Source organism: Xyrauchen texanus, chromosome 34 (genome assembly GCF_025860055.1).
Source record: "Xyrauchen texanus isolate HMW12.3.18 chromosome 34, RBS_HiC_50CHRs, whole genome shotgun sequence".
In the NCBI taxonomy this organism is placed as follows: domain Eukaryota; kingdom Metazoa; phylum Chordata; class Actinopteri; order Cypriniformes; family Catostomidae; genus Xyrauchen; species Xyrauchen texanus.
Window position 1 is genome coordinate 29865502 of NC_068309.1, and position 116858 is coordinate 29982359.

At 37.7% G+C, this 116858-nt stretch overlaps 2 protein-coding genes across 2 annotated transcripts; both read right to left on the minus strand.

Moving 5' to 3' along the window:
* Positions 1-4648: 4648 nt before the first annotated feature.
* Positions 4649-15711, minus strand: wdr55 (WD repeat domain 55). The gene is made up of 8 exons (XM_052104672.1): positions 15673-15711; positions 15093-15235; positions 14862-14962; positions 14606-14693; positions 14322-14501; positions 12766-12865; positions 10577-10746; positions 4649-5488 (listed from the first exon to the last, which is right to left on the minus strand). The coding sequence occupies exons 1-8, from the start codon at positions 15709-15711 to the stop codon at positions 5164-5166; spliced, it is 1146 nt and encodes a 381-aa protein (XP_051960632.1). The 3' UTR covers positions 4649-5163.
* Positions 15712-21128: 5417 nt separating this feature from the next.
* LOC127627456 (rab proteins geranylgeranyltransferase component A 2-like) lies at positions 21129-100162 on the minus strand. Its single transcript, XM_052103839.1, has 15 exons — positions 100085-100162; positions 84138-84204; positions 83892-83964; positions 83617-83747; positions 77813-78158; positions 77456-77572; positions 76397-76517; positions 74925-75147; positions 57190-57267; positions 49481-49585; positions 48897-48960; positions 44129-44225; positions 35628-35738; positions 25186-25343; positions 21129-22100 (listed from the first exon to the last, which is right to left on the minus strand). The coding sequence occupies exons 1-15, from the start codon at positions 100134-100136 to the stop codon at positions 21819-21821; spliced, it is 2025 nt and encodes a 674-aa protein (XP_051959799.1). The 5' UTR covers positions 100137-100162; the 3' UTR covers positions 21129-21818.
* Positions 100163-116858: the final 16696 nt, after the last annotated feature.

Sequence of the window (116858 nt, forward strand, 5' to 3'; positions counted from 1 at the left end):
TCCTTTTCTAAAAAAATAAAAGCAAATATCTGAGTTCCAGTGAGGCACTTACAATGGAAGTGAATGGGAGCCCAGTTTTTAATTTTAAAATACTCACTGGATCAAAATTATAGCCTCATGACAAAGGATATGCGAGTAAACATTATTTTAGTGTGATGCAATGACAAAAATATTCTGTTTAAAGTCATAGCCAATTTTACAACTTCATTACCATGACGATGTAATATAATGTAATGTAAAAAAAATTAATTAAATGACAACAAAATGATGATTTTGTTGACACCTTGAGTTTGTAGCAAGTTTTAACAAAATAATTCATACAGTGCTTTTATAAAATTATAAGCTTCACATTTCAAGATGAACGAGTTGAAATACATTTCTGTGGTAATCAACATTATGCCACAAATGCTAAAGATTGATCTTAAATTGTACAGAACATTCCTTTAATGGCCCAAAATCTCTGACCCCTGGGAATATTTATATATTATTTAGTTTTCTAGTACATTTTACATTTACATATAGGAATTTGGCAGCTGCTTTTATCAATCCCCTGAAGCAACCTGGAGTTAGAGTCTTGCTTAACCCCTCTGGGGTCTGAGGGTATTTTGGGCCCTGGAGAAGTTTTGAAATGCCTTGATATTTGTGCTTTTTTCAGTTGCTTAAATGGCACATTAATGGCTAAAGTCTGATTACACTGTATTCAGCACAAACTGGGCTACAATAATATGTGAGCAACATGTATGTACAGGTTTGTATTTTTGAGAAAATAAAGTTTAAGCATGGTTTTTGAAAAATATAAAATTTTATGTCACTGAAATAAGGTCATAGAACAGATACTAAACATTTGTCCACAAGACTTTTGAGAACTGGATCTTGTAGCCTAGAGTTTTTTGCTGCAAAATAATGTGAAAACCATCCTGATCACGCATTCATACAAACCAATATACTAATTTAACTTTTGCAAGACACTTTTAGTGTTAGAAAGGTCATATGTGATGAGGCGTGAACTATCATGAATATTGAGGTGCTTCATACCTGAGGAGACAAAAGACCCCTCCCCTGGGCCTATCAATGAGGAATGTGACATAAAGAGAATGAATGTGAGGAGACTTAATGATCCAAATCAAGTTTTAAGTTAAAAGAAGTAATCTGACTAAATATTTTCTTTACATAAAGACTTAATTTTAGACCCACACTATTAAAAGAAGTCTCTTCTGCTCACCAAGAATGCATTTATTTGATCCAAAATACAGAAAAAACATTGATATTCTGATCTCTTTTTACAATTTAAAAGAACAGTTTTCTTTTTGAATATATTGTAAAATGCAATTTGTGATCAAAGCTGAATTTTCAGCATCATTACTGCAGTCTTCAGTGTCACATGATCCTTCAGAAATCATTATAATATGCTCATTTTCTAAGATGGGCATATTTAAAATGCATTGTACTCATTTAACCTGAACACATATTTGCAAGCACAAACTTCGTTGATGATGAGGCAGCATAAACACTAGTTAAAATATAATTTAAACATTCATATTATTTTATATCATATTACAGATCATATTTGTATTATACAGCATACATACCTGCTTTAGCTGAAACAGCATTTAAATGTAACTAAAACTTGCTTATTAGGACAAATTTCAAATGTCAATACTCTGAATCCTGGCTGGCAAGTCTGGAAACAGTCACACTAGTAAAATATGTACATGTTTATATAAAATAGCATGTCAACTAATGAAAACTAATTAACTTACTCGTCCGAAATTGTATCCTCGGCTGGATCAAATCTCTCTTCAAAATACAAATGTTCATTGGATTCCCGCTCTTCTTCTGAGGAAAATGTTAACTCTTCCTACCTATCCTGGAGCTTTCTTGTCTGTGTATCGTTGCAAACACGCAGAAAATGAATGAAATGTGTTTAAATCAAACCTCACAGTCGCCTGTGTGTTGTTACAAGCACGCAGAAAAGTTGAGTTGTGTTATGTTTACATTAAACCTCACAGTCGGGGGTGTCCGTCGACCCCAGAGGGTTAAGGACACAAAATGGTGGCTGTGGGGGTTGAACCAGCAACCTTCTGTTTAACAGTTCTGTGCTTTAGCCCATTATGCCTCCACCACCACTTCAAATATTACTATTGTCCTATTGTATAGTACTGTTTAATAGATATTTTTTCAGGTGACAATTGTAAGTCTGTTTGCTTAAAATCCAATAGCCCATGATGGTTAAATGGTGCAGGACGAGTGTAAAGTTGAACTATTTTAAGAAACTAATATATGTTTGCTTAGCAAGCACCACTAATGATTTAACTAACAAATGCCCAACAAAATACAACATTTATTTTCAAATATTGCCAATTTCATGAGTACATTTTTCTTTCTTGTCTTCCTCTCTCCAGTTTTAATATAGGCTATCAAGATCACATGTGGATCACTACACTTTTCCAATCCAATAGCGTTTTCATAAAAGTGGTAATTTTGCAGATCGGTGCAATGATCTGCCACATCAAGACACAGTAAACACATAGGATAATTGCACTTCGGGAGCATACTTCTTTCACAAGTGTGTGGCTGATGATGGATTTAAAAGTTCAAGTGGCTTTCGTGACTGGAGGAGCTCAGCATGTGAGTAGAAGCTGTGTCGAAATACCGTCGGAAAAATGGTCAAAGGTGCATTTAGGTCAAAACGGTTGTTTGTTTGCATGGGTTCAAATGTTAAGTTTCCAAAGTCTATATTAGCATTACAAAACAGTAGTGTGGCTAAAGCTGCGTACACACTGCCAGCGACTTTGTCCATTCCATTGCTGTTGACAGCGAATCTCTTTTATTGCCACTAAAAACTGAAATTTTTCAGTGCTCTATGATATGTCTCTTCCCACGTACAAGGACATTTTAAAGAAAAATACTGCGTGGAAAGGTGTATCTGAGATCGCGGGGATTTTATGGACCCAGACAGACCGACATTTGCATTTTCGCCGCAGATAAACAGCCGCTCTGGCAAACAGCACGCCTTGTTTCTCATTCATCTTTGATATAAAGCATTTTATGTACTGATTCCATTTATATTTAGTCCAAAATGTTTGTTTTTAGTGGCTAGAAAAGAGATTCGCTGTCAACAGCAATGGAATGACATCCGTGAATGTCATTTATAAACGTTACTAGGCAACCAGTAGTGGGAACACCCACTAGCGACTTCACCGCCAGCCACTGGCGACCTGCAGCGATAAAGTCGCTGGCAGTGTGTACGCAGCTTAAACCTTTTTGCTTTATTATACTATATTGTACTATTATAGAGTATGTAATAATGGCTACTATGCTATATTGTATTGTAAAAGACCCTATCCTGATTCATTTTGATTACAGGTGGCCATCACTGACATGAATAAATTGCTGGGAAAAGAATTGAAGGTGGCACTTGATATAGAATATGGACCAAGCTGAATTTTATGCTGCCAATGTCACATCAGAGTAGAAATTTTAAGGTGAAGTATGTAATTTCTGCGCTACTAGTGTCACCAAATGGAATTACCAAAAAATACTGTTTTCAAACAACCTTCGACTCACTCTCTCTGATTCCCTATAAACAATAGGGAATATTAAATAAAAGGTGATAAATGTTTAAAATTGTAATAAACAAGTCCACTTTAACATATAGACACTGGACAGAAAGCGTGGTAGAGGAATCAGGTCGTCCGATAACATAGCCGAAATGAACAGCAGCTAGGTGTGCGGGAGATCCATTACATGAGGTAGGATGGATCTTCTGGTAAATATTAACAATATAAATTCTGATAATCTTACAAATTGTTCTGGAGCTTGACAGTAACTTCAAAAACCTGTTACAACACTGCTTACATGGTCACATAAGCAGCTTTCAAACTAATTTCAGAACAAAAACCCTGGAATAACCAATTTTCGTAAGTGCATGTAAACGTGATCACTGACAAGCACTATGGCCCAGACTTTTTGGGTCAATTCAGATGGTTTTACTTTTCCTAGCTGCTACTGATGGCGCTTTATGCTAGCAACTTGCAAAATACAGTTTCTAGTCCCATGGAAACATTTCTAATAAAATGTTTACTCCACTGATGGTTAGGTTTAGGGTTGGGGATTGGGTTAGTCTGTAATAAAATATGCATTCCTGTTGACTGTATTACATCATTAATATCTTAAAAAGCATGGGCACTCCGACCGGTCTGCATTTACGCAGCAAGCTGCGATGCACTGAGTGTTTCCGACACCTTTCTATAATGCCCAGCATTACGTTTTTCTGCAAGTTGTGCTACAGAAGCTCTTCGCTGCCCACACGCATCAATGAGGCTTGGGCGCCCATTACCCTGTCGTTGGTTCACTGGCTGTCCTTCCTTGGACCTCTTTTGGTTGGTACTAACCACTTCTGGGAGTACCCCACAAGACCTGCCGTTTTGGAGATTCTCTGACCCAGTCGTCTTAGCCATCACAATTTGGCCCTTGTCAAAGTCACTCAGATCCTTATGCTTGCCTATTTTTCCTGCTTCCAACACATTAAATTCAAGAACTGACAGTTCACTTGCTTCCTAATATATCCCACCTCTTGACAGGTGCCATTGTAACAAGATAATAAATGTTATTTACTTCACCTGTCAGTGGTTTTAATGTTGTAGCTGATCAGTGAATATGATGATGGGGACATGACAATGCACTGCATAGTAGGAATGAAGCTTTGTGATGAGTCTTGCATACTCATGTCATTGCATTTTTATTTACCGGGCAGATTATGTTGCCAAGGCCTTCCTTGTTCTTTTGACAGAAGAGATCAAGAATAGACAAACTCTAATGATTGACAATGATGGTGTGGCTTTCTTTTCCTTGCCTCAACATGACAGGGCATTTCAGTCTAGTAAAGTCAGCCTACTTAGCCAATCAGCTTCTATCCTGTGCCACTGCCACACCTTTCTAAAGCTACTGCACGAAAAGGTGGACTGTAATTTGTGAATAAAAGTTTCACCAGATCTTGTATGCTTTTATAAAACTTGTCAATCCTGGTTCTTAAAGGTTTATGAGAAACTGATCTGAACTTTGACATTAAATATACATGACAAATGGCAACATTGCAAAACAATATCGCAATAAAAGTACACAGTCATCAACAATTGTTTTCAGTCACTTCCACTGTCGCTGTCACCGCAGTCGTCGTCGTCGCTCCTCCTCCTCCTCTCCTTTCCCTTTTTGTTCATTTGTGTCCAAAAGACCAGCAAAGAAATTTTGTCCTGTATCAAATGCCTTATTACTTAGAGCTTTGAGGAATCCATCTTTTTTCTTTCTCCGTCGATAATCATTCACTTTCATATCAGGAATGCTGGAGATGTCCCAGAACTTGATCAGCTGGTCATGAGCACAGCTAGCCAGAAAACGTGTGTCTCTAGAGCGGGCAATCTCCTCAATGGGCTCTCCGACGTGTTGTCCGATACTGCCAACTACACGGTTTGGTAAGATACTTATCGCCCTGCAGAATGAAGAAAACCCTTTAAAATTCATTTCTGATTTCATCTTAAAGCTGAAGTACAGAGGCAAGAAAAAGTATGTGAATCCTTTGGAATTTACTGCATGTATAAATTTGTCTTGAAATCTGGTTTGATCTTCATCTAAGTTACAATATTGAACAAATACAATCTGTTATAACTTATACACCTACACATTTTGTTCATATATATATTATTTTTAACAAATATTGTTCTTTGTCATATTGACCCATTAGTCATTCACAGTGTAGGTTGGAAAAATTATGTGAACGACTAGGCTATTGACGTCAACAAAAGCAAATTAGAGTCAGGAAGTGGCAAGCCTGGCATCCAATTAGTCAAATGAGATTGGAGGTGTGGGTTAGAGCTACTTTGACTATTTTTGCTATTCACAAGAAGCATCTGCTGATGTGGACCATGCCTTGCAAAAAAAAATACAAAATCTCTTAAAGGCCTACAATCAAGTATGTTTGCTTTGCATAAAGCTAGAAAAGGGTTACAAAGTTATAATGAAGAGCAAAGATATTCATCTGTCCACAGTTAGACAAACTGTCTATAAATGGAGAGGATTTATTACTGTGGCTACTCTCCCTAGAAGTGGCCGTCCAGCCAAGATGATTCAAACGGCAATCCGCAGAATGCTCAGTGAGGTAAAAATTAACCCTAAAGTGACAGCTAAAGACTTGAAGGAATACGGTGGTAGAAGGGGAAGTACGGTGGAGGGAGCTTCATGATTTGGTGCTGCTTCGGGGCCTGGACCGCTTGGCAACATCGATGGGAAAAATAATTCCCAAATTTATCAAGATATCCTTCAGGATAATGTCAGGGTGTCTGTGTACCAGCTGAAGCTCAGTAGGAGTTGGGTGATGCAGCAGAACAATGACCCTAAATGGGTAATTCTCACAAACAACTGATTTCAACAAGGCCACATAAGATTTTTAAGTTAATTATTTAGTTTCTTTTCTTTTGTAACATGGAGAAGTCTGAAATTATTGTAAACAGTAAAATTAAGACAGTATTTTTACAAAATTGTGGCCAAAGATCTTGCCAACATTTATTAGATGCTCATATATGCAACAAATAATTATCACTCATCTCATTACCGAAACACACCTACCAATTTCACAATTTTCAGATGAACCAAAACCGTTTTAAAAAAAGTTGTATATGTAATGACTGGTATAAGGATAAATTATCATAATTGCCATATTTCTTAATTGTTAAAATTTCTTGGCTGTGTAAATATATTTTTTATGTGTTTCAGCAATGATTAAAAAGTTGCAGTAATGACAATACATTAACACTTCAGTAAAATTGTATTTAAAAAATTGACAAGATACTTGCGTCCGCCCATAAGCAATTCAATCATTATTTACACACATTAGTGGCTGTTAATATAAATATGAGAGCATTTTGTCTCATTTTGTTCCCCCATCAGATTTACCCTGTTGAACATGTTACAGTATAATCACTTAGATTGCCTTTAAAATTGTGATACACTCAAGTCAAGGCTATTAGGACACCAGCTTTAACTGTATAAAAAAGTACTGAAGAACAACTGAAGGTACAAGCAGACTTAAATCAATGTTTAAGAACATTTAATTATAATAAAACTTTGTATATTTTACTAACAGTATAGAAGCTAATGAAAAGCAACATTTTATTAAAAGGTTAAAATTATAGCAAAATCGGATTTTAAAAAAAAAATATATAGACCACAGATTACATTTTCACAGAAACCGGTCTCTTCCACAGGGGCTAGTGATGAGTATGAGACCTCAGAATATTTTGCTAACAGTAGAGAAGCTAATGACTCAGAAAAATTATATTCTTGCATGCAATATTTAAATGGTCAATAAAATGGTTAAAAAAAAAAAACATATGTTCTGACTGACAAGAGAACATTTAACTTATTTTGTAAAGTGCCAAATTCTATCAACAATTCAAAGTCAACACACACACACACACACACACACACACACTGCATCTGGAAAGTATTCACAGGGCTTCACTTTTTCCACATAGCCTTATTCCAAAATTGATTAAATTCATTATTTTCCTCAAAATTCTAGAAACAATACCACATGACGACATTGTGAATGTTTGTTTGAAATCTTTGCAAATTAAAAAAAAAAAAAAAAAAATCACATGTACACAAGTATTCACAGCCTTTGATCAATACTTTGTTGAAACATTGAAACATCTTTGGCACCAATTACAGCCTCAAGGCTGCCCCTGCACTGTCCCTTACAGTGTCTATTGTCCTGTTCATTGGTAGTAATTTATTGTACTGTCCCGTACTTTTTGCACACGTTTGCACGTGCCTTTATATAGGTATGTTATTTAGCCTGTATAGTCTCATGTGGTTCTGGGTTTATCCTATATTGTTTTATGTAGCACCATGGTCCTGGCAAAGGCTGTGAATACTTATGTAAATAAAAAAAATTGTATTGTTCTTTTTCTCAGTTTTAATAGCCTGTTTTATTTATTCAAACAATTATGGACATTTTGTTTGTATATAGATACACAGAAAAAAAAAAAAAACTTTAACAATCTAGATCTCCATGTCCCCCAATTGTTCCTGCTCATCTCCAAATGGGATTTCCTGCATTTTCCCTAATTGCAGATTAAATTATTAGACCTATTAGTATTAATATTGTTATTGTTCTTAAGAATATAACAGCATTGTAATAATTCATCATATTTTTTTCTGTACCATGTTATTCTTAATGTGCAATATTCCATGGCTATTTGTATCACAAAACCTTGTGTCATATTATCCAGGCATTAATCCAGACATTATATAAAGGGTAGTTGGTTTCGGGAGTCTGTTTGGAATATACTTGTTCCAAAATACATGTGCAATTATAAATAGGATGTATATTTATGCAACAGCGTCCTTTACTCATCTCACTTGCATAAAAACAGATTATATCCTCCTCAGAATCTATTAACACCATGGAAAGAACAGAATAAAACAGTTATGCCAAATTAGGTAAATTAATGCTTTAACAGCATTCAATATATTAATCTCTAACAGCTGAATGCATGACAATGGTATACATTTTTAATAAGTTTGTAGAGCAGCAACAGCGCCACCTAGAGTGAAATTATTTTTCATTTTAATTTTTTTTACGCACTCTGTGTGCATGTGTAAATTTCGTCTGAAGTTTGAGTCACAGATTTGGTGTGTACAGGCCTTTAGTGCGGGCCGCATATTGAGGACCCCTGGCACATGTGTTAAGAGCTATAAGAGTCTCTTTACATTTATTTTTTGACATTACAGATTTTAGCCAGCAGTGGGTGGTAAAAGACCATTTTTGTGTGTAATGTGAGCCAGGTGTGGTGAAGTGAGTCAGTGTCAGTCAGTGTTTTCATTCATCAGCATTATGTGATCACTCCGATTACTACTAAAGCTAGGAAACAGCTTTAAACTAACAACTTCAGCATTAAGGCTCATTGCAGCTGAGAGACACAACATTGATTAATTACACAAACTAATTAAAAAAGAAAATTACTCTTGCACACTGGCTACTGCAAAATAGGGAAGATTACCCCAGCTTGGATGGCTATTTTTCCACAGAGGATATAGGATGCATTTGGCCAAAATGACATTATCTTCAGAAAGCTGACAAATACACTACAGGATCTCTGCTTGGGAGTGGCAACAGGTAATATATATATTTTATCCAGTAACTTGTTAGAAACAGCCCAAGTGATACTAGTTAAATAGTGACATTTTTGAATTACTAATGAAGGCTTGGGCACATTTCAGTAGCTCGGCTGACACTGTGGTTTCGTGAGAATTATAGAATCATAGTTTCGTGAGAATTACCCAAACATCAAAGTAAATTCAATACAGATGGACTTAAAAAAAAAAGAAAATACACCTTTTGGAGTGTCAGAGTCCAGACCATAACCCAATAGAGATACTGTGGAATGACCTCAAGAGAGCCGTTCACACCAGACATACTAAGACTATGTCTGAACTGAAGCAGTTCTGTAAGGAATAATGGTTCAGAATTCCTTCTGAATGTTGTGCAGATCTAATCCGCAGCAACAGGAAATACTTGGTTGAGGTTGTTGCTGCCAAAGCAGAATCGACCAGTTATTAATTCCAAAGGTTCACTTACTTTTTCCACAGTACTGTGAATGTTTAATGGCATGTGTTCAATAAAGACATGAAAGATTACAACTGTTTGTGTGTTGTTAGCTTAAGGACATTGTGTGTCTATACTTGTGATGAAGATGAGATTTCATTGTGTCACAAATTAATGCAGAAAAACAAATTCCAAAGGGTTCACATACTATTCTTGCCACCTTAATATGCAGAGACAACTATAAACCATTACTGTAAGCAAAGTATAAAAATTGTGGCTCTGTGGACCCTGTAATCAGAGGTTAACTGGTGTTTTTGAGGAGGGGGATCCTTAACTGCCTGACATTGCTCAATCAAAGACAATTGTTTATAACAATTGACTCTATTAGCAAAATACACCAATCAGCCATAACATTAAAACCACCTGCCTAATAATGTGTAAATCACCCTCATTTCGTTGGTCGAGCTTTGTCAGTTCGAACCAGTCAGGCAATTCTCTGTTGACCCCTCTCATCAATTGCCAGACTGTTTCAAACTGACAAAGTCTACAGAAACTCAGATAACTGCTCTGTACAATTGTGGTGAGAAGAATAACATTTCAGAATGCTATTCTGAGATGCGAGTTGGCACTGTTTTGGTGCCACGAGGGGGACCTGCACAATATTAGGCAGGTGCTTTTAATGTTGTGGCTGTTCGGTATATGTAGAAAAGTGATTTGGACTCACATCTCACATTTTTGAAAATGGTAAGGGCCTAAAACCCTCCTGAACACTGAAAATTTTCATTTAAATGGCTCAGAAGTGAAACTTGAATTCTCTTTAAATGAACCGATGACTATGATAATGTTCAGTCTTTTATTATGGTCATATTTGCTATTTAGGAAAAATACCCAAAGAAAGACAATTAATAGAAACAAGGATGGTAACACTGTAACATTATAAAAGGAACAATTCATATTCTACATGTGCCTCACCTGATTACTCCATCCATAGAGGCAGCACACAGTATACTGTCTGTAATGGGGACGATACAATCCACAGATTCCGCCTGAAGTGCAAAACGATCACTGGTGGCACCAAATCCATTCCAGTTGAAAATGTATATTGTGCCCTCACTGGAACCACAGACAACTTTACGGCCTCGCTGTGTGGCAAAGAAAAAAGATTGTAAATAATCTGTTCCACAATATCTCTATTCAAGTAATCAAATTGGCCAAGAGGTGTGTCAAGACTGCTCATATTTAGTATAAAAGCACTGGGATGCTTCAATGTATCACTTCGCTTGTCATATTGTGTATGAACTATGGTTGCTACGATTATAACATATATAAATAATAGTTAATTTCCCTTGATATTGTAAATGTGATTAATCATTTCAATTAAAAGAGTGCTGCGACATCCTGAAAACCCAAAATACTTAAGCTTTGTGTTCTAAAGCCTTTTTTATCCAGGTGAGGTTTCTTATTTTCGAGTGCCACTTTGCATTTATGCACACAACTAGCATGTCTGTGACTGGTTATAATCATTAAAGGGATAGTTCACCAAAAATGAAAATTGTCTCATAACTTCCTCACCCTCATGCCATCCAAGATAATAAATTCTCCTCCCCATCCAATAGGGGGTGATATGCAAAAGTGAGTACACCCCTCATATTTTTGTAAATATTTGATTATACCTTTTCATGTGACAACACTGAAGAAATGACACTTTGCTACAATGTAAAGTAGTGAGTGTACAGCTTGTATAACTGTGTACATTTGCTGTCCACTCAAAATAACTCAACACACAGCCATTAATGTCTAAACCACTGGCAACAAAAGTGAGTACACCCTTAAGTGAAAATGTCCAAATTGGGCCCAATTAGCCATTTTCCCTCCACGGTGTCATGTGACTCGTTAGTGTTACAAGGTCTCAGGTGTGAATGGGGAGCAGGTGTGTTAAATTTGGTGTCATCGCTCTCACACTCACTCATACTGGTCACTGGAAGTTCAACATGGCACCTCATGGCAAAGAACTCTCTGAGGTTCTGAACAAAAATTATTGTTGCTCTACATAAAGATGGCCTAGGCTATAAGAAGATTGCCAAGACCCTGACACTGAGCTGCAGCATGGTGGCCAAGACCATACAGCGGTTTAACAGGACAGGTTCCACTCAGAACAGGCCTCGCCATGGTCAACCAAAGAAGTTGAGTGCACATGCTCAGCATCATATCCAGAGGTTGTCTTTGGGAAATAGACGTATGAGTGCTGCCAGCATTGCTGCAGAGGTTGAAGGGGTGGGGGTCAGCCTGTCAGTGCTCAGACCATACGCCGCACATTGCATCAAATTGGTCTGCATGGCTGTCATCCCAGAAGGAAGCTGCTTCTAAAGATGATGCACAAGAAAGCCTGCAAACAGTTTGCTGAAATAAGCAGACTAAGGACATGGATTACTGGAACCATGTCCTGTGGTCTGATGAGACCAAGATAAACTTATTTGGTTCAGATGGTGTCAAGCGTGTGTGGCGGCAACCAGGTGAGGAGTACAAAGACAAGTGTGTCTTGCCTACAGTCAAGCATGGTGGTGGGAGTGTCATGGTCTGGGGCTGCATGAGTGCTGCCGGTACTGGGGAGCTACAGTTCATTGAGGGAACCATGAATGCCAACATGTACTGTGACATACTGAAGCAGAGCATGATCCCTCCCTTCGGAGACTGGGCCGCAGGGCAGTATTCCACCATGATAACAACCCCAAACACAACTCCAAGACGACCACTGCCTTGCTAAAGAAGCTGAGGTTGAAGGTGATGGACTGGCCAAGCATGTCTCCAGACCTAAACCCTACTGAGCATCTGTGGGGCATCCTCAAATGGAAGGTGGAGGAGCACAAGGTCTCTAACATCCACCAGCTCAGTGATGTCGTCATGAAGGAGTGGAAGGGGACTCCAGTGGCAACCTGTGAAACTCTGGTGAACTCCATGCCCAAGAGGGTTAAAGCAGTGCTGGAAAATAATGGTGGCCACACAAAATATTGACACTTTAGGCCCAATTTGGACACTTTCACTTAGGGAAAAATGTACTCACTTTTGTTGCCAGCGGTTTAGACATATATATAAAATCTAAGACATTTATAAAATAATAATAATTTATTATAAACACCTTAAACGTGCATGTATACACTCACCTTCATTATGGAAACAGAGGTGAGATCTCCACTTTGGAATTCAGAAAGAAATTCAAATCTTCGTCTCTTTATATTGAATACACCCATAGTTCCATCACCACTAAAATTAAAAACCAAAAGCAACATAAATACACCTACATATAAAAATATTATATGTACCTGGATCAGTATTGGCTACGAAACTGATGTTTTTAGCCAGATCGGGTATTGGTCCGACGAGTCTGATCCCAATACAATATTGTGTGTGTTAGTCATGGTAGTTACTGTCAAGCTCCAAAAATAACATAAAAGGACAATAAAAGCACCATTCAAGTAGTTCATATGACTTGTGCATTTTTTCCCCCCCAAAGTCTTTTAACTCTTTCCCCGCCAGCGTTTTTAAAAAAAAGTTGCCAGCCACCGCCAGGGTTTTTGACGATTTTCGCTAAATTTTAATGGCCCGCAGAATATTTTCTTCCATGAATATATGAAGATGCTATATATCAAAATAAAGATCTGGGCCTCTGCTTTTAGGCAAAAAAAACGATTTTATTTTATCTTCATTTGTTCTTTTTTTATTGCGACTTGAACAGAGGTCGGTTTTGTCAAAAAACAACATTTCAGACAAAAAGCTGATAAAAAGGCATGTTTATGTCTGATATTTTGAGCTTCTCAATACTCCACTTCTTCATGTTTGAGACGATCGCAGTCTGTTTCTTTGATCAAAGAGTTGCGTACTCTTTCAAAACATGCGGAGGGGTCTTCCTCACCGTATAACACCTAAAACACGGAAACCCGGAAAATTCCGTGTTTGGTAGGGAAGCGTTTTTTCATAAAACACGGAAAATTCCGTGTTTGGCGGGGAAAGGGTTAAAGGCAAACAATAGCCTTGTAAATCGCAAAAGACTGCATTTAATAAGTAAATACAGTATATAGTCTGCATGCGCAGCACATTTCAGTGAACCCTGTTCAGCTCTCAAAGCGGCAAACAATATGAACATCTCAGATGTACATGCTCAATAGATCAGTTAGCTTATAACATGTGACCCCCAAAAAATAATTAGAGCCAAACTTAAATGTCTTAATTTTATTCCTTTAGATAACAAAATATCAAACCAAGTGGAATTTATTTTAAATTAAGATAACAAGCAAACTTTGAGCAAAACTTAAAAACTAAAAGTTTGTTAGGCTTTAAATGATAAAAAAGCAATAGATCAAAATGAAGACAAACACCCTTTAGACACTTGTCCATAAGCCTGTGGTTCGTTACTCGAGAACTTGAGGGCAACTGGCTTAATACATCCACTAAAAATCACCTCGAGACCAGTTGGTTAATAGTCATTCCAAAAATGGCTCAGAAAAGTGAAGTTAGCTTAGAAAATGTCTAGCATCATTTGTTTGCAGATATCAAAGGGTTTGATCTTTTATTTTTAAATGTAACAGCATTTGTAAATTTTTAAGTGTCCAGAAATTTGAGGCCACTGTATATTTGTAAAAAAATTAATAATAATAAAAGTTGGAGTTACACTACATCGAGTCATCCGAAACAATGTCATTACTAACCACTTTAACTGTACCTGGAAGTAAGTAATGTTCTCTTGGCCTGGTCAACAGTAATCTCACTGATATAATCCTCATGATGCTTCAGATCCATGAACGATGTTCCTTTCCTCATGTCCCAAACCTTTAACATGCCCTCATCATCTCCTGTCGCAAACACATTCTCATCGACCACCAGCAGAGCATTGATGGGCACCCTGAAAAAGAGACAAGGAAAATATTAGTCTACCTTGCTAATAATAACTTACTAACTGTAAGACTGCAAAAATTGGCTTCATTTAATAGGAGGAAAATCAGGTACTTGTGAGCTTTCGGGATGCGTGTCACCAGTTTTCCAGCCTCCACATCCATGATGTGAATAGCCTTGTCTTTAGACACACTGAACAATTCTGTAAAAACATAGAGAACATCAATCACTTGTAATTCCTTGCCATTCATTGTCTATAAACTTTCCACAATAAGTCAATGCAAAGACATGCTTCATTTATCAGTTGACCAGTTATTCAAATAGCATAAATCTGAACATTTGAATGAATTGAAGTGTTGCAGATACTGACTCTGTCCATCACTGGAGAAGACCACTTTCCTGCAGGACTTGAGATGATGTCCTGATGACCAGAGCTCCTTGTTTTCTCCTTCGGTGCATGAGTATGAATATCTGCAAACATGTAAAACCATGAATCAGATTTTCTGCTTCTAGGCAACTGGGCCCAGCAATACAAAAAAATACTCATACTAGTTGTGCTTGTTTTTTTCAAGATATCTGTGACTGCTAAATAAACACTTACAGATATATATCTCCATCTATATCTCCAGCTGCAAGGATGTCTTGGTTGGGATGAAATGCAAGTGTGTTGACAATCGCCTCTTGTTTGATGTCCTCTGGTGTCTCTCGTATCTTTGGTGCTTTGGGTTCTTCTGCAATCTCCTCCTGTAAAACGCCAAAACACATCTGATAAAAAACATCTAAGATACACATCAGACAGCAGCACTGCAGTCAGTTCATACAGAAAAGCGCTGTGAATAAATACATTTCTACAATAGCATCTGAAACGGACAAATATTGATTTTAAATGATGAATAAAATGATGAAAGAGTCCAGCTTTAACGTTAATGCTTTACGATAGAACAAAAACTTGCAATAAACAATTGTATCTTTATAAATAAACATTAGCCGAGAGTAAAAGGCTGTATTGTTAACAAATGGAACCTAAATGTAAATTGTTACCCTAGTTTGTTGATAACAGTTTAAAGGCAATTTACTTATTTTACAATCAAGCATTAGGTGTAATTTGAAAGATCTTAAAATATATTTGCACATAAAACTGTTTATTAACGCCTGATATGTTATAATACAAAAAGTCTCACTTGTTCAGGCGAATCCTCGTGTTCGTTGGAAGTCGCCATCTTTCTTACGGCAGCTACGGCGACTCGGAGGTCTTGATTTGTCGCGAAAAATAAAATGATTCAGAGAAATGTTGTCACAAAGCTTTGCATTGTCAATTCATTTACATATTAAATGTATGGAATTAATATCTGGAATTATAAACAAATACAACTGCAGACAAAGAGATATATTAGCTACACGACCATTTAAACTATACAATTGTATTTAAATTATACAATTGACTTTACTGTGTACTTTCAAATATGAAACGGACTCATTTGTCCGTTTGTTCCATTCCCCCTTATAACATCTATGTCGCAAAAGCCACCTTATAAAGCATGTATACTTCAGAGATTTGCACATTTCTTTTGTCCTTTTACGGACTCTTACGCCCATTTAAATGCACGTGTAATTACACAAACGAGCCTGCAGATGTCAGCAAACGCACACATTGCAACTTCGGCTCTTAGAAGCCACCCGCCATGTCATGATGTAGTAATAACATGGAAAGGTGTATCCTTGTATTCGAATACAAGCAGGCCACAATACAATACGGTTCAATTCGCTTATACCAACTGCAGGGATAGTTCTTTAAAGGAACTTGATGTTACACCTACAAAAAGCACCATGATATTGTCAGGTTGTTTTGGACATGCTGTTGTGTGTACTATGGCATTCCTCTTTTTTTTTTGTTATTGGAATATTTGTTGCCTGACTGCTCTAATGAAACACATTCTGATGTCTTTAATTACCAAGATGCTTTCACCAACAGAACTGACACTCACTGGATGGGTTTTGTTTATCTCTGTAAACTCCAGAGACTGTAGAGCATGAAAATCTCCTGAGATCAGCTGTTTTCGAGACGCACCTGGCATCAACAATCATACCATCTATGCACACTAAGTCTTCTCCATTCTAAAGTTTTATTGCAAAAACTAAACTTTTTGACCATGCATGTGTAACGGATGCCAGCTGAAAGATAGCATTTAGCATCCTTGATAGTGCACCCGCCTCGGTTCCACGCAGGAGACGCTGGTTCGAGTCCTGTACTGAGCATGTAGAACAGGAGCGTTACAGTGGTGCTGTGACCCGGATGGGAGTGAGGTTTAGGGGCGTGAGTGTAATGGTGGCCAGCTGAAAGATAGCTGTGCAATGTGTATAAACCTCACTCTCCTGACCTCAAGAGGTGCACTAGCAACTGACGTTAGAGGCAGTAGCCTTTAGCCTCCTTGTTAGCGCACCCGCCTCCCATGCCGGTTCGAGTACCATACGGAGCGGGTAAAACAGGAGCATTACATATGCATGATTTACTCTTTGTAGGCCTATTAAATGTATAGTTTGTAAGCATTTACTAGCCCTTATGTCTTTCAAAACCTGTATGACTTTTTTTCTTCTATGGAACACAAACAGATTGATTTATAACAGAATGTACAAGTTGCTTATTTCCATGCAGTGAACGTTTATTGTTACCAAAGCTATCAAGCAAGATTTTCTGTGAATAAGGACTTGAATTTTTTTTTAAATTGACTGTTCCTCACACAAAGCTATCATATGTCTTTAAAATACTTTAAATATAGTGTATGAGTCATATGGACTACTTTATTATGCTTTACTGGTTTTGTTTTCACGTATTGGAGCTTCACAGCCTCGGGTCACCATCCACTTACATTGTATGTAAGAGAGCAACGTGAACATTCTTCAAAACTTGTCCTGTGATGTTTTATGGAAGAAAGGAAGTTTGAGGGTGAGTAAATTATGACAGAATTTTCATTTTTGGGCAAACTATATATTATTTTAATGACAAATGTATTTGAAAAAGAAAAGGCATGATGAAAGATGAAATTTTGTGTGAAATGTTTTCAATTGAAATATTCATAACTTAAATATACATCCATATGAAATTGCATCCCCCAAAAATGCAAGCACTGTGAATGCAATGCTTTTATTTTTCAATTAGTTCAGCATGATTTTTGTTTCAAAGACATTTGTCATTAATATACTTCCATAAAACTATCCCTTTATTGTCCGTTTTGGTTTCCCAGATGTTTGCATTCCTTCAGTACACTTACCTTTCAAACACCATGTTAATTTGTTTCCGTTAGAAAGATAAAATCCAGATGTAGTCAGATGCATCTCTGGAGACTAAATATGCTGGTGTCTAAATCCTTAAACTGTTAATAAACATTTTAGAACAAGTCCCTGAAGACTCGTCTCATTGAATACTCCCCATAGTGCTGAAGAATTGTAGCCCCCGCTAGGTGTCTTGCCTTTGGCACATTCTACCCTTTTGCATTTGAATGTCAAGATTCTCCATGCAGAAAATTGATTCCAAATGATGCTATTGAGCAGGCAGGTCACTCAAGAGAGAAGAAAATAATCTCATGCCCCCAAAACAATGAGATAAAACCAAAATGCTGGAGATAAAGGATTGTCATGAAATTAAGAAAATTGCAGAAATCGATCAGAGCATGAAGCACATACAGTATAAGGACACTTTATAGGTTTAAACATGAATGACACATTTGACTGACTTCCCTTCTGTGTTTGAGACCTCAGGTTCACGTGTCTCATGGCACTGCTGAGGGAAATGCTCAGTGCAGCATTTGTGCAAGATGGCAAAATATTAAGATACGACTTGACTTGTTCAAAAAGGTTGTTCCGAACCCAGGTGTTTCTCTTTCATCCGTTGCACACTACATTGCCTTGGACTGACTTCTTGGTCCAGGACATCAGCATGATGCAGTAGATGCTCAATCAGTTTGAGATATGGGGAATTTGGAGGCCAGGGCAACACCTTGAACTCTTCATCATGTTCCTCAAACCAGTGCCAAACAATGTGTGCAGTGTGACAGAGCGCATTATCCTGCTGAAAGAGGCCACTTCCATCAGGGAATACCATTGCCATGAAGGGGTGTACCTGGTCTGCAATGATGTTTAGGTAGTTGGCACATGTCAAATTGACATACACATGAATGGCTGGACCAAGGGTTTCAATGCAGAACATTGCCCAGAGTATCACACTGCCTCCAGTGGCTTGTCGTCTTCCCGCAGTGCATCCTAATGCCATCACTTCCCCAGGTAAACATGGCCGTCCATGTGATGTAAAAGAAAACGTGTCTCATTGGACCGATCGACCTTCTACAGATCCAAGGTCCAGTTGTGATGCTCATGTGCCCATTGTAGGTGCTTTCGATGGTGGACAGGGGTCAATGTTTGATTAATTATAAGAACATTTATTTTATAAACCTTAATAAATTGAGTATGATGAACATTATAAAGTTGAGTTAAAACTGCTATAGTACATTCATTCGACCTAATAATACAAAATAATGTTGTCTCAATGAAACTGATTTAATCTGAATGAAAGACATTACATTTCTTGTAAAAACCTTGTACAGTTCAATTAAGTAAGGGTAATGACTTCAGCTTTTGAGTGTTAAAATGGGGTGGTAGCACCCCCCTATGGTGCTCCCTAATTGTCTATGTTTGTTATGGCTTTTGTACTTTGGGCCTGATGTGGGAAATATGATTTCTTGGCATTTCAGCAGTAAACTTTTCAAATGAAATTATCAAATAAAAATCGTCCTGAATTTTCTAGCACACATGGCACAGTTTCCTGTCTAAGAATGACCAGAGGAGACACAGAAGACCCATATGCAGCTTCAAAGGTGATCAAATTGTGCTGGCGCAGGTTCAAACTACACAGCATTCTGCATTCTAATACAAACACAAAATGCACAACCATGCATCCTACAACACATAAGTGTAAATTAAACTCTAGACTGGGAAATATATGACACGCATAACTCTTGACTCGACACTAAACACTCCTCAGTGCTGTCAGGGGTGTGCTTACTCCCAGCAGTCTAGGAGGATCAGCACACTTCCTCCGGTCTGGGACTAACCTGGGCCATGTGTTCAGCAGTAATTCTTCCCCAGCAGAACGAGTAAATACCCTCGTCAGAGCCCATTTCAAATTCCACGGAAACAAAGACAGCAAGCGCTGTGAGGGACGAAGGTGCACTCGCAGCCATAATGAGCCATCTGTTCAGCCATGGCAGTGCAAACTAAATGTCATCAAACTGCACTTCTCTCCTGCCTGCAGATCTCCTCACCTCACCTTCATGGCAGGTGAACCGCATGTTTTAAAGGGATAGTTCACACAAAAATGAAAATTCTCTCATCGTTTACTCGCCCTCATACCATCCCAGATATGGAAGACTTTCCATCTTCTGCTGAACACAAAGATTTTTAGAAGAATATTTAAGATCTGTAGGTCCATATAATGCATTATTAGACACTATAAATACAGATATAAAACAAACTGAATGCTTAAGTTTAAAATTTCAAAGCTATTATTTTCTTGGGCTATGTTCAGTCTCATTGCACATATGCTGGGTAGGCCCTATCTCTTGTGCTGTTTCTCTTTAGACACTGATTCAGATGACAGTGCGAGCGGGTTTTTGGGTGATGTGAAGAGATACTGCAGCTTGCCCGTATCTCTCCCACACCTGGCTCACCACTTGCGAGTGAAGTCTCCATTCTCTGTACAGTAAATCCGCTCCCATGTTTATTATGCCTGTAATGAAGAAGTGTGCACTAATCCACACCATCAATTTCTGTGCTAGGATGTGCAGTGGAGTCGAGCATGTACCTCCTGGAAATATATACAGGCCAATTTTAACTACAGGAAGTGGGGAAAAACATATGTTTCATGAAGTAAAAAAACAGATGCTGCATTAATAATAATAAAAAACATTTCCCATCCTTAGTCTCAATATTAATAATAATGTTAACCATTAATAATAATTATTCCCAATTTGTTAACAACATAGTTATCATCTCACAGTCCCTCAGAATTGGGTGATCTACCGACAATTTGCGAATCAGTACATTTGAGTCATTAAAAGGTATCGGTTCAAAAGAAAAGTCTACTTTTCCATCCGTCATGATTCTGAAGTGTGCAACCAGCAGATACTTTACTATTATATTATCCCACGGAAGCTGGTAAAACTGCATATTCAAAATGCTAATTAAAAAAACAAAACAAAAAAAACATGAAAGTTGCTCCTAGTAGTTTAATTGTACTTGTTTAACAAAACCGGACTACATTATTTTCGATGTTGTTGTTATTGCATCATGTATTAGGGTCAATGCCCACATTTTTAGATTAAGTTTGTATGGAGAATGTATTCATATTTCTCACCTGCATACCAAAAGAATGTACTGTATTTAGACAGTACACACAATATCGATCATAACAACATTTTGTCAAAATGTGTAGTTACTGCGTTTTGCATTTGCAATGCAGTACCCAGTTGTTCGGAACTGTAAATGCATGGAAAGCTGGATCAGGTGATACATGCAGCACAGGTGAAAACACACACAAATAAACGACTTAATGCCAAAATACTTCAATTAAATATTTAATGTCTACAACCATTTATATTTGATACAATTAAAGCAACATATTTCAGAAATACATATGATGTGACACGAGAACGAACTGATTTGTTGGGACCTGAAATTACTGACAATTATTGAAATACCAAAATTTCAACTTTAACGATGGGATAGTTCCCCCAAAAACACAAATTCTGTCATCATTTACTCACACATGTTGTTCTAGATGCAAAAGGAGACCTGAGGCAGACTGTTAGGGACTGACAGCCTTAGTCACCATTCACTTTCATTATTTGGAAAATGTTTTATTTTTGGGTAAACTATTCCTTTTAAGTCTGTTAATTGTAGAATATGCTATGGTGGTCATCTTTCCTCTACCATACAAGGACAAAATTGTGAATACTTGATGGAAAGAACATCTTGTTTTAAAAAAGTAAACAATGCATTAACTTTTACAGTAACCAAAACCAAAACAAGCCAAAATAAAGGCACATCCATTATCAAATCTTTTCAGTGTTGATGGACATAAGAACAAGTTTAAATGGAAAGAGATTCTGGCATTAAAGCACATTGGCCCTCTCCAAAAAGACACAGATCTTAAGCAGAAAATAATGACAGTGTATGAGGAAAACCATATGTTCTCCCCCTTAGGCATTCAGACAAACAGATAAGAGAGAAAAGCAGTAACAGTGATTATCAAGAAGTGAAGAACAGTCCCTAGGGTCTATTCATCTGTGGGTGTGGTCTGAGCTGTTGTCTCCAGTGGTGTTTCCTGGGTAGTACTCTCTGTATTCTCTGAAGCCTCTGAGCTTTCAGCTGATGGACTCTTCTCCTGGGCGACACCTCCTTCTTCGGCCTGGATATTATCTCCTTCTGTGTTATTAGTGTCATCAAACCCCGCCCCCTCGGCCTGTGAACCATCACCGTCGTAGACGATGTCTTCAGGATTGGGTGCAGGTGGGCAGAACTCCTCATCGGGCAGGAGATGGTGAAACACTGATTCAGCCTGGCAATAAACGCCATAGTTTAGTATTAGAGAAGTTTGTGAATGTGTATCTTGTTGATTTTCTAAATTCTGCACACTGAACAGTTTTTTTGAGATACAGCATAATCACAAATAATTCCAAAGTTGCAGTGCCTTTTGTGTCCCACTGACTTTACATTTGCCAATATGCTTTTAAAATAATATTTTTAGTTCAATACAGGTTGAGCTACATTTGGTGGCATAATGTTGATTAACACAAAAATGTATTTAGACTTGTCCCTCCTTTTCTTTAAAAAAAGCAAAATCTGGGTTCCTGTGAGGCACTTACAATGGAAGTGCCAATCTGTAAACATTAAAATACTCACCGTTTCAAAAGTATAGCCACATGATGTAAATAATATGCCTGTTAAAATGATTTTAGTGTGACAATATCTCTTACTAACCTTTTCTGAGTAAATTTATAGCCAATTTTATAACTTAATATATAAAATTAATTAATGCTATAAACCCTAAAATTATTGTAAAAACGACAATTTGAACCACAGTACTGTTCAAATAATACATGTGTTTTAACAGAAGAATTATTTAAGTGCTCTTATAAAATTATAAGCTTCACATTTCTGCCTTTAAACCCTCCAAAAATTGGCCCCATTCACTTCCATTGTAAGTGCCTCACTGTCACCTAGAATTTATATTTTCTTGAGGAACTACATAATACAAATAATTTTTTGAGGTGATCAACATTATGCCACAAATGCTGTTGAATAAAGAAAATAATGAATTTTGATCACATTTTAGAATTAATATAACAATAACAACAACAACAACAACAACAACACTATTTTCACATGTTCCTCCACTCTGAGAACTCTGTAATTTATTTAATCTTCAAAAACGTTTGGTCATGAGTAATACATTATTAGTTAGAAAAAATAAAATGTTATCACGGTAATATTAACTCAACTCTGATATCTGTTAAACACATTTACCCCTATTAAGTGTTTGGAATATTTCACAAGTCATATTTTCAACAAGAAGTGATTTTTTCTTATTTCGTCTGAAGTAAATTTTTTCTTTCTTCTTTAATAAATGAGGAAAAAAATTGGGCCTGCTAAAGGAAAAAATGGCATTGCTATATTTGAGTAAAAAACACTTCATAACATGAAAAGACATTCAATATTATTAATATATTTAAAAATGAAATATTATTGCATGATATAGGCAAAATCTTTTTTTGAAGGGTTAAATGCATGTTCTCTTAGACTAAATGTTGACAAATGCCTAAATTAATGTTAAAGGTGCTATATGTAATATTTTTACTGTACAAAATCATAAAATGGCCATAATATGTCTTTAGAGATTTAGGAAACATGCTAAGTTAAAATACTGGCTTCTCTGGTAACAATGCTACAGCCAGTATATTCTACTTTGAAGTTTCAATTGCGGGCCAGAATTTCTGTTTATGTTTTGGCCTGTGTGATCTCGCACACTCACCAATAGTATTTTGACACCGTCGGATTGCCAGATTTGAACATGTTTGCAGGCAAACAACACTGCATGCTGCAGTCATGTACGCCAGCAAACAAAGTGGATCAGAGATAACAGATCCAAACCAACCTAAAAAGCACTGCCATCCATCTAAAAACCACCATGACCAGAGGCGTAGTAAAACAAGGATACATATTGGAGATGCCTTTGGAAGATGGAGACAGCTTAAAGTCCAGAAATCCTTTAAAACGGATGCTGAGTTGGCTAATTTGCATTTCAACATTCTGGAAACCCGCAACCCGAGTTAGAGTCTGGGGCGGGGCAGACAACTCTCCAATATTTAGAATTTGGACTGCAGTACCCATTTCAATCACTTGTTGTCAATCTTACATATAGCAACTTTAAAAGGTGCTGCAAGCGATTTTAGCCGTTCTAGAATTTCCACAAGCTGTCATGAATTAGCCATGCCCCTCTTTCAAAATGATCATCTTAGCTTTAATGAGACACAGAGCAGACGCAGTTGTCAAAAACAACAAAAAGCTAAATTGTGCCCTCAACTGACAACATTGCATAAAAATGGCATTAAATAAATTTGGTTGACCGTGTTGCTGTTTGCTCTGGCACAGTACGCGTGAAGCACATTTCGTCATCAGCACAGTCCTTGCGCCCGATGTTTTCTCTATATCCGCACAGTCCTCGTCTGTTCGCATCTTCGGCGCATGCACCACACATTGACTGTGCTAAAAGAGTACCACTAAGCAGTCGTAGTGTTCTTGTGTCCAACGCGTTCGTATTTGCAGTCAGAAGAGCATACTTTGAAAGGCAAATCTGATTTTTGGGCACAATCCAATCTGGAACAGAAAAACTAAGTATACCCGGACCTTAAGCCTCAATAATTCAGTGTAACTACAATACTATGAGAATGTGCAAAATGATAGACAGGCAGAAACGTCAGAGACCGCGGCAAACAGTCTAGTGCTGTCACAGAGACCAGTGAGATATCTCACGACTCTTATTACATTAATATATTTCAGGGAGTAGAATTTTTTTTTGCATGCTTTTCCATGAAAAAAAAAAAAATTGTTACGGCACCTTCCATTTTTGAAAGTGCTAAATAGCATCGCAATCGTGGAATCATCCATTTTCACTCAACAAATTAACTTTTTATTCTTATAATAATACAAATAAAATAAGCAAAAAACAGAAAGCAAAATTTGTTTATAAGAATAGATAATGTGATATTACTTTTATACAACAGTAGCTTTCAAAAAGAAATCATTCTCGTTCACTTCCATTGATTTTGGTTGTGAACGATCAGTTGAATCCATGATTTAATGACTCACTCATAACAAAAAATAGCTTTACTTGTCACCACCTATGAAGCATGAAGATGTAATTTGCAGAAATGGTCACTGAATTTATATCTTTTGGTGAATGGATCCTCAAGGCTTGAGTCTACTACTAAATATCAGCACTGAAGGAATGCTGCTTGGCAAATCAAATTCGAGGACTGGAACTAACTGTTGTATAAACCACAATGTAGAGTAAATCACAACAATATACTGTATATCTGGTTCAAAAGACATTGGTAGTATCTGCCACCCTCTGCTGGACTCACCAGTTTGATAGAGTAGTCACTGCCCAACCTGGCATCAGGACCAGTGCACAGGTGAACGTTATTCGGCAGACTGTAGCTGCTGCTGTCCAGAGCTGATGTGTCCCTCATGTTGAAGTACATCACCCAGAGCACTGCTGGCTTGCTTCTCTCTTCCGCACCTAAATACAATGTTTAAACAATCATTACATTTCATTTCCAATTCTGTCTTTCAAATCTTGGCACAAGGACAGTTTACATTTCAGATGTCTTACCCTTGACACTCAAATCAGTGTTTCAAATCTGACCTAGGTCATAATATAAGGTAATTACTAGGCCCACTTTTTTTTACATTTTCTTCACAGATTGTGTTGCAAAAGTCTACAAACCTTTCAGCACCAAGGACAGCGAAAAACATAACAGCAGTCTCACATCTGTTAGTTTACATCCAGTTCAGGCCAAGAATTGCCCTGATTATGCGAAGCGAATCGTCGACAAATGTCCCTTTCACATAGAAAGCGACACAAATGTTTGCAGTTAGCACATTAAAGGGGTCATGAAATGCTATTTTTTGTTTTACTAATTTTATTATCTTCCCTGTGGTGCACTGATAATGTTAGTAAATTTTATTGCACCAAAACATCAACAACAGTCATAATTTAGTAATATATGATCATTTTCCATACTGTCTCTGGCCCTCTGACTAAAATACCCGGTTTTGGCCTCAGCGTCTCCTTTAAACTTCAGCGTAAACGTCCACCATTATGATTAGCTAACATCGTGCATCCCCTCAAATACAGCCACATTTGAGACTCAACTGGAAGCTCCACAATTTTGTAAAACCAATTTCCAGGGTTTACACATAACACACATCCAACACATTGCATCCGAATATATTACACGGTTCATCTCAAGCACAACTGTTATTGCTTAAACTGTCAAACAGTCATGACATCTGAAATATTACTCACAGTTTTGCGATTGTTTCCAAGTGTTTTTAACAGTCCCATACTTAAATAACAGTTCCTTTGCAAAGCTTAAATTGTATAATGACTGGCTGATATGAGCCAAAAAACCGCACCTACATAGTCCAAACCACGTTGAACAAGAAGCTCACACACATCGTCAGAAACGCATAAAAACTGTCAAAACTGCATGTTATCATACACAAACAATTAAAAATAGCACAGATTAGCGAAGGAACACATCCAATGCATGTTTGTGCTCAAAACAACAAGAGGCAGAGTAGCTCAATGAATCTCCTTTTCAGAGTTGTAACTTGACACCGCGTCTTGTAAGAGCGGTGCAAAATAAATGACAACCGTCAAAGGCGTCTGTCTAGTGCATGTTTATATACAAAAATGATAAAAAACAGTCCAGATGGGTCCCCTTTGGTGTTCAGGAATAGTTAGTCACACTAGGCCTGTCTGTCCTGCGCTCTCTCTCTCTCTGAGCCTCAAACTGAGTGCCAGTGGGCAGGGCCAAGGGTGCAATGACACATGTTGTGGGATGTGTAAATACAAATTAGCATCGTTGTGACATCACAAACTAAAGTTTGCAAAACAACCATGGAATCACAGTACGAGAGTCTAGCAAGCGAGTCCTCTTGCAAGCTGAAAAAAGAAGAAGGATTTTTCTTAAAGCAGCAGCGATGATAAGTTATTTTGATGAGTTATTTTACTCGCTGAGCTACTCAGGCCCCCAGATTCATCCCGTTCTTGAGAGAAGAGAGGAACACGGGATTTCCACAGACTGACACAGCTGTATTATGATGTATATGTATTATTTATATATAAATACTTCCAAATGTCTGTTGACGAATTTGTGACTTTGCTTCAGCTGGTGGAACCCTTATTAATCCATTTTCATTCGAACTACTGCAAACCCATCAATACCGAACAGCGTTTGGCATTGTGTTCTCAGTGAGTTTACATCTTTCATAGGCTTGTATGTGGGTAATACCTAAAATACGGTGACATTTAAGTCCTCAGTGCAAGTTGCATATTTTTTCATATAATAAAAGCAAACATTCTGCCTAAAATCTCCATTTGTTTTTCAAAGAACAACATCATTTGGAAAAACATGAGGGTGAGTAAATGATGAGAGAATTTTCATTCTTGTTTAAACTACCACTTTTAAAGTCTCTACACAGAGACAGAAGACAAGCTTGGTGCTCAGGACAAGCTTTCTCCCTTCAATACCTCCAGAGAACTGCATTTAAAACCCAGACACACTCATCTCAGTAACACTCTCACTACAGATCACACCGAATGCTCTTCAAAAAGACAAAACTTCAGAAAGGCTTCTCCTGAGCTCTCTTCCAAAGGAAGAGCTGTGTTTGTCGTCATTTACCTCTACTGAAATCCACAGATAAGCCAAAATTTTGCATTATCATATATCATGTAGTCTGTAAGCCATCTCTATTTTACGGCTGTAAAACTGTTCTGAGGGGTCACCAGCTGGCCTGACCTGGGAGAGACACCAGCCACAGGTGCTTCAGACAAACACTGCTCTATCGGGTGTTTAAAATAGACCTTCTTTGTTCAGTTATTATTATGTTCATAAAGAAAATACAAGAAGCTACTCTTGTTCCTCAAAACAAAATTAATGAAATATTCTTGGTTAAATATAACAGTAACATTTGCTCTACCAATGGTAACTATGTTTGTTTGAACAATGGCAGAGGGTTGGATGTTCAGGAAACCTGTATGAAGGTTTCACTACTAGAAGAACATTAATGATTAATGTTACGATTATACTTTAGATCTAGAATTCGCCAGTGGCAGTCTTGACTCACATGGTGCACTAAGCAAGATCAGAGATGAAAAACATTTTGTAAAAAAAAGTAGCTACCTCAACATTTTGCTTTATAAATACAAATGCTCAGTTTGTTTTAGCTGGTTTACTTTCATAAACAATACAAACAAAGCGATTCATTAAATTGAATTGAACTTCCCAAAGCATCATATCAATGGGTTGGTGAATCTTTTTTTTTTTTCTTAGCTGGTTTACTTTCGTGCATCATCCGAACAAAGCGATTCAATACAATTTATTGAACTTCCCAAAGCTTCATATGAATAGATTAGTGAATCGTTTGTTTAAGCCAATTCACTTTCCTGAACTATCCAAACAAAGCGATTCACTAAAATTAATGGAACTTCCCAAAGCTTAATATAAATGGATTGTTGAATTGTTTGTTATAGCCGATTCACTTTCTTTAACTATGTGAACAAAGCAATTCACTAAAATTAATTGAACTTTCCAAAGCTACATATAAGTGGATTGGTAATTAATTTGTTTTAGCTGGTTTACTTTCATAGACCATTTGAACAAAGCGATTCACTAAAATTAATTGAACTTCCCATAACTGGATTGGTGAATCGTTTGTTTTAGCCGATTCACTTTCTTGAACAATCTGAACAAAGTGGTTAACTAAAAGGAATTGGACTTCCCAAAGCTACATACAAGTGAATCGTTGAATCATTTGTTTTAACCAGCTTACTTAAATGAACCGTCCAAACTTATAGATTCACATAAATATTTTTGTCTTACACAAGCTGAAATAATTTTCTGTGTTTATTGTCAGTGTCAAAGATGGTGCCTGAATTTAAACAGTACAGAACCTGGAATATTCCTTTAAAGTTACGGAAAAGGAAACCAATTCCCATTTCAAAGATCTACACTGATTTATCATGAGATCAGTCATTGTTAATATTTTGTTAGTAGCTTCGCTGCATGACATGGATCATCTTATCTATTTTTCTTCCTTTGCGTTGACATCTCAGGCTAAATGGGCTCTATGGTCCTACAGAATAGAAAGAATCTTGAGTGTGTGTGTGTGTGTGTGTGGCACTGGTTCATTTAAAGCGTTAAGCTGTCAGTCTGTATCATTACCCTTTAAATACACGAGCCTCTGCCGCAAAAAGGTGGGAAAAGAAAGGCTAGAAAAGTGAGAGGGAGAAGGTGTCAGTCTGAAATGTCAGTACAGTCATTACCCAAATGTCAAACAATTATGACGCGTGTTCCTTTTTCTGCCCGGAGTGGCACAGTGATTTGCTTAATTTGGAGAGGGGGAGAGGTGTGGCGGCATCGATGTTTAACGCTGCTTCAAAAACACCCTTCCCTGTGAATGCTGCCGGATCACAGATGCACTCAATGCTGAAGCCTTTAACGGAACATACACAACAACACATCGTCTATTCTATTACAGACTGTAGGGCCTGAATAAGAGCCATGCACACAAGACTTGACAACATGTGGACACTGAGGGATAAATTTGGGTGGACAAAGGAATAACATCACATGATAAACAGGTCAGTTTATTTATAGTGAATTTTATTATTATTATTATTAGTAGTAGTAGTAGTAGTAATAGAAGAACATAGGTGTAATACATTTAGGCAATAGAGCACAACAGTGTTCTAGATAGATTCTGCAAAGGAGACGCAAACTCATGCACTAAACTGTAAGTAGTCTCAGAATGTAGGGAGGCCGATACTATTGTGTCATGGGAGTGGGCGGTTACTGTTGGACAGTGTTTGGTGCTCTTTGCTCATTGTGATTCTCTGATTGGTGGATCTTTCGCTACTTGATTATGGGTAACGCAGTTCTTCACAGGGAATTCCTCAATTAAACAAGATTTCTAAAACAATAAAGTTAAATAACGTGGGCTGATAACTTTAACAGGAGCATATACCATTGATGAACAACCTTAGAGTTCAAAGTAGGCCTTAAGTTATCATTAAAAATAAATTTGTCTATGGAGAAAATTAAAGGTACTTTAACTTCCGCAACCAGACTGTTGCGCTCCACATTGCTTTAAACAGTTCTATTGACAAGACGTTAATAATGGCTGATTAACTTTTCAGACAAAAACTGGACAGTTAGTCCGTATATGTCTTCTCTGCTAAAGAAAATGGTTACAACAGAAACCGAGCGATCTTGGAGTGAGAGAAAACACAGATAATCGGACTAAACCAATAAATACACATTTTTCTGCTCCGCATCGACTCCGCACCACTCACATACTCTGGACTGGAATGCCACACCTCAGAGAGGTGATACAAACAGTAAAACATCCCAGTGCTGTTATACAAAATATCAGCACTCTTGGATGCTGATTGGTTAATACACCAGAGCCCTTCTACCAAGGACAGCCTACAAGCTTAGCATATGTGGCAGTTCCATAGACATTCTATGGGCGAAACTGTCTTAACACGCTAAAGTTAAACCATTACGCCCTCTCCTATGTTAGTGCTGCAAATTTTATCTCATTAAATAAAATAATCTCTGACAACACTTCACTGTCAGAGATTAAATGACGGAGAAAGAAGTTCTTAAAGGTATTTGACATATAAAACAAGCCCAGACTTGCCTTGTGACAGAAATAAAGTATATTTCAGCCTATCTAAGGCGCATGGGGAGGTCAAAGGAGTGCTTGAAGCTGGTGTTGCCGCCCTGATGTGAATCATGAACGCAGCTTCATGATTGCAGAAGCAAAGCAGATAGACACAGTCTACCAGCAGATTAATATTGTGGAGGATGAGTTTAAGATGATTTAATGCCCATTGCAATGAATATGCTACCTATGTGGGGACTAGTTCTTTTAATTAGTCAAACTCCCACTTAAACTTTGGGGAATGTTTAATGGTACTTGAATTGGTGATATTTTACTTGCAGTTTATATTGTGGAAGGCTTTGTTTGGAAAATGTTAATAAGGCATTATATTGCTACACATTGGTTTGTTTTCTTCCTAAAATGGAATAAATTTATATAAGTATACATAGTGTCACATTTTCAGCACTTTCAAACTCTGCGATTAATCACGATTAACTTCAAAACAATTATGTGATTAATCACGATAAAAAACTTTAATCGAATGACAGCACTAAAAAATACACAATATAGCAACAGCTACTGACATGAAACACATGCTCATCAAGTTACGGTGTATATCACTGCACAGCACCCATAGAACAGCTGTTATTATTTGTGTGTTAGGGACTATATATATCATCTAACGGAAGGATGACACTTAATTAATCTGTTTACTAAAATGTTTTACTGAAAATTTGTGTCCTTAATATTGTTCTTACAAATAGCTGTTTATAAAAGCTATAAGGTACTCATAATATCCTTATACATTTATGTATTAACTTGTAAGTGTAATGTGTAAGTAATACAAATATGTATCTGTTAAATTATGCAAGTGTTTGGGCCAACAGCCAGGGAAAACAGTGGCTTTCTTTTGGTCAAACACATGCACACATGCTCCCAGATGTGACAAATGTCAGATTAGCATACAGCAGCACTCCTGATGGGGACTAACACATGCCTACAGCTACACACTTCCCAAAATCACAGCCACCGCCTAACACACACTGGCACAGTGCCTCAACACACGTACATGCACTAAAGGAAAAATACAATTTATGCCAACAAATATCTTGTTTAGAGTAAGGCACTTACAATGGATGTGAATGGGGCCAGTCCATAAACACCAAGGGCGTTTTCACACAGCGTGGTTCGCAAAATTTTTGTCCACTACTGTTTGTGAATAATCTAAACGATCTCAGACCCTTTTAAAGTGAACCAAACCAAGACTTCTCGGGAGATGTATGGTTTGCTTGCAACCTGCGGTTTGGTTTACTAATAAGGTGCACTGTGAACACCAAGCGCTCCAAGCTCACGTGATTTTCCCTTTAGTGTAATGCCAAACATGTTTGACCCTTACAGGTTACCGCACACCAGTAATGATGACACGAAAGGAAGAGACGAGACGCTTATTCTGTTTTTATGGAGATGTCAGAGTAAATTGTTGATGAAAACTATTTAAACTCCTCAGAAATCAAACTCACAAATCTTTCATCAGTGTTCAGTGTTAAAGACTCGAGGGTTTAACTGGACCACATTGGAAGGGTGTGTTACAGTTCAGAGATTACGAAATGAATATGTCACTATTGTTTTTAATAAATGGATGTTGCCCGAGGCTGTCAGTAGATAAAAACATCAATCGTATTTTTTGTTGGTAATATGACTATTGAATTTCGCCTCTAAATACAGAATTATTACTATAAAATTACAATGCATTCAGTTTAATGCATTGCTTTTCCCTCTTAATATATAAAAGAACAAGATGTTATACATTTAGACAATGTTATACAGTTCTTTATTGATGCATAAGATCAATCAAATATGCTTTATTGAACAAAGACATGTGTACTCACATTCATTTTAAGGGTATTAAACAGGTTTAATAAAATCATGAATCAATAAGTAGAGCTAATTGTAATCTTAAAGTTCATATGTACTCTTAACAATCAAATAGTGTGATTGCTGAGTCCTTTATCACTTTGTTCACTTTTGATCCACTTAAAGGTGTCTGCGTTTGGTTCTTTTAAAGAAGACCTAAGTGAGAAAACACCCTGAAATACACACTATTTCAAAAGTACAGCTGCAAGCGGTAAACATTACACATGTAAACATGATTATAGTGCGATAAAATCTCCTAACAACCCTTATCTGTGTAAATTTATATCCAACGGTGTTCCCAATATATGCAAGTACCACTGCTGAAATTTCAGAAGCTTCATTAATATACTTAACACAACGTAACACTTACTAGCCCCAGCCAGCAGCTCTCTTTCTACATGGTGGCAGTAACCAGGAGTTCAGGAATTGGCTGTTTATCAGGTCCCTGTTAGCCCCTGCTGGTAGATGCTGTAACTATGCCACCAAATGGCAAAAAGCATGTTTCTCCATAGACTGCCTTTCAAAAGTAGCTTTTATGACAAATCTTTTTTTTTTTTTCCAAGGATTATTTCAATCTAAATGACTTAAATACATTACAGTACATCTTCATCCGGTGACGGATTGTTTTTCAAGGGCTCTTAAAAATGTGAAATAGATTTTTATCCCCTTTCTATTCCCATTGACGAGTGATCATTCACATGACAACCGATCCTGGAACAGAACACCCATGAGCAAAGATGGCAACCTCCATATTGCAAGCTTCCTCTGAACCCTGCACTAGCTGAGCACAGCCATATACATGAATGTGAATGCTAAAGGATAGCGCTCTCCAAGCATTTTAGAGCTCCATGGCGGTAACACATTTCAGTACTCAAGGGGGCGATAGAGATACCATCAAATGTGTGTGCCATTAAACTGGATCTGTTATTATTCTGGTAAATTGCTATACATTTATTGACTTAAATGTGCATGTTCAGCAATATTCTCTTCATATAGTTGACTTGAAAGAGTATGTTTCGGCCATAAGTATGAGCAATAGTAATAGTGTTGCATAACTTTGCAAACACCGCTAATTCCACTGCATGTGGTCATATATGCGCTTCACTCTTTCTAAAGGGATAAAGGGATAATTCACCCAAAAATGATTAGTAAACATTTATTTTCATTGCATCTATTTCCAAAGAATTAAAGTAAATGGTGACAGAGGCTACTATTCTTCCTACCATTTACTTTTGTATTCCACCCAAGAAATTACGTCATATGGGGTTTGGAACAACATGAGTAAATTACAGAATTCACTTTTTATTTCAATTTCCCATTAATATTTCTAGAACCTGATAACAAAATCCCAAGGAAACATCTGCACTAGTTGCAGCTGATTTGTCCAGTTTAGCTCCATCCACATCTAAAAAGACCCGTGGAACATTCTAACCACACATGCATGCGCACACACAAACACCACGGGGATGAATGAAGAACTTCCCAGGTGACTTTGTCTCTCTGACCTGTTCTGGCCCACTGCTCTCCTTATCTAGCGATTCATCCTCAAGACCTCTGCCAGTATTTGTTCTGACATTTTAATTAAAATAGTACTAGCTCATTCCTGTGATAAAAAGGCTGTGTGTCGCCCAGCGGGGCCTCGCATCCCACACCCTCTGTGGTGCCGGCCATGCACCTGAGCACACACACACACACACACACACACACACACACACACACCTAAAACCTTATAGAAGACTTGCCTAGGGTCCAATTTGGTGTCCCATTACACTTTTAAATGTAGATGCACAAATCCCATGTTTTTTGTTGTTTATGTAATAAATAAACCTAGAATGAAGAGTATCTACTTTTAAACACATACAACATCTAAACACCTTAAAATTGTGATTTTGGCCTGTCCCACCTCAAGGGGTCTTGACCTTCTTCAACTGTATGACACAGTTAAAAATAAAACTAGAGTTAAAATAAAACAATGTCTTCATTTTGACATAAACTGGTCTCAATTCACTGTAGTAAATAATATTTGTAATTACTAATTTTAATGACCAAAAACAATATTTTGCTGTAAAATGTAATATTTTGTTTGACATTCTGAAACTGACAAATAAAATGTTCTGAAGGTTAATCCCCTCTTTTCACAGACTATTTGTTGAAAACAGAAAAAAAAAAACTTCTTTCAGAAGTAAAAAAAGGAAAACCAGGATAGAGTATGTGTGAGATAGGAGAGTGGTGGAGATGTTAAAGATGAAAGAGTGATTTCAAGTGTGGAGAGATGGCTGATAAAGACAGATTGAGTTTGTTAGATGGAGTGAGGAGGGCTGGGGATGGCGTGGCCCTGATGACCTTGATCTTCCTGCCATGAAACAACACATATCACCTTAACATCACACTTATCTGGAGTTAAGACACTATTATTACACAAACCCTGATAAATTGGCACTAATAAAGACATTTTAGGAACTGTCAACTATGACATAAGGTAAAAGCCAGTAACGAGGAAGCTACTTCAAAACTGTCTTGCCAAGCTGTAATCTACTCATAATTTAAAGTTTAAACTACATTTAAGCTTCAAGCTGCACCTCTGGATGTGGTGTAATGATATTTGCTAGCTGAAGCAGTTATTAGCAAATTCTGCGCAGATCTTCAACCACAAAACCCTTAAACAGTTTAAATGCAACAGGGTTGGTACAAAACATTTTGTACCAAAACATATTAAACAACATAATGTTTATAAAAAGGCACATGTTGGGTGATATCTAAGTGACACCAACAGAATTTATTCCAAACTTACAATAGGCTTCTGTTCTTATGATCTAAAGGTAACGTAGGGTCATATGTGACAGGTTGTGCTCAAATTCACTCTGAAGAAGGCAAGCAGACCCTGACAGAGCATAATGGGGATCAATGAGAGGAGTGCCTGGCCCCAGCCTGCCACGCAACCATCAATATCAATCACTGTTATCACCAATAACGTCCCCATGCAAGCCCTTCGGTGAATGTCACAGCAATACCAGATCTTTCTTCTTTAAAGAGACGAAGAGATGATCTCTCTCTGCCACAGGCGGCAAGGTTAGTTAAGTACTGTTAGCAGGACGTATAGCAGATCTGTGTGTGTGATCGAAGGTCAATGCACATAGGGACTAAAGAATGGTGTTAATGAGTTTAGATTATGGGAATTTTTATTTGAAAGTGAAGGAGGTGGGTCAGGTCTTACCTTCTTCGGGTTCTTCTCCAGGACTGCTGGGAACATGGAATAATCGAGATATAACTGGAGCAAGATCTTCCTGGGCTGAACCAGAGGATGAACAAGTCAAGTGGACCAAATCTGTGAAGAGACCATGACAGACTCTTTAGGATATGCAAAGGCCATATTCTCTGAATTCCATTTATATTGTTATTCAAGGTTAATTGCACAAAAATATACATTAAGGTGTTCATGATTTTCCATCCTCACTCTGACCTTCAGAGTTAAACAAGCTGTTTTTCTACAATATTTTTAAGACACCGCTCTTTGGAAGGATCGATTCCAATTGGTCAGTTGCACTTTCCAGCGATCTAATATGTCTGAGACTGCACACCCGGCAACAAAGTGATATTTCACTGGTCATATGGGTACTGCAATTTCTCTTTCCTACTAAACGCATCACTCTGCGATCTCTAAAAGCGAATACAATTAAACTTAAATATTTTATGTTAATTTGTTAATTTATTTGGCAAGTAGTCAAGTAGGAAGTAATAAAGCAGAATAATGAGCATTTAAACACACATTTTTGTAATACAAACAGCAACAGAAATCCTGAGCAAACTGGAAGATGATTTCAGCTGTTTCTCGAGACTCTGCGTTTATCTGAGTTACTGTAGACTTTGTCAGTTTGAAACAGTCTGGCCATTCTCTGTTGACCTCTCTCATCAACAAGGCATTTCCATCTGCAGAACTGCCACTTACTGGATGTTTTTTTGTTTTTGCCACCATTTGGAGTAAATTCTAGAGACTGTTGTGTGTGAAAATCCCAGGAGATCAGCAGTTACAGAAATACTCAAACCAGCCCATCTGGCACCAACAATCACCCATGTGATTATATAAACAGCCAATTGTGTGGCAGCAGTGCAGTGCATAAAATCATGCAGATACAGGTCAGGAGCTTCAGTTAATGTTCACATCAACCACCAGAATGTGGAAAAAATGTGATCTCAGTGATTTGGAGTGTGGCATGATTGTTGGTGACATCCACACAAATGGCTAGACCCAGGGTTTCCCAGCAGAACATTGCCCAGAGCATCACACCTCCTCCACCGGCTTGTCGTCTTGCCACAGTGCATCCTGGTGCCATCACTTGCCCAGGTAAATGGGGCACATGGCCATCTACGTGATGTAAAAGAAAATATGACTCATCGGACCAGATGACCTTCTTCCACTGCTCCATTTCAGAGATGCTCTGACCCAGTCATCATGTCAAAATGCTCAGGTCTTTACTCCTGCCCATTTCTCCTGCATTCAACATGTTGACTATGAGAACTGATTGTTCGCTTACCATCTAATATACCCAGACCTTGACATGTGGCCTTGTTAGGAAATGATCAACGGTTTTCGCTTCACCTATGTGTGGTCATAATGTTTTGGATCATCATTGTATACAACTTTTGATTTTTAAAATGTATTACTATACATTTAAATGAACATTAACAAAGATTAATAAATGCTGTAAAAGTATTTTTCAGTGTTAGGTCATGCTAACTAAAGTTGTTAACAAATGGAACCTTATTGTTAAGTGTTACCCCAATTTTAATATAGAGCGAAAAAGGAAGGCAATAAATTGAGAAGCAGAAGCCAAAAAATTCTTAGAAAATAAAAATAACACAAAGAGGCTCAAATTCTATTTCACAATATTTTTCCTTTCACGGTTCCACTGTGGTGGAATGCGCTTCCAACATCCAAACGATCTGCTGATACCTTCTCAAGAACCAGCTGAAAACACATCTGTTCTGCGAGCAATTAACCAATTCACTAATTGTGTGGATTACGAATTACTATTGAACTTACTGTACACACACACACACACTCAGTAGTGTTTCCATGTTTTATGGGGACTTTCCATAGACATAATGGTTTTTATACTGTACAAACTTTATATTCTATCCCCTAAACCTAACCCTACCCCTAAACCTAAACCTCACAGAAAACTTTCTGCATTTTTACATTTTCAAAAAACATAATTTAGTATGATTTATAAGCTGTTTTCATCATGGGGACCGACAAAATGTCCCCATAAGGTCAAAAATTTCGGGTTTTACTATCCTTATAGGGACATTTGGTCCCCACAAAGTGATAAATACACGCTCTCACACACACACACACACACAAACATACACACACACACACACACACCTGTCTCTTTCTAGCACCTATACTACTCCAGCCACTGTAGATGTTATTGAAATTTGTATGACAAATTGCTTGCTATTTTGCTAAGTCACTTTGGATAAAAGCGTCTGCTAAATGACTAAATGAAAATGTAATGACTTTCCATGAAAGTAGCAATGAGTGCCATCCAGAAGGGAAAATAAGTAACAGGCACAAAAACAACAAATCTCAATTCTCCTATGTTCTTAAAAGTCCTACTGATGGCTTCAGTGGGATATATGGAAATGTCCTGGCTAATCCCAGGAGTTCACACAGTACTTCCAGGCTTATCATTACTTCTCAATTCCTTTCTTAGGTCCATGTACAATAAAGTGCATGAAAGTCTGTATACGTGAGGATCAAAGTGAACAACTGGAGTGCAGGCAGCTCCAAGCAGCATGCCAGAACTCTGTGTCACGATTTGGAGAGGCTGGTGGAAGGAGAGGAGCACAGATGTAGGCATCTCCAGTGGGACGAGAGGTGCGGCTTCGCTAAAGGCTCTGAAGACTCATGGGACATTGAAGAGTTTTGCAAAAATATTCTCTCCACAGCAAGAGACACTCCAGAGGCCGATTTCAAAAAGCTCAAAACCAAAGTAATAAACTCCTGGATAGTTAAAAGCAAAAACTCTGCAGTACAGTTGGATTCATAAAATGGCCAGCGATGTGCATATAATATCCTTTATAAAATGGATAGTTCCGGTTCTGGATGCTGACTGGTAAATAATACAGCATTCAATCCATTCTGAAATATGCAATATTGTAAAAGCTATAAGCCTTTTCACCAAGCTACTGTCTATATCACTGCTCAACACTCATACAGTCCAATTATTAAAGGGATATTTAACCAAAAATCTATTACTCTACCTAATGTAGTTCCAAACTCAAATGTTATATGCTATATGCCTTTTTATAATGCATTCATCCAAGCAGTGTGAGATATTTATGTCTGTGTGTGTTCTGTGTGCCTTGTTTATAAAAGGAAGTCCATGCCTAGGTTATAATGTTCAGTGAATAGATTAGTTTCAGAGAAAAAAAACCCTAATACATTATTGTTAACATGTTAACATGCTCTTTCTAGCATCCTTAATTCCTTGAATTCACTCATTATTATGTAATATTTTAATAGATAGAAATATTCTATGATTTTTGCTCTGATACTATTTTTTCTTTTCTTTACTTAAGCATTTTATTTCCCCTTAAGACAACCACTGATATATTCAGAACAGAGTTCAGAGTTGAAATATTCCTTAAAATCATTTTTGTATTGGTCTTTTGTTCTCCCTATGTTTTGCAAATGGTGAGACCTGCATTCCAACCAAGGTCACGGAAAGTAATACACAAGCTACCTTGTCTGAATTATCTGGATGTAGACATGTTTATAGTAGATTTTTAACATGTGTCTCTAGCGTAGCTAAATATTTGGGACTTCGGAAAGCGAAGTATTCACAACTAAAACCTGCATACAAGTCTACTAGACCCATGACGAGAACTCGAATAATGTTATCACTACCTAATTATCGATTTTCTTTTTCATATTGTAACCTATTAGAATCTTAGAAAATCTTGTAACAATTATATTTTGCATATGCTTATAAATCCTTTTTTTCTGTGATTTAAGTTAGTCCGCTCCCTGAACTCCTCTGTAACCTGTCTTTCTGATCGTTGCCATTGGAAATGTGGAGAATGGAAAACACTTTATCGTCAGTAAACTCTGTCATTTTATTGAAATCCTGACTAGTTATTATACATTACACATATTGGGGACCAAGCTGTCACCCCCTACAGAATATTCTGGGTTCAATACAAGTTAAGCTCAGTCGACAGCATTTGTGCTGAGTGACTCCAGCCAGGTCTCCTATGCAACCATATGGGCCCAGTTGCTAGGGAGGGTAGAGTCATATGGGGTAACCTCCTCGTGGTCACGAATAGATGTTCTCGCTCTCAATGGGGCGTGTGGTAAGTTGTGCATGGATCGCAGAGGGTAACATAAGCCTCCACATGCTGGTAGTCTCCGCGGTGTCATACAAAATGAGCCACGTGATAAGATACGCGGATTGACAGTTTCAAAGGCGGAGGCAAACTGAGACTTGTCCTTCACCACCCGGATTGAGGTGAGTAACCGCGTCACCACAAGGACCTACTAAGTAGTGGGAACTGAGCATTCCAAATTGGAAGAAAAGGGGATAAAAATTTTTTTTTAAATAAAAAATAAAACGATAAAGATCATCTTCTCCTGTAAACGCATACGCTTAAAGAGGAACTACTCCAATCCATCTCTCTGTGGGATGAAGGGATAGAGGCGCAAATTATATCTCTGTTCCAGCGCCCCATCATTTCCTCAGAACTCAATTCTCAGAGAGAAGAAGTGGAGTTCTGCTGATTTAGCTTTTCATTCCCCATGAGGACGGAGTCAGTCACAGAGGCCTAAGCCAGGCTCCCCCATTTCCACCTGATCTACCCCTACATGATGATTGATAGCAAAATAAGACTAGTGTAACAAACAAAATGACTTATATAAATAACAATGATTTGTTATGAACAGAGTTAATGATGGAGTCATAGCTGTGGTGGGTGGTGTACGGAGTGTTTTGAACAACATTTTTTGACATTGGCTGTGTTCAAAGACTATCGATATGGAGGCAATTTAAAGCAGGATCATTAACAAAAGATTTGTGTACACTCCTCTTGCATAATTTTCAAGATATAGTATACTAAAATAACTATAATGAGTTTCTTCAGGACAATACTAAATAAAAATGCTCTCTTTTATGGTTTTAAAATGCTAAAGGTCTTAAAGATTCTGCAAGAGGTATATTTACATAAATACATAAAATAATTATACATTTGGCAACAATGCGCCATACAAGATCATTTTACATGGTTGTTAAGAAGCGAAAAGTTTGTGCTGTAAACAGTGATAATAGCCCAAGGAAAAGAAAGAGGTGATAGTGATGTCATAAAATATTATTTTTCACCACAGATTATTGATCAGCATGTTATTTTATCAATGCATTTGAGGCATTAATTTATTAACATCAGCCAACATTTCAATTAGAAGCCTAATTTGTGTGCTTTCAATTTTCTGCCAGTTCATTTCATTCAATGTAGTCTGACATAATAGCTTTGGGAGACCACAAGGGGGCGATATAACATTTACTGAAGCCAGTCTTGGCATATCACACACACATTACGAGCTGATGGCAGTTCAAAGTTATGAAGGTTTTTGAATTTTGCTGTTACTTTATATTGTATTTTACTGTTACTGTAGACTGTGTAATCTGCGTATAGAGAGCGGAGGAACTGCAACTCTGTACATATCGTAAATGGGTCCTACAATTCAATGGCATTCTGGCTTTGAAACTTTTGAAAAATAAAACACTTTTACAAGTCTCTTCATATTTCATCATTACAGGGACATTTTAAAGAGTGTATTAGTCATTCTGGTCAAGCTATATTACTAAATAATCAGATATCCATCCAGTTAAATGGGCAGCATTAGGGTGGACAAAAACATGGTGGACATTCAGTGGATAAATTAGCCACTATATCTAAGAAACATATTTGTAAACTAATATTTATGATTTTATTTCTGTTAACATAAATACTGTATATTGAAATTTTAAATTACATGAATTTCCCATATATCTTCCCATATAAGGGTGGACATGCTATGCTTGAGCAAATATGAATAACACCACAAAATAAAGAAAAACATACAAGAAAATAGAGTAATAAACTTTAAATAACTCAAAGTAATTTTGCAGAATGGGTGATGTACACCCATGTACACCAGGTGTGTGATGTAATATCCTAACATGCAGTATATCTTCAATGAAAGGTCATAGTATCATGACATAACAGGGTGCACAATAAATCAAGGGACACACAAAAACCCTCCACTATCAGTGTTAAAATTACACATTTACCACAAATGAATACATGTTAGTGAGAGAATGCAACACAAAACTCTTAACTCTATGTGGGGGAAAAATAGAAATCCAATGATTTAGCATTTATTTTGTCAAAGATGTTTGACATACAGATTTTGGTACATGAGGAAGAGTGCAATAGAAAAGGATTTCAATTATTTAAAATGTAACTTTTATAAGCCCACAGAAGTGTGTAACATTATAAAAACGTATTATTCTTTTTAATAAGCCTATCAACATTGTAATCAGGTGAAATTAAACAATATAAATACCACGCACACTTGTAATGGAGACTTAAATGACACAGAATTGTAGGATCGACCCATATTTACAGCCGTTCATGTGCGAGACATCAAAACGCATTCAGTGCCAATGTCCGCTACTAAACTTAAAATGAAAAACGCTTTAATAAAACGACCAGTAAGAAGAGAGAGATAGTGAGAGAAAAGGCTTAACATGAAAATAGTGTATTTCTCATTGGATTAGTGTCATTGTTTTGGCAGTAAATAGTGTTTGTCAAAAGGGAAATGCAAGAAAATCACGTTTAGTGTTTTAACTACCCCTGTCCTACTGTACTTTTATTTGGAATTAATGCAGTAATCCAGATTTTTTTGCCTCTCTCTATACCAGAATGAGCACTGACATATGCAATAAAATGTAATGGCATGTCATGAATAGGTGCGTTTACTGGTTTTAAAATCCCAATTTTGGGAAACAATTACATGCACTCAAACGCTATATGATTTTGACAAAATGATCTAGCTTCTGATAGAAAACACGTGCTGATCTTTCCCCCAGCCTATTCTGTGTCAAGTGTAGCATCTGTGTAAAGCAACGGTCAATATCTCACACAACTCACGTGAAAGGTGATGTGTTTCAGGTCATTCTCAGCAGTTTGGGTGTGTGACACTAAAATACGGGAAAAATGGCATCGTGTATGGATTTCATACAGAACACAATTTTTTCCCTTTATTATGAATATTCCTTCCATTGGAGCAATTTAAGCTTGACAACTTGTTTTCAGCAGGGGCCAGTAGGCGAAACTCCAGCTGTATAAGCACCACGCAGCTGAACAGAGCACAATTCCGAATGCAGGGATCTTGGGTCATGTTTAGAAGGGATCCCTCTCACGTCAATCTCATGTTAATTTGAAGTCACACAACAACGAGGAGTGCTTGTAAAAGATTATTTTAAATTGTCTGTTTTGATAAATAGTCTTCTTGATGGCCAATTCAATTAGCTCTAAAATAAATATTTTATATAATAAATGTTATAACTTTAGCTCTACGTCTGCTACTGTCGGTCATAAGATATTGTTGGTCAATGTAGCAGTAGTACATCAATCAGCTCTGCTGATAAGAATCTGACTGGGTGGACTAGTGGTATCTAATTCGCCCCTTGTATTAGAGGCTCTGGGTTCTAATCCACCTGTATGCTACTTTATATTTTAATAAACAAAGATTGCATCCGCATCTCAGTAAGATTAAAGTAATATATGCCTAAACATGAATTTCTGTCAAAATATTACCATATCCTAGAAACATGGTAAACTATTTGAGATTTTAAGAAGACAACAGTATTTCTTAATAACAATAATAATAATAATAAAAAGAATAATTATAATAAGGCTAGAGGCTAAAATAGGCTTCTTTTCGCTAAGTGCAGATAATATTTGGAGTCCTAATTAAATACTAACAGAGCATCACTGCAGTGTGTTTATTTAGTATCACCATGGTATTTTATAGTATTCACGAAATAAAACATGGTTACTATGTTAACACCATAGTACTGTTGTAACACCATGGTTAACTGCATTAACTCTATGGCTTCGGTCAAAAAAACATTATTACAACATTAATATAGTAAAACTATGGTCATTTACTCTGACCTTTATCGTGACCAAATCACTGAGAGACAATCAACCTTTTTATTAATTGCATTTATTTTTGTAAGAAGTATTAAAGAAAAATGTTAAGAGTGGAGAAAGGAAACAGGATGGGGAAAACTGGGTCAAAAGGCGGATTTGAACCCAGGTCATCCGCATGGAAAAAGCACATCTATACCGTCTTTAAACACTAAATCACTGCACCGATACTTGAGGCACACTTTGTTTCCACCAGACTATTTGAATGCACACACCTAGTGCAAATAGTCACATTGTAATAATAATAATAATAATGATGTACATATGCTGAGAGGCGAGCAGGAAAAGCACAGGCGAAAGGATCATAACAGAATGCCCATGCGTGAGAACTCGAAAACCCCAATTATTACGTTATTTCGTTTCATTATATGTGTCAATTCATCAAATTTCTTCTTTTTTGCCCCATGGAAATAAAGTACAGACTGGTGAAAGTATAACTGTTGTAAAATTGTAACTCACAGGTGCCAGGCATGCAGGTCATGGATGAAGAACAGAGCTCCACCATTCTAATAGCTGGTGTAGAAGATTCCAGAGAAGGAACAGTCACCAATGAGATCTGCCATTAAACAGGAAACACACTTCAACTTACAATACATACAAATATATGACTTATCACTCACAATTCCACCCTGGCACAAGCAAAAGTTTTGTGGTACTGGTAAATCTATAGTGCTACAGCAAAATATATCTAGATTGATGTTGGCTTGACAAAGCCTTGTCAGAATATTTAAACTAGTTTTATAGTTAAAGAAGGTTAATGGATATAAAGACACTACAGTTAGACAAATAGCCAGCTAGCTAGATAGTCATAAATAGATAGACATAAATAGTCAGATAAACCATCAGACAGACAGAGAGAGAGAGAGAGAGAGAGAGAGAGAGAGAGAGAGAGAGAGCAACTTAAAGCAGATAAAATGGTCACATCATGTTGGGATTACTGTAATTCCGTTGGCCAGTTTGAACATCAATGAAAATCAACTGAATTTTTCAGATTTGTGATCGATAAAAAAAAAACCCTTTCACCACATTTTTCAACTTTACCCCATGTTGTAGCCAAGTAAAAAAAAAGGTGGGTTACCGCCACTGTCTTCAACAGGAGCGTATACCATCGATTAACAATCTAAGAGCTCATTGTAGGTCAGTTTATAAAGTTATCATTGACAATGAATTCCCCTATGGAGAAAATAAACAAGATTTTTTACTTTTGGAACCCAAATGTTGTGCTCTATTAAGATGTCTTCAAAAGCAGAATTCTTAAGGAATGGCATACTGGCATAGTGTGTGAACTAAATGATAAATAAGGCAGGACAGAGTTGAAACATATTAGCTAAAGTTGTGCCTGTGTAACGTATATATATAATCCCGTTATATGTATCCAGACAATGTTTTCATACAGTCCTTGGGTTAACCTATGTTAAAACCGCTTTTTAATCAAATGGACAGAGCAACAAGACGGCCATGCCAACAAGAGAAGTGTGAAAGAGGAAGAGAAAGCATCTCTCGCTCGTTTGGCGACTGTCATTCCAAAGGATGAACGGCTAATTAAAACCAGCCTGAATATTTAATTACGTTTTGTCACACGCAGTCATGTAATATTCCATTTCCACACTGTGTCAAGACGTTGATATTAATTTCTGTTCGCTAAGGCTAATGAGCATAAATTACACACACTTTTCCTTCCTCTCCTGACCTGCTTTGAATATTCAAGCATGAATTCCTGATGGAGACCAAATTGGAGCTGAAATTCAGCAGGCACGCTGATCACTTTGTTTCCTGTATTCTGGTGGACAGCACTCAAATTAGCCTAAGAGGATGCTCGCCTGTCACCTTTCATTCTCTCGGCAGAAAGATTCATTTATCCAATTCTGAAGAGGTAACAATAAACAGAATTATGCTCCTTTCATTGAACAGGTTATTTTTTCCTCTCATAATTCACTTTAGAATGTTACGCTCAAGAACGGGATGTTAAAACTATTGTAATGATTCCACAAATCGGCTCTGATGTTTTGCCGTTTCTTTGCTTGCTGAATCTTGGATGTGTCCCAAGAATCCATCCAAATATTATATGCAGCATAAAAAAAGATGTAATGCAATATAAGGTGAAAAGCAAAAGTGCAAGACTTGCAAGAAACATGCCACACACACACACACACACACACACACACACACACACACACACACACACTTAAATGTGCATGAGAATATGCAAGTACGCAAGAACGATCAAAAAAACGAGCTAAAGACAAAGAGAACCAGACAGAATGAGAGAGAGAAAGAAAGAAAGAGCATAAAGTGTAAAAAGAATGTGTGAATAAGCAAAAGACTGAGTGAAAGAGCAAAATATATGAGCAAAAGATGAAAACAGAATGAGCAAGAGAGAAAGAAAGAATCAATGAAAGAATGAATGAGCAAAGGACCGAAAGGACAACTGTACAAGCTAATATTACGGTATAAGCTAAATAAGGTATATTATATTAAGGTAAGTTATAGTATTCTAAAATATTGATGCATTAGAGACTGTTATACATTTTCTGTGTTTTAGACTGTTTACTCTCTGAACATGTTAACTTTCCTCTCTGTACATGCCACACAACTGCTCGTTCAGTCACTTGTCATAACTAGACTGGACTACTGTAACGCTCTCATTGCAGGCCTTCCTGCATGTACTATTAGACCTCTCCAAATGATCCAGAATGCAGCAGCACGTCTGGTCTTTAATCAACCAAACTGTTTAATCAACCAAACAGAGCGCATGTTACAGCACACGGTTGATGTACTTATCAAGTTCAAGGATCTGATGTTGGCATACAGAACAGTCACTGGGTCTGCTCCAGCATACCTAAAATCATTTGCAGAGTTATGCGTCCACAAGAAGCCTGGGGTCAGATAAGGAACGTCACCTTGTTGTACCAACACAAAGAGGCACCAAAACACTTTCCCGGACTTTCGTCTTCATCATACCACATTGGTGGAATGACCTTCCCAACTCCATCAGTGAAGCAGACTTACTTTCTGTCTTAAAAATGGCTAAAAACACATCTTTTCCAAGAGCACTTAACCAGTCACTAACAAAACAAATAAAAATTCTTGTTGCACTTTAACCTGTTGTGAATACTCCTCTGATGCTAGTGAAACATTGTAATATGGCACTTTTTGTACCACAGTCTCCTAAAGATGATTCGCTTACGTTTTTCTCTTTTGTAAGTCACTCTGAATAAAAGTGTCTGCCAAATGAATAAATGTAAATGTTAGTTCAAGTTCACATGTTTATTCACTTCATTTTCTGTGCAATGTTGTAATATTACATTATGTTGTGGATACTGTGATTATTCTCATGTATAAACAGGATGTGCTTGAGTAAGGTAGAGCGGTTCATTTTGCTGGTGTTCAGCTCTTTCTATTTACAAAGTTCAATTAGGGAAAAGCCCAACATACTGGATTATAGTATTAGATAAACGAATCCTTTCTTCTTCTAAAAACAGATGTTTCTCTACAAAAAAACACAAAGGCAGCATAAAAGTAATTCATTAGACTCAATTGGTTAAATCCATGTCTTCTGAAGAGATATGATAGCTGTGGGTGAGAAATAGATCAATATTTAAGTCCTTTTTACTATAAATTATCTTCCCTGCCCAGTAAGTAGTGATGTGCACAAAGAATGTGAATCGCCAAAAACAAAAGAAGAAGAATTTGAAAGTATTTCTAGTAAATAAGGAATTCAATACTAACCTGTTTCACACCCAAACCGTGTGTCCGTCCTTTAATGTGAGTCGTGTGGATTACTTTAATGTGAGTCGTGTGGATTACTTTAATGTGAGTCGTGTGGATTACTTTAATGTGAGTCGTGTGGATTACTTTAATGTGAGTCGTGTGGATTACTTTAATGTGGCCTTTATGTGCTTTTGACCTTGAAAGTTCTGGACACCATTCACTTGCATTTTATAGACCAACAGAGCTGAAATATTCTTCTAAAAATCTTTGTCTGTGTTCAGCAGAAAAAAGTAAGTCATACACATCTGGGATGGCATGAGGGTGAGTAAATGATGAGAGAATTTTCATTTTTGGGTGAACTGTCCCTTTAAGAAAAAATTAGCTAAAAGAAATGCAGGTAACACTTTCTATGAAGCCCATATTTATAATACATTGCAAAGGCATTTTAAATGCATTATTCTGAATTACAATTAACCTTATAATAAGTTATAACTTATAAATAATTATAACTACAGTTATAATACATTATAAGTCTTCCTCTATTCATAGTTATATTTTAGACTAGTGTATAATGCATTATTACACAAGCAACATCCAATTCTAATGCAGCAGAAGCTAATAAATCTAGTATAGGTGCTGTATAGTGTAAACAGTCAAAAGACTTTTGTATCTTATAAACAGCCATAAAATAAACTTGGAACATACAATACAAGTCAATCTTATATAATGGAAGTTATTTATAAAATAATTCTCCAAATAAGATGCACAATCATTAAAGTTAATTGAATAGAGTCCTGTATAGAATCAGTTTGACTTTTTTTATTACGATTGGCTACACGTGTGATCAACATACATATTTTGTTCTTGAGAGTTTCTGATATACTTTAATCTTGTAGCTTTAAAATTGTTTTTCTTAATATCTTAAAATGTACATTAAATGTGTGTTATTTTGTCATTTGTGCATGTGTACGGTTTATAAATTCCAGCATCACTTGTAATGTCTTCTAACCACTTAAAATATTTTATGGATGTTTATAAGAAGACATTGCTTTTGTCAGCAACCTATATATATATATATATATATAATACAAATATATATAATACATTATAACTTCTACAGATAAAATTGGATGTTGCTTGTGTTATAATGCATTATACTCTAAGGTATAACAATGAATATGTAAGTATTATAATTTATTATAATTGTGGTTACAATTATTTATGTGAAGTTATTATACATAATATAAGGTTTGGTGTATTATGTGACGTCACTAATGCATTATAATGCCTTTACAACGCATAATAAATATGGGCTTCATAGAAAGTCTCACCAAAAATAAAGAGCGATAAAAGAATGAGCAAGGAGAGAATAAGCAAAAGAGCAACAAGAAAGAAAGAACGAGCAAAAGAGCTAAAGAACTTGTGAAAGAAATAATAAGCAAAAGGGCGAAAAAAGAGAGAATGGGCCAAAGAGTGGAAAAAAAATAAGTAATAAGAAAAACAAACAGATGCATACCTGCTGCTCAGATTCTGAAGGTAGCACAGATCTGTCTGTGATGAGCACTGCTCGAGATATCTGCCTGTGAAAACGAAGAAAGAATAGTGCCAAACACATCAAATAAAGAACACAAGAAAAAAAGATCACATTCAGTTGTGTGATAACCAAGAAACAATGATGATTGGCATCACCGATTTCGCACCTGATGAGTTAAACTATAAAAGCTATACAGAAAATCGGTTGCCTGGAACAACGTTCAATAATAAAGTTTAGAGGTCATAACACAAAAATATTTGACCGCAGAATGCCACTATTTACAAATCAGAATCAGAATGTATTGAGCATCTAAAGTCAGTTTACGTTCTAAAATGTTTTACATGCAGCTTTTCGCTTTCTTGCGAGAATTGCGTACACTACCGTTACTTACTTTCTTTAAATACATTTCAAAACTGGATCATCCCTATTCTGGCAAAAAAGGGGATATGTAACCGCTGGTGCACACTGAATGGAATGCACATTTTTTATGGAAGAAATTACAATTTCTCATTAATTACAGTAATGAATATTAATTTAATTTGTGACATACAGTATTGTGTGCTCACCTGTATGATGTGCTCTGTCTTTGTTCATCTCTGATGTATGAATCTTCAACCACAAAATGACTGCAGCTGATCCTCTGACCGCGTGTATCAATCACAGCTTTAACACTATAACATAAAAATAAAGATGAAGAATCAGGAAAGATGCTCAAAATCAACTGTCTTTACCTAAAGATCTGCTTTAGAATCACAAAAGGGTCTGGTGGCAACTTCTAATAACTCTTAAGATAAGTAGCCGGTCACTGTACTATGTTGCACACACAATATACATTTTGGCATAAACTGGCTTTGTTTCAAATTTTACATTGGACACCAAGTGGCAATCCAAAACACTATCAAAAAAGTAAACAAAAATGTTCTTAAAATCAAACATTAAAATACAGATTATTAAAATGACCATTAACTGCATAGCCTCCATAATATGCTAAATTAATATCATGACATTTTAAGCTACATGACAAGATTAAGCCGAATACACTGATAACTATTGTATTGCCAATATGACCATATTACGAAGTGGCATGTGAATTTGCACTCAAATACAATAGAGTTTATTTAGACGTATGGTCCATCAGTTGAGAACCACTGCCTTAATAATAATTTAAAAGTAAGAGCAGGATGCCTAGGGCATAAGTTTGACCTTTCCTCCTTTAATCTCTGTAACGGAGAAGGAAAAAGAGAGTGAGAGAGAAAAAAAGGAACAGAGGTGAATCTGTTGGCTTGTTATGTCAAGAGTTATAAATGTGCTTTATAGGGCTCATTATCCAAACTAATGGGCTAGGGGTGACATCCTTGAAATGGACTTTCACAACACAATAAAGGGGCAAGAGAGCATCTCCCTCCCCTTACGAAAAAACCAGGCCTCCGGATAAACATCCCCCTATGCCCGGATTGACTGTAGGACAGATCCGTTTATGTAAATGAAGATTTATTTACTCTTGAGGAACTTGCAGAGGAAGCGGAGGGTTTCCAATCAATCGTCAGCCAGTGGGGTGAAAGAAAGCATTATGGGATACACTCCACAACACTAACACACCTGAGGGCTAAGTCGCTTCCAAATCTAGTGAACAAACTACTAAATTACGTTTACAATTCAACAAAAAATATTGCACAATGGCATGGGGCAAGTGTATTGGATTTTTTGGGCAGTTTACAGAACTGTCAGTTGCCCTATTCATTTTCACAACATCTTGCATTCGTTGATCATATACATGTGCTTTTATGGTTTTCGAATGAAACATTTGGTATTGTGTGGTATATTAAAACTGTTGTTGTAAATTCTGATTATATGACCCAAAAATGAAAATTCTTTAAACTACTTTATGCGGAACACAAAAGGAAAATTGTAATTACATTCCCGGTCCATCTTTTCAATACAATGGCAGTTGATAGTGACTCACTTTAAAGATTAACGGGATAGTTAACCAAAAAAGATGTGTGCTCCGTGATGTCATACAAAGTTAGTTTATGGATACAGCTTCACCTCTTCAAGCTTCTAAAGGACACAAAAGTAAAATTCAGAAGTCTAATAAATTATTCCATGAGACTCATGATTGTTATGAAAGCATACGATAAGGTTTGTTGAGAAACAAACCGAAATCTAATGTATTACTTAGTGAAAATGTTCACTGACTGTTAATCTCCTTTGCATGTTCATTACAGGGCACGAGAGCAACAGTTCACACAGCCCCCTCATGATATTGGGGCGTTCAAGCAAAAACTAGTTTTGTTATCTAGAAACAGGTCCGACATAGCAATAACGACTACAGAACACAAAACAGAGAACAGAACTTACTAAACATGTCTTAAAAGTTTATAGATGAAGAATTTATGGATTTCTATGCCAGCCAAATTTTTTTGAATGTAGTACTCGAAAATCAAACAGAAACATAGAGGATGCTACAAGCAGCCACAGTTACACTGTGTCCTCACACGACAGCAAACGACATGCGATAAAAGTTGTCTTTCCTACGTTTATCAGAATTTTATCCTAACCAGTTGTGAGGAGCATTGGTACATTCCATCAATCGCTTGATTTCTATTTTCGCCATTGCGCGAGTAACTCTGTCTGCTTTCAACTGGCACCGGTCCAAAACCTTTATCAGAAGAGTATATTAAAGCCAGCATCTCATAAGCCGGTAAAAAACGAGTTGATTTTGGCCGAGAATATAACACCTACCGAATGTTTTGGCAGAGGTCTCACTCTCTTCAGATCTGTCACAAATACTCACCAGTTCAGAATGGAAAACAGGTGACAGACATTCCTGACTTCTCCATCTCTCTATTAGATTTAGGACTCTGGTTCAAAAAATAAGGTTGGGCATAGAAATGCATAAATTCTTCAGCGGTGTTGTGTTCTGTTGTGGCAGCCCTATATTTAAATAAACAAAATTAGTTTTCACTTGAATGCTCAATGCATGAGGAGGCTGCATGAACTGTTGCTTCATGCCCTATCATGAACGCACACGCACAGGATATCAACAGTCGGTGAACAGTTTCACTTAATAATACACTAGGTTTATGATGGTTTCTCACCAAACCTTATCGTATGCTTTCAAAAGAATCATGAGTCTCGTGGATTAGTTTATTAGACTTCAGATGTAGTCAATGCTATTTATGCAATCATATTCAATGTCTTCTCAAGCCATACGATAGGTGAGATATAACTAGAAATTATGTCATTACTCAGTGAAAAGCTTGACGTCCATTGTTTTACATGAGAACTTGTGCTAACAACAACACGTCTTTTGCAGTCTTTGCAGTCTACATTGCAGTCTAATATTTTCACCATATGCCATAATTTTCCAACAAGTGTTGACACCTTCATACTTTCCATCTAATATTGCAACTAAACACTTTAAAAAAAAAATACAAATACATTTTCAGATGTTGCTGAAAATATATATTTTTTGGGTTTGGCCAGTACATTTCTTTTTAATCTAAACTACTGTCCCGACCAGGGCCAGCAGACATGTTTTAATCAATACTGAAAAATCTGGGAAAGGTTTTATACATTTTTTAAATGTGTTTTGTTATCCGTTTTGTACTTGTGGTGGAAGGAGTTTTATTTACAGGTGCATACGTTTATTCTGTCAGCATGCATAAAGCACTGAAATAGTGCTAATGATTCTGTTTCACTTGCAACCAAGGCCAGTGTTTGCTTTGTAGATCACCATAACCGTTCATAAATCGCCTTCATAAACCACGTCAGTGGTCTCTGAGCCAATCAGCCTGATAACCTTGCACCCAACGACGCATGCTTTCAAACTCATTTGCATTTTATAAACTTCTCTGCAAATGGGGTTTGGTGTAGGCTCCACAGATCATATGCCGAATGACACCATGATGGATTTTACAAGCAAGAAACTTATTTGTCTAGGTAAATATTGCAGAAAACAGTGTGCCATCATTTTATACCAATCAAACAATTGGTGTACATATGAAGTCATACAATTGAATAACAATGAATAAAATTTATATTGTTATATAATCTTTATTTAATTCTTATTATAAGACAAAACAAAACATGTCAAATAGAAACTAGATTTTAAAATATTCTGAAGATAATGTAAGTGGTGCTTGCACATGTAAAACATGCCAACAAAATGCTAGGATGTTCGGGGTGGTTAACAGGGTATTGCTATCCTGTTGCTAAACTGTTGTGAGTGGTTGTAAATGCATTGCCAAGTGGTAGCTAGGGTTTTCAGGGTTGTTGCTAGGCCAAAGTCAATAGAACCTACCCCGCAGTCTCTATGATATTCTGGTCCTTACATATGACTCATGTCTCACCTTCAATGTACTGTAAATCTATGCGATTTTTAGCCTGGTGAAAAATCCCATAGCGATTCAGTTACGATTAAAGTCAGATTTAACATGTAGTTAATGTATTTTGGTAACATTAAAGTCATAGTAACAATACACCACTAAGAAGTGGATTTTATCACTAGACAGATCCCAGTTAAAGACAGCTGCTCAAGGAGTGACAGAAGAAATCATAACAGACCAGTCAAGCAATTGAGATATTTTAGCTGTGTTGACCGCTAACAGTTGTGGTACAAATGAATTCAGACACGTGATTGAAGTGCCTGTCGTGGCGGTAAAAAAGCGGACAGTGCTGAACACACCTTGGTATGGAGTGGCAGGTGGGATTTGAGGGTCTGTAATCCTCCACTGCATTATTAATCTAGCTCTACCCTTTTCAGCTTTATGTCTGTAATAAGAGCAGACATAGGGCCGTAATTTATGACGCCAGGGAAATTAAAATCATTGTTCAGCCTGCCAGACACCTTGCCAGTTTTTTTTTTTTTCACCTTCATGAACTTTTTTTTTTTTCATCGATGATGTATGGTGCTAACATCCAGTTCAGGGCTGGATCAAGACGGGCGGCTCTGGTGGAGGGCATGTGCGATCCATGTATTCTTACTCTAGGCCAGAAGTTGCAGGCCAGATTGAACTGATCGCCACATTTTATTTGTTAAACCTTCTAAAGATTTACATTTGATATTAATATGTGTTTTTGGTGATCAGAGAGCAATCAGAGAGCACTTGACCACATCAAAACTGAAACCACATTCAAGGTTGTCAGGAGTGGATTTAATATATGTCTCTACTAAATGGTGTGGAGTGGTGGTGGCGTAGTGGACTAAAGCACATAACTGGTAATCAGAAGGTCGCTGGTTCGATCCCCACAGCCACCACCATTGTGTCCTTGAGCAAGACACTTAATCCAGGTTGCTCCGGGGGGATTGTCCCTGTAATAAGTGCACTGTAAGTCGCTTTGGATAAAAGCGTCTGCCAAATGCATAAATGTAAATGTCTTCCTTGCAGAATTGTTTGAGTTCAGTCAAATTGCAGGTGAGTGGTGATGGACTGTTCTCTTCAAGTCCATCCACAGGTTTTCTATTGGATTTAGGTCAGGGCTCTGATTTGGCCACTCAAGAACATTGAACCTATCCTTAAGCCACTGCTTGTTTTTTCTTGGTTGTGAGTACAGGGTTATTGTGTTGAAAGGTACTCTGAAAGATGTATTGGATTCTGATGTCATGTGGCAAAAGGTTTTATGGTCAGATAAGTTTGAACTTTTAGGAATGAATTCCAAGCGCTATATTTGGAGAAAACCAAAAACAGCAAACCCCCAAGAACATACCATATCTATTGTGAAGCATGGTGGTGGCAACATTATGTTTTGGTAGATCTCTTCAGTGGGACTGGGCAATTAGTCAGGATTGAAGGAAAAATGGATGCTGCCATTTATGTCCAAATTCTTGAGGAAAACCTGTGGTCATCTGCTCAACAGCTGAAGATGGGAAGATGGTTCACCTTTCAGCACGACAATGACCTTAAACACACAGCCAAAAAACACAACGCAGTGGCTTAAAGTTAGGAAGGTAAAAATCCTTGAGTGGCCAAGTCAGAGCCCTGACCTAAATCCAATAGAAAACCTGTGGACCGATTTGAAGAGAGTTGTGTGTGAAAAATTGCGACTCACCCGCAATTTCACTGAACTCAAACAATTCTGCAAGGAAGACTGGGCAAATATTTCCCAATTTAGGTGCGTGAAGTTAGCAGAGACAATTCCAAACAGATTGAAGGCTGTCATTAAAGCAGAAGGTAGTTCTACAAATTATTAAATCTAGGGGTATAATAACTTTTTCAAACCTTTTTTTGTTACTTGAATGTTGTAAAGCAAAATTTGTAAATGAATATGGGATTTTTTAATTACTTTTTTATGGGTTTTGATTTCAGACAAAAAAAGTAACTATTCCAAAGGGGTGTGATGATTTTCTATAGGTACTTTAGCTAAAAAATATCCAGATACGAAGTGCATGTTTTTCCAGGTGTTAGATTACATATACAGAATATTACTTACTATTTACTTTAATGGATAACTTTAACTACAATAAGCCATCTAAAACCCTACATTAACACAAAATTAGCAATTTTGAAATTGTTTGACACCTCTACTATATGCGATGCTTTACAGAATGAGTTCCAGGTCTGACAGACCCTTTGGCTTGAAGCTCTTGCAGCGCTCACCCCCGAACCTCACCAACCCTGGTCAGGCAGGTTTGGCTCCAATCCAGTATGGATGAAAAAACTTGCCTTGAAACTTCTACGTGGTCCAGTTATATGGAGGTTCTCATACTTCCTGGCATTGATGGGGATCAAAACAGGAGGACAAGGTGAAGAACTTAAATTATCAATTAAGGTTGTCTTGGTTGTTTGTCATATGCTACATTAAGTTTTGAGGAACACTTCCTGCTGGGCCACTCAAGTAGAACTGACAGTGGAAATGGTTGATGGGTTCCAGGGACAAACGTCAAATATCAAAACTGACCTCCAATAAATGACCTACTAAAAGGAATTAATCTGAAAAGTTGGGGTACATTATAAAATATATTTGCTTGTCTCATGAATGTCAAGTATGTGACATGAGGTTTGTCCAGTAGTCCTACATGATTTGCTGAACTGCAGATATTGGTAATTAGGCATAATTAGCCATAGTATGAGTGCCACTTATGCGTGGTATTAAAGTTTAATGTCTTTATTGTTTTATGCAGCTAGATGCAATTTGCTACTTTGCACTTCAGCTAGCCAAAATTAAACTGAAAATATATGTATTATTTTCCCAAAAAATTGGGTACTTAGAACATGTTACAAAACTATGTGACTTCCTTCCATGAAACACAAAAAGAGATGTTAGGCAGAATGTTAAGGACTGAAATCCTCAGTCAACATTTACTTTTTTTGTATAGAAAAACGGAAATTTGCCTACTAGTTTCTTTTGTCTTCCAGAGAAGTTTGGAACAATGACATTACATGACTGAATTTACATTTTTGGGTGAACTATCCCTTTAATACCAAAAACGTGAGCACATGTGTAAGTCCCTACCCATGTGTTACATCCAGATGAATCCAAGCCCCTTGGATCATTCACCAGCAAGATAAAAGAAACCCAATATAATGCCAAAGAGAAGGCCAAGGAATAAGAGAGGAATAAAGCGAGGGGGAAAAACCCTGATCTAACCTAGTTTATGACAACAATCCACCTTTGAAACTCATTAAAGTCCTTTCTGGTGGGGCCTGACGCACATTATCAGCACAGATTAATCAAGGGAGACAGGAGATGAACTCTCATTTTTTAAGAGGCAGCAACAGAGGTCTTTTTTGTCTTCAGATGAAAATCAATTAGTGGAGGTAAGGCCACGAGGAAAAAGCGGCATCACTCATCGACGGCCCAAGTGGCAGAGTCTGTGATTTGTCTTTCGAGTTTGGCTGCTTAAGGGGGGCTGGTACTACTGTCTCCCTGAAAATTAATTCCATATCTATATTCCAAATACCCCCCCCCCCCCCACTCTTGTGCGCCATCTCTTGGCCTTGTTTTTAAGGTCCATGTACACAAATGAGCTCCAATCAGCCTTGGGATACTGAAGAAGGGTGAATATAGCTGAGAAGGAAGTAAATCTACATTCTGTTCTGTTCATTTGTGTGTACAGTGGGAGATGGGAGTTAATTCCCACTTTGTCCACCCTACCGATACCACCTGCAACCAACTAGCAAATCGTGGTTCATGGGTGTGCTGCAAACTAAAGGCTTTTGCTTTTTTGCTTTACGTCAATACGAAAACTGTGTTCAAGCAAATTCACTGGAGTTTCAAATGTGTTTTCAATGCAGAGTTAATGTAAGTAGAGAATCAGTGGTGAACTACTTACCTATTAGATGCCTTGTCCACAACCAGGCACTGCACAGAGTGTCGCAGACAATAAATTCCTCCAAACACGGCACACATTCTGCGGGAGGGAAAAATTCACACCTTACACATACATTTTTTTCAAATTACATTCAATCTGAATGGATGATCCAAACACCCATAATTGCAGTTGATGGCATGACATTAAATAGCCTGATCACACCATGTCCACATGAAAAGGACAAAATACAATTAATCTGACAGGGCAAAATGTCTCCAAGATCCTTAAATGTGTTACTTTACAACTTGTTGTCATTAAAGCAACTTAATGTAAGCATAGAAACACAAGGCCAAAATGATGGGAAGATTTTTTAAAAGGGGTACATTAAAGTTTGTAAAAACCAGATCCAGATGCAATCTGTACCAATTTATATACATTTATAAAACAATAAGTTCTGAATCTAAATTCAGATTGGATGAACAGCATTCAAATGAGTTGTAAAATTGTTTAAAAAGTTTATTCTGGTCATTACTATTATTAATTAATTTATTAAATGTAACTATTTATTGAAGATTGGTGTCTTTTATCAGAATGCTGTATCTGCCTTTTTCAAAAAGCCACTTAGTTAAGAGAGTTTTAGATGAAAATGCCCTTAACCATGATAAAATCACTGTAATGTGCAGTCTTTTCAATATATCATCCATAAACACTCACTGAGCTTTATTAGGAACACTATACTAATACTGGGTAAGGCCTGGTAATGCACATGGTGAGCAACGATACTCAAATAGTCTGTGGTATTCAAGCGATGATTGATTGGTATTAATGGGCCTAAAGTGTGCAAAGAACACATTCCCCACACCATTACTCAACCACCAACATCCTGGAACGTTAACACAAGGCAGAATTCATGCTGTTGGCACCAAATTCTGACCCTACGGTCTGTGTGCCTCAGTAGAAATCCAGATTCATCAGACCAGGCCACGCGTTTCCAGTCTTTATCTGTCCAGTTTTGGTGAGCCTGTGCCCATTGAGTCCCAGCTTTCTCTTCTTGGCTGACAGAAGTGGAAACTGATGTAGTTTTCTGCTGTTGTAGCCCATACACCTCAAGGTACAACATGCTGTGCATTCTGAGATGATATTCTGCTCACTACAATTGTACAGAGTGGTTATCCGAGTTACCATAGCCTTTCTGTCAGATCAAACCAGTCTTGACTATTCTCCATTGACCTATCTCAGCAACAAGGCATTTCTGTCCCCAGAACCGCCACTCACTGGATGCTTTTTTGTACAATTCTGATTGTGTGTGAAAATCCCCGGAGATCAGCAGTTACAGAAATACTCAAACACATCTGGCACCAACAATCATACCACGGTCGAAATCACGGAGATCACATTTTTCCCCCATTTTGATGGTTGATGTTTCTGAAGTCAATAGACCATATTGGTGGAATGGTGCCATAATAATGGCAGTCACAGCAGCTCCGTGCCCTTTTCTTTTGTTTAGTATTAACGTTTTTGTCATTTTTATATTGACTTTATTTGAACTCATAGACATTATAGAACAATATGACAAACATAATGATGCTAATGTAAGAGGTTTAATTACTTCTTTTTACTTTTCGCAATACTTTTTTTATTTTTTTACTTTGATTGCTTGTTGTGCCTGGAATTAATGGTGAAATCACGAGTGTATTGTTTACATGCACGACCAGCTGATCGCGTTAATGAAGCCTACACTACTCAACAGTGAGAGACCATTAATCCTGGAGGAGCTAAGGAGGAAACGCAGAGCCAGAGCCCTATGGAGAGTGAAGAGAAGGAGTTTTAAGCCATATCTGCCGACCAACATCATGGGGAACGTAAGATCCCTAGCGAATAAGTTAGGCAAGCTGTCAGCATCGGTGAGGAGTCAGAGGGAATATAGGGAATGCAGTATTATGTGCTTTAATGAGACATGGCTGCACGAACATATACTGGACTCTAACACTAAAGTGAGCGACTTTCAAAGAGTGTGAGCGGACAGAGACACAGCCGCGAGCGGTAAGAGGAAAGATGGGGGGGCTTGCGGTATTTGTTAACAGTAGATGGTGCAATCATAGCCATACTTATGTGTGACAAGGAGCAGGGCATGGCCGGGCCATGATGAAGCATGGCCGGCACTGAATCAACTGATCAGCGGGAGAGCGAGATAAGGGGCACCCGGAGACGTCAGTTTGAGAGAGGGAAAGAGACGCACATGGCCGTGCAGCATTTGTGTCTGTGTCCTTATGTTTTATGTTGTTTTAAGTTAATTTATATAATTAAAGTTTATGTTTACTGTTCCCGATTGCTCCAGTTACACTATGTTAAGGGATATTTCTGTATCACGGACATTAAACTTATTATCATAGTAATGTGTCTTTTCCATCTACAATCTTTGTTGCTGTTTACATTCCATCTACGGCAGGCATGGAGGCAGTGTGTGACGTCATACACACAGTCACAGCCAGATTCTAAGCACAACAATGAAATGCTTTCGACACTCTACAAGCTTGTTTTCCAGTGTCAACCTCTGACTACTAGGACAATGAGGAACACAGGTGCTCCTCAAGGAACTGTCCTATCTCCATTTCTGATCACAATCTACACTATAGACTTTAGGCACAACACAAAGTTATGCCACCTGCAGAAGCTTTTGGATGACTCTGCTGTTGTAGGCTGTATCAAGGGTGGAAAGGAGACTGAGTATAGGACACTAATCAACAGCTTCATGGAGTGGTGTGGAGCAAACCACCTGCAATTCAAAGTCACCTGCAACTCAAAGAACATCGACTCAAGGAGAAAAAAGGACCAACCCTCTCTTGTCTGTATACATGGCTGTAACATGAGATAGTGGACTCATGGGGGTACCTGGGGGTTCACATTGATGGCAGACTTGATTGGACTAAACATACAGAGGCAACCTATAAGAAAGGCCAGAGCCATATTTACTTCATAAGAAGAATCAGGTCCTTCAATGTGTGTAAAAAGATGCTTCAGATGTTCTCCTTGTTCTATTCTATGCTGTGGTGTACTGTGGTAGTGGGGCTAAAGCAGGTTGCTGAGAAGAGAATAATGCCTACATTTCTGACCATCATTGACAATATATTTCACCCCCTATACGGCATGCTTGTTGAAATGAGGAGTAGGCTAATCCTACCTCGGTGAAACAGGGAGTGCTACAGAAGTTCATTTGTGCCTACTGCCATAAGATTGTACAATTCATCCCCATGTGCAGAGACACCACTAACTTTTTGGTGAACATGCTGGTAAATTAACCATTACTGCAGAAGCTGAGAGAGCGAGAAGGATCACGTGAGCTCTACAGTCTTCTCTCGTATTGGCTGTCGCTCTTCGTTTGAATAAAGTTAAACTTGTCTCAACTTTGTCGTGTCGCTGGACACGCCCACATCTGGTTGCCAACTGTCGCGACAGCTCGTGCCACTGGAAGTCGCCAGCTCTCATTGAAAATGAATGGGATGGTGTCGCTGTCTCACGCGATGTCGCTGGCAGTGTGTACGCAGCTACAAGATTGGCAGATTAAATAATCACATGAATAAGTGTACAGATGTACCTAACAAAGTGCTCAGTGAATGTATGTGAATAGGAGAAATATACAGTTTATCTGATTATCTGCACATACTATCCATTGAATTTCAAAAGAATGAAACAACTTTTTTCCAATATGTTTCACTTGTTAACATAAGTTAACAACATTAGTCAACATGAACTAACCAATTAACAATACTTTACAGCATTAATTCATCTTGTTTAATGTTTATTTGAAAATAGTTTATAGAATACAGTTTAAAATTAGTTATGTTAGTTATATTAGTTATATGTTAACATTAGTTAATGCACTATGAACACATGAACTAACAAATAACTGTATTTTTATGAACTAACATTAACAAAGGTTAATAAAAGCTACACAAATACATTGTTCATTGTTAGTCCATGATCTAATGCATTAACTAATGTTAACGAATCAAACCTTATTGTAAAGTGTTACCCAGATTTGTATTATAATTTTATTTTAGAAAAATATTTGTATCGTACAAATTAAACATGATAAAATTTTGCTTATTTAATTAGTGACCTAGAAATAGTGCAGAATCTTAAATATTTCTTATTTGCTTTATTTCATGATGTTTCATATTTTTACATTTTTTTTAAATCTTAAATGATTTTATGGTTTAAATTATATTTTGAGTCTGAAACCATATTTCAAGTCTGTAGATATGTGTTTAGAGGACAAATCTTCCCTACAAAGGCTAAATACAGCAGTTGATTCAAAATAATTTATTCAACAACAGTTAATTACTTGGTTTTAGTGTGGTTTTTGACGTTACTGTAATTTTCACAAACACATCTGTCATGGGTCACATTAGGGATCTAACAAAATTGAGTTTGTTTAGAAGTGAGTTTAGCCTTTGAATGACAGAAATAATATATATTTTTTAATTTTGAATGTAGTTAAGAGCATTCCTTTAATTAAGAAGGCATAAACATCCACCACAAAAGATCTGAAAATGTGTCCCTGCCGTGCACAGCAGGCACATTGTATGTCAAGTACAAGAAGGGCAGAGGTTGCATATTAGGGCCACATAGGAATGTCTGAAGAGACAGATGGTAAGATAGAGAACCTTTCCCGTTCACTCCTAGCTTAAGACACAGAAGAAAAAAAACTCCTGGCCTTGTCTGCCCAGATTAATATAAAGACATGGCAACTTAATAAAGCGCAAGTGTAGAAAAAAAAGATGCTTAATCTGCCAGCAATCATCTGGGCCCATCTCCTGTCCTCCACAGAAGCCCATAGAGGCAGCGGGAAAGCCCTTTGATGTCATTAACCCTAACTGACAGACGTTTAAGCTGATATTACTCTAATTAACTGCCCGCTGTCAGCCGCAATGATGCAGACGGGCGGAGTGCGTGGGCACCGCCTTTTCCTATCCAAGCCCCTGCGCTCACCCTGGCGACATCACTCGCCATCACAACTAAATTAACAGTTGTGAAAATCCAGTACCCCCACAAGCCCATGCTCTTTATAGCCTCTAAATGGCATTTCAGTTCCTATCAAGACGGGAATCAGGGGATGTGATTTTTTTAATACGGTAGCAAAACAATGGAGGCCATTAATAGCCTGACGACGTGACAGCGTGCTCACCGATGATTTATGAGTTTGTGTATAATTTGATTATGCTATTAATTCCACTGATTACAGCTGCAGCGAGTGTGGAGAAGGTCACATCCAAAATAAATCTTCGACAACTCCCTGTTTCTCGTCACCTTACACCTAACACCCCACCCCCTTACCCCACAAAACAACTGCCTCCAACTAGTTATTTCTGTAATTAAAAAGTAATGTAACACGAAGAACAAGCAAGCTTCGGACTCTAATGGCAACATCATGGCAGAGCTTCAAATAAATTGAATAGAGCCATGTATGGATGGAGGCTTTTTTTCCAGACGCCCCAGGAAATGAAATGGGATGATATTTAAATATTTTCAGAGATAACAGGTTGAGATAGCTATAGGCTGCAATCCATAACAAATTTCAGTTTGTGAGGTAAGATGCTCTACTTTGTCCCGCACTGATATTGATCTGTAAAGGTATATTAAGCTTAATGTAACAAAACATCAAAGTATGGACTTTCAAAAAGCTACCGTAATTTCCGGACTATAAGCCGCAACTTTTTTCCCACGCTTTGAACCTCGCGGCTTATACAATGACGCGGCTAATATATGGATTTTTCCCGCTTTCAAATTTTATAAAAAAAAAAAACATTCTGTGGCGTGCTCAGTTTTTTGCGGCGTGAATCTTTCATTAGACCAATGAAATTGCCGAGCGGGTTAAGGTCAAACAACTTTTTTTGTTTAGCCTACTGTTTAGATTAAATCGAGCGCGCTCAAACTTCCCATCATTCTGATTACGGTAGTAATTTTGTCACCCTCACCATGGCAAAGACATGGAGAAACGCATATGATGCTGCTTTCAAGTTGAAGGCGATTGATCTGGCTGTTGGAGAAGGAAATAGAGCTGCTGCACGGGAGCTTGGTCTTAATGAGTCGATGAAAAGACGTTGGAAACAGCAGCGTGAGGAATTGACTCTAAACTAAATCTGAGGCTATTCAACTCCGACACCGAAGGAGATGACTTCAGTGGTTTCAGTGCACAGGACGAGGAAGATAGTGACCAATGACTTTCTTGGTAGGCTACCGTTTACTGCAAATGTTTTATTACAAGCCGTGTGTGGCAGCGGGGGCGTGGTCAAGCGCCCGTCCGGGAGAGAAAAGCTGTAAGGGCGCTTACACCTGCGCTAAATTATGTCTAACACCGGTGTCTAATTTCAAGTGCCCTGCTTCACGTGTCCTTCTTGGGAAAACTGTCACACGGGCACCAGTGTGACAGTTTTCAGCAGGGCACTTGACGTACCAGGTAAGGCTTTTAATGGCCACAGCAATGTTTACAATCAATTTTATAAAGTTTCTCAATTCTTCTATGCGCCAACACTAGACTGACGTGTGTCACTCTCTCAGCTCTGTGACTGCTGCCTTTTTATGCCGCTCTCCCCATGCTTACTGAAATTAGACACCGGTGTTAGACATAATTTAGCTCAGGTGTAAGCGCCCGGGCGCTTGACCACGCCCCCGCTGCCACACCGTATTTCGTTAAAGCCTGTGTAAAGTTCATTTGTTTCAATGTACCGGTAGGCACCTGCGGCTTATAGACAGGTGCGGCTTATTTATGTTCAAAATAATATTTTTTGTAAAAATCAGTGGGTGCGGCTTATATTCAGGTGCGCTCAATAGTCCGGAAATTACGGTACTTGTTTGCACTTGATGCTAGTGTCTCATATAGGATTAGATTTTTGTATTGAATGCAAATTTAAATTATTGAACAAAAACTGACAACATAAAATTAGTTAAAAAAAAATAAATAAATAAATAAACAATGCTTAAATATTATAACATAATTTACTATTATTAATAAATATTAGTACAAAAAATATAATTTCAAAGTCAAAATGTTAAATTCCAAAATGGATGGTTCCACAAATTAATTGGTATATTTTGTTTACTAATTTATTACACATGTCTAGGGTCAGGGTTTGGCCACTTCAGCAGTTCTCCCCTGCTGGTACTTTCATCATTGATGGCAAATCAAAAGTATCAGTGCATTCTGATGAAATAATCATTTTGAAAGCAACATATAAAAACGCAAAAAAATGCTGTCTAGGGATGCTTCTCAACTGAGAAGGCTGCAGCCTAGTTAGGCTGTGCCCTTCCTAGACATGTCCTTCTGAAGCTGTGGGCTAGGCTCCTCCTCAGCATGCAGCGCTAGAATAAGATGTTCAAGCAAGTACGCATGTGCAAGGGATTGTGGGTGATTAAAGGCCACGAAGGATGCACTTGATGCATCCCCCATATTATGACGAATGAAGGCTGCGAAAGAAGTCTGCCTTCCAAGGGTCCTCACAATTGAGGAGGCCTTTGACGATGCTTGATTACGTAGCAACCAAGATATTTATCCTACCTAGACTGCAGCCTTCCAATTGAGAAGCACCCTTTGGCATCACAGCTCAGGATAGTCACTAGTAAAGAGCTTTGGACTGGGTGCATTTTCATGGTGCCATCAGCCAATCAGTATTGTCAGGGTGTAGTTTACCTGCACCTCCAGAGTGATTAGTCACATTGCATGTACGACTCAAAACGTTGTCTAAAACAAACAACAACAAAGAAAACGGCATGTGCCAGCCGAGAAACTTCCATAGAGCGCAACAGAGCCCATCCACTTTTTTATAGCCGTCTGGGTTCTGGAAGTATTTATCCCCTTATAGTTTTTCATAAAAGAGTTCCAAGTCATTAAAACAAACCAATCAGCTCAGAGGTGAATCACAACATTACAAATTTTTATTTTAAGTAAAAAAAGTATTCATACCATCAAATAACAACCTCAGATTTCACGGTAGGTCTGTCTTTAAACGTTTATAAGTTATTGTCTGAACCAGACTTTTGCGGTCTATTTAGATGTATGGGAATGCAAAAGGTTTTCTTTCGCCAGGTATTAAAAATCTCCATATAGTCTAGATTACAGAGGGCAACTTCCTTCTTCCGCAAAGAGCTGCTGCTCCAAAATTCACTAGCCAATGAAAACATTTTCCTGTAGGACCCATGCACACAACAGGTCAGAAATGCAAAGAAACTTTGGAAGCATAAGTGAGAACTATGATGCAGTTCAATCGTCAATCATGAACAAAAGCACAGAAAACGGTTCACAAAATGTTGAATACTTTGACTCAAATAATTTTTCTGTTATAAATTAATAATAGCGTTAATTCTTGCACAAATAACATTTTTGTTTGATACTTGAGAATCAATGTTCAATACTTTTGGCACAAATCTAATCCTAGAAATGCATCATCCCATTACATTTCCTACTGGTAATGATTATATATATATATATATATATATATATATATATATATATATATATATATATATATATATATATATATATATATATGAAGTGCCTTTTGATTATTTTCGTTTGTTTTTGATGAGAAGACAAAAATTACAGCTCACCCTCAGTAAACAAAGGGAGCAAAACAGATAGTCAATAATGGGCCGGAATTGAAGCCATTAATCTAAAAGATCTTGAATGCATCCCTTGTGACCTGTTAGATTCTCAGTCTATTAAACAAAGGGAAGAAAAGCTTGACTCACTTAATTAAGGCTACACAACGGCACAAAAAACTGCTGCCACGTTTGGACACGCTTCCCCTTCTCAAAAGCCAAACCAAGTTTCGAGAAAATTCGAGCGCCCATGGGAGGCCCCCGAAAGAGAACGTTTCATCAGCGTTCTGTGTGCATCAACAATAAATCCCCTTACGATGCAGGAGATGCTAAACAAACAAAATTACCACACGCAGCAAAGACCACTTACCTGTCAGGTTCATTGGCGGCAAATTCGCGTGTAATCTAGGGTGCTGGAAGCCCAAGCAGGGTGCTAATGGTTGGCCAATAATTAAAAGAAAACAAAGCGCCATGCTGGCTGGCAGGCCTTTCTCTCTGAAAATTAAATCCTGTTTAGATCTGAATAAATTAAATGTGTATTGCTCCTTGAGAACGCACGGTAACAGGGGAGGGATACAAATGACAGAGAGGAAATGTTATATGTGAGGGAATGCCGCAAAGACAATCATTGCCTCTAATTAATGCATTTCCTATTCCCCTCAATCTGTTTCTGTTTGACTGTTGTCTGATTGGAGCGTCGTGATCGCAGGTGCAAATCATAACCTGTCACGGCCAAATGTGTTTACCGGGCTGAATGGATCACATTGTCTCCAAATCATCCTGGCGACTGAAAAAGAGGAACCAGAATGGGGCGCAGAAGACGGAAGACAGCAGTCAGAGTGCCAAAGGTTATTTAGAAATGAAAAAGTCTCCGCTGTCAAAACTTGAGGGATAATGCGGGTGAGGTCAGTAAAGCATTTCATCACTATATTAGCAGAGCTGCTTGCTGATCTGTGAATAACCTGAGCGAGTGAGCATTATCGAGTTTGCACCTCCATATATCCATCTATCACCTGCAAGCAGGTATCAGCATGATGAATGAAGCCACCTCCGTCGCTTTTGCTCTCCTGCTGACTTTGTCTCTTAATCCCTCGCTTTTGTCCCCTCTGAGCTCCATTTTCTCTCACCTATCCCCTCCTAATATTTGAACTCTTTTTCCTCTTGTAATCTCCCTCTGTAGCACTTAATTTCTTGCTTTTATTTCTCTATAAGACTCATTTGTCCGATCTGACATTCTCGCACTAGAGCAATGGCACGGTTCAGTGGATTTCAACTAGCTTTGTTTAACCTCCTGAGACCCTGCATCCAAATGCATGGACATTACGTTTTTGCTTCACTATAGGCTATGCATGATTTCATTTCATTTAAACTGACTGACCTCAGTTCAGGAGACTCTAGGCTGTCATGAAAAGGATAAACTTTCGCTATAAGTCCAAACTCCAAGTCATCTGACAAAACAACATGGTGCTGATCTTAGCTGAGTTTGTCTTTGGGAAAAATGGCAATCACAAAACTACATCTGGTAAGACACCTCTTTAAGATTGTATGATGATTAAGATTAAGATGTGGACTACAGGCTCATTGTCCTTAAAATATCCTATTTTCACTGGGCATTTTCACATTGGGAATCAATGGACACATCCAAAACAGAAACATTTTCCTGGAGTTAGGAAGAAAATAAGGTGCATTTCAAACTGTCCTGAGACCAGAGCAGACAGACAGCACACTGGAGGTAAAGCAATTCCATAATTAAGGTCCAGATGTACTTCATAAGAAATGAAATAAAATTAATGGGTGTGATCATTTAGAACAAAATCTGGCAAAAAGGTGTTTTTGCGTTCGCTTGTAACAGCTTGCCAGAGTAACATTTTCTGCTGCGAAAGCCATTCACACATCTCCCCAAAGATATGCCTCTATCACCATTGTTTTGTCTTTATTCTGAATATTAACACTCTTTTATAAACCTATCTTTGCAATAGCATAGGTGTCATCATAAATTACAATAACAGTGTAATCGGTGCATATAGCGTGTATATAGCATATATAGCGTCATTAATTCATAATGTAAACAAAACAAATAAAACATCTACTGCATAAATATATTACTTTAAATCATCATCGAGTGGTTAAATCAGCTTGTTTTACTGATCGTGACTTCTACTCAAAAAATGAGGCAAAAAGTAATTGATAAAACATTTTAAAGGTTTTACTGAGCGTCCTCATATTTTAATGTTCATGTAAACATTTCCCACAGCGGTGTGGCATACGTCTGAATTTTCGAAAACAGTATACCATTGCTCATCTGTTCAGAACTTCTGAATGAAGAATGAAGAGATAATTCTCCGGAAGTATATCAGGGCCTTTAGGGAGCATTCTATAGCTTTCCTCTGCAGCCACGTGCATTCACTCCTAACATCTGACCAAAAGTTCAGTTTCAGGCTGCAGATGATGTTTGGACCACTCAACATGGGAATCTGCACATGGATTCAGAATTGATCATGTATACATTTATTTTAACATGGTTGGCAGTGATTGGATGATGCTGGCCATTACTTTGAATCAGAATAATTTGTGCTAATTCCTGAAAAACATGAATAACCAACGATCCTGGAAACAAACTGTTAAAATTTCACATTATTCCCACTCCTAAATATCTTTAACAGTTTATAAAGCGAAAGACAAAAGTGATTTGTGTAATTTTGTTCTGTCAAAATACTTTCTCCTATAACTGCTTAAAATGCAGGTTGATTTCACTGAAAAGTGTAAACACCGTGGATCTTCCCAACTATCCCGGCACAGCAACATTAGCTCAACCAATGGATCATGTGTGGGGCAGGACTGTCTCCTTGTCCAACCAATGACAGATGGGGGAGTGTTTAAGAAACATGTAATTATTTTAGCAATTTCATTTGGTGATTCAAGAGGCACAGAAAATTACACCGTTCACGGCAGCCAATAAGTCGCTGCACAAAACACATTTTTGTAGCAAGTGACGGTCACATGATGGTCAGATGCCCGTAAACATTCTCTCCCTGTTGCACCACCATCCGCAGTCGGCCTTTATCCCTCTCTGAGGCTTAATTAGCCTAATAAGGGACCAGGTGTGTATAATCACGACCTGGCCCCGCCCTCCGCCCTGTCACACTGTGTAAACATGTTTTTAGTGTGATAAAATCACTTTCTAAATTTTACCGTGTGACGTTATATCCAATATAAGAACTTAATTGTCATGGTGATGTAATGCCAATAAACCATGTAATCTGGTAAACACTGTAACACTGGTAACATGTAGGTTGCACAGTATGCCCCTTACTATAACCAACTTTTTTAATAAACAAAGCACGAGCCAAAATATTTTAATTAATTATAATTATGCCACAAATGCGGTCAATTGAGCTTAACTTTTAATTTACCTCATTTGGGGAGCAAACCTCTCTTTCATTTGCAAAGCCATTTGTAAAAATGTCCTCAGACGATTAAAAAAAAAAATAACAAAATCAAGACTTGATTCTAATATTTCTTGGAGGAAAAAAAGTGTCAGTGATGATAACTGTTTCTTGCGTTCCCTGCACTGATAATGGACAGCTTGCAGGTGGGTTCACGCCTCGGTGCACTAGCGTGCTTATCTGAATGTGAGCAAGGGTGATTAGTGGAAAACTATGGAAATCAAAAATGCAAATTAATATGCTGCACAGACAAGGGGGGCTCCGACGTCAAGATTAAATTGTGAGGTGGAGGGTTTAACTGCCAATACATAGTATTATGATAAACCATATCATAAAACATGATTATATTAGAGTTAAAACTGTTCAGAAACTTCAGACAAGAGAACACAATTAAATGCAAATGTAATCAATTAAATAGGATATTTATCTGACATTTCACAATGTTTACCCTATCAATAATCCATATTACTGGTCTGATCTATTTAAGCATATCAACATTTAGGGCTAGGTGATGTATAGAATATTCTCAATATATTTGCTATTATTTTGCTGGAATCAGTGTGAATATCACAATGATTTTAATGTGCTTTTTATGTGCCCATTAATTTTCCTGTGAGTTCAAACTGTCCATTTCAATTAATCATTTCAAAACTCTAATTCAATTCGTTTACGTCAAAGATATTTGATTGTGACATTCCTCAAAAATGCACACGCAAGTCCACATGTGGCATTTTTGCATGTTTTAGTAATATTACATGTAGGTAAATACTGGAGTTTGTAACTATGCATTGTTATTTGGGTGCATTTAATTGAAAATTATTGAAGGTGCTGTAAGCGATTTCACATGCTTTACTTCCAAGACACAGAGCCATTGGAATAACCATGCCCCCTCTTCTTTCCAAAACCATGTACTCCAAAGATACAAAACTTAACTTTATTGAGACATTGCAGAAACGATTGTTAAAACAACAGCTGCCCTCAACTGACAACTGTTATTAACAATATGGCAAAAAAATGCAGTATGCCTCAATATGATTGACAGGCAGGTGTCATTGTTGTTTACAGAGTATAGAGCTGTCAAAGAGACCGGCGAGATATTTCACAAACTTATTTCATTACTATCTTTCAGGGAGTATGAACATATGACAAAATTGCTTTCAGCACATTAATGAGAATTCTTCCTTTTGTTCATTTATATAAAAACAGTGTAAAAAGCCTTGATTATTTTTAACTACAGCCAAGATTTTAATGTTTTATTTCTTACATTAAACATTTTGAATCTAAAACAATGGCTCTTTGGACTAAATTATAGTTCCTCGGACTCAAAAACTCACCCTTTTAAACCATTTTTACAACAAATACAGAAATCTCGAGATATCAATTTGTCAAAAGGCTGAAAAACATTGAGATATAATATTTTTAAGCTTTATCGCCCAGCACTATAAACAAAACAACCTTTTTGACATATTGTGTATATTAACTGAAATATTGGTCAAAGCAGAGCTTCCCCCAACGCTTAAATCGGAGACTGCAGTCATATGTGCGTTTTTAGATAAACACTTGACTTGCTCTGCTGTCTTTGGGGAGATGTTCTCTGTAACCTGGACTGATGCCAGCTCATGGCTTCTGTGATGTTTCCTCTCAGACTCTAAGTGGCACCAGTTCACAGCACTGCTCCCAGCAGACTTAAGAGTGCTAAAAGCAGACACTCACGGTCCTGCAGAGCTCTGACCCTCCTCTTTCTTACTGTCCATGTCTTCCCTTCCCCCTCTGAGCTGAAAGTGTCTGAGCTAAAGCAAAGCTTAACAGAATAGTTCACCCTAAAATCAAAATTCTTTCATTATGTACTCACCTTCATTTAATTCCAAACACATATGTCTTTCTTTATTCTGTGGAACACTAAATAAATTTTTTGAAGAATGTACTAATGGTTTATTTTCTATGCAATTACAAAGAATGGAGACTGGACCTTTAAGGCTTCAAAAATAATACAAAAGAACCATAAAGCATCAAAAGTTGTCTTGTGGATCACACACACAACACACAACACACACACACACACACACACACACAAATGAGCCAAAACATTATGGCCACTCACAGGTGAAGCGATTGACATTGATCATCTCCTAACAAGGCCACATGTCAAGGTCTGGGTAGATTGGATGGTAAGTGAGCAATCAGTTCCATGGGTCCGGCAGTGGCCTCTTTCATCAGGATAATGCGCCCTGCAACACTGCACACATTGTTCAGGAATGGTTTGAGGAACATGAAGAGTTTAAGGTGTTGCCCTGGCCTCCAAATTCCCCAGATCTCAATCCGATTGAGCATCTATGTAATAGACCAACAAGTCTGATTCACGGTGACTCCACCTCACAACTTACAAGACTTAAAGGATCTGCTGCTAATGTCTTGATGCCAGATACCACAGGACACCTTCAGGGGTCTTGTAGAGTCCATACCTCGGCGGGTCGGCTCTGTTTTGGCGGCACGTCAAGGACCAATATCATATTAGGCAGGTGGTCATAATGTTTTGGCTCATCAGTGTGTCTATTATATACGCAAGCACACACACACACACAGTGATCATTTGATCTAAAAAAAATATTATGTGAACCCTTTGAACCTGCATTTATGTATAAATTTGTCTTAAAACCTGGCTTGTTCTTCATCTGTTACAATAATGATCAAACACAATCTGTTTTAACTAACTAACACACAAATGCATACATCATCACAGTGTAGGTTGGAAAAAGAATGTGAACCCCTAGGCTAATGATGTCAACAAAAGCTAATTAGAGTCAGGAGTTAGCAAACCTGGCATCCAATTACTGAAACAAGATTTGAGGTGTGGGTTAGAGCTACTTTGACTTATAAAAAGCACTCAAATATTTTGATTTCGCTATAGGGCTGAAATGATTAGTCGGCGTTATCGGCAATGTCGACAATAAAAAATTGTTGGCAAAAATGTTCACTGTTGAACAGTCATTTGATCTCAGCTTCAGATGATGTAGATTGCAAAGTATGAGGGAATCATAGCTGCCAATCCACTGAAGAGGGTAGTCTTCATCCCATTATACACTGCAACAAAATACTGCAGAAGAGTTTTTTTTTTTCAGAGAATGTTGAATATAATATTAAAAATACAAATATTAAGACGCTGACTACCACCCCTGGAGTTGTGAGCTCGAATCCAGGACGTGCTGAGTGACTCCAGCCAGGTCTCCTAAGCAACCAAATTGGCCCGGTTGCTAGGGAGGGTAGAGTCAAATGGAGTAACCTCCTCATGGTCCTATAACGTGGTTCTTGCGCTCAGTGAGGCACGTGGTGATTTGTGAGTGGATGCCGCAGAGAATTGCGTGAAGCTTCCACACGCGCTATGTTTCAGAGGTTACGTGCTCAAAAGGCCATGTGATAAGATGCGCGGATTGACAGTCTCAGACGTGGAGGTAACTGAGATTCCTCCTCCGCCACCCGGATTGAGTCGAGTCACTACGCCACCACTAGGACATTGGGAATTGGGCATTCCAAATTGGGGAGAAATAAAAATATCTAAAAATCCTTTAAAAAAAGATGCATTCACCTGAGAAGCAGCATATACGATATTTAGACTTTAGAGAATACATCTTGAAGTATATATTGTCTTTACTGCACTCGAAGAAGTATAATATTTATAAAGTGAAAAAAATAGTTTTATATACAAAATACGCTTACATTTAAGATACATTCTCTTAAAGCAAGTCACACTTGATATCAATATGATTTATTTTGTAGTGAATTTCTTTACTGAATTAAACTTGATAAAGTTTTTCCCTTTAATTCAGTGAATGTCATTTAGAGGCATTTTTAAAAGATGATTTTGTCCTCTTAATTGTTAGTAAGCACATATAATACAACCTTTTAAGTCGGGGCACAAGCTGAATAATCGATTAAAAGCTAATGACTTGGGGCAGTGGTGGCTCAGTGGTTGAGGCTCAGGGTTACTGACCAGAAGGTCGGGGGTTCAAGCCCCAGCACCACCAAGATGCCACTGTTGGGCCCTTGAGCAAGGCACTTAACTCCAGGTTGCTCCGGGGGGATTGTCCCTGTAATAAGTGCACTGTAAGTCGCTTTGGATAAAAGCGTCTGCCAAATCCATAAATGTAAATGTAATGATTAATTATTCTGCAATATTTGCAGAATAATCGTTCTAATAATCGTTTGATTAATCGTTTATCAAAATAATCGTTAGTTGCGGCCCTCGTTCGCTTTTCACTAGAAACATCTGCTGACGTTGACCATGCCTTGCAAAAAAAAAAAAAGAGATCTCAGAAGAGCTACGATCAAGAATTACTGCTTTGCATGAAGCTGGAAAGGGTTACATTGATCTCGAAGAGCTAAGGTATTCATCAGTCCACAGTCAGAATATTCTCAACAAATGCAAACGATTTATTACTGTGGCTACTCTCTCTAGAAGTGGCCGTCCAGCCAAGATGACTCAAAGGGCACAGCGCATAATGCTCAGTGAGGTAAAAATGAACCCTAGAGTGACAGCTAAAGCCTTGAAGGAATCATTGGAACTGGTCAAGATCTCGGTTCATAAGTCTACTATAAGGAAAACATTAAACAGGCATGGTGTTCATGGCAGGACACCACAAAACATTTATTATGACCAATTAATGCAGAAAACCAGCTAATTCCAAAAGGTTAACATCCTTTTTCTTGGCACTCTATACGGTATATATGTGTCTTCTGAAGCCATACAATAGCACTGTGTAAGGAACAGATGATTACAATTTACGCCATTATTCACTGAAAATCTTAACATTCGCCTTAGTTTTCCTTGGCACATACATGAGAGTTTGTAACAATATCAGAAGTAAAAATGCCAGATTAACCAACTGAACAAATATTTTCAATGAATCAGTTGATTTCAATGAAACCAGTATCAATCATTCATTTTATGATACTTTTATGGTGGCTTTGCATCCTTTTGTTTTAACAGCTTGAAAGGCTCAGTCCATATTTGTTGTAATTGCATGGCAAAAACATCCAGTATAATTCTTATTGTTAAGTCATACATATTTGGAAAGACATGAGGGTGACTACATGATAACAGTATTTTCATTTTTGTGTGAACTACTCCTTTAAAAGATAGTTTTAAATTAGTTCATATAGGAGGTACGCAAAAAGAATTGTACTTTGCTATGTTGAACCTAACAAAATGAATGCCTTAAAAGAAAAATAATAAAGATCAGGTATGGGTAAAAAGAATATTTTGCCAAAACTTTATAAAACATTTTCAGATATAAAAAAAGGACTCCAATTATTCATAAATAATATTGAAGATGATTACAACCTAATGATGAGAATTTTCTTTTATATACAGCATATCTTTTCTGTCCTTATTTTGTAAGCATGTAATTCTGGTTCTGTTCACTCCATCTCCCAACGAAAAGTCTTATTTTATGCCCCTATATAGCAGCAAGTACTAGAACATTTTTTTTTTCTCCATCACCTTCAGTCACAAAATGCTGATCTGAAATGTTGCCGATCTAACGCATTTTAGCCCTCACTCCATAGACATTTTGTCATCAAATATCTCATCTTCTGAGTGGACTAGTTAAATGTTCCTTGCATAATCTAAAAGTTTTATTTGCCAAAGTCCGAACGGTTTCAATTTGTAAGAAATGCAACTTTTATATTCTATTAAGAGCACCAATGATCGTTTACCTGCAAAAGCACTGTGGAATTTCTCCCAGGCCATACAGTGGGAACAGGAAGGGAGTGTTGCCGTAGCGACCCAAGCATCGCAGGAAGTGCTGTGTGGCCTTTAGTCCCTCCTCCGTAGGGGTCTCCTCCGACACCATAGCAATGGAGTGCAGAACGAAGTCTTGCAGGTTCTCTGTCAGTTTCTTGGTTTTCAGGAACTCCATAAACGGTTTCTCTGAGGAGTCTAAAAGAAGGAACATTGTAAATCTATTATAGTTTCAAATGAGAATACCAGAGATTATTTAGCAGAGATGGGCCACTTCTATTAAAATGAATGAGAGACACTGGAACGTCCCACGGCAGCCAACGGTCAACAGATGTTGAAAAGAAATCCTGTCTTACAGGTAAAAGAGCCAATCACCTTTTAGATACAGACATCACCTGCCAATAAACTCAACAACGTACATGCAGATTAACTATACAAACCGAGAAAATAGAATTTTTTTTTATGTAATCTGAGGTAAAGAAGCACAATTTATGATACCAATGTTGTCCGATTTTATTGCTGATTTGAAATATTTTCGTTGATCGTAAACATGACCAACTGTTTTGGAGATTTTGATCTTTCCCATTTCAAGTAGATAGGAGCTGCACTGCCATGTCTGGAAATAGCCTCCCGTGAGCGTTCCAAAGATGGCCGACAGTGGACTGACTCGCTGGAGAGACTTTGGAATACCTCCCACCAAGTACGTCACAGCCAGTGAATGTAAGATTAAAAAACTAGAATGAATGAATGAAAGATTCATTTGATTTTCAGAGGTTAATATGGCATGTTGCCTCACATTGTAATAACAGAAGCATTAATTTACCCTCTGTTAGTGTGACTTAAATTCACTGGACTGAAATGCTTCATAATAACCACACACAATTTATAGCTTTAAAGAAATTGCATTCGCAAAGCATTTAAAAATCTGAATTTTTTTTTATTTATTTTTTTCAAGTTTGAATCTAAAAAGTGTCATTTAAACTAAATTTTAAAAAAAGAATATTTTTACGTTTTAAGGCAAAAGAGCCAAAATTGGGATTTCATTGGATCGTGGATGTTAAGTAATATGTTAAAATATTATTGGTTACTTATATTTTTTCCCAACCACATGTCTTTTGTACCATCGAAAGAAAATATATTTTAAAAGTGGTGAAAGTTATTACATTATGATGAAAGATTATTAAAAAAAAACTAATGTCAGTTTCTGTAGAAACATGCAATGATGAATCATGCACATTAAAATCAGGGACATTTAAAGTAATAAAGTAAACATGGGTCAGTTTAGATTTCAAATAGTGTTTAAGCTCATAATGCTCTAATTCACAGAGACTGTCTTCCAGCATGACCTTGTATTACAGATATGACAAATGCAGAAGAAGTCTGTGATAGATCTTTGAGGTCTATGTGAACCTGAAAGCTGCAGAGAAACAAACACATGGGGTCATACCCTGGTACTCCTCTGGGTGCTGCTCAAAGTCCAGACAGAAGGTAAGATATTTCATCAGCATACGTTTCTCCACCACAGTCAGCTGCTTACTGGCAAACACATCAGCCCGCGAACACGGCACCTTCGGCGGAGGAAGAGGCAGCAACGAGGGAGTAAAAGGGATATGTTAGCCACGGTCACCACTTACTTTCATTGTATGGAGAGAAATAAAATGCAAGGAAACTAAAAGGTGACTGAGACAAACATTCTCCCTAACATCTCCTTTAGTGTTCCACAGCGGAAATAAAGTCATACGGGTTTGGAACAACATGATGGTGAGTAAACAATGACAGCATTTTTTCATTTTAGGGTGAACAATCCCTTTTAAATGGAAGTATGTGTGCCTGTACAAATATACATCGTATAACACACACAGGCACAGAAAGAGAGAGGGATGGAACAATTGTGCGAGGAAGGGATTATGTTTAGCCCCAAATTACTCAAACAGATGGTTATAGCATTACAATGCTGCTTTTAATGTTTTTAGTGAAATGAGAAACACCTTTTGCGTCAATGCTCTTATCAGGTACATTAGTAAATACAAATGGATGAATCCACAAGCATCTATTTAATCGCTTTATCTTAGCCGAATCGCTATAGTAATTTGAATCAGAATCCTTAATGCAAGGACAAAAATACAACATGATCATCAGGAAAGCATAATATCTTAAATCGAAGGTAAACAGCATGTTTGAATAAGAAAAAAGAATCATTTTGTTATTGTAGTTTTATTGTTATGATCATCTTTTTTCATGAAATGTTGTAGAACGACACTATTTTTGTGCAAACTCATCACCACAATCCAAGGGTGTTGCAAGTGGTTTAAGCTCATTGACATGCAGCTGCTATGGTGTTCTGAGTGGTTTCTTACTGACATCATTCAAAAGAGCCCACCCCCATTTCTTTATAATATTCTGTTTCCTTGATATGGCTCGGGTGACCTGACAGTTTGATTTTGTGATTCTTCAGCAATTCTTTTATTCTGTTAATAGGAATTTGTGCAAAAGAATTGTTGCATACCTGCTCCACTTTTCCATTTCTGCAGGTGAGGATGCGGCTAATGTTCTTGAACTCTGCGTAACGGCTCACATTAGACTTGATGAGCAGATCCACCAGAGCACCACGCGAATACATCAACTTTGAAGGGGGTCAGAGTAGAACACAATAAATTTCATTTCACTGCCATCCAGGTCCACTACATAATATCTGTTAGTGAGCCATTTTAAATCGCAACTAGTCACACATGCAAGTGTAAATGTGAACACAATGACAATGAGTTAACAATTTTTACTATTACTACACTTCTAGGTGGCAGGTCTTATTTAATTCGGCCAGCTCTTTATACTACTTACATTATCATACAAAAGGTATACCAACCTTGGAGACAAGGTCGATATTAAATCTGCGTCCCTCCTTCAACAGCTTTTGGTATGTTATCTTCTCCACAGGTGGATCTGCTGGGCTGCTGATTGGCTGCTGCTCTTTTTCTTCCTGCGATTGGCGGGAGTCTGAAATCTCAGGTATAGCCTTCTCTTCCGTTGGCTCAAAGACTTCGTCCCCCTCTTTTTGCGTCTTAACAACAGCTTCTATAGGGTCATCGGTAGTAACCGTCTCTTGTTCCTCTGTAGAGTCACTGTTGGTCTCCTCTGACGTAGTCTGCGTGTTCTCAGGCTGACTGCTTGGTAGCGAGACCGTCGGATCCTCTTCTTTTTCTTCTTCCTCACTATAAAAGGAGAGGATGTAGATATACCATAAAAAAATTATAGCATGTAAATGGTTGCGTTCAGAAACACCGATTTTGTAAAGGACACTAACTGTACTAGCAACCTTCAAGTGATATTTCACCCAAAAATGAAAATTCTCTCATCATTTGCTCACCCTCATGCCATCCAGGATGTGTATGACTTTCTTTCTTCTGCTAAACATAAATTAAGACATTTAGAAAAATATTTCAGCTCTGTAGGTCCATACAATGCAAGTGAATGTGGCCAGAACTTTGAAGCTCTAAAAAGCACATGAAGGCAGCATAAAAGTAATCCATAAGACTCGAGTAGGTAAATCCATGTCTTCAGAAGTGATATGATAGGTGTGTGTGTGAGAAACAGATGAATATTTAAGTCCTTTTTCCCATAAATCTCCCCTTTCACTTTCAGATTCTCCTTTTGTTTTTTGGTGATTCAAATTGTTCTTGCATATCACCACCTACTGATTTATAAAAAACAAATAAAAAGGAATTTAATATTTATCTGTTTCTCACCCACACTATATTATTATCACTTCAGAAAAGATATGGATTTAACCACTGGAGTCTTATGGATTACTTTTATGCTGCCTTTATGCAATTTTTGGTGTTTCAAAGTTCTGGTCATCATTCAATGACATTGTCTGGACCAACAGAACTGGAATAATTGTCTAAAAATCTTAATTTTTGTTCAGCAGAAGAAAGAAAGTCATACACATCTGGGATGTCATGAGGGTGAGTAAATGATGAGAGAATTTTCATTTTAGGATGAACCACTACTTTCAATTAAAAGTGTGTTCAGTAATTTGCGAATTAAAAAGAAATATTAATAGTATTTTTATGACAAATACTGATATTTCTAACCATCCTCATTAATCAAAATCAAAAACACCAATTGCAATGGATGGTTGTTGCAAAATGAAAATATTATTCTAATATGCTACTACAACAGTGTTATATGCACAATAACTGCATAACAAATATTTGCCTATAACTTGTACAGAGAAATAAATAAAAAGAATAAATGTTGAGTAGAAAAAAGATGCGTCTAAGAATCACACTCAGAGATGGAACAGAATTTCAAGCTGATTCAGACATTCTCAAATTGGCCGCTGTGGGGGGTGAAATATGGTGTACAGTCTGTCTTCCACTCCCACTGTCACTGCATTATGCAGTCGTGTTCTATTTATTTTTTTGGAATGCTGTTCATTACTTCGATGAGAAAAAGCAAGACTTTGAATACGATTAAAACTCAGCAAAAAAGAAACATCCCCTTTTCAGGGTACTGTGTTTTAAAGATAATTGACAAATCCAAATAACTTTATCTTTATTGTAAAGGGTTTAAACAATGTTTTCCAAGCTTGTTCGATTAACCATAAACAATTAATGAACATACACCTGTGGAATGGTCATTAAGACACTAACAGCTTACAGATGGTAGGCATTTAAGGTCACAGTAATAAAAACTTAGGACACTGAAGAGACCTTTCCTACTGACTCTGAAAAATACCAAAAGAAAGATGCCCAGGGTCCCTGCTCATCTGCGTGAACGTGTCTTAGGCATGCTGCATGGAGACATGAGGACTGCAGATGTGCCAGGGCAATAAATTGCAATGTCCGTACTGTGAGACGCCTAAGACAGTGCTACAGGGAGAGAGGAAGGGCAGCTGATCGTCCTCGCAGTGGCAGACGACATGTAACAACACCTGCACAGGATCGGTACATCCGAATATCACACCTGCAGGACAGGTACAGGATGGCAACAACAACAGCTATTCCCCTCATAAATGACTGGGAACTTGCAACTTGTACAGTTTAGGTCTTAGTTGTTCAATCTTTTTATGTTCATACAAATATTTACACACATTAAATTAGCTGAAAATAAAAGCAGTTGAAAGTGAGAGGACGTTCGTTTGCGGAGTTTTGCAGCTCTACTATGCGGCGCCTCAAGTCGTGGGCCAGTGGAGAGAGGCAACGCGTACGGAGCACGAAAGGGCATTCATGAAGCGTGTTCGGTGCCAGAGAAAAATATTCCAGGACATAGCACTGAAAGATTAGTGCTATCTACACCCCAGAACGCTTGCGTTGTACACTGCTCTGTTATTTTGTCGCCTTGCTAACCTAAAATGTAGAAACGGTGAGATGGGGTAACCATTCTCATAATGTCTTGCAGTCCAGATGGAACAAATCGTGACCAGTGCCATAGACTATTGTGATGTTTATTGCAACTTTAGTATATGCATTCTTACCTTTGATAACAGCTTGTCCTCTCAGTGATGCATCTTTCTCTCGCTGCTTTCCTCTTTCCAACCTCTCCCCATGAATACGGATTACAGTGTTGATTGGCCATTAACTCGTGATATTTAACAATCCAATAATTCTGTAAGTGGGACACTGAGCCAGACTAAAAGCAGTAACCTTTCAGAGAGAGGTGGGGGTCAGCAGTGCCAATGGTATCGGCAATAAGATCAGACAACATAAGGATTTCGATCATTCGAAAATTATGAATATCGGATCCAGTTATCAGCCAGGTTGACCCATAATACACCAATGTGGGTGTTAGCAATAATACTAGAATTAGGGCTGTGATTTCGACTGTGGCATGATTGTTGGTGCCAGATGGGCTGGTTTGAGTATTTCTGTAACTGCTGATCTCCTGGGATTTTCACACACAACAATCTGTAGAGTTTACTCAGAATGGAGCCAAACACAAATAAAACATCCAGTAAGCAGCAGTTCTGGGACAGAATGGAAAAACTGAATGGCCGAACCAGCTCGAAACAAAGACAGCAAATGAATGATAATATAGGGAAAGGTTCCATGCAATTGGTGGAGTCAATCAGTAATCATGTCAAAGGTAGCTTGGTTATTTCACTCCATAGAAACCTTTGGGTGCAGTAATAGAATCAAGTTAACAGCTTTCATCAATACCCAAGGTTGGCAGCAATCGACAGCCATGCAATGTCCTGGTGTGGGAAGGAGAAATCAGGGAGACAGGGTGCAATGTCAAAGTACTTCTCAAGTCATCCCATGCAATTGTTTGGTGCCAAGTGCATATTGTGTCAATGAAGGCTCATCTATGGCGCTCCAATGTGGTCCTTGAGATCTTGATGTATGTCCTTATAGATTAATTGAAGGCAAGATCTGGTGGTGGATTTATAGCAGCTGTAAGTTGTTGCACTACACACTAGGCCACCAGACATGTCCACTTTTGGCTACTTGCGCTTCTCCAAGTCTTGACATGGGCCAGCTCAACCCAGGTCCAGGGAGATGATTATTTGAGGGAAAAGAAGGTTCCTCAATACATTGTTACTGCAGCTTAAGAGTTGTCAGAAGACTTGTTGAATGATATTACTTTGAAAGTCTGTCATCTAGAGGACAAAAAAGTAGGAAGATAAGATTGTTCCAATAGTGCCCTAGAGTTGCACACCATTTACACAGTTGAGAGACAAAAAGAAATTGGAGAAAAAGGGGCAATAAAGAGGTAGGGATATGAAGTTTCCTCAGAGAAGAGTTGCACCGGAAAGTTAGAGAATTTTTTTGGTGGTGATTTTTTCCATTTATAGTGGCTTGCTGTTGGGAAAACAGTCCTGGGAACTATGTTATCCACACACAAAATGATGAAGTCCATAATAAAGTGAACGAGGCCCTCAGTGTCCTGCACAGAGTTCTAAAATACCTGGAGAAAGCTTATCGGTTACTGGTAAAACATCTACAATAAAAAAATAATTTAATCGTAGTTATCAGAATTCACGCATTAATGCATGTGATTAATTAAAAATGTTAAAAGCAGGAGCCTGGGTAGCTCAACGAGTATTGACACGGACTACCACACATGGAGTCGCGAGTCCGAATCCAGGGCGTGCTGAGTGGCTCCAGCCATGTCTTCTAAGCAACCAAATTGGACCGGTTGCTAGGGAGGGTAGAGTCAAAAGGGGTAACCTCCTCGTGGTCGCAATAATGTGTGGTTCTCACTCTCGGTGGGGCACGTGGTGAGTTGTGCATGGATGCTGCGGAGAATAGCGTGGGCCTCCACATGCGCTACGTCCCTGCGGTAACACGCTCAACAAGCCACGTGATAAAATTCACGGATTGATGGTCTCAGAAGCGGAGGCAACTGAGATTCGTCCTCCGCCACCCAGATTGAGGCGAGTCACCACGCCACCACGAGGACTTAGAGCGCATTGGGGATTGGGCATTCCAAATTGGGGAGAAAAGGGGAGAACATCTTTTTTCTTAGTCGTGATTAACACATTTACCGTTAATAAAGCATAAACCAGCATAAATACTGGTTGGAAGGGTGGAACCTTTGTATTGTGTACACCCGGAGTCATTACACAGACACACACTTCACAACACACACACACAACAGCTCTTCCGTGTCAGTGATAAAATTATGGAGAAAGGACCTCTTAACAATACTTGATGTTAAAACAAGCCCAGATGGGACTTGTGATAGAAATCAAGCATTTTTCTCCCTATGTAAAGCACATTTTAATTACCACAGAAGCTTATTAAGTCTTAACTATCACCAAAATGCAGAATGAGACATTTTTGTCTGCAAGCGCTATTCATGTGGAGTTCAAAGTTGCCACTGAGTGGCATCACGATTTCTGTAGCAAAGCAGATGGCCTCAGTCTACCAGCAGATTAATATTGGAGTGCCCATGCAATGAAAATGCAACTTATGGGTAGACAAGTTCTTTTAATTACTCAACCTCCCAATTAGATTTTGGGAAACATTTAATGTTACTTGAATCTGTGATATTTTAGTGCATTTCTATCTTTGTACTGTGGAAAGCTTTGTTTGGAAAATGTTATTAAAGCACAATATTGTTCCATTTTGTTTTGTTTTCTTTCCTTTGATGGAAAAAAATGCATCTTGACAAGAAGTAAATATAATGTCAAATTTCAGCATTTCCAAAAACTGCAATTAATCGCGATTAACTACAAAAAATTATGCGTTTGATTGCGATCGTAAATTGTAAATGACCGATAACACTAGTCATAATACGCACGCACAATGCAAGCATGACTTTTGACACCTATTGGTGTAGTTCTGGTATCTACCGGCAGGGGCCAAATGTTAGGGTACACTACAATTGTCCACGTGCCAGTACGTCTCATGCACGGTTGAGCGCTCAGCCTTGCACAGTTTACTCTTCGGACCAAGAATACATATGTACGCGATCGACACAATCCACATGTAAGTGCGCAATTGTGGATGATACACTGCTGTCCGGAAGGCATCAGGACAGAATAGCCTTTACACCTCAAATCCGATGTGGTCACATGCATTTCTGACCACCTTTGAATGTGGTTTGAGTGATCGGATAAAAAAAAACAAAAACGTGTTGGACACTTTTTACACCTGTACGCGGTCTACTGCAACGCATCTTAATACCAGGTGTAAACAGGGTCTAAGGAAATACAATACTAACCTGGCATAACAGAAAACCTCTAGGTTAGAAATGGAGGAGTCCACAGAGCTGAGAGGCATCAGATCTTCTCCCTCATCAATCAAGCTCCTCCATACTTGCTCTGACTCTGTGGTTGGCACCTCCTGCTGATTCTGAAAAACAAGCATTACAGAAAGAATTAGCCAATGGTCAAACAGCCTTGTAAAGACCTATGGCTGTAAGCTGATAAAAAGTAAATCTGCTGATTGTAAAAATTCTCATAAATTGTATCTGTGCATAAATGACAAACAGCTAACCTTATATTCCTCGATCCACGAAAGCAGGCCATTGAATGTGAAGCTGGCCCAGTTTCCAGCATAGTAGCTCCTCCTATAATATGAACTGGCTAATCAGCAATCACTCCAGTATTTTCATGTATTTAAGATATGTACTTAACTAAAGCCATGCACTACAAACAGGACTGAGTGAAAATGACAGAAATGCGCATACGCAACATACTTTCAGCCTATGATACAGGTTGGGGTCTAGAGTCTGAATCTTACCTGTCCAAATGCAGAACGCTCTGTCCGACTCTGGAGCAGGCAGCTGCAATGACAGACTCGGTGAGGCCTGGGAATGAACACAGACAGAGAGCATTGTCACTGACCACCGATCAAATCTCCTGCCTGACCGCTCTCGGAATTAAACGTTTCATTCAATTTGTGAAATGTGCGCCATTTCAAGTACACAGAACTGAAAGTCCGTCTGCTTTACAATTGCATTGTTGCAAACGTAAACACATTAGACTCGCTTGAGTCTTATTCAGTGTAACTGCTGCTTCAGCACAGTAGAACGAGAAGTAATCATCATTCTAAGTTATAACATTATAAGAAATAGCAGCTCAAACAATAAACAGGACTCTACAATATTTTTTTTCTGCTTGCTCAAGCAGGCCATTCGTTTGGCTGATATTTTGCATTAAATGTTAAGTTTTCTTTAGAAAACAAACAAGATACATCAAAGAATGTATTAGGTTTTTAATTTACAATAGGTGTCAATGATATGACATGACATTTTTATGTTATTCAAAAATACATTACATATGCAATGAACACAAAACAATTAGGCCTAGGCTACTTGAATATACCTTTACAATGATGAACATGTTTTAAAGTTATGAATTCAGTCAATGTGGTTCTTTTTATGGGGGTTAAAGTAAAGAAATCTCACATAGTTGTGTAACCATTCGTAAAAAAAAAAACAAGACAGCAGAAAAACTATTAATAATTATTTGAAAAATAAAGTCTCATTAAAAGCTGAAATTCTTGAAAAAAATATTGGCATAAGCAGTTGGAATAATCTTATCATTTTCTTTAAAAAATAAGCAGTGACACAATGTTACTTAAAAATATATTTAATAGTTTAAATATTATTAAATATATTTAATGTCAGGTGGTGTAATCAACATGCAGGTAGCCATTTTGGTGTCATGTGACCAAGAGAAGAAAAAAAACAGAGGACCCCTTAGTTCAATGAAATATAAAAATCAATAAAATATGTTCACATTTTTATTAAAAAGGCACATTTTCAGGTCAGATGAAATATTTTTAAAAGTTTCTATCATTTTATCACAGCCTTATTTGTCAATGACCCATAATAGTTGGAATTTCTACTATAAATTATAAGCTGCTAATTCTTAAACTAGTCTTTTTTTAAAAAAAAAAAAAAGCATACAGTGCACAAAATGACTGATTTACAAATAATTTTAAGCCCAAAATTTTCTAATTGATGCTTGCAACATTATCACAAATCATTCTCGCTTTTCCCTAAATTGCACTTACTTTAGCCAGGAAGATTACTTTACTGACATATACACTGGCAGCCAAAAGTTTGGAATAATATACAGATTTTGCTCTTATGGAAAGAAATTGATGCTTTTATTCACCAAAGTAGCATTCAACTAATCACAAAGTATAGTTATAAATAACATGAAAAATTACAATTACATTGTAAAAAAACATATTAAGAACTTCTTAAACTACTTCAAAGAGTTCTCATAAAAAATCCTCCATGTGCAGCAATGACAGCTTTACAGATCCTTGTTATTCTTGCTGTCAGTTTGTCCAGATACTCAGGAGACATTTCACCCCACACTTCCTGTAGCACTTGCCATAGATGTGGCACTTCTCACGCACCTTGTCTAGCTGATCCCACAAATGCTCAATAGGGTTAATATCCATAACACTCTTTCCCAATTATCTGTTGTCCAATGTCTGTGTTTCTTTGTCCACTCCAACCATTTCTTTTTGTTTTTCTGTTTTAAAAGTGGCTTTTTCTTCGCAATTCTTCCCATAAGGCCTGCACCCCTGAGTCTTCTCTTTACTGTTGTACATGAAACTGTTATTGAGCGGGTAGAATTCAATGAAGCTGTCAGCTGAGGACATGTGAGGCGTCTATATAGGCGTCTAGGAGTGGTGGTGGTTTAGTGGTCTAAGCACATAACTGGTAATCTGGTAATCAGAAGGACGTTGGTTCAAGCCCCACAGCCACCACCATTGTGTCCTTGAGCAAGGCACTTAACTCCAGGTTGCTCCAGGGGGATTGTCCCTGTAATAAGTGCACTGTAAGTCGCTTTGGATAAAAGCGTCTGCCAAATGCATAAATGTAAATGTCTGCCAAATGCATAAATGTCTATTTCTCAAACTAGAGACTCTGATGTACTTATTCTCTTGTTTAGTTGTACATCGGTCTTCCACATCTCTTTCTGTCCTTGTTAGAGCCAGTTGTCTTTTGTCTTTGAAGACTGTAGTGTACACCTTTGTATGAAATCTTAATATTTTTGGCAATTTCAAGCATTGTATATATAGCCTTCGTTACTCAAAACAATGATTGACTGATGAGTTTCTAGAGAAATCCGTTTCTTTTTTGCAATTTTTGACCTATATTGACCTTATGACATGCCAGTCTGTGGCAACTCAAAAACAAACACAAAGACAATGTTAAGCTTCATTTAATGAACCAAATAGCTTTCAACTGTGTTTGATATAATGGCAAGTGATTTTCTAGTACCAAATTAGCAATTTAGCATGATTACTCAAGGATAAGGTGTTGGAGTGATGGCTGCTGGAAATTGGACCTGTCTAGATTTTTTTTAAATTGTGATGGTGCCGTTTTTTTACATTATTAATGTTCTGATTATACATTGTGATCAGTTTAATGCCACTTTGGTGAATAAAACTACCAATTTCATTCTGAAACAGCAAAATCTGTAAATTATTCCAAACTTTGGGCACCAGTATAAGTCATAGAATTTTCAACAACAAAGTCAAATACATTACATAAGCATAAATGTTTTCGTTGGCAAGGCATAAAAACAAAACAACATGATCTAGTAACATAAGATGTAGTGACAATGCAGGATTGACCTACAATGGCAAGAGACAGTCCTTATTGTTGAGCCCTGCCGTAAAAAGTCACTAGAAAAAAGAACAAGACTTTAAAAGAAAGCGGAGCATTCACAGGCCAAAGTACCAGTGAATGCAATTGTAATATTTACTAGCGTGCTATGTTGGCACTCAGGTTTACATACTACACAAAGCTGCACTAAAAAGGCAGACAGAGCATGTGGGGTCCCTGAGAGCAAGATTGAGCCGCACCGGGGCTGAAAACAACTCCATTAAGCCGCTGAAGCATCCCTATCCCTCCATCTTTCTTCTTCTTCATCTGGCCTTGCACAGCCCCATCTCTCTCACACACACACACACACACACACACACACACACACACACACACACACACACACACACACAATGGAAAAGTGATTTATTCTGGGCAGGCCTGCCATATCTTCCCCTGCACTGGCTATTTCACTGATGGAGAATCCTGCAATTCTAGACACCCACATGCTCGCATTAAGCTTTAGCCGGTCCCACGTTGTGACCAAAAACTGTTGTCCAAATTTACAGTCAACATGAAATCAAACTGTATTTTCTTAAAGGGATAGTTCACCAAAAATGATCATTTTGTCATCATTCATTCATTCACCCTTGTGTTGTCCTAAACACTTTCTTCCATGGATCACAACGAAATTTGTGGTTACAGTATACAATATTTTTTATTTTATTGTTTTAATTAATAATCAAAAAACTTAGTTTGAGCATTCCAATAATTTTGTGTCTAATTTGTTCTCATTGAATATCCTGTTTCACTCTGAAATACAACAGTGAAAGCATTTCAATGTTTACTTTAGACATTCACTATGAAATACCAACTGCAAGTACCTCTAATAATGAGTCTGTATTTACACCAATTCAAAAAGTAATTTAGCTGATGAAACCTAATAAGATTTATGGAAATGTATCAGATTAGCTTACTTGGCCTTTTTTAATCATATACTTCTCAATTACCTGCCTCGTAGAAAAGCAGAGGTCCGAGCTGCTTATACGTATATGTGTCCAGATCAAGGGCGTAGATTTGGCTTGAACATTGGAGGGTTGCAGCGTGAAGCATTTATACGTTTTCATTGATCATGGTATAACTATTGGAGGGTTGATGCCCCTGGTCCAGTTAATACTAAAGATGTTTTTAAAAAGTGTAAATAACCTCTCACCACCATATTTTAATGTCATTTATCCTATCCAGTATTGATTTTTCCACATCATGTTTGCTAAAGACAAACATTACCTGCCATAAAGTTCTGATGCCAAATAGACATGCTGGGCAATAAATAATGGATTTGAGTTGGCAGGACTTTGATGACCGGGCAAAGCCCGGAATGCTTTCAGCAGGAATTGTATGAAATCATAAATCACTCTTCATTTTAGAGAACATTCCAAATGGATTCTATCTCTGCACCTTGAAAGTCATTTTTCGGTTATTTATAGTCAGTATAGTCAGGGCTGAGGGAGCGAGAGAGGGATTGTAAGAGAGGGAGAGGGGCAGAGAAAGGAGTGGTCACTTTTCTTACACTGCACCCTTTTTTGTCACCCATCCCATCCATCCATCCATCCATCTATAGTGACAAGAAAAAGTATTTGAACCCTTTGGAATTAGCTGGTTTTCTGTATTAATTGGTCATAAAATGATCTTAACTTCATTAAAGTCAGTCTAGACAAAGCACAATGTGTTTAAGCTAACAACACAAAAACAATTATAATCTTAAAAACATCCCTTTATACGGCCACGGTACTGTGAAAAAGTAAATGAACCCTTGGATTTAATAACTGGTCGATCCTCCTTTGTTAGCAATAACCTCAACCAAGAGTTTCCGGTAGATGCGGATTAGATCTGCACAACGTTCAGAAGGAATTATGGACTATTCTTCATTACACAACTGCTTCAGCTCAGACATATTCTTAGTATGTCTGGTGTGAACGGCTCTCTTGAGGTCATTCAACAGTATCTCAATTGGGTTATGGTCTGGACTCTAACTTGGCCACTCCAAAATGGGGATTTTCTTTTTTTAAAGTCATTCTGTAGTGGATTTAATTCAATGTTTACAGTAATTGAGCCTCATTCATGAAAATTTCGTAAATATACGGAAAAATTGGGATTAATTTCCACGAAAACATGACACTTTATTGACATGACACTTTAGTGTAAAATAATTTCAGTTCATGCCTACAGGTCACAGAAGGATGTCAACATTCAGTTCATTTGGTTCAGTTAAGCGCATTGTCAGCATCATTGGAGAAACTTTGAGTAAATCCAAGACTGTACAATGATATACTTCCCTTGCTGCAACAACAACAATCTTCAAAGTAATTGATAGAATGCCAGAAGGTGGTCTTTGACCCAAATGTTGCAAGATATTACAGATTTAAAAGCTATACTTTGCAAGCTTTGCGCTGCTAGAATTTCATGAGGTGCAACTAACGTTTAAACTTTTACACAACTAATTATTCATTCACCTTTATTTTTTATGAAGAATCAGGACATTTTACTGATATGGGTACAGACGACTGAAATTGTGGTATAGTGACAACCCTATGTGCATCCCTACTAGGAATAAAGTTTTTGGAGCTTTTCATCCGCTGCTCATTTTACGTGTCCCACAGAAGAAAACAGGTCATACTGGATTGAAAGGTAGAAAATCATGAATTTAGAATTTTTAGAAGATCAACCCTTTAAGTTATAAGTACAAGCAATGCTGCAAAATTTTGCTCAATAGATTCAGCCCAAATTCTTTTTAGCCTTGGCCTAAATGTAAATCTAGGCACTGATGTCTAACAGAAAAACTGTGTTTCGGAGTCATAAACCTTGTTTCAATTGTACGAAATAATCACTGAAAATCTGCAAGCAGTTCCTGAACTATGGCACCCATTGGAGGTTCTACTAACAATCAATTCCACTCTAATGATCCAGGGCCGTGAGAAATCAATCACCTGTAAAGAGCACAGCAGAGGTCTGGGTATCTGTGAAGGTGTTCTGTAATCACATGACCGCTAATAGAGGCTATTCAAGCTAAAGGCACACCGGGTCCAACCAAGATGAATAGTTACATTAACCCAGGCTCAAAAAACGGCCCAGTGAAATGGCTGGCTTGTTTTCTTCATTGCTGCTCTATTAGCGGAAGGCGAGAGAACAGCTCTGATATGAGATGAACTAAACGGGCATCTCAGTCAGGCCTGTCAGCCAGTGATTGCTTAGCCCCTAACGATGCTCCTCTGTAAAGAGTCTTGTACCTTCACATTGTCTATATCCTTTATCCTCTCCAGCAAAAAGTGTACATGCTTTTTGATGTGCTTCTGTGAACGTTAATCATGAAATACTAAATACCTCTACCGTTTTGAACTCTGGAATTACAGGAAAGGGCAAAAAATTTCTTTGGGAACTGAATGGAACTAGTTAGATGGTGACTGTTTTAAAATGAAAGTTTTGTGGTTGTGAGTTCATGTGTGTTGTTTTGAGTCCATCTATAAGCTTAGGCCTGTCACGATTATTAAATAACCGTCTGATTGCGGTTATTTGCGCACTTCAAATTCTAATCCCATATTAATGCACACATAAGACAATTTTAAGAAAATATATAAATGATATAGCTCTGATATGGTGCCATTAGCAGAGGCTTGAGCCAAACTCCCGTGAAAATATGAATTAACAAATACTAAGTTTGATAGTGAAATGATTCACTTTAATTTAGCGATCGTGTAATTGCAAATAATCCTCGTCACAGCGTGTTCATACACACAGCGTTAATGGCAGGCAGTGACACAGAGAAGCAGATAGATGCTTACTCTATTTCTGTGGGGTGTTAAAAAGATTGACTAAATCTCAAAGGTTTTGCTTCATGAGAAATAAAGGCTGGTGGGTTTAGTCAAAGAGCATTAAAATAACATGTGAAAGTGAAGAAATTAAGACAGAACTATTTTATAATTGTATAATATAATACAAAATAATATTATATAATATAAATATAATATAAAATATACACAGTATATTTTATATTATATATATTTTTTAAAAACAAAAACTCTGAGTTCCAAAGAAAAAGCTGTAAATGTAAAATTGACAAAATGTAAATATTTCGAGATATTTTGATATTTAAAACATTATTTTTCATGTCATTGCCTCGCATTGCGCGAGTTTGAGTTTGAGTTTGACCACTGGATTATAAATGTGTGATTAAACTCGGACAAGAGGAGGGGATTCTACGACTTGGTTTATAGTAAAGTACAACCAATAGCTAGAATCAAGTAGATGGGCATATTTTCAGAACTCACCAGGTAGTCCAACTTCCTCGCTCACTTTCCTCCAAGCGATGTCTTTTTTTTCATCCTGTCTCTGTACATGTATGACGTTGCGTCAAAATATTTTCATTAATATTTCCAGATTTCTTCTGCTACTACGTCAGTATGTCAGTGACATCTGGACAATCTCAATGCTGATAGGCTTTTGCGACAACACATCATGCAGGTTTTTATACGCGAAAGAAGCTATTTCTAGTGTTCGAGTCCTGCCATTTGCGCCGCCCGACGCAAATTCGTGTCTTTGCATGTAATCGCGCCGTGCTAAACGCTCGCTTCGCATTGTATGTGAATGCATCCTTACAAGGAAATCATATATACAAATTGTATTTGATTTATATATTTGATGTTAATTATGTACAAATAACTTAATGTCTATGAAGCACACATACGCATGCAATCTGTCCATACATTAAGTAACATACAATATGTTGTTAATTTCATTATAAATTTTTTTTTTATTAAATAAAATTATTTTACATTTTGTAATAGAATTTAAAAAACATTATCCATTTTACTAAAGAGCTGTATCCATTATCGACCAAATAATAGTCAAATTATTGAGCTAATAATGATGCCACACAACTTCAAAGCTTTGTAGTACTAAACAATAGAGAAAATATTCATATTCTGCACCAGGGTATAAACTGAATATAACAAAACTACATCCCTTAAATCAACCCATTAAGTCATCTTGAAATTAATCAATGCAGTTACACAATGTATTGACAACTTATTGAACACCCTCTGGCTGTGTGCAACATGACTTCACACGAGTTTAAATTGCCTAAATTACCAACAAAAAATATGAAAATAGATTTGAGAGAGGATTTTGGATTTCTTATTTTTTCCACCAGAAATGATATGGAATCTGGACCTTGATGACTGCTATTAACTCTTTAAGCTTGCCGACAGGCCAATGTCTGTATGCGATAAAGGTAAGAAGGTGAACATTGCAAAATGTGCTTTAGAGAGATGTCAGAAGCTTCAAAAAGATTCACAATTTTGCCAAACAAATTAATTTAAATTGTGGAACTTTATTAGCACTTTATAATACATGTAGGCATTATGATCAAACTGAACATGTGCTTTGAAATTTTCAGCTAAATCAGAAGTGTTCTGTTTTAATAATAATTTGGCACTGCACGTTTTATTGTAATTGGTAAAAACATCAAACTGATCAAACAGCCATGTGTCATATCTCAAAAAGCAGAATACAACCAGCCTTTTTTTTTTTTTTTACAGACAAAAATATAGCAAGTAATAGGTAATTATATGTATTTTACATACATGTTACATGCAAACAGGTGTTACTCATAAGCTGCGTTTTTGCTTATAACTTCATGAAAATTAAACAGAACATAAAATAGTACATCATTACTTAGGAGGAGGCAATCATCCTTGTTCATTAAAACAAGCCCACACACAACATACGTAATCAGTTGCATATATCATTAGATAATCCAAATGAAGTGCAATGTGCTATCTAGCTAAAAACTGTTAGATTTCCTGGATAAGATGACATCATTGGAAATTATTTAGTACGTTGTCCATCATCATGGAACACTAACCCAATCGTATTAGGATTAAAATTGCTGCACCCAGAGTTGGAAGTCATCCAAATATGGGCAGATAGGATCGTTCACTCTAATTACATATGGCTGCCAGTACATAGTACATGCTCAAATGACATGATCTCTGAATGAGTTCTCGTTACTCATGCATGCATGCTTTGGTGAGAGTGCATACCTTTAATCATTGTTGTATTTGCATGTGAAATTAGTTCTTATGTACATTTATGTTTTATTTGTTTGAGAGACTTTTGAACACATGGAGGCATTTTTAACACTAGGATAAATAATTTTTGTAATGCTATAACTTTTGATTACTTTGTCGTATCAACACAACATTTTAGTCAGTTACAGGTGACATGACTGGAAACAAAACAAAAGCAGTTTTTCAGAGATACCTTATTTACACCTAGAGATATACATGTATGTCAAATTAGAAAAAAGTTACATTTTGGGTAGAATTTATCATAATCTATTATACCAAACACTTAACAACTCTTTTTTTGTTTGTTTGTTATTTTTAAAGAGTTAAGCTTTTAATTTTGGGTATGCCACTGAAAGAGGAAATCTTTAAAAACACCCTCTTAAAGGGTTAAAGGGTTAGGGTCATAATAAGGGTCATTATTCCAGTTAGCCAATGAGGTTTCATGACACTTCCACCCAGAAGATTTTCATATTAAATTCCAGATGTGTTATTTGTATATGTTTTCAAAGACATGCTATAGTTTTCAATGGAAGTTTGATTTTTCAAGAGTAGCTCCATACACACACCAACTGCAGTAAAAATAAGCCAAAGCCGTGGGGAATTTCAGTTTGCTATTTCGCTCTTGATGATTCTGTTTAACAATATAAAAACGAAAAGGTCTGCAGGCATCTGCTCCCACCGCACCAGACCAGAGCATTGACTCTCCAGGGACTGGCGGGTCAGGTGCAAGTTCAACAGATGACAGGGCGCAACCAACAGGAACGCAGTCCTTTACACAGTCCGAAGGTCTAGCAGGCATCATTATGAGAGCTGCAGTATTCATTAACAACTGCTCCCTGTCCATTTTCTCATTTATACCTGTATCCAGCAGCAAAAACAGGGGTAACCAGGGAGTCTGGGACAAGCACGCTTGTCTGAGCAACCTTGACACGGAACAGAGTCCGAGCAGAATTAGTCCAAGCTGTGAGCATCCCCACGTCACCGGCTGCCTTGGGACCAACCGGATATGGTGGTTTTGCATGAGCAGAACCAGAAATGGGCCAGATATATTCATTTGCACACCATCAATCACAGCACGAGAATGTTGCTCCAAGCAATCGCAGTAACCCCTCTTTTCTTTTTTCCATCTACCTTTCCTCCCTGATGTGAAGAACAATGCCTCGCGCAAAGCAACTTAACTGTCCTGAGGATCTGGCCTGCATATAAACACACTTGTGCTCTTTGAATTAGGACAGTGGAGAGAACGAGGACAGCATCGTTCCAGGGTCTCGCTCTACACCACACAGATCAGAGAAACCTTCGATGCTGGCTTTAAAGCAGGTCACAGAGTCAGGGTCAGCTTCAGCTAAAGGATTCACAAACTGGTTTATGCACTACTTCAGACCGATGTACTGCACAAAGTAGGCCTAAACCAGGCCAGGAAACTTTAAACAAGGACTGACCAGAGTAAGTGAAACGCACAGTATTGTATAGGGGTAGTGTGGCTAAAGCAAGGGTAGGGTTGCAAACACTGATAAATATATAGAACTGGATTGCTCATGACGTCATATCAGTGAAGTCACTGCGCTGCCATATTGCTATGCCCAAACTTTCAAATGTCCCTATAGACTTAATAGGAAATCATCTAATTTCAGGAAGTAAACATTAATCATTTTATATCTGAGATCGGCATGTACATCCATAAAACGCAAATGTCCCACACATGTAATTATTTATTTAAAGATGGGAATTTGTTCTGTTTCTTGAAGTCCCGAGCGAGTTATCTATATCAAACAGTATCCACCTCTAACAAATGTAATCAGCGAACAGATCAGCTGAATGTAAACAAGTTCACTGAAACCGAGGTAAGAAACAGACATTCTCCAACTTATTTATTGTGATAATCGAAGTGTTTAAGTTACTTGTTTTATGTTTTCATCAATCGTTGTTTCATCTTCTCTCTTTCCCTCTATCACCCCCTCAGACAGGGAGACAGGCAAAGCAAGTTGTTTAAAGGGCAACAATTATGGCCCTTTTGACAAAATGTCATTTAATTCTTTGGTGTCCCCAGAATGTGTCTGTGACGTTTCAGCTCAAAATACCCTACAGATCATTTATTATACCATGTTGAAAATGCCAATTTTGGGGTTGGAATAAAAATAAGCTGTTTTTGTGTGTGTGTGTGTGTGTGTATCTTTAAATGCAAGCAGGGCTCGACAATAAGGACTGCCTGGTGAGAGAGCTTCGGGCCAGTTGCTAGAATTGTCACTTGCCCGATCGGGCCAGTGCTGCATTTATAACATTAGTGCAAGAAAACAACAAGTGAGAGAGCACAACAATTACACGGAGCGAATGAAGTATTCTAACCGACGAGTGAGCTCAATAATGTACTTGACGCGTCAAGGAACAGTCGTGCGCATGCACAACATCGTGCAGACACTGAGTGCACTCTCCTAGCAGTGTCCCCGCTCTTTTTCAAGTGTCTAAGCAGCAGCTATTACCAACGTAAATACGAATCATTTTAAGTATCACTGCACATTCCGTGTTCACAGTGCACGAAATCCCCACATTCTCGTTTTTACATGTTGGTGAAAATTAGTAATCCACACATTGGAACACAAAAAAAATCAACAGTTTCATTCTATAGGACTGAAAATCCATGTCTCTCCATGTCTCTCACATGCATCATCATCTCTCTTTGTGCAGCATAGTCTGTTTAACATTCCTGCACTCTTGTAAAGCGACAGAGCGCTAGTTTTATTCCCACTGTAAAAAAAAAAAGCACATCTTCATTAATTCGCCTTTAGAGATGAAGCGCCGAATGAAACGTAATAAACTGTGTTAAACCCCAGTTATACATGTGCCTGGAAATCACAAGCTGCTCAGTATCCAAAATGTAAGTATATATTTAATTAGGTTAGTTTCAAAACATAATCATTAATTCAACATGATAATGCAGTTTGATATGACATGAAGCAAGATCAATATGGCTATTAGATATTATTATCAGAGCTGTTCAGCTGCAGGGTAAAGATGAATATTCAAAACAGTCTACTTCATATCATCCTCATGAAACACCAGTTACATTTCTCATTGCTGGACCGCACAGGTATTGTTTTTGTGCATCAGGCTGTATTGGTATTTAGATTGTCTAATTTCATGTTATATACACATTCTTAATTCACAGATTAGGCCTAATATCCCCCTAATGTATATTACACATCACATACGTTTATTACATTCAGCCAATAATCAAATCTTTAACTCAGTGATTAAAACTTTGATCCTGTGTGTGAATACACTACACATGGCCAAAAGTTGACTAAACGGGTGACCGAAAACCCATCATCTGCACAACAGAACTCTTGGCTTAAAAACACATGTGTAAATGGCAGGAAGCCTGAGGTTAATATTATGCATTTATGAATTTATATATTCAAAGTGCTTACATGGGATTACATAAATCATAAATCTATCTGAAGCACTGGCCTGACTGGGCCTGTAGAAAAAATCCTTAGATTTGAGCCCTGGCAAATGAGCTGGTGCTCCTTGCCAAGTATCCAAAATAAGGCGGAGTTTAGACATCTCTGCTTCGGATAACTAGACATCATAAGCAATATGACTGACAGCGAATATAGTGGTGTTCAGCCCTATATGTTTGAACCGGAGTCAGACACTGATGAGGGAGAGACTCCGTCAGAAGTAACAACTTTGAGAATGAACCAGGAAGTTTCCGAATGGTTATTTGATAAATGTATTTATTTGTTTATTTATTAGTTTTTTCAGCAGTTTTGCAATGATGGATAAGAACAAACACAAATACTGTTACAATGTTCACTATGCGAACATGTCCGTCAGCGGTGTCCATCAACAGTCTTGGGCAGGGCCTGTACAAAGTGACGTCACTTTGCACAGAATCTGCGAACGACTTGTTCCGAGACAGTGCTTATGATTAAAGGGGATTCAAAAAAAAAGGACTGGTTGGATTTTTATAACTATAGGGTGGTTGTGTACACATTTATGTTCAAACACCATGTAAAGGTGAATTTTGCATAATAGGTATCCTTTAAAATGAAACTGATCGACTTGATTTAAATGACAAAAGAACATACATTTATTACATATATTCATGTATGACTACAGAGAGCACTTCAATATGAAAACAAGCAAATCCGCGGGGATTTAGAAATCCCGGTCTGACTTTTTAAAGTCCCATTCGGGGGTAAGGACATGTTGTCACTCTAAACAAGCAGATATTACAGCTTTTCCTACTTACATTACAACTTTTGGACAATTTTGCCGCTTCCTTTGGTGATCGTTGTGCTGCACCGATGACACGTTAATGCTCTGATATCGCGATATATATATATATATACACTCACCTAAAGGATTATTAGGAACACCATACTAATACTGTGTTTGACCCCTTTCGCCTTCAGAACTGCCTTAATTCTACGTGGCATTGAGTCAACAAGGTGCTCAAAGCATTCTTTAGAAATGTTGGCCCATATTGATAGGATAGCATCTTGCAGTTGATGGAGATTTGTGGGATGCACATCCAGGACACGAAGCTCCCGTTCCACCACATCCCAAAGATGCTCTATTGGGTTGAGATCTGGTGACTGTGGGGGCCATTTTAGTACAGTGAACTCATTGTCATGTTCAAGAAACCAATTTGAAATGATTCGAGCTTTGTGACATGGTGCATTATCCTGCTGGAAGTAGCCATCAGAGGATGGGTACATGGTGGCCATAAAGGGATGGAAATGGTCAGAAACAATGCTCAGGTAGGCCGTGGCATTTAAACGATGCCCAATTGGCACTAAGGGGCCTAACGTGTGCCAAGAAAACATCCCCCACACCATTACACCACCACCACCAGCCTGCACAGTGGTAACAAGGCATGATGGATCCATGTTCTCATTCTGTTTACGCCAAATTCTGACTCTACCATCTGAATGTCTCAACAGAAATCGAGACTCATCAGACCAGGCAACATTTTTCCAGTCTTCAACTGTCCAATTTTGGTGAGCTGTTGCAAATTGTAGCCTCTTTTTCCTATTTGTATTGGAGATGAGTGGTACCCAGTGGGGTCTTCTGCTGTTGTAGCCCATCCGCCTCAAGGTTGTGCGTGTTGTGGCTTCACAAATGCTTTGCTGCATACCTCGGTTGTAACGAGTGGTTATTTCAGGCAAAGTTGCTCTTCTATCAGCTTGAATCTGTCGGCCCATTCTCCTCTGACCTCTAGCATCAACAAGGCATTTTCACCCACAGGACTGCCGCATACTGGATGTTTTTCCCTTTTCACACCATTCTTTGTGAACCCTAGAAATGGTTGTGCGTGAAAATCCCAGTAACTGAGCAGATTGTGAAATACTCAGACCGGCCCGTCTGGCACCAACAACCATGCCACGCTCAAAATTGCTTAAATCTCCTTTCTTTCCCATTCTGACATTCAGTTTGGAGTTCAGGAGATTGTCTTGACCAGGACCACACCCCTAAATGCATTGAAGCAACTGCCATGTGATTGGTTGATTAGATAATTGCATTAATGAGAAATTGAACAGGTGTTACTAATAATCCTTTAGGTGAGTGTATATCAGTGGTTGCAAATCAAAAGTTTGCTGGTTCGAGCCCTGCAAGTTCCAGTCATTGGCTATCACACTATTGTGCGCATAACAAGACAACTAACCTAACCCCATAATGCCCCAGGGAGATTGGCTCTATTAATAAGTTGCTTTGGATAAAATTATCTGCTAAATGAATACTTACTAACTTATATGAAACAGATTTTACCATTATCTTATTTTACCTTAAATATCTTAAAATATTGTTGTATAAACTTCATCAAACTCAGAGCATTGTGTTTATAGGCCCAAAAGTTAAGCTCAGTCTACAGCATTTGTGGCATAATTTGATTAACACCAAAATAATTTAAACTCATCCCTTCTTTTCTCGAAAAGATTTAACGTACTTACAATGAAAGTGAATGGGGGCAATGTTTTTGGAGGGTTTAAAGGCAGAAATGTGAAGCTTATAATTTTAGAAAAGGACTTGCATTCAATCCTCAGTTATACTCTAAAAGTTTTAGGGTTCATGGCACTACATCAATGGATCATCTATAACTTCACAGAAAAGGTTAGTATGTGATTTTGTCACTTTAAACTCATATTTACACATATATTATTTAAATCTTGTGGCTATACTTTTGAAACAGTGAGTATTTTAATGTTTAGGGATTGGTCCCATTCACTTCCATTGTAAGAGCCTCACTGTAATATATTTTTGCTATATTTACAGAAAAGGAGGGACGAATCAAAATACATTTTCGTGGTAATCAACATTATGCCACAAATGCTGTTGATTGAGCTTAACTTGAATTAAACCTGGAATATTCCTTTAAGTCGCATTATATTTAAATGTTGTGGGCAATGGATGCATAAAATAGGCAACGTTGTCAGTGTCATTTTAGTGGCATAAAGACATGTTGTGTTATGCAGACCCAGTTTTAAATATGGCTTGCGTACTTCTCTTGTCTCTTTATACAGATACACAAATAGGGAAAGCTGAAAACATTCATACTTGGTTATGTGGCTGTCGTTGTGCTATTATTTGAAATGTGTGGCTTTAAAAAATGAGCACACGTTACAAGTCTTAGTTAAGAAACTAAATAATAAAGGATGTTTCTCAGTATTACGAACATCAGCGTCAACCAAAATTCAACCCGTAAACAAATACATTAAAGTCAGCATTCCTCATCATTAATGTATCCAGATAATTTGTGATTCGATGTCTGATCATCAGTGTATGTATATATGCTCTTGATTCATCCATTATGTGTCATTTACACACAGTGCTCTATCTTTAGCATTCATTTCGCTGTTTTCATGAGTCTGTGGCAAAATACAGAGGCTGTCATCCTATTCTCGTGCTCCTCTGCATTACCGGACACTCACTACACGTCTGGAAAACAAATCACTAAAAACTGTTATATTAATTTAGTTTCTTACCTGTCCCGAGAATGACAACATCGAATTGGGATGGAAGCTCCTCTGTAGCCATCTTGAAATTACACTCTCACGTGACACGCTGTGAAGTGACGTGAGCGTTACAAAAATATACACAATTATACAAACAACCAAAGATTTCACCAGATTTATAATTGATAACATTGAACCCACTTTTTCTTTGTTTAGATAACGTTATATTTGGTTTTAACTAATATCCCCTCAAATAAAAGAAAAGAATACTATATTATAAATGTCATTTTAATTTTTGCTAAATTTCACATAAATGTAAGTACAGTAAATCCCAACCTTTGTTTTTGGTTCTTGAAAAAGAAATTCAAATATATATCAAGACTATTTTTCATTCACATAATAAGAAAGCAATTAAAACTGTTTCTATATGTGAGTCCTTCAATATATTTACATAATGTTTAGCCTTCCCTCCTGGCTGTATTGATTTTCTCTTTATATATGTACTATTGTAGATTTGACTGTAGATTGACTTTGTTTGTTTGAAGCTTAATAAAAAAATAAAATAAAAAAATAAAAAGAAACTTACAGCAGCAGCTTCACACACTTCCACATATCCCTGAAACCAGGAATCGAGAATGAATTAACTAAACAGACACATAAACACCAGGAAACTCTGTCCACCTGTCACTGTCACCTGCGGGTTCCCCAATAATTTACCTTCATAAATAAACCTCACTGATCAGCATTAAAAAAATAAATAAATAAAAAATTATATATATATATATATATATATATATATATATATATATATATATATATATATATATATATATATATATATATATATATATACAAACAACCGCCATGGTGTATTACATATACATTCTTAACCCTTGTGCAACCTTAGGGACATTTTTGTCTTTTTATTTTTTTAATTGTATTTTAATTTTGCCTGTGTTAGTGCCAATGGAATACATTTTGCCAAAGGTGTGTATTTTGGGGGGGATTTTTATATTTCAACCTCAGTTCCTATAATTCACTGTGTACACAAAATAGTTACAGACCTTCAGGACAAAAATTTCCCCATTGAAACCCATTAAAAATGCAATATTTGATCCCAGTGCCATTAAAGCATAAAATCATTAATTCTATGATATTATGCTTTCATTACAGAGCACTAGCTTCATTTTAATCTTTAATATTTTCCACTAGATAGTCTCATGTTTTCATGTTTAGCCTATGGAGCAAATACACACTTTTTTTTCATATTTTCTGGTTGCTGTTTTATAGAGCACAGCAGGCCAATTGAATAAAGTATGCAGCTAAAATTGTGTGTGTGTGTGTGTGTGTGTGTGTGTGTGTGTGTGTGTGTGTGTTGGTATGGATGTCAGAGTGTGTTTTGTATGTGTGTACAGAGACATTCGTTTGTGTGTGTGTGTGTGTGTGTGTCCCCGTGTGTGCAAAAAACAACAGTGGCATTATGTAAACAAACTGAGATTTAAAGGGTTAAAATCCTGAAAATGAATGACTATTTGGTAGTTATGACCAGGACTGATGTTGGTGAAAAGTCAGTGAAAGTGGAAAATAATATTTATATATATAATATTTTATGGCAGTTTTCTCCCTCTGGAGCTCTGAATAACTTTTTTTTATTGTTCCAAATGTTCCATATTCAAGAAGAATATCAAAAGTTACTTTCACTTTCTTATTGTTGACATTTTCCACATTGGCTCTGTATTCTTGTATGTCCAAAAGGAAATGTGAGCATTTATTCTTGTGAATATGAAATTTCTTCCAAATACATTAACGTTGTAAAAATAATAAGAATAATAAAAAATTAAAAAATCTATGTGCCCATCTTGATATGCAAAATAAAAAATCCCACTATGGCAAACTACGCATTTGCAGTAGTAGGAATGGTAAATTCGCTCGTGGTATAGTTACAGGTGCACTTACAGGGATAAGAATATCTCAGAGGTGGAAAAAAACTTTTTGAATTCGCCTATGGCTTAGGAAGTGTTGGGAAGAGGTGTTAATAACAAGCTGTCAAAATACCCTCCTGGCTTTCTCACAACTTGACAGCCAGCAATCAAGATGGATTTCAAACACACACACACACACACATCTGTGGAGCGGCTATCTTTATGAGGACTCTCCATAGACATAATGATTTTAACAAACTATATATTCTATCCCCTAAACCTAACCCTACCCCTAAACTTAACCCTAACAAAAAACTTTCTGCATTTTTACATGATTTTTAAAAAATATATATTTTTAAGTGACACAAGAAATGTCCTCATAAACCACATTTATAGAATAATACCCTTGTAATTAACAGTTTGTAACCTAGAATAATTTTGGTAAACACACACACAAACACACAGTAAAATTTGTGTACCCTTGGACAATGCTTTGTTCTTATTTTTACATTATTCAGATGCTTTTGATGATTCTGATTCTTGGAACAAGCTCTCCCAAAGAAAGAATTCAAATGCACAATCATTGGCCTACAACATGGAAGTAATATGTAGCCCAGAGGCGCAAAAAACATATGCATGCAACATACAGGGGCGCCGTATTAAAGCATAGTTTACACCCTAAAAATGCCATCCCAGATGTGTTTGACTTTCTTTCTTATGCTGAACACAAACAAAGATTTTTTAGAAGATTATTTCAGCTCTGTAGGTCCATACAATGCAAGTGAACGGGTACCAACATTTTTAAACTCAAAAAGCATATTAAGGCAGCATAAAAGTAATCAATTTGACTCCAGTGGTTAAATCTATGTCTTCAGGAGTGATATGAAACAGATCAACATTTAAGCCAATTTTACTATTAATCTTTCACTCACACATTCCTCTTCTTTTATTTTTGCTGATTTGCATTATTCTAATTTATGGTACAAACTAACTTAAACATTGATCTGTTTCTCACCCACACATTGCTTCTGAAATGGATTAAACCACTGGAGTCATAGATTGCTTTGATACTTTGGAGCTTAACATTTTTTGTACCCTTCACTTGCATTGTATGGACCTACAGAACTAAAATATTCTTCTTAAAATCTTTGTTTGTGTTCAGCTGGAGAAAGAAAGTCATTCACATCTGTGATGGCACGAGGGTGATCTCTTTAATGGGGGTGCCGCCAGCACACCAAGTGTCTTAATGCACTAAGAGTGGAAGTCAATGCGCAAGGCATCCAGAAGTGTTTAAAAGCAGAAATGTAAAGTTTGTATTTTTGTTAAAGCTCTTATATTAATAATTTCATACAAATTGTTTTATTAGAGCTGTAACATTGTCTAAGTTCTCCTTTTAGTGGTGGGACTACTGTTCTACCATTGGTGGTTACATTTTTACCTAAATAATTCCTGTGGGTGGAGATTCTATGGAAACAGCACACTGAAAAAATATGTTGTTTTTTATGTTCTTTACTAACATTAATAATTCTATTTAGAACCATGTCTTCCTGAAGAACCCTTTTGTGCTGAAATGTTTAAAAATGTTTGTTTTTTTTAATTAGGCATTAGGGTTCTTAAAGGTGCACTCAGTAATTCTAATCCAATACACTTTGTCAACTTCTGCAAATATCTCAGTCCGCTAGCTGCCCATTCTGTGGATGGTCTGAACAAAATATATAGTATTTGTACACAGCCCTGGCTCTGTAAATCGGTCAAAAACAAAGTGGATGAGACCGATCCACACAACACTTCTTCAGCCAATCAGCAACAGGCGGTGGTTCTTGCACGTGCACAGGATGGGGGGTGGGGACAGAGCAAGAGGGAAATTCATTAGAAATGTGATGGCAAATCAGGCGGATGCGAACTTTCTTAACTCCAAGGAGGACAAATGGCTGAGAAACAGACCAAGAGAAAAAGGTCTGACAAATATAAAATAAAAAAAGAATGATTATGATAAGTCAAAGTCTAGGAGCTGCCTCAACACTGGCAAGGCTTTTCAGCAGTGGAGAGACCTCCAAGAGGAAAAAGGCTTGAAGACTGATGCAGAAGTTGCTCTTTTTCTTCTCAATAGGTGGGCAACTTAAATGTTGCTATGTTTCAAGGTGTAATGATGTGTCAATGGAGTTGAGATCCATGTGCAGCTTTAACATTCAGGATGAGGATTCATCAGGTCTTGGAAGACATCGTTGATGAATGCCTGGAACGCTGATGGACTGTTGGCCAATCCAAAAGGCATGACCCAGTATTCATAATGCCCTGTGCTGGTTGAGAAAGCTGTTTTCCACCCGTCCCTCTCACAAATGCGGATGAGATTGTAGGCACTGAAAAGATCGAGTTTGGTGAAATACTTGGCATAGTGGAGTTGTTCAAGGGCAGCTGGAACCAGTGGGTAGTGAAATTTTACAGTGATTTCATTGAGACCACAATAATCAATGCATGGACAAAGCCCTCCCTCCTTTTTACTCTCAAAGAAGAATCTGGCTGATGCTGGTGAGGTTGAAGGTCTAATAAATCCCTTGCAAAGTCCCTCTTCAATTTATGACTTCATGGCCTCGGTCTCAGGTTTGGACAAGGGGAAACAGGAACCAGGTAGTAGTTCTATGGCACAGTCTCTGGAGCAGTGAGAAGGTTGTTGCGAGGGTTTGGTTTTGCTGAAGACTTCAACTATGTCGGAACACTCAGGGGGAAGATTGGGAACTGTAGTAAGTTCAACTTGCACAGCAGTGGCACTAATAGTCCTGGGAGAATTGGGCTTTAGGCAGGTGGAGTTGCAGGTACTGGACCACTGGGTGACTTAATGATTGCTCCACGAGATTTGAGGGTTGTGTTTTTGCAGCCAAGGTAGTCCTAAACTTACTGAGTTATGAGGTGATGGGATGATATATAGGTGAATAGTCTCAGTATGCAGTGCTCCAACTTGTAGAATGATAGCTTTGGTAGTGTGATTTACATGACCGTCACCAAGCAGGCATCTGTCTAATGCCGCCACTGCCAAAATAGAGTCTCAGAGGATAAGTGGAATATTATGGGCTTTGGTGAAATCCTTGTCGATGAAGTTGCCCGCTGTAGTAGAGAACCACCTCCCCGAAAAGATTAATGTCACAGGTAATTCACCACATGAACTAGAAGGATTAATAAACTACAGGAACTCACCATAGTGGGGTGATGCTGAGAAGGTCGGGCTGGGCAGGAAATCCATTGATGTCCAGCTTGACCACAGTACAGACACAGGTGGTGCTTAATGATCTCTCTCCACAGAGATAAGGTGGATGTGTCCAATGTGCAAGGGTTCAGATTCACATGGGTTGAATGCAGCAGTAGGATGCTTTACAAGATTGTTGGAGGGTCTACATGCTCGGAGGAGGTTACCGATGCTGTATCAAACTCAATGAACTGCTCCAATGTCTTACCCTCGTTGGGACAAACCAGCTCTGATTGAAACTCTAAGTTCAGTCCTTTCCGAAAAAGCAGCTTTAAAGTATCCTCCACCCACATGGTTTGAGCAGCAAGAGTTGTTGAGAGTGAGGGTAAGTTGAGAGTGTATTCTGTGGCAGGAGTATTGATGAAGAGAAAGCAGCTGATCTCCAGCATCTTTGCATCTCACTGGATGTTCAAATACAGCATGAAATCTTTGGAGGAAGCAACTGAACGAAGGGAAAGTTGTTTTGTCACTGTTACGCACTGCTGTAATCCAGTTCAATGCCTTACCGGTAAGCAGTGAACAAACAAAGGAAATACAGCTCTCATCGGTGGGGTATAGTGTGGATTGTTGATTAACAAACAGAGAACATTGTAGCAGAAATCCCTTACATTTAGCTGGTGAACAATTGCATTTCTCAGAAGTGAGCTAGGTGAGGCCGGGTAAGCCGCTGGATTAGATGAAGAGGCTGAAAGGTTTGGTATTGGTAACTGGAGGCTTTGCAAATCCTTAACAAGCTCCTCTGTTAACGATGTCAGCCATTCAAGCTGTTGGTGTCGTACGGCCAGTACATTTGCTTGTGCTGAGACCTCGGTGGTTAGTTGCAGAAAAGCCGTTGGATCGGTTTGTGGCGAAGTCTTCTGTAATGATGAGTTAACGGAGTTGAGATCCATGCACAGTTTTAATAAAAATAAACGTAGTAATACAGACAGGCAGGGGTCAATCAACAGCAACAGTAATACCCAAGGCAATCCAGAGAGGTAGTCAGTAAACAGGCAAGAGGTCAGGGCAGACGGAAGACAATCACAGGTTATATCCATGCAAACAAATCAGTAACAGTAGGCAGGCAGCAATGGGTCAAAACTGGGAAAAAAGTCCAGGATCTTACACAGGCAAGGTAGTAAACTCAGATAACGCTCAGAAATGTCAGCCAGGGCAAAACAAGACTTCGCAATGACAGAGAGGGAAAGTGAGTCTTAAATAGCTGAGTAAATAGGACACAGGTGAGCAAGTAATCGGTGCCAGGTAAGAGAGTTATGGGAAATAGAGTTCAGAGAGTTAAAGTCAATGCCCTCTGGTGGTGAGTTGGAGGAACTACAGAGGCGGGATTCATGACACACAGAACCCCTATATGCTGTTGTTGTGATGTTACAATTAGTAGCAGGAGAGTTGTGAGTGTCTGGAGTTGGCCATCTTGCATGCATGAATGTTTGGTGTGGGGGCGGAGCTTCCAAATGAGTACTGAAGTGAGAGGTGTGTTTGTTTTGGCAGTTGAGTTTGAATATCAACAGTGTATCTCAGAAATCGATGAGTGCACCTTTAATTTCCACCCTTATATTTAACAGTCAATAAAATCTTCCAAAGTCACCGGGTCATTGGTTGACTAGTAGCACTGGAGTCCTGGCAGCTCGACCGACCAATTTCACATATTTTATACATATGTTTCAAAATTACTATTCATATCTTTAGGAGTACATATTCTTTTGCCTTGAGCAAAACACACATACACACACACACACACACACACACAAACACACACACACACATGTTGGTCTACCTATCATTATGAGGACTTTCCATAGACATAATGACTTTTATACTGTACAAACTATAGATTCTATCCTCTAAACCTAACACAACCCCTAAACCTAACCCTCACAGAAAACCTTCTGCATTTTTACATTTTCAATAAAACACTGTTTAGTATGATTTTAAGCGATTTGAATTATGGGGACACTAGAAATGTCCTCATAAATCACATTTATAGCATAATACCCTTGTAATTACTAATTTGTAACTTACAAAATTGTCCTCGTAAATCACAAAAACACGCACACACACACACACACACACACACACACACACACACACACACACACACACACACACACACACACACACACACACACACACAAACACACACACAAATTGCCTTTTTGGCTGAAAGTGGCTCCACATGTTTGAAATGAGTTTTCTTAATTTAAGTTCACAACGTAATCTCAACACAAGCACTTTGTGTAGACAGAACCAAGTTGAATTGGGTAAACCTAACAAAATTAGACGTGTCAATATAACTTAAATAAATCTATTTTATTTCTTTATGTACTAACTAGTAAAAGTGAATGTTATTATGCTAATTACATGATGGTAATTGCTGAACAAAATGTGCTATAAATTCCATGTTCTCCAGTAAGCATGTGAGTGACAACATTTTTTTCAATTATTTACTTGGGTTTTGCGCAGTCACACAAAAAACTATCACACATTATATCACATTTTCCTTTAAACATATTGAAGGGCTCACATGTATTGTCCACATATACTGAAACACCTTACTCTGAACCTAATTGTGTATTTCTATTCTGACAGATGCTGTTGGACCCCACAACCTCTTGGGCTGCCACTCAAATACACCAAAATACACAGTGATGGATGGTGAAGACATCATAGAGAGATATACAGATATGAAACTTGGCCTGTTTTGTGTTTGTACGCATGGGAATTTGCTCTTTCTTGAAGGATCGGTTGTTGTTTCTTTATAGAGATAAAATAATGTACAAGTTTCTGTTCCAGCCTTAATGTGTAATGTGTCCAGCCCAATGTAGTGGTCTGCTAATTAATTTGCATATGCATTTATTTATGTAGTTGTCGATGTATTTATTAATGTGAGTGATTAATGCATTTGGAATTATTTAATCACAATATACAAAATCATAATATGATTTTATAGGGGGTAAAAAATTTTTTTTAGAAAATATTAAATATATTAAAATTTGTAGTACATTTTACAGTTTAAAACTGTTGTTTTTATGGTATATATTACAGTGTAGTACCATTATTTATATTATTAAATGATAAACTTAATATATTAACCTTCTGAAACTATAAAAATCTGCCTTTCACTTTATAATGTATTGTTAATCACCGTATTATATACAAACACATAATGACATGCAGTTCATCAGTAGTGGCCCATCCAGGAGCAATGACCAATAGAGAGAGTGCTCAGTGTCACTCACACAAACACTTAACACCATAAGGGTAACTCACTCATTGTTTTCACCTGTTTATCGTTTAGTTCCATTACCTTGTGTATTTAAACCATGTTTGTTTTCCTTTCCCTTGTCGATTGTTGAATGTTGATGTTTGTGGATGCTTGCTTTGAACCATTTGTCTTACTTTTCCAAGTTCTGTCACTTCCATTTTTGGAATCCTTGAGCAAACTTTAAATGCTTTTACAAGCCGTAGGAGACTCTAGAGGCGGAGGCCTGGAAGGCTCTGGAGGCGGAGTCGAGGGAGGTGGCGCCGTAGGAGGCTCTAGAGGCGGAGCCGTGGAAGGCTCGGGAGGCAGAGCCGAGGAAGGTGGCGCTGTAGGAGGCTCTAGAGGCGAAGGCCTGGAGGGCTCTGGAGGTGGAGCCGAGGGAGGTGGTGCCATAGGATGCTCTAGAGGCGGAGCCCTAGAAGGCTCTGGAGCCTCTGGAGGCAGAGACCTAGAAGGCTCGGGAGGCGGAGCCCTGGGAGGCTCGAGAGACGGAGCCCTGGGAGGCTCGGGAGGCGGAGCCCTGGGAGGCTCGGGAGGCGGAGCCCTGGAAGGCTCGGGAGGCGCTGGCTCTTGGACGGTCGAGGCTACAGGCGCTGGCTCTGGGACGGTCGAGGCTGCAGGCGCTGGCTCGCTGACGGTAGGGGCTACAGGCGCTGGCTTGCTGACCGTGGCAGGCGTAGGCGCTGGCTCGCTGACCGTGGCAGGTGTAGGTGTTGGCTCGCTGACCGTGGCAGGCGTAGGCACTGGCTCGCTGACCGTGGCAGGCGTAGGCGCTGGCTCGCTGACCGTGGCTGGCGTGAGCTGGGGAGCGGAAGCCTTTCTTCTCCTCCTCCTCCTCCGGGCGGACGAAGTTGGCAGCGCTGGCTCATTTATCAAGGCAGGCGTGGGCTCTGGCTCGAAAGCCTGGATCCAGAGAGGTGGTTCCTCGGCAGCGAGTTCTTTCAAAACGAGACTCACATTCTCCCTCCACGTGTGATCTCCAGGTTCCGGCACTTCCCTCCGCCGGCATGTTGGTAGCCTGAGCCAGTAGATGGACCTCAGGGAAGCGTCATCGAACCCGGTGTGGATGGCAACAGTGGAGAAGAGATGTGAGTACTCGCGGATGGTCAAATCCGCCTGGGCCAGTGCGGTGAAAACCACTGCTAGATCCATTATGGTCGATCGTTCTGTTATGATGAGCAGGTGAAGGCAGACGAGGGGCGAGGATCTAAATGCAGTGGGTTTTTATTTAAACAAGAATGACAACACGACAAAAAGGAACAAAGGAAATATTGTTGAGCCTGTGACCGCGGAGACGTAGCATGTGTGGAGGCCTAACACTATTCTCCGCGGTATCCACACACAACTCACCACGCGACCCACCAAGAGCGAGAACTACATTATAGCAACCATGAGGAGGTTACCCCATGTTACTACCCTACCTAGCAACCGGGCCAATTTGGTTAGCTACCAAGACCCCCCATGTACTCTCTTGTTAAACATAATATAAATTTTAACTATTAATTATATGGAAAAATATACAAACATTTTTAAAAACATTTTACCATAAAACTACATGTATCGCCTTTTTAAATATATAAAAATTTGTTTACGTATATTTTACGGTAACTACAATTTACGTTTTTTTACTGTAGCATTTTTGTAGTCTTTTACCATTAAAATTACGGAATTTTTTTACAGTGTGGATAGAAAAAAATATCCAAACACACTGTTCTTCACTAAATTGTATTTTAATAAGACTTGCTTAAAGATGTTATAATTTCACAGAAAGTTGCCCCCCCCCCCACACTTCCCCCAAAGATATGCCAAGGTAAGCATCTGAACCATTTGCTCTTGAAACAGAACAAATGCCTTTATTTAGAATCTTAAAGAGTACTTATAATTCATATATTTCAAGAACATTCTCCTTATCTTGCGATATGCCAGAATGCGCCAGAAAATATATTTCAGAGCGGCTTTCTTTATTCTCTCAGTATTGCTATCTGCATGCTCCAGATGTTTCTGCGGCTTTCTTCATCGCCGTTGAAGTGTTTTGAAAAATCATCTTGTGTAAGCATGCTATGGAGAGCTTGTTTTATATTTTCTGCACAATGTAGATCTAAATGTTTTTACCTCAGCGTAGTTCATCGGTAAACAAAGAACGCTGACCATATCTCCCAAAACAGAAAGAGGCAGCAGGATAACCCTTTAGACCTCTCTTTTAAGCAGCTTTCTTGAGTTCAAAATCACAGTCTTTGTCACTGATAGTTCTTTCTTCGACCAGAATGTGGACAGGTGTTTATAGATTCAAATAAGACTGGTGTCACTTGATCTTCTTTAGTTGGCTTTTTTTAAAAGCACATCTTGTCCGTGCTTAAAACATCAGCAGCAAATAACACAGATGGCTTACAAGAGAAGAGCCGCTTTTTCTTCTGTTGCACTCTCTCTCTCTCATATATGACGCACCAGGGATGCTTTGAACAAGAGAGTTTGTCTGAGCGTTTGTGATGGAGGGGTGTCTTCATGTCAACGGCTTGTTCTCTGAGGGATACAGCTCTTTTTTTAATCTGAGGGAAAAATGAAAAGCAAAACCTGTGTGGATTGAAATCATTTTGTGTGGGGTTTCATCATGTGCCATCACCCCGTATGTTCACAGGCATTTTTTTCTGGCTGGTTTTGAAAGCCAAAATCAAGGCGACAAGCACTACAATGCTTTCTGCAAGAATCAAGCACTCTTTATCTTGCAGAAGCCCACACCTTTAGCCGCAGTCTTCTGTGAGTTCCCTTGGCTTTGATCCTCGCTTCTGAGAACCGATGGAGATGGAGTCCTCATTCACGGCAGTCTGTGTTTGGAGAGAATATTTGCTGTTTTGTTGATGCTAATAGTTTTCAGGCTGTCCCCATGGACAGATCCTCCCACATTCTAACTGTTTCACTGTAATAATAATAACTTTATTTATATAGAACCTTTTAGCAATATAGCACAAAGTGCTTCACAAAATATAAAATCAAAACACACTCAGTAAAACATAGGTAAAAAAAACATTTTCTTTTTTTTATATACAAAGAAGTAAAAGCAAGTTTATACAAATTAGTTTTTAAACTAGACTTAAAAACAGACACAGATTCAGCAGATCTAATATTCCAGGGCAGGCTGTTCCATAATCGTGGTGCCTTTACTTCAGATGCTCTATCACCTTTTGTTTTGTATCTGGATCATGGAACAGCCAACAGTTCATGACAATAAGATCTTAGAGGTCTAACTGTTTCATAAGGTATTAAAAGTTCTGCTAAATATTCTGGTGCCAACCCATGTAATGCCTTATATGTAATGAATCAAATCTTATAATCAACCCTAAAATTAATTGAATACCAATGCAAAGAAGCTAAAACTGGAGTAATATGAAATGAAGACCTATTTCTTGTCAAAAGTCTAGCTGCAGCACTTTGCACTGATTGTAGCCGTACTAAAGTGTGTTGGTTTAAAGACAAAATAAAAGCATGAATAAGCTTCTCTGTATCCCTAAATCTCAAAACCTGTCACACCTTGGAAATGTTCCTTAACTGAAAAAAAAACCAAGACTGAACTAACTTCCTGACGTGATATACAAAATTTAAATTTGTGTCAAAATAGATGCCCAAATTTCATTGGAAGGACCACTTCATTAAGTGCTGTCTCAATCTGATTCTTTTTTAAACAATGACTGATTATGAAAACCGCTGTTTAACTGCAGAAATTTCATGTCATTCAATTTTTTATATCTGCTTTACACTCTTGAAAAACATTTAAATTAGTCAGATCATTGGGATTCAATGACAAATTTGTTGAAAAATCAATGATAAATACTAACTGTAGGTCATCTGCATAGCAATAAAATTGTAGGTTGTGTTTTTGATTCACAGAACCAAGAGGTAACATATAAAGGGAAAACAAAATTGGCCCTAACAGTGATCCTTGCGGAACACCACAATTAGTTGTTGAAGAGAAGGACATCTCAACTCCAACAGACACTACAAATTTCCTATTAGAAAAATAGAAAACAAAGTAGTTTAAAGCCACCCTAGATATTCCCACCCATCTCTCTAATGTATCAATTAAAACTGAATTATCAATTGTATCAAACGCTGCAGTTAAATCAAGCCATACTAAAATGGAACACTCTCCAGCGTCTTTAACCATCAATAAATCATTAAGAAGGGCAGATTCTGACCTTTTCTCTATAACCAGACTGCAATTTTTCTAAAATATTGTTATCCTTCACTACCTCCAATACAAGCACTTTAGAGGGTTTCTGTTGAGTAAAAAAAGGATTCTGACATTGTATAGAATTGTGTGAATTTGTGACTGCATTTCAACAGATACTTCAGACTTCATTTTTAGACTTAAGGCACATGGTACAAAAATACAAAGAATTTCACATGATTCTGGTGTCAACATAAATTAATGACTAAAAACAGACAAAATGAAAAGAAATGTAATAATAAGAACAAAATAAATTGAAATATATACTCACTGAGAACTTTATTAGGAACACAATGGTCTTCTGCTGTTGTAGCCCATCTGCTTCAAGGTTTGAGGTTTTGGGCATTCTGAGATGCTATTCTGCTCACTACAATTGTACAGAGTGGTTATCTGAGTTACTGTAGTCTTTCTGTCTCTCTCATCAACAAGGCGTTTCCATACGCAGAACTGCCGCTCACTGGATGTTTTTTTGTTTTTGGCATCACTCTGAGTAAACTCTAGAGACTGTTGTTTGTGAAAATCCCAGGAGATCAGCAGTTACAGAAACACTCAAACCAGCCGCCTGGCACCAATAATCATTCCACTCTCACATTCTTTCCTATTCTGATGGTTGATGTGAACATTAACTGAAGCTCTTGACCTGTATCTGCATGATTGTATGCACTGCACTGCTGCCACACGATTAGATAATCCCCTGAATAAGTAGGTGTAAAGGTGTACCTAATAAAGTGGTCATTGAGTGTACAGCATACATATACATAAAGTGGTCATTAATATACACATGAGTGTATATTAATATACAGTGTACAGCATACATATACATATATGTAGAGAGACATGAGCAAAAATGAAAAAAAAAAAAAGCGACTGCTGCAATAAAAAATATAGTTGCAAAAAGTTGAAGCCATTACAGCCGGTGTTTGTTTAAAGTTTGGCATCTGTTTAATCAGTGAATTTCAAATACTTTGGCAAAGTTTTCTCATACTTAACTTTGCAACTTTGAAGTGGAATTCAAGGAGACTTCACAGTTCATTTCATTTATTCACTCCACACTCTTTGAGAGTGGCCATCTTGAGTAGAGAGAGGTGAGCGGTGGCAAAGCAGCGCAGAATGACACCATCTGTCAGGGCCCTCATAAACTCTCCAAATGAAACATCCACGAGAACATTGTTGCTTTATAAATCTCACCGTAAATATAAATTAAATTAGAGATTAGTTATCAGAGTGTTTCAGTTTGTGAACGCATAGATGATCTGCAGAACTGAGCTGATGAATTTATATCTGCACCAATAAATAGACATAATCATACACATATGTCATGCCACAAGAATTAAGAAACAGCAGGTATAATTTTATTCCATGTCATTAAGACAAGGTCAGCAGACCTGAAAGGGTGAATCTCATGAAACCTGTCAATAACATGTCTAAGGCGTATTTCACAACAAAATCAAAAGAAAAAAGTAATAAATTATGTTTTGCTGAAAGAAAACTAAATAAAATTGCCTTTAGGACTAATGAGGATGCATTATGGTAATGAGGATAATGAGTATATTTTATATATTTATATATATATACTGCATGCATTTTGGGGTGAAATAATCCTGGGCATGTTTTTGTGAGATTTACCCAGCATTTTATTAAATGAATCAGGTCACCTTGAGATTCTCTTAAGCACTTTACGCTACAAGAAGACCCTTGTATGTAACACTCACCATTATCATAAGTCCACATGATTCATTCAAAGTGCAGGCAGCACAAACCAGGAGTTGAAAAATGAAATAACACGTTTCACTTGGAGGTGACCGAAACAGTTAACCTCTTTCGGCCACTTTTCACCCAGAGTAATTGTTGTTGATGGACAGTGCCGTACACACAGTAAGTGTGTCTTAGACAGTGCGAGGCTCTCACAAAAAGATCCAGTCACCCGTGATTTGGCAGCAAGTGTGAGAAGAGTGTCCTTAAATCATGTGTGGTGGCTTTCTCTGAGAAATTAAGTACATCGAGCAAGCTCAAGTGACAGCTTGTCTGTTCTTAAGTAGTATTAAAGAGTGATATTTTACCCTAACTTAAGAGTCAGGCTACTTTTTGGCATGTGACACAGACCAATGGATTACTGGTCTACGATGTATGTAGCATTCGTCGAGTGAAAACAACATGTGTGTGTAATTAATTTAAAGTGCTGTAATAGACATAAATATTTATTAGGAGTGACAATAAAATTGGAAACAACATTCAATTAAAATCATTTGTAATGTATTGTTGTTGTTGATTAGTGCAAGATGCAAATTTATGCAGAAACATTTCATTACATCAAGAGCGGCTGGTGATCTGATTTTGGCCTCTGTGTAATATTTTACACAAAAATAAAAGACTGATAAAACACAGCTTCTCAGACTCATTAGATATTGTATTACTTGCTGTCTCTCTTCTCTTCTCTTCTCTTCTCTTCTCTTCTCTTCTCTTCTCTTCTCTTCTCTTCTCTTCTCATATCATATCATATCATATCATATCATATCATATCATATCATATCATATCATATCATATCATCCCATCTCATTTCATTTCATCTTGTCTCATCTCTTCTCTTCTCATATCATATCATATCATATCATATCATATCATATCAATCATATCATATCATATCATATCATATATCATCCCATCTCATTTCATTTCATCCTGTCTCATCTCATCTCTTCTCTTCTCTTCTCTTTTCTTCTCATATCATATCATATCATATCATATCATCCCATCTCATTTCATTTCATCTTGTCTCATCTCTTCTCTTCTCATATCATATCATATCATATCATATCATATCATATCATATCATATCATATCATATCATATCATATCATATATCATCCCATCTCATTTCATTTCATCCTGTCTCATCTCATCTCTTCTCTTCTCTTCTCTTCTCTTCTCTTCTCTTCTCTTCTCTTCTCTTCTCATATCATATCATATCATATCATATCATATCATATCATATATCATCCCATCTCATTTCATTTCATCCTGTCTCATCTCATCTCTTCTCTTCTCTTCTCTTCTCTTCTCTTCTTTTCTTTTCTCTTCTCATATCATATCATATCATATCATATCATATCATATCATATCATATCATATCATATCATATCATATCATATATCATCCCATCTCATTTCATTTCATCCTGTCTCATCTCTTCTCTTCTCTTCTCTTCTCTTCTCTTCTCTTCTCTTCTCTTCTCTTCTCATCTCTTCTCTTCTCTTCTCTTTTCTTCTCATATCATATCATATCATATCATATCATATCATATCATATCATATCATATCATATCATATCATATCATATCATATCATATCATATCATATATCATCCCATCTCATTTCATTTCATCCTGTCTCATCTCTTCACTTCTCTTCTCTTCTCTTCTCTTCTCTTCTCTTCTCTTCTCTTCTCTTCTCTTCTCTTCTCTTCTTTTCTTTTCTCTTCTCATATCATATCATATCATATCATATCATATATCATCCCATCTCATTTCATTTCATCCTGTCTCATCTCTTCTCTTCTCTTCTCTTCTCTTCTCTTCTCTTCTCTTCTTTTCTTTTCTCTTCTCATATCATATCATATCATATCATATCATATCATATCATATCATATCATATCATATCATATCATATCATATCATATCATATCATATCATCCCATCTCATTTCATTTCATCCTGTCTCATCTCTTCACTTCTCTTCTCTTCTCTTCTCTTCTCTTCTCTTCTCTTCTCTTCTCTTCTCTTCTCTTCTTTTCTTTTCTCTTCTCATATCATATCATATCATATCATATCATATCATATCATATCATATCATATCATATCATATCATATCATATCATATATCATCCCATCTCATTTCATTTCATCCTGTCTCATCTCATCTCTTCTCTTCTCTTCTCTTTTCTTCTCATATCATATCATATCATATCATATCATATCATATCATATCATATCATATCATATCATATCATATCATCCCATCTCATTTCATTTCATCCTGTCTCATCTCTTCTCTTCTCTTCTCTTCTCTTCTCTTCTCTTCTCTTCTCTTCTCTTCTCTTCTCATCTCTTCTCTTCTTTTCTTTTCTCTTCTCATATCATATCATATCATATCATATCATATCA

What these genes read in the sequence shown, in the direction of transcription:
- wdr55 (XM_052104672.1), bottom strand. Translation starts at nt 15,711, where the DNA reads ATGGCGACTTCCAACGAACACGAGGATTCGCCTGAACAA. An exon ending in CTTCTCCAGTGATGGACAGA is followed by an intron (nt 14,694 to 14,861) that starts GTCAGTATCTGC and finishes ATGTTTTTACAG; the next exon opens with AATTGTTCAGTGTGTCTAAA. An exon ending in TCTATGGATGGAGTAATCAG is followed by an intron (nt 5,489 to 10,576) that starts GTGAGGCACATG and finishes TTCATTCTGCAG; the next exon opens with GGCGATAAGTATCTTACCAA.
- LOC127627456 (XM_052103839.1), bottom strand. Translation starts at nt 100,136, where the DNA reads ATGGCTACAGAGGAGCTTCCATCCCAATTCGATGTTGTCATTCTCGGG. An exon ending in GTGGACAAGGCATCTAATAG is followed by an intron (nt 49,586 to 57,189) that starts GTAAGTAGTTCA and finishes TTTATGTTATAG; the next exon opens with TGTTAAAGCTGTGATTGATA. An exon ending in GACCTGCATGCCTGGCACCT is followed by an intron (nt 35,739 to 44,128) that starts GTGAGTTACAAT and finishes GTCTCTTCACAG; the next exon opens with ATTTGGTCCACTTGACTTGT.